At 49.2% G+C, this 139,943-nt stretch overlaps 2 protein-coding genes and 1 long non-coding RNA gene across 3 annotated transcripts; 2 read left to right on the top strand and 1 right to left on the bottom strand.

Annotated features, from left to right (window-relative positions):
* Positions 1-20,228: 20,228 nt before the first annotated feature.
* Positions 20,229-30,645, bottom strand: GVQW3 (GVQW motif containing 3). The gene has a single exon (XM_045816287.2). The coding sequence runs from the start codon at positions 29,817-29,819 to the stop codon at positions 29,190-29,192; it is 630 nt and encodes a 209-aa protein (XP_045672243.2). The 5' UTR covers positions 29,820-30,645; the 3' UTR covers positions 20,229-29,189.
* A 39-nt stretch (positions 30,646-30,684) lies between these two features.
* On the top strand, positions 30,685-53,297 carry THAP12 (THAP domain containing 12). Its single transcript, XM_045816244.2, has 5 exons — positions 30,685-30,920; positions 41,454-41,574; positions 44,927-45,034; positions 48,836-48,872; positions 50,427-53,297. Exons 1-5 carry the CDS (start codon positions 30,832-30,834, stop codon positions 52,358-52,360), a joined length of 2,289 nt encoding a protein of 762 aa, XP_045672200.1. The 5' UTR covers positions 30,685-30,831; the 3' UTR covers positions 52,361-53,297.
* Positions 53,298-58,594: 5,297 nt separating this feature from the next.
* LOC148108756 (uncharacterized) lies at positions 58,595-76,802 on the top strand. The gene is made up of 3 exons (XR_015727035.1): positions 58,595-58,905; positions 72,702-72,795; positions 76,502-76,802. It is a non-coding gene; the product is annotated as an uncharacterized LOC148108756 (long non-coding RNA).
* Positions 76,803-139,943: the final 63,141 nt, after the last annotated feature.

The raw sequence follows: 139,943 nt of genomic DNA, 5'->3' as shown, positions 1-139,943 counted from the left end.
CTGGAAAGGCCAGCATCTCTTTGGCTCAGTCAGTGTTTGTGCCAATACGTAGCCTCCAGTCCCTCCTGGATACTCCCTTTGTTTCCCCAGAAGGTTTACCTCAGCCCTGCTTGCTTGGGCCCAGGGAGCCAGCCCTACATGGGAACCACCCAGAGACACCAGGCTGCCAGCCAATGGCTGGCCTGCCCACCTCCCACACATCAGCCCCTGTCCCTGAGTGTTCTGCCTTCCCTCAACAGGCTCTGACCTTTCTAGGAGAGGCGACAGTCCTGGAGGGAATGTGGGCATCTCAGAGGGCAAATATTTTTAATGATACTTCTCATCAGGGATGCCTGGGTGGCTCAGTCGGTTGACCGTCTGCCTTCAGCTCGGGTCATGATCTCAGGGTCCTGGGATCGAGTCCCGCATAGGGCTCCTTGCACAGCAGGGAGCCTGTTTCTCCCTCTGCCTGCCACTCCCCCTGCTGTGCTCCCTCTCTCAAATAAATAAACAAACAAACAAATAAATAAATGAAATTTAAAAATGATACTTCCGGTTATAATATGTAAGTATGATATGATGATTTAACCAAAATTCATGATACAATTATATCGGAAGATGGGGCAGGGAAACAGCGTTAGAGAAATCTCCCATTGCTCAAAGTCGGTAGGTAAAGTCTGAACTTAAAAATCACAAAGCAGAGCTGTATGGTGAGAACGCATGTTAAGGGAAGGATATTCTCAGGCAAGGATGGCGGAGGACAATAGGAAATACAAAGGCACAAAAGCATGGGAGAATAATTTGGGGAGGGGTGAGTCATCCCTTGTGGCTGCAGTATGGGTGGCATGTTGGGGGAGAAAATAGTGGGAAATAAAGCAGGACCAACAGTTTGTGAAGAGCCCAAGAGCCTATAGTGTAGTCCAATTGGTCCTCTCCCTTGAGCTGGTGACAGAGTAAAAGGCACAAAGCTTCTGAACATTGATTTGGAAATATATATATCAGAAGCCATTAAAATGATTCTAACCTCTGACCTAGCGATCCTGATTCCTGGAGATTGTTCCTAAGAGATTACTTTTTAAAGGATCAAGGATAAAGGATGAAATGAGCAATATTCATTAAGATATTTATTGCATCATTATTGGAAATAGTGAAAAATTGGAAAACAATCAATGTTTCCCTCAAAGGAGAATACTTAAGTAAAAGATGGTACATTCACCCGATGAATAAGAAATAGGCAGACTTGGTGTGTCAGGATTTAGATGGGCCAGCCCAGGAGGGCTGCTGGGCCCAGGGGAGGGGAGAAGGTCCAAAATGGACCATTTTGCATCACTCCTAAAAGAAGGAGCTGGCTTCTTCTGGACAAAGGAGGGAAGGAGAGCAACTTAGTGTGTGACTCATGCCAAGGGGCTTCAGGTCTTTGCCATCATGTTCTAGATGGTGTCATTGCTACATCCCAGAGCTGGGAAGGGTGGCTATGACCAGTGCTCCCCAGCCCCAGCCTCTTTGCCTCTGGTGGTTGCGGTTCCCTGTTCCTTCGCGGTGGGCTCTCCTGGCTGGGGGTTAGGTCCCACCTTGCTGGAGGAAGGGCTACCATGAGATTCTCCCTGACTGAGGGACGGAGGCCACGGTGACCCCAGCCAGCAAAAAGAGCAATGAGGCAGCAACATCCATGACTGGGTCAGAGCTGGGACCTAGTGATTTTTCCTTGGTTCCTGCTCACACCCCATCCCTCACTTGATCTCACTGTGACCTCTAGACCACCATTCCTTTGACAATTTCATGCATTTGCCTGTGCCGTTCTCTCGGTCTGGAGTGCCCTTTCTTATGCTTCCTGACCGAGCTAAACCCTGCCCGTCCTTTCATACCACTTCCTTGATAAAACTTTCCCCAATTTCCTTTTGGGTAATGAATCGTTCCCTCCTCTGGCTCCCACAGCGCTTGATTTGTATCTTTCCTACGGCAATTGTGTTTTTCTGTAGCGTGTTATAATTAGTCATGTCCATGTCTGTCTCCCACTACCTGGTGAGCCTCTCAAGGTGGCCAAGGAACTTGTCTTATCCAACTCTGACTCCTCACACAGTGTGGCCGACCGCTGGCATATGGCGGGTGTTCAGTCGATGGGTGGAGTGATGTTAAATTACAATGGCTGAGTTCTTCTACTTTCTATGTCATGGACTATCTGGGAAAGCTGTTGAGATGGTAGACAGATGACCAATTGGTTTGACATCCCTTTCTTCCCCGTGCATTTTGAAAGGGGCGGGAAGAGGAAGAGAGTTAAAGCTATCTGTGGATCCATATTCCAGAGGTTTCAGCCAAGGATCCTGAGCGGGGGGTAATAATATATATAATAGCTACCATGTGCAGAGACTCTTACTTATTTATACTTTCACACCCATTAACTCTGCTGGGTCTCACCAGGACTCTAGGAAGTAGGCTGGGTGGTAGCACGTGGCTTGTCCCAATGTTACAGTCGAGAAAACCAAGGCTCGGAAGTGATTTGCTCAAGATTCCATCAACTCAAAGTAGAGCTGGGACTCAAACCCAGATCTGTTGACTCCAAATCCCACGCTCTTGACATTGTAGAGGTGACAAGGACACGGTCTCTCCTTCTTTTGATAAACATTTGCAGAAGGGTGCCCACGGCTTAAGCCCCGGTAAGGTGCATGGGGATCAGGCCCCAGTTGTTCCTCTCATGCATGTTTATCTGCTTATCTAGGGGTTTAGCCCCTCAAGGGGAAGGACCAGTCCTATTCCTTTATTTTGTGCCCCCAAAGCCTCAGGTCTTTGGCAAACCCCACACTTTTGCTGGGTCTTGGTTTCCGTGTCTGTAAAATGAGGAGGCTGAGCTGGAAGTTTAAATTGGGTCCCATTCCCACCAGCACCCACCACCTTCCCCGCGGCCGACTCCCAGCTCCAACACTAGAGGCCTCCAGGACTCCAGCTGACAAGCCGGAGTGTGTCCCCTGCACGGCGCGGCCTCTTCCCAGGCTGGCTGTGGAAACGGAGCCTCCTCCAGACAGCGGGGCTGCTCCGCTCACACGGATCAAGTCGGGAGCCTCATGAGTCATGACAGATGACATAGTTAACGCTCGGGGCCGGCCCAGCCAGTTCATCAAAAGCTCCTGTGTGCCTGGCTCCACGGGCACAGCCACGGAACTACGGTGTGTGCGGCGCAGGAGCAGCGCCAGAGCGCTTCCAAATTGGTTTTGATTAATTGCATAGACATGTCTTTAATTGGTGCCAGGGTAGCAGCCAGAGAACTTATGGGAAAGCAGGATGTTATGCTTTCATTCCCTGAAGTCCCATAAAGCCGTGAAAGATGAGGAACAGAATCACTGCTCGTTGAAAATTTATTGACCGTGCAGATCCAGAAAACACAAATAACTATCTGAATCGAAACCTAACCTCATTTTCCCAACTCATTGGAAGCCAGGCATGTTCCTCTCTGCACCCCTGCTTGCCTGCTGAGATGTATAACTGACCAAAAGGTGTGATTTCTACGAAATGAGTGCCCTCGTACAGAGACGGTATACTCAGCTTTCCCAGGTGGGCGCAGAGGTGATCTGGGAAGGCGCCTCCCCTCGGAAACGTCTCTCCCTCCAGCCCATTACCATCCCGTGAAAGTGATATTAGAGGCTGATTCACTTTGGGTGAAAGGTTCATTCATACGTTCATTCTTTCTTTTCCACCTCTTGGAGATTTAAGACACATGGACTGAGTAGGCATGAAATGCAAACACTGTGTTGGTGTCCGGAGGAATGTAGGAGGCAGTGACGCACAGACCCCTCTGTCGAGCACGTGGTTATCTAGAAGAAAAGAGAGGACTGGTCCACAGACGAACTCATGCGTGGTGAGCACATCACATAAAAGGTGAAGCTTTGGGATTTGGCACCAAGAGGACTTGGTTTGACTCCTAGCTCTGAATCGTATGACTGAGCCACCGCAGAAGTCACTTTGGGGGGCGCCTGGGTGGCTCAGTTGGTTAAGAATCTGCCTGCGACTCAGGTCGAAATCTTGGGGTCCTGAGATCAAGCCTGCATCGGGCTCCCTGCTTGGCGGGGAGCCTGCTTCTCCCTCTCCCTCTGCCTGCAGCTCCTCCTGCTTGCGCTCTCTCTTTCTCGAATAAATAAATAGAATCTTTTCTTTTTTTTAAGAAGTCACTTTGATTCTCTGAGCTTTAACCACAAAATAGGATAATAACACAGCACACGGCGATCATGAGGCTTGTGAGAGCAGAGCTGAAAGTCCCCAGCACAGGGCCTGGCACTGATCAGTAAGTGGTTGCTAATTCTTACTGTCACTAGAGAGGTTCTGATAGAGGACCATGTGACAGCTCGTTTATTCGAGGAGCAAACAAATGTTTCCCAATCACAGCCTCTGTGCCAGGCTCCGTGCTGGGCATTAGGAGTTTAGACAGGAAGCTCTGCCCTGGATGAGACTGAGCTCCATAGTAGCCATGTTATAGTATGGAAGGGATTGCAAGTTGTTACAGGTGTGCTGACAGAAGTGTGCTCAGTGACAGTGCGGAGGAAAGGAGACAGTCACTTCGACCTGGGGAAGTCCGGATACATTTGCCTAAACAGGTGATGCTTGAGCCACGTCCTAAAGACAAAAGGATTTTCACTTGCAGATAAATGCAAGAAAGTGCAAGAGAAAGCATTTTATACACAATGCCAGTTTCTGTCTTTTTTGCTCCTCACCCCTTGATCTTGGAATCAGCTGCTTTCTTTGTATGGAAAGTTCTTCCCTTAGATATTCCCAAAGCTGCCTCCTTCTTGACCTGATACTTTCTAATTTGTTCCTTTGTTTATTGTATGTGTCCCCCACTAGAATGACAGGTCCATGAGAACATGAGATCTGGGCTGGCTTTTTCTCCACTCTATTACAACATATAGAACATTGCCTGGGGGCGCCTGGGTGGCACAGCGGTTAAGCGTCTGCCTTCGGCTCAGGGCGTGATCCCGGCGTTATGGGATCGAGCCCCACGTCAGGCTCCTCCGCTATGAGCCTGCTTCTTCCTCTCCCACTCCCCCTGCTTGTGTTCCCTCTCTCACTGGCTGTCTCTATCTCTGTTGAATGAATAAATAAAATCTTAAAAAAAAAAAAAAAGAACATTGCCTGGCACAGTGTCGGTGTTGAATGCGTGTTAGTTGCATGAATAAAAAACAATAGGAAGCACGGGAGGGCACACTGAAATCAAGGGACTACGACCACCGCGTGTGGCGCACAGTGGGCATTGACTTTTTTTCTCATAAAGTTGAACAACGAGTTACGCTTGAAGCATAGCCCAGAGGAATCGAGGTGGCAGGTAATCGAAGAGGTGGCCTCCGAGCTTTGCCGCGAAGGCAGAGAAGGATGACAATGGGTGGGAATGTTGGGGAAGGGATTGGCAGGATGAAATGAGATAATTTACAAATCCTTTCCAACCTTGAGCCTCTAGGGATGTATCGCAAACAACTCGTCTCTTGCTACCTTTCCTGGTGCCCTCACCCCTATCCCTCCTTTCCACTCCACCCTGTCTGGAGGCTGTAAGGGCATCTGACACACCATTTCCTGCCAATGTAAATCATGGGCTGATGTGTGATGCTCATTCTTGGTTTTTACCATCCCCCAGGTGGAGATGGTCCCATAACTCAGGGTGGAGGCCCCAGGCGAAGCCAGCCTTTCCACAGGGTGGCAAATAAGGGGAACTGTTTACCCACCAGCACCTTCCTGGCCCTGCTCCAGATAATTTTATGTCCTCAGGTCCTGAATCTGCCCCGTAGCTGGATGCACCTCGGTTCACTTGCTGGAGCACTGACGTGTGACTGTTTAACTGCTGCTGCTCCCTGGCCCGGGGATCCTGGGCTTCAGGGAGCATGGGAAAGAGACAAGAAAGAGAGCTTTATATGAGGTGAGCTTTGACAGTAATAATAACGGCCCCAAACTAACTTACGCTTACATAGTGCTTAACAATTTACAAAGCCCTAGAGAACTCCTATTCATCCTTCAAGACCCTGTGCAAATGTTACCGCTTTTCACCAACCTTCAACTCTCCCAGGCAGAGCTAATCCTTCCCTCCACACTTTGTAAAACCTCCATTATACCCCTAACTACCTTGTAATAAATTTATTTGTGTACATGTCTCATTTCCTCCATTAAACCATCAGCTCCTCAGGGGCAGATCTCTTCTCTCCTAGTAAAACCCATTTCTTTCTTTCATAAAAAGTTATTTTCATGATACATATTTTTCTAATTATAAAATTAATACTTATAGTTACAATGATCAAAAATTGCATATATAAAAGTATAATGAAGAAAATTTAAGGGCGCCTGGGTGGCCCAGTTGGTTGGGGGTCCCATCCTGATCTCGGCTCTGGTGTTGATATCAGGGTCTTGAGTTCAAGCCCCATGTTGGGCTCCACGCTGGGTGTGGAACCTACTTTAAAAAAAAATGTTATCAGTGTCTTTATCTGGGTGATGAAATTATAGGTGACTTTGTTTTTTAATTTTTATTTATTTATTTATTTATTTATTTATTTATTTATTTATTTGACAGAGAGAGAGACAGCCAGCAAGAGAAGGAACACAAGCAGGGGGAGAGGGAGAGGAAGAAGCAGGCTCCCAGCAGAGCAGGGAACCCGATGCGGGGCTCGATCCCAGGACCCTGGGATCAGGCCCTGAGCCGAAGGCAGACGCTTAAGGACTAAGCCATCCAGGTGCCCCTATAGGTGACATTAAATTTTTTCTTTCTTTTTTTTTTTAAGGAGGCTCCACACCCAGCGTGGAGCCCAGTGTGGGGCTTGAGCTCACGATCCTGAGATTAAGACCTGAACTGAGATCAACGGTCAGATGCTCAACTGACTGAGCCGCCCAGGCGCTCCAGCACTGATACACATTTTAAGTATATCTTGAGCCTTTTTTTTAGCATACAGAAAGTCAATCTGGGTTTATATAATGCACGTAGTTTTACATCCTATTTATCACCTATTCTATTACGAACGTCTTTAAACATCATTGATGATTTTTCAAAATCATCATTTTAAATGACTGCATTATTTCATTTAATGAATATACCACAATTTACCCGACAATTTCCCCCACTGTGGGACATTCGGGTTAGCTGCTTCTTTTTACTATTTTGCAATAAAATGAATAGCTGCATACGTAAATCTTTGTCTCCGTCTTTGACCATTTCCCTAAGAAAGATACCTAGAAAGGGAATTTCTAGGTCAACTGGTTTCAACTCTTTAAAGGTTATCAACACTTCATGCCAAATTGCTCTGAGAAAGTGATAGCATTTATAATTTCACCAAAACATGAGTGGGCCCATGGCCCAGTGCTCTGACCTGCATTAGGCATTATCCCACTGGTATCTTTACCAAGTCCAGTGGTCTTCTCACCATGCCCCTTAAGGTGAGTATTTTTTCTTAAACACAGCAGAAAGTATACAGCCAAACTCAGTCTTCTTCCAATATTTCAACCTGGGAGGGTATATTTATCGCAACAGTGACTCAGCTACTTTAAACATTTCTGTTCTTTGCTTTGAAAATTGCCTGGGAAGCAGACAACCTGGGCTTTCGTATCTAAATTGTACAATTCTGTCTTTGGAGAATGATTTTTTCTTACTTTTGGCAACGGTCAGAAGGCATTTGGAACTCACAGCAAATGAGATGACGAGCTGCCCCTGGAGGTAGGGCTGAAAATGAGGTATAATTTGACAGTAATGACTGAGGTCTTTTCATGACCTGCAAAGGGGTGTCTCACTGGAGTGCCGGGCAGTGGCAGCATCACTCAGGTGGAGGCATGGGGCGAGCACATGGAAGTTATGGAACCTCTTCTCATGACGTCACGGTTACTCCGTGTACAGCCCCGGCGTTAGGCACCAACTTATTTTAGAGCTGATCCCTTTCCACCTTCTCTCTTTGTCAAGCCCGCTTGGGCCCGATATGTCTCCAAGACCCAGAGCTTAAGGGCCAGTTTAGTGGAGAGGGAGTGCATGGCGTGGCAATGGAAAGAGCCCTCAGAATGCGGTCGGAAAGAACTGGGTCTGAGGCCTGGCTCTGCCTATTACCAGCTGTGTTAGGTCTCATTTGTAAAAGATCTTATTTCACAGGATTGTTACGGAGAAATGGAGAACGCATATAACCACACGCAGACACGGGTAGGCAGGCAGACAGACAGACAGACACACACACAGATGCATAAAATATGTATTGAGCACTTTTCTTCTGTCAAGTCTTGCTAAGTACCATGTTTTTTGTTTGTTTGTTTGTTTGTTTGTTTGTTAAAGATTTTATTTATTTATTTGACAGAGACAGCCAGCGAGAGAGGGAACACAAGCAGGGGGAGTGGGAGAGGAAGAAGCAGGGTCCTAGGAAGGAGCCTGATGTGGGGCTCAATCCCAGAATGCTGGGATCACGCCCTGAGCCTAAGGCAGACGCTTAGCGACTGCGCCACCCAGGCGCCCCTGAGTACCATGTTTTATACGGAGTTGGCCATCCAGAAGCCATTTCTCCTATGCTACCTCCCACCACCTCTCCCTTGTTGTTGGGGTGGTCGTGCGGCCCAGCTCTGGCCAATGAGATTTAGGTAGCACTCTGCTGGGAGTTACTGGGGGAGCTTTTGCTTTCCTGATGAAACAGGACTGCGGAGTCTGAACTGCCACTCACCCCCACCGCTTCCTGCCTTGAACTTGGAGGTGAAAGCTGAGCACGGCAGTCATCTTGTAATCAAGATGGAGAGGACAAAGGAGCCTCTCAGGATTCTTGGTATGTCAGAAAATAACTACCTGTTTGTTCAAGTCATTGCTCGTCATCATGACTTGCAGCTAGAAATATTCCAAGGCACATCCACAAAAAGTGTCCATACATAATATATGCTCAATAAAGGGTTTCTCCTTACACTCTTATTTACATACAATTCCTCCCTCTAAAGAGCTAATGATACTGATGATGGTCATCTCGTATTTATGCAGTACTTGGCAATTTTCATAAGATTTTCACATCCATCGTTTTCATGTGATCCTCACAATTCTGCAAGGAAGGCAACTTTTTATCCTGAAGACTCTTCTCAATTGCAAAAGGATATATCAAGTGTATTCTAGAATGCTTATATGTTACATATAGGCTTGTCTTCTCTCCTCTCCTTTTCCCCTTCCTTCCTTCCTTCCTTCCTTCCCTCCTTCCTGCCAGTCCTGGGCCTGTTTTCCTCAGACCTATTCCCTAGCCCTCTCCTGCTCTGTTCTGTTCTGGAACACAGGCGGGCAGATCCATTTAGCCTGTGAATCCAGGCTCTAAGACATCTGGCTTCCAGCTGTTTGGCCAAAGGGAGGTAGGAGCCAGAGACTGGGAGTAGGCGTGTGGGGGTGTTTCTTCTCCTTTCCATCTGCCTCAGGTAGCATCTCTGGCTACCTGAATTATCGTTTCTGATCTGGCAACTTCCAGAAACATGACCAGGTCTGCTAATATAGATAGGTTTCCCATCCCACTCCCTGCTACGGACACATAAAGATGCTGGGTGAACTATAACAGAAATGTTTTATTTTTACCGCCCAATTCGAAAAATGTAAAGAGAAATCCCTAGACGTCGGAAATAAAAAAGAAATGAAAATGCAAAGCCAGAACCGGGTACAGGTGACATGCCTTAGCAGAGCACAGGGATTTCGCACTTAGCTACAGACCCTGAGAGCTGCAGGCTAGGGTTCCACTGCACGCCAAGGAGTACGAGATGGGGCTTCAGTCCCAGCCAGGTGAGGAAGCTGGAACGGAGCCCCCCCCCCACCCTCCCCACCCTCCCCACCCCCCTGCATAAAGCCCTGACATTGGAAGCTCCGCCCCGTCCACGAAAAGGAGACTGGGAAAAGTGTACCCCAGCATTAGTGAAGTCGCAAGGAAGCTTGACGTCTGAAGAGGACTTACGTGGGGAACAATGACACTCATGAGAAATAAAAACCCTAACCTCTGCCAAAAGCATATGGAGGTCTAAATTTATTTTGCGTGTATGCACAGGCACCTACTGAGATAAATTAACGTAAAAAGTGGTCCAGACCATTAAAAATCTTAGGTTAGGGCTGAAGTAAGACCTATGAAAATTCTTAGGTCAGAGCTGATGGTGTATTCAAAACAGCCCTGTAGGGATGCTTAACAAGCCAGAGCTTGAGGAATCCACTAGGAAAAACAACTCCTATTGGAGATGCTCACAAAACGTAAGAAACCACATGTGGAAAGAAACGACCAAAATGGAGCGTCAACACACACGGCTAACTAACTGGAAAAAGGGTAAAAACAGAACCATCTGAAAGAGACTATGAATTCAGGTGATTAAAATAGAGATGAGAGAAGGAATAGAGGCATTAAAAAAAAAAAAAAACCCAGAATAGTATGAGAGAGTTGGGAGATTTGAAAAAGACCCATGTAGAACTTCCAGAAATGAAAAACAGCCCCTGAAATTAAAAACTCAAAGGATGAGTTGAACTACATATGAGAGCTAGCTGAAGACGGAATTAGAAGAGAGATGGAGGAAATCACCCAAAATGGAGTAAAGACAGAAAGGGTTAGAAGACCTGAGTAAGAGTTTAAGAGATATGAAGGATAAAAAGAGAAAGTCAAGCATATGGCTAATAGGAGTTCCAGAAAGATTTAATAGAGGGAAAGGTAGAAAGTCATTATTAAAAATATTATAGCTGTATTAGTAAGGGTTCTCCAGAGAAACAGAACTAACGTGTGTGCGTGTGTCTATGTGTATGTTTGTATGCGTACGCACACACACACACACACACACATAAATTCATTATGAGGAATTGGCTTACACGACTATGGCAGCTGACAAGTCCCAAGATTTGCAGTCGGCAAGCTGGAGACCCTGAGACCTGGTGATATAGTTCCAGTTTGAAGGCCCAAGAACCAGGAGAGCCCGTGGTGTAAGTTCCAGTCTGGAAGCCAACAGGCTTGAGACCCAAGAGAAGCCGATGTTTCAGTTTGAATCTGGAGGCCGGAAAGGGCCAATGTCTCAACACAAACGGCTAGGCAGGAAGGATTTTCTTACCTGTTGGCTGCGGGGAGAGTAGCCTTTTTGTTCTCATCAGACCCGATCGGATGAGGACCACCCACCGAGGGGGGACATTCTGCTATGTGTCATCCCCAAACGCCCTCAGAGACACACCCAGAATAAGATTTGGCCAAATATCGGGGTACCCCCTAGCGCATTCATACCCGGGTGAAATTGCAAAACAAGAAAAAAAATGAAAGCTCTCAGTGAAAAGGGACAGATTACCAAAAGGGGGGGTAACTACAACGACGGCAGCCTTCTCATCAGCAACAATGGAAACCAAAAGACAGGAGGGTAATATTTTCAAAGTGTGGAAAGAGAATAAATTGCAACACAGAATTCTATACACAGTTGAATTCATAAGTGAGAGCCAGATTCTCGGACATTTTCAGGCAAGCAAAGCCAATGAGCTTACCTCACACAAACTTGCTGAAAAGCGCACGAGTGGACATACTTCGCTGAGAAAATTCAGTCCAGAAAGAAGTTACAAGGAATGTGATTACAAGTGAGATTGGGGCCACAGCCAGCTCCCATCAGCCCAGAGAGCCAGCTGCTAAAATTTCAGCAATTTTGAGAACTGGTTGTTAAACATGGTCGTTATTAAGCATTAAATTATATTAACTTACAATTAAGTGAATTATTTTTTTAAAACAAGGTTAAAAAATCCTCACAATGCATCACTTCGTAATTATTTTACTACGACGTTGCTATTATCTGTGCTCTCGAGGTAATCCCTCTCTCCCATATCTATATGGTAGAAGTCATATAGAACGGTATGCTACCGGGCATTTGTTCCCATCTCTGTATTTCAGTGACGTCACGTTGGCAGTTTGAGTATTTACAACCAGACATCAACAAATGCTACAAATCAGGGCTCCCTTACCCCCTACCACGTAAGAGCTGGTTGTAAATATCAGCACACCACGGATGACAAGAAATAACAGTTTCCACTCCTAGGTGTCTATCGAAGAGAACTGAATATATCCACGAAAATACTTGTACACAAAAGTTCATGGCAGCGTTATACATAACAGCTAAAGGGTGGACACAATTTAAATGTCCATCAACTAATGACTAGTAAATAACACGTGGTTTATCCATACAATGGAATAATATTCAGGCATAAAAAAGAATGAAGTACCCATACATGCCCCGACATGGATGAACCTTGCAAACATCACGTGACTTGAAAGATGCCAGAATGAAAAGCCATACATTACACGATTCAATTTATGTGAAATTTCTAGAATAGGAAAATCCATAGAGACAGAAAGTAGTTTAGTGGTTGCTAGGGGCTAGGGAGAGGAGGGAAGGGGAAGTGACTGCTAATGGATATGGGATTTCTTTCCTTTTTTTTTTTTTTTTTAGATTTTATTTATTTATGTGACAGAGAGACAGCCAGCGAGAGGGAACACAGCAGGGGAATGGGAGAGGAAGAAGCAGGCTCATAGCGGAGGAGCCCGATGTGGGACTCGATCCCATAACGCCGGGATCACGCCCTGAGCCGAAGGCAGACGCTTAATGACTGCGCTACCCAGGCGCCCCCGATATGGGATGTCTTTTGGGGATGATGAAAATGTTCTAAAATTAGTGGTGATGGTTGCACAGTTTTGTGAATATACTAAAAACTATAGAATTGTACATTTAAAGAGGGTGAATTTCATTGTATGTAAATTATATATATATTTTTAAGACTTATTATTTTTTTAAACTTTTTTTTAAAGATTTTATTTATTTATTTGAGAGAGAGAGGGCAGGGGCAGAGGGAGAAGAAGACTCCTTGCTGAGCAGGGAGCCCAACATGGGGCTCAACCCCAGGACCCCAGGATCATGACCTGAGCCAAAGGCAGATGCTTACCTGACAGAGCACCCAGGTACCCCTAAGATTTATTTATTTTAGAGAGAGAGAGAGTGGGGGGTGCGGGGTAGGGATAGAGGGAGAGAGAGAGAGAAACTCAAGCTGACTGCACTGAGCACAGAGCTGGACGTGGAGCTTGATCTCATGATCCTGAGGTCATACCTGAGCTGAAACCAAGAGTCAGATGCTTAACCAACTGTGCCACCCAGGTGCCCCATGAATTGTATTTCAATAAAGAAAAGGGACTGAAGAAAGAAAGGTAGGCAAAGAAATTAATATGCAGTCTTATAAATCTAAATAAATACTGGCTGTTAAATCATCTAATGGGGGGGTGGTTAAAAGTAAGTTGGAAGCAAAAAACTAAAACCTAAATTACTTGGAAGATAGAAGGGGGTGGAGATCAGAACTGAAGAATTCTAAGGATCCTGAAATCTTCACAATGAGCTAGAGATAGTGATTAACTTAACAAAGGTAGGTCAAGTATGCACATTCATGATGTAAGAACATCCACTGAAGGAACCGAATTAGAACGTGTAACTTCCAAACCACTCGTGAGAATAAAAAGGGAGTGAAGAGGACAACTAAACCAAATACAAGACAAAAGAATAAAGCAAACACATGGTAAACAGACAAAACAAAATAATGGAAAAAATTCCCAATATGTCATCATAATAAGAAATAGAAACATGACTAAGAAAAGAAAAATATTCTCAGATATTTCTTTTTAATCCAGCCGTATGTTGATTACAAGAATACATTCACAAGGTAACGACCCAGGAATGTTAAAGGCTGGGGGGAAATACACTGGGTAAACACTAAGTGAAGTAACGCAATATAACAGATTTTAAGGCAAAAAGCATTCTTAGAGATATAGCCATATCTCTTTTTTAAAAATTTATTTAAAAAAATTTTTTTTAAATTATTATTTATTAAGATTTTGTTTATTTGAGAGACAGAGTGAAAGAGAGCGAGCACTCAGAGGAAGAGGGAGAAGCAGACTCCCCACCGAGCAGGGAGCCAGATGCAGGGCTCGATCCCAGGACCCTGAGACCCTGACCTGAGATGAAGGCAGATGCCTAAGGGACTGAGCCACCTAGGCGCCCCACGGTCATATACTTTAGTGACAAAAGGAACAGTTCATCAGGAAGATATGACCCAGAACCTCTCTGTACCAACTGGAAACACTGCCTCCAAATACATAGGAGTATGAGGAGAAATGGACAAATCCACACAGTGAGAGTTTCTAACGTATCTCCCTCAGTAGCTGGTGGAGTAAGCTGATGAAACATTTGTAAGGCTATAGAAGATTTAAAGAACACAACAGTCCAGCTTTTTCTTTTCATCTTTCCATACACACACTCTTGGCCTCGGAAGTTCCTCTTCCCTATTGCTACACACTGAGTCCATTGCCAAAATTTGTGGATTCTCACAGTACAGTGGGTTGGTTCTGTGCCAACCCCCTTTCATCCTTAGCTAGTTCTTGGCTCAGGCTTTAGTTGCCTCTTCCCCGAACCGCTATAACTATCTCCTAATTGACCACCCCCCTATATTTATGGAGAATCGCCCAAATGACATGTGGTTGAGTAGTTTCATTTCGATGCTATAAATTTTTGGATTAAGCCAGACTAAAGGTATTGCGAGATTTCAGTCACAGTGGACGCACTTTTACTATACTGAGCTCTAGTGTGAAGTTATCGGGTATTTGGAGGGATGGTAAAGACAAAATCCTAGCAAGCTCCCTCTGGCTGGTGTATTATTCCAGGTACATACAGTATTCTCTTTATGAGGAATCCTGTGGGGGGGATATTCTGAAATCTGTACTTCTCCTGTCCAAACAATTTGTATATATTTTATGGACACCGAATCACGTAACTGATATTTCCACTTTGCTAGGGCCACTAGAAAACTCACAGTCAAATTTGCTGGCTGCTTTTAACAGGTATATAAATAACTAATACCTACTGAATACTTGTTTTGACCCAAGCACTGCTCAAATCTTTACATGTTTTAATCTATTTAACCCCCATCTCATGCCAATGAAATATGACCATTACGGGCCCCATTTTAAGATGAGGAAATTGAGGCCTGGAAAGGTTATATAATTGGCCCAGGATAACAGGTAGTAAGACAGAATTTGTACCCAGGCAGTCTGGTTCCAGAGTCTATACTCTGAACCACAATAAGACATTACCTTTTTAAGTCCTATGATATGCATGCCTGTGTGCTAATCATAGCCCCTGGCTCTATTTTTTTTTAAAGATTTTATTTATTTATTTGTCAGAGAGAGAGAGTGAGAGAGAGAGAGAGAGAGAGCACAAGCAGGTGGAGCAGCTGGCAGGGGGATAAGCAGGCTCCCCACTGAGCAAGGAGCCGGATGCGGGGCTCGATCCCAGCACCCTGGGATCATGACCTGAGCCAAAGGCAGCGTTTAACCGACTAAGCCACCCAGGAGCCGCAGCCCCCGGCTCTATTAATTTCCTATGCATATACTGTGGCTTCGGGCCAAGATGTAGTAGGGACTATACTTACCTCCCTACTCGAAGCAGCTACAAATTTGGACAAGACATATGAAACAGTGATTTTTAAGACATTGGATATCAAGCAACTAAAACCAGTGATCCCTGAGAAACAGAAGACAAGCGAGGTAAACCCTATGATTGTCCCTGCTTACCTCCTAGAGAGGGTTTCTAGGCCCTACGTAGTGCTGAGAGTAAACCCAGGTGGAACCAGTGGTTTTCCCGAGTTGAAGAGATGGAGGTCAAGGTGGCAAGAGTTCACAGGGAGGAGTGCCAAAGAGAAGAAAGCTGCACCAGAAGAAAGCTCTGGCTATCTGCTGAGCTTCCCCCTTGAGTCTTCAGCGTGCAGGTGAGGAAAATACCTGAGACCAGAGAGCACCATCCAAAGGAACCAGAAGGAACACAGGTCCCGTTCCTGTTCCCAACATTCAGAGTGGCAGGCATATTTTATGAGGCATCGGGGGGCTTTGCCACAATAGTGGGGCAAAATTCGCCCCAGACTAATGTTGTTCTGGCCCCATCTAACAACATTGAAAGGTAACAGCCAAAAGCTATTTCCGAAAATACAAAAATCCCTCAATTGAAACTGACCAAGATAGGTAGAATGGATTGATAAAAACATTAAAACGGCTACAACTGTATTCTATGTGATCAAGAAGCTAGAGAAGGGGGCGCCTGGGTGGCACAGTGGTTGGGCGTCTGCCTTCGGCTCAGGGCGTGATCCCAGCATTATGGGATCGAGCCCCACGTCAGGCTCCTCCGCTATGAGCCTGCTTCTTCCTCTCCCACTCCCCCTGCTTGTATTCCCTCTCTCGCTGGCTGTCTCTCTGTCGAATAAATAAATAAAATCTTAAAAAAAAAAAAGAAGCTAGAGAAAGCACTGAGCTTGTTAGTTAGAGACACAGAAGATGTCAAAAAGGTTAAGTCACAGAAGCAACAAACACAGTCCACGCCCATCTCTTGGTTTCTAAATACCGTTCTCCAATAAAAGGACCCAGAGTTCTTCAGAGAAATGTTTGATTGCAGATCTAGAACAGGGAAAATACAAGATGACTCTGGAGCACGCTGTAGTATTAAAAGTAAGGAAGTGTTCAAAAACAAGAGAATGGGAGCGCGTCGAAGAGACACAGAAGCCAACCCGAAAGAGCATCCGATGGCCCAAAATGGAACAATCTGAGCAACAAAATAAATAACATAGCATTGGATTATAATGCAAAATATCAAATAAATATACATGAGTCCAAAATTATATAAATAATTGAATAAATAGACTGGGAAGGAAGATAATTAGTCCATACAGAATTCCAAACAACAGATGCAGATACTCCCCTTTTGCAGGAGGCAGAACTTAATCATTCCCCTTCCCTTGAGTGTGGGCTGAACTGGGCGACTTGCTTCCAAAGAACAGAGTATGGAAAGAAAAAAATTGTGTCTTCAAAGTAGGAAAATCTATCAAAACTACCTAATCAGGTGATTATAGTGAAGGCCACCAATGATGTGATGTGGCTATCATGTGTCCTTTAATTTGATGTAATAACAAGCACACTTTCCCTGGTCTTCTTTCTCAAAACCCATAACCCCAGCTAATCATCAATCAAACCAGAAAAACATCGGCCAAACCCAAATGAAGGGCTATTCTGTAACAGACATGACCAGTGCTCTTTAAAACATTCAAGGTCATGAAAAACAAGAAAAGACTGAGAAACTGTCAGGGGTCAGAAGAGACTAACAAGACATAACAAGTAAATGAGACCTGATATCTTATTGATTGCTGGGACAGAAAAAAAAGACATTGGAAAGACTGTTGAAATCTGTATAACATGTGGGGTTTCAGTAATCGTCGTGCCCAAATGTTTGTATCTTAGTTTTGGCATAAGTGCACCACAGTAAGATAATAACATTGGGAGAAACTAAAACTGGATGAGGGGCATTTGGGAATGCCCTGTACCATCTCTGCAAGTTTTCTGTAAATCTAAAATTATCCCAAAATAAAAAATATATTTAAAAAACCCAAGTCAAATTTCTTTTTTTTGTTTTTTAAAGATTTTATTTATTTATTCGACAGAGATAGAGACAGCCAGCGAGACAGGGAACACAAGCAGGGGGAATGGGAGAGGAAGAAGCAGGCTAATAGTGGAGGAGTCTGATGTGGGGCTCGATCCCAGAATGCCGGGATCACGCCCTGAGCCGAAGGCAGACGCTTAACTGCTGTGCCACCCAGGCGCCCCCCAAGTCAAATTTCTTGAGATGGAAACCACTGTACTTGAGATGAAGAGTACACAAAATGAGATTAAAATAGAGTAGACATTTCAGAAGAAAGCAATAGTAAATTTGGGGACACAGCAATAGAAACTAAAAGAAAGAGAAAAAAAAGGGAAAAAAATTGAACAGAGTATCAGTGAGCTGTGGGACAACTTCAAGTGGCCTACTATACATGTAATTGGGGTCCCTAAAGGAGGGAAGGTGGAAAAAATATTTGAAGAAATAATGTCCATGAATTTTCCAAATTTGGTGAAAAGTTCAGGCCCACAAATCTAAGAAGCTCAATGAACCCCAAGCACAGGAAACATGAAAAATACTATACCAGGGCATACAAAATCAAATCACTAAAGTCAGTAATACAGAAGAGGCCTTAAGAGCAGCAAAAGAGGAAACAGTACATACAGAGAAACAAAGATAAGAATTACAGCAGAAATAATGCAAGCCAGAAGACACTGGAGCAAAATCTTCAAGGGACAGAAAAAAAACTGTCAACTTATAATTTGAAAATATCTTTCAATAACAGATGTGACAATGGGAAAAGAGTTTTTTCAATAAATGGTGCAGGAATAACTAGAGATTAACATGCAAAAGAATGAAGTCGGACGCTTACTTCACGCCATATACAAAAACAAATTCAAAATGGATCGAAGACCTAAACATAATAGCTGAAACTACAAAATTCTTGGGAGAAAACATAGGGATACATCTTCATGACTTTGGATTTGGCAATGGTTTCTTAGCACAAAGCAACTATAAAAATAAATAAATAAATAAATAAATAAATAAATAAATAAATAAACAAACTGAACTTCCTCAAAATTAAAACTCTTCTGTACCAAAGGACACTATCAAGAAAGTGAAAACACAATCCACAGAATGGCGGAAGATATTTGCGAATCATATATCAGATAAAGGTCTAGTATCCCGAATATATAAAGAGCTCTTTCAACTCAACAACAAAAAGACAACCCAAATAAAAAGTGGGCAAAGGGGTTGTATGATAGACATTTCTCCAAAGATACACACATAGCCAGAAAGTTCACCAAAGCATGCTTGACATCATTAGTTATTAGGGAAATGCAAACCAAACCACAATGAGATTCCACTTCACATGCACTAGAACGGAGATATATATATATATGTAGGTATGTACCCAGGAGAATTAAAAATAGGTGTTCAAACAAAAATCTGTACATACGCACATTCATAGCAGCGTTATTCACAATAGCAAAAGGTAGAAACACAAATGTATATCAATGGATGAATGGGTAAAGAAAACGTGGTGTATCAATGCAACAGAATATTATTCGGCCATAAACAGTAAGGTCTGAAGCTCCGATACGTGCTACAACATGGATGAGCCTTGAAAACATTATGCTAAATGAAAGAAGCCAGACACAAAAGGCCACATATTGCGTGATTACATTTGTATGAAAATTTCAGACTAAGCAAATCCATAGGGACAGGAAGTTGATTAGTGGTCGGTTGCCAGGGGCTTGGGAGAGTGGGTGAATGGGGAGTGTCAGCTTAATGGATCCAAGATTTCCTTTTGGAGTGATGAAAATGTTCTGGAACTAGACAGCGGTAGTGATGGTACAACACTGTGAATATACTGTCACTGAAATGTACACTTAAAAATGGTTAAAATGGTGAATTTTGTTATGTGAACTTCGCCACAATAAAAAAGCAATTACCGTAAGTCTGTTCTTTTATTCATCTATCAAACATTTATTGAACAATTCCAGACCAGCTTTATTCTGGATGCAGGGAATACAGAGAACAATCAGATATGGTCTTGGCTTTTGAGGAGTTCACGGGCTGGTAGGGGAGGAAGAACATTCTGCAAACAATTAAGTTGAATTAAGTGTTCAAGTTTCTCTGACATCAGAGTGCATACGTAAACTGGGGGTGCAGAGAACAGCAACGGTAAGGTTAAGGCTCGAGTGCTGAGTAGGAGTTTGCTGGGTGGATGGCAGCAGCAAGTGCTTCCAGGCGGAGCGCGTGACCCGCGGCAGCTCAGAAAGCTGGGGTCCAAGAGCCACCAGTTTCCAGTAAACTAAACCATACGGCACATGTGTAGCAGTGTGGAGGATGGGCTTCAGGACACCGAGGTGACAGGTGGGTAACCAACTCAATCTGGTTGCAGTAGGTGATGCTAAGAAATGTTAGGGTAATGACATGTACCTCACTGAATGTGAGGGTCCAAGATTAGGCCACTTGGGGGGGGTGGACACTGCATGTCCCTAAGGTGGGTCTGCAGGACATTTTGTTCTCAGGACACATCAAACCAGAATTTACATCCCTCTTCCCCATCTGATGTATTCTATTTTTAATGATTTTTTTTTCATTTGAAACCTACTTCCCTTTTCCTTGGGCTTCCTCTGTTTTCCTGTTTGAAATATGTGTTACTATGGAAATGTCATGGCACAGTATACTGCCATTTACAAGTGAAGTGTAAAGAATTTTCGGAACATCTAGAAACACAAGTCTGTGGTTTAGGAATATAAACCCTAATGATGTGATAGCATTCACGCCTTTAAACACTGTGTCATAAATATAAACACACCCGGAAATTCGAGACAGCATAGAGGAGATAGTTAAGAACTTTATTAGGATTTATATGCCCAGATTTTAAAAATATATATGAGAAATATTAAAAACATAAAACCTAACACACTACTTGGAAAGAACATCTGGAAAAAATGAATGACAGAATGCCAGCATTTACTTACGAACACACACCTCTGGAAGGACCAGAGGGCCTGGACACAAGGAAACTTGGAAAAACCTTTGTCCTATTTCGATGCTATAAATACATTTCCTAAAAATTGCCTGTAAATCACCTGTTGGTAAATCTTATTTCTCAAATGTGAGGTTGACTGCTATTTTAAAGATATCTTAACAACGTCCGCGTTAATAAAGGCCATTACTACCAGTGGAGTAATGGAAAAAAACGCACGGGGCTGAGTGAAATTCAAGGTCCTTCATTATTATCCTGGCTCAGCCACCAGTTAGATGTGTGATTCAAGAAAAGTCACTCAACTTCCCTGGGCCAATTTCCTCATCTAAGCTGAGTTGTAATTCTGAATTTTCACTTATTAGGTTCTTAAAGCAAGGTACAGGAGGACTGGCCCACAGCCTGACATCCAGTTTCTTCTGAAAGGTACAACTTCACACCGAATCCTGGGGATGGTACAGCCACGGGCCAATTAACCACTGTTCTGTGTGTTTTGCCTCTTTAGACCCCACTTTCTCATTCCCACAATCACCCTATGGGAGCCCATTCTCAGTGGTCTCTCCACCTCTGGCCCTTTCCCTATGCCATGAAGCCGGGCAGCCTGAGGGTAAGGGCCCAACCCTCTGTGCCTCACGCAGGCCCAGACCTGAAGGAATTCATTAAATGAATGTTCACTGGATGTTCCTGGAGGAAGATGAGGCAGAGAAATGGGTCTGGTGAAATACCCTAGGGGTGAACTTTTGGCTGCTGTTTTCCACCATTCCTGAACCTTCCAAAATTTCCGCAATGGGGTAGAAATATAAACATACCACAAGCATTAAACCCTCCTTTTCCCGGCTTTCTGCCAATGCCCCGGCCTCCCATAAATAATGCAAACTTTGCCCAGTTCACCAGCGTTGGGAATAGGACACGGGGCACACATCTTTAACACAAACAGCCATTACAGTCTCTGCATGTGTGCTGCTTAAACAGCAATGACACCACGCATCTGTCTTCGTGGACCTAACACCTGCCATCTAGCCCCAGGCCAAGACCCCTGCCAACTGGCTTCAGAAAAGGCCATCTATCAACAGGGTTTAGGCACCATCTTGATTCATCTGCCATACAGGAAGTACAAAACACAACTATAAGAATTATTTGTCTTCTTGAGCAAAAACAGGTTTAGGCTTTATTAACTGGCAAGAGCTAGAAGGCAGTGGGTCAGGCTTTTTGGCGATCGTTGCCATATTACAGAGTAATTCAAGAGCCGTTAGGAAGACTAAGGCAGCAAAGGAAGTCGCTATCTATTGAGTCCTTTGCTACATGGGGGTCTTGTGCTGGGCGCCACCTACGGTATTTGAAGTAAGCCTCATATCTAATAATCACTATCGAACACGCTATATTCTTGCTCTTGCCTGTCTCCTCCACTTAAATGTGTGCTCAGGGGGAGGAACACTCTGTTGTCTCGTTCATTGCTACATCCTCAGTGTTTAGAACAGTGTCAGTTACACATAAGCAGTCAATAAATATTTGTTGAACCAACGGAACGAACAAATCTACAAGATAAGTGTTATGATCCTCCTTTTACAGCTGAGTCAACTGGAGTGCTCCAAGGGTGCAAAATGAGCTGCCCCAAGGCACGTGGTTCGTTAAGGAGCCAGTACTGACACCCACTCTTGCTCTTCTGTTCTTTCTACAGACCGGCACTTAGACTTTGAAGAACTATCTCAGCTTGACAGATCGACGTGTGCCTAAAAAAGATGTGCGTACTCATTTGAAACTTTGAAATTTTACCAAGAAGGTGGTATAATTGGCATTTCAATGATAAACATTTTGCTAGGGGTGCCTGGGGGGCACGGTGGTTAAGCGTCTGCCTTCGGCTCAGGGCGTGATCCCGGCGTTCTGGGATCGAGCCCCACATCAGGCTCCTCCGCTATGAGCCTGCTTCTTCCTCTCCCACTCCCCCTGCTTGTGTTCCCTCTCTCGCTGGCTGTCTCTATCTCTGTCAAATAAATAAATAAAATCTTTAAAAAATAAAAATAAAAAAAATAAACATTTTGCTAAAGCAACCACGAAGGACACATTTTCCCCAGATAACAACCATTTCATCTAGGGGTAGGCATTTTCTACGTCATTTCTCACTTTAAAATCCCGTAACATGATTACTCTTCAGACGTAAGCAAAAAGCGCAGCAATTCTGGATTCCATCAAAATAGCACTTGCAAACTTTAGTTTTGTAAGTTACCACAGTAAGATGACTAACGATATGCTGCGGAATTCTCAGTGTGGGATACCAAACAGTCCCATGTACATCCATGTTGCTCGAGTGTCCCAGTATGGGAGGAGGTAGGCTTGGCACATCAGAAGCCATTCCTATCCTCACAAAATTATATGGAAGGCTCAAGGAGCCTTCGGAGAATCAGCCGTAACAAAATCCATCTTGAGAATATTCCCTTTGTATGAAAGAACGCAAGAATGAGGTTAATTCTGCTTGGGAGAGCATTTTCACATCCTTTCCCATTGTCAGAATATACTTGATCCAGATGTGCTCTTTTATTTACCTGGGATTACATAACAGGAGCATGCCACTCATGGTAACCTCCCATATCGCTTTGGCTGGGTTTTTTGGCAGGCATTCTGGTCCGTTGGCTTCTCCTCTGCGGCAGGCCCTTTTCCCTTCTGTCCCACTCTCGCTACCAACGCAGTAGCACACAGCCTCCATGTCCACCCAGCCAGTTAACCGTTCACAGACCAAGCTAGCGGTTTGGCCTGTCTCCATTGCCACTTTTTGGTGCTACTGTTTTATTCTGATGATAAAAGTGGTAACACTTTGGAGAAATTTTTAAAAGAGAAGAAACAGAAATTAAGAAAACACTTATCACCGAACCACCCAGAGTTAGCGCACCCGTTCCGGTCATTTAAAAAAACATTTTTGGATTTACATATACCATTTTTGTGTACCACTCTTTTCCCTTAACGTTATAAGCATTTTGCCATGCTGTTTTAACTGTGCATAAACAGTAATTATAATGACTGCATAAGAGTCTATTGTACGGTCATACGGTAATTTATTTAACCAATTTTCTACTGTTGGACTTCTGGATTGTTAAGAATAAATTCTGCCCACATTTTAGACTATTTCTTTAGGACAGAGTCCCAGAAGTGGAATTAGAGGATCAGAAGATATAAACATGTTTAAAGCTCCTGACAGATACTGCCAAATTGCTTTTCAGAGAGCTCCTGCCAATTTATACTTCCAACATTCGCCAGCGTGTTTTTCTACCAATACAGATCTGTCTAAAGGATAATAAAATCTAAGTGGAACACACAGTCCTCAAGTTATTCATGCAGTTGGGAGAGGCTTCATGACGGCAGTGCAGAGGCCCATGGCAGGGGTCATACCTATTGCCGGGTACGCAATTAACAACGAGTTACTGTGAGCACGCGGAAGAGGAGTTCTCCCACAGTGAAGAGTAACAGAATTCGATTTCAGACTGTCAGATCTCAAGCCTGGGTCTGTTTCGTCCATTGCTGCACCCCAGCACACAGGACAGTGCCTGGCACATACAGTCGCTCGACAGAAATGTGTTGAATTAACACAGACTCTTCTTTCAAACGCATTTTTTTTCAGCAGCTGTAAGAGTTAGTCACTCCTGGATTCAAGGGAAACTTGACTGGCTGGATTATAAATACCCTTGTAAACATCTGTCCAATCCTGAGATTCTATTTCAATTTTAGAAAATCGGTTTAAATGAAGGTGACCCGATACAGCTCTCTTTAGAGAAAAAACAAGTAAACACATCTGAAAGGGTACACCCTGGGCACCAGCACGCAAAAAAGTGTAGCATTCAGTGCATGTTGTCACCTCCATAGTAGTCACTTCCATAGGTAAGAACTAAACTCGTTCAAATGCTGCCCGTGGCTGTGGCAATTTTGGACCCACCTTCAGTTCATTCTGTTACCGCTGGTTGCAACTCTGAACTATTTGCAGTATTGCCCAAACTGTTTCTGAGATATTATAAGGTGTAATATAAGTAGTAGTTTGTGTAATATCATTTTTTGCCGATATGGTTAAGATAAACTAGTCAATCATTCAGTTCTAGTTCATTCTCCTAGCACTGTAAAGATTCCCTTCAATATTCCACAATTTCTATATAATAAACTCAGACACCGCTGGATCAATGGGGCATTAACATTACTGTTGGAAAAGGATCAATCAACTATCATTTTATATACATACTCTATATACATTAGACCAGGGGTAGGCAAAATATGGTCCATGGGCCAAACCTGGCCCACCATCTGTTTTTCTCTGGTATATAAGCTAAGAAGTCTAAGAATGGCTTTTTACATTTTTAAGCAGTTGAACTAAATCAAAATAGAATTTTGTAACATGTGAAAATGATATGAAATTCAAATTCCAGTATCCATAAATAAAGTTTTATTAGGACACAGCCAAGTTCATCTGTTTCTGTATTAGCTAGGTCTGCTTTTGCAATAAATTGCTGAGCAGTTACAACACAGACTGTATGGCCCACAAATCCTAAGACAGTTCCCTTATAGAGAAAATTTGTTGGCCCCTTCAGTAGACCCAAGGGTCCTTGGAGGTATTGAAGTTTCCCACTACGGATTTTTTATTTCTAGATATTAATACTGGGAAAAGGGTGATGCAACTGGGACAGTATTTGCAAGGATCTGATAAGGCAGAGACTAGAGAAGATACATACATGAAGGTTGCCTTGGAAGTATGTAAAGCCCGGTAAAATCTGAGAGGTCTGATCTAACCAAGAAGCAGTTGGAGAATGCAGGGTTGTATATACGGTTCCAGCAGCAGAGGAACCTCTTGCCGATTGAGCCACATGGGACCCTGGTTAGACCCAATCCCAAGAAGCCTAGTGAGCCTAGCTGACAAGGTGGTCTGCAAACAGCAGGCTGGCTGAGCAGTGTATGTGACGCAGAGACAGACAGTTCCACAATAATAGGTCCCTCCTTTACTAGATGTCCTCAAGTCAGTTGGTACCCAGCTTGATCCAGGCATCTCCACTGGCAAATCTGAACTCTAAGAAATGCATCTGAAAGGAAGGCTCTGGAAAGCAGGTCCCAGGTACACATTCTTCCCAAACAATAACATTTCAGTGAGGATTCAGAGCCAGGGGCAGAATTCAGAAGACTGCAGAACTACCCATGTTTTCTGAAATCAAAAATTGGTGAATATTTTATTCTCCCTGTTTTTGCTCATTACCAGTGGAGCTGGTGGGAGTAAGGTAGGGAGGGGTGATGGGTACAGGAAAAATTAGATAAAATCACTGATGGGATGATCTGCCCTGGAAGGTGTCTCTTCTCCTGGACGTCCAGCTGTGGAATATAACATTCCATGTGGATTTTGCACCAGAATGGGATGGGGAGGGAGATCAGCCTGAAAGCCGATGATTCATTAACCGACTGTATGCGGAGCTTGAGAATTACCGTCAAGCTTTGCAGATGGCCAGCTCCCCTCCTGGTGTCCTACAGAGAGCCAGGCCTCATCGTCTACGTTTAGGTGGAGCTTACCCTGAGAGAATGGGATTGGGATGTTGTATTTCTGAAAAACTTTCATGACTCCTGAATACCAGAGATAACCAAATTGCTTCCTTAAGAAACTTGTAAAGCTAGTTGGGTCTGGGGAATGGAACCACTGGTGGCTAAGGGTGGGAGGGAGCTTCTTCTTCTTCCCAGTACGTCTCTTAGATAAAACAAAAACAAGAACCCATCCCTTCATGTTGTCCCACCCTGCTTCTTGAGGATAGGAAAGCAGCTTGGGGCCAATTTCCCTACTCAAGGCTAGAGGGCTGAAGTGGGAAGCTGGAAAAGGAATAGAAAATTAGAGTTGTAAGCTGAATGGAAAATTTTGACCAAAAGGGAGGGAGGTGTGATCCTGAACCAGAAAACAAAGCACCAGTATAACAGAGGAGAAAGAGCAAACTGGTAGAGAAGAAACAGGGGTGTGTAAGAAAAGCCAAGGACAGGAGCCTGGGGCATGATGATAGGTGGATTCTTGAGACTACAGGATCAGGACCTCAAGAAACCTGTGGGGTAGGTGGCAGTCCACGATGTAGTTCAGGGTAAATTTTGTGTCAGTGATAGAACAGATTTGATGGGCGGGCACATAGCGGTACTGTTTTATGAGAATTGTCCCGTCTGGGGATACTCCTAGGAGATCATGCTCTGGCCTGGGGCCTAGTGATTCTGAGCACCCACGTATGGGTAGTTTGCTGTGGGATGAGTGTTAGGGCAGAAATTTTACTTCCCCAAATCTGAGCCGTTTTAGGGTCTATTAACTTTTTTTTTTAAGATTTTATTTTTTTGAGAGAGAGAGAGAAAGCGAGAGAGCCCGAGCTGGGGGGAGGGGCAGGAGAGGGACAAGCAGACTCCCCACTGAGCAGGGAGCCCGATGCAGGGCTTGATCCCAGGACCCTGGGATCATGACCTGAGCCAAGGCAAACACTTAACCAACTGAGCCACCCAGGCATCCCAGTCTATTATCATTTCACTGGATATTTTCTGGGAAGCCTTGCAAATGGGCAATGGGCTTAGGTAGAGCCATAGTTTGTTTGGTTTGGTTTTAGTACTACCGACTGGTACTCAGCACATGATCTAAAGGAAAAAATTAAGTCCTTTTCATTACAGCTACTGGTAACAATTTGAATTCACATTCTTGATTACCTGCTTCTGGTTGCTGTGTCCAAACCCTGTCTGGGCCAACAATGCTTCTGGTACCCTACGCTCCAGCATGGTCTTGGTCCAGCATCTTTGGAATGCTCACTCCAGCCCTGTTCACAGGACAGGAGTAAGTCCAGAAATAAGCTCTCTCAGGTTGGAGGTGCTACTGTAGGATCCGGGCCCTGGCCAAGGAGCATACAATTTTCCAGCAATCACCACTGAGCCTAGCAAGGATCAAGACGAGGCTCGGCCACGAAGTTGCAATAGCCAGCTGTGGGGGATTTGTTCTGGAAATGCAGTGTCCCTGGAGGTAAGTGCTTGTGGGGAACCAGGGCATAATCTGATGCAGAAGACGTAATGGTCCTGAAGCAGAATGCCTACAAATGGCTAAGTAGGAAGAAGTCTGCAAGCTGTTGTTTGGTTTAAGAGTTCTTTTGCACATGACCTTTTATTTGTGGGATAAGGTCTAGGTTTCAGGGCGCTTCAAAACTGACAGGTATTAGCAGGGAACTTGTCATTTTTTGAAGGGGATACAGTGAAAGAATAGAACGAACAGAAAGAATATAACTATGTTGAATAAATAAGTGTTGGGCTTCTATCAACCAATATGGTTTACTAACTTACTAGTTAAGTAATAGGGACTGTCACACATAAAAATCCTTAGGTAAAACAGAGACATTGGCTAATCCCGTGAAATGCTGTTTGTTTGTTTGTTTCTTTTTGTTTCTTTCTTTCTGCTTTTTTGAATGCTGTTTCTAACCATCCCTCCCCTACACCTCCATCAGGCATTTCTGAGATATTTCCAGTCTAAGTGGCATTACTTGGAATCCACTTGAGAAAAGTTCCATTCCATAAATCCTGGCAGAGAGGCAGAAAGAGACAAAGGAGTCTAAACTTGCAGAACTTTTTTTGGTGGTGGTGGGGGTTGATGGGAAAACTAAATAATCAGTGAGTTATTATAAACCTATCCACAGATTCAGGGGAAGCAATTTATAAACTAATGGCATAGTTAGGGCAGAGGAGAGGAAGCAAATTATCCCAAATTGTTCCTCTTCTGCAACAAACACCATTACCTTTCTTCAGACTTTGCTATTTCAACCAGCAGCACCATCATTTTCCTATCGATGCAGTTTTGAAGCCTCATGCTATTCCACCTGCTTGGGAAGCTTTCCCTAATTTCCTAGCCTCCTGTCTCACCCTTCTTTATGGATCCAGTCAGGAATCATCTCATCTGTATGTCCACCCAGCCAGCCCTTGGTGATCTTGTTTTATACCTTCACACTGTCAATGCCCGGCAGTGTTCTAAAAACTGCAGGTGCTCAAAAACACCTGACAGTGTCGGCATTAGTTACTAAGAACAGGCCACGGCGTGGGAATCAGCACCGAGGCAGCAGACTCCCATAATTCAAGGTCTAGAGTATCACCTCGTCTTCCTCCTCATACATCACAGCTGGGCCTGAGTCCGCTGGCTTATATTTTCCAGAACCAAATCCTCCACTTCCAGCAGAGGGGACTACCCAAATGAGTGGGGGTCCAGAGCACAGGATTCATGAAACAAATCCAGCTCTTCTGTAAGAGATAGGTCTGTGAGAAGCTGAGGATAGGTGGCCAACCCCTGAGTACTGACGGGTTCCCACTGAGTCATTCGGGCTGGATATGCCCTTAGCACTGCTCACTAGGTCAGCATGCCACTGCCTTCTGTACCATACCTCAGGTCCTGCCTGTGAAGCGGGCTAGAACTGTAGGCCTTCTTTTGGGGTCCTCCCAGAATATGCCTTCCTGGGCACAGAAAGACTCCGGGAGGTCCTGTTCCCACCTTTCAGTGGTATGATCCCCTGAGGCAGAATGTTGGGAACACAGGAACAGGGCAGCCACAACAAGCTATGGTTTGGGCAGCAAGGAAATCCAAACTTGTTAAGCAAAAGAAAGCAAGAAACAAGCATGTACCAGAAGTCAACACCCAAGTAAGTTCCTCAAAATTGGAAGACGGCCCAGTAGTCCAGCAAGGGTAACTAGGAGGGTGGTAACATATGGGAAGGACCGGTAAAGACTGAAAATGGATGAGCCCCAAATGAAGGTGCCTAACTGTGAGGCAGCTTTCTAGCTTAGGCTCAACTCCCTCCCCTTCCTTTCACCAGGGGGGGAACCAATCCTGAGCTGCCCTGGTGGGAAGGCTTGTTGAGGATGAAGGCTGCAGAAGCTGGCTGGCAGGGTAGTGGTTTTGGGGATGGGATACCGACACAGGTATTTCCCCACCAGCTTCGCACTGGAGATGAGTCCACGTTTCAGAACTTATCTTTTTCCTTACACACGAGCTATTTTTCCTAGTTTCCTTTGAAAGATCAGAGTGAAAGTCAAATCTTCGAGGTTTAGATTCATCCTTCAAAATACCTGATATAACTTTTGCAGAAACTTTCCTCATATTCAAGTTTTCTTTCAAAATAAGTCTAACGGTTTCTTTATCTAAATTTAACTCTTCGGCCATCATCCTCACCGTCAACCGCCTGTTTGAACAAACCAAGTCCTTGACCTTCTGGATATTTTCATCTGTCCGGTGGGTGACTGGACGACCACTTCGGGCGTCATCTCGCACATCTTCCCGCCCTTCTTTAAACCTTTTGTGCCAGTCGAAAACTCGGGCCCTTGACATGACTTCATCCCCATAAGCTTCTTTTAAAAGGTGGTGGGTCTCACTTGCAGACTTATTCAATTTCACGCAAAATTTGATACTAATCCTTTGTTCTAGATAGCGGTCACCCATTCTGGCACTTAAACAACACGGGAAAGTAAAAAGACCTCAATTGTAAGGAGAAGAGAGTGGAACGAATCTCTATAGGGCTGCAGGTGTAATCATGTCGGTATTAATGATCCTCCAGAAGCCTCACCAAGGAAGAGTAATTGCTTTTCTGAGTTTTCGCCCCTCAGCTTCCGGTCGAGGCTAGGGAAGCCCGTCCTGAGAAGCTAATGGGGCCAAAGAGCAGCTGCAAAACTGGGGAAAATGAAATCTCCTACACGTCTCCGTTCAACTTGTGCACGCAGGTCTGCGGAGGGTGTGCAAATCCGTCAGCAAGGTCCTCCCGATTCCACGGCCCTTCAGAGTTTATGGCGATTTCTGCAATGGAGGCCTAAGTGGTGGCAACGTAAGCAAGCAAGGAGACATACACAGGTGATATAACGTGCAAGCTCGCCCCAGATCTGCGGAAACCCGCGCACGCCAAACCTACCGAAGGTGCGCCGGGCCCGCCTGCTCTAGAGTCCCGGGAGACACGTCCGCATGCGCACTGCCATCCCCTCGCGGGGTAGCTTGTGCGCAGGCGCACTGCAGCAGCCCGCGCCAGGCCTCGCCTCCACCTCGCCACACCCGGGCCGGCGCGCTTCTTTGCGCGTGCCCGCCAGCGGAGAAGTCGGCGGAAAGGAGGGGGCGGGGAAGGAAGGCTGAGGGAAGAGAGGGCACCCCCGGGCGCCAGGGTGCATTGTGGGAAGGAGGCGGCAGCGTCCCGGGCGGGCGGGAGGTGCACCAGCGGCAGCGGCGGCGGCGGCGGTAAATCCTCCCGGCCGCTCACAGCACTGTGGAGCCGCGTCCCCAGCCCGGCCTCGGACCGCGGCGCCCCTCCTGCCCCTCGCGGCTTCTCGCCCGCCGCCCCTCCCCCCGGCGCGCCGGCCTTGCCGAGCCGGCCGGCCGGCCTGGCTCCCCTCCCCGGCCCCGACGGGCGGGCGGGCTGCCCTGAGGAGGCGGGGAGGGGAGGGCTGGGCCGGCCGGCGGGTGGGCGACGATGCCGAACTTCTGCGCTGCCCCCAACTGCACAAGGAAGAGCACGCAGTCAGACCTGGCCTTCTTCAGGTTCCCGCGGGATCCGGCCAGGTAAGCGGCGGGCGCGGAGCCGGCAGCCCGGGCCCACCTCCGCGGTGCGCGCTGTGCGCTGCCAACCGCGGGTTCCGGGGCTGCGTGGGGAGTGGGCCACGGTCGTCGACCCCAGCCTCGGACGCAGGTGGGGAACGGGCCTTGAGCAGCGGGCCGGTGGGCGCCCGGGGAGCTCGGAGCACGTGCGCCAGCGGGGGCCCGGCGCGACGGGCACCACCCGAAGCAAGAGGCAACCAGGGCGGCGCGCAGGCGGCATGAGCTGGGTCCTCGGCCTGGTTAGCTTTGTGGGTGACCTCGGGCAGGTCGCTTTCCCCTCTAGGCTTTAGTTTTCTCAGCTGTCAAAGGAGGGACTTGGGATTCTGTGGTTGGGGTCAGCAGAGCCCTTTCCTCTCCTTACCATCACCCCTGGGGCAGTGTTTCTTTTTGGAGTCCGGTCATCTTCTTTGATCTCGTCCAGTCACAATTACTTCCTCCCCCGGATTTTTTCATGGTTCAAATTCAGGCTCTGACCGTTACTCATTGTCTCACTTGGTTATTGTGGGGATAACGGAGGGTGGGTGGGGGGATTACACCTGTGGGCGTGGGAATTGGTATTGAAATCTCTTCCTTGAGGTAACCCGCGCGCTCTGACTTCTATTTAAAGAGTGACAGTAGGGACTGTGAAAGTCTGAAGAATTTTCCTTGGCCTCTCTTGTTGATTCGTTTATTTCAAACCAACACTGTGTCCTGAGCACTAGTGTTAGGTGCTGGAAATTCAGATGTGAGTGAGACCGTGTTGCTGCCTGCAGAGAGCTCACAGTCTGTTAAGGAGACAGATACAGAAGGCGATTATAATATAGCATCCTGTTTATTCCACAGACATTTACTGAAGGCCTCCTGTGTGCTAGGCCTTGCTCTGAGCGCTTGGAGTGTACAGATAAATCAAAGCCCCAGCTCCCTAGAAGTTTACATTCTAGTGGAGGAAAACAGACAAATATGTGTATGTAGTATGTCCTATGGTGCTAAATATTATGGGGAAAAGGCAAATGTTGGGGGGTAGAATAAGGAGTAGCAGGGGAGGCACAATTGCTGTTTTAAATAGGGTGATCAGAGAAGGCCTCACTGAGAAGGTGAATTTGAGCAGAGACCAGAAGTAGGTGAGCGGGCCAACCACGGAGATATCTAGAGGAAGAGCATTCCTTCTGTGGAAACAGTAAATACAAAGTCAGGGCATGCATGATACAGGGACAGCCAGAAGTCCATGGACAGTAGACTAGATTAAGGAAGGAGGGAGAGGAAAAAATGAGACCAGAAGAGTCTGTGTGTTTGTATGGTAGGGGCAAATTGTGTAGGACATTGTGGGCCATGTAAAGCACTATGGCCTTTATTCTGAGAGAGACAGGAAGTCATCCAAGGGTTTAGAGCAGAGAGACTATACTTTAAACAGGATCACTGGCTTGTTAGATTGTAGGGAAGACCAGTTAAAGGTAATAGCAGTAATCCAGGTTAGTAGAGGAGGAGGTGGTAAACTGTTGAATTTGAGACATGTTTTGAAGGTGAAGCCAACAGGATTTGTTAATGGTTTACATGTAGGTTGTAAGAGAAAAAGGGAAGTCAAGAATAACTCTTAAGATTTTTTTAAACTGAGTATTCACTGAGCTATGGAAGACTGGGAGGAGCAGGTTTGGTGGGTACATATTAAAAGTTTGGTTTGGGACATGTGGAGTTTGAGGAGCTTAATAAATGTTCAGGAATATCCAGAAATGAACTCAAAATGGCCCATATTTAGATCAGTAATCTAAATATTTTAGAGCTAAAACCATAAAGAGATAGTCTGGAATTTAGAGACTTTTAGACTAGAGATTGTAAATGTGGGTGTTCTCAGTTTATAGAGGGTATTTAAAGTCATGCTCTGGGGTAAGTAAAGCAGAGTAAGTCTGAGGATTGAGGCCTGGGGCATTCCTGGTGTTTGAAGTTCCGGGAGGTAAGGATGAACTAGCTCGAAGAGTGGAGAATAGCCTTTGGGTTCTGTGGGAGCAGAGAAGGGGAACATCTGAATGTGACTGGGCCTTATCCCATTAAGCATTATCTTCCTATTTTAGCCCAAGGGCAATCTTGAGAGTATATTTCACTTGCATAATAAGGGCGATATTAGTTGATTCTGGACCACAGGTCACATGTGTCCGTATACTATAGCGAATGCTCTTTTCATTACACTCCTTAGAGGGGAGGGATTATGACCTGTAGGGGTGTACAGTCTCAAATTTGGAAGGCATTTTTAGATCTAGTGCAGTCTGTCCTGTTTGAGAATCTAACATAAGGATCTTACTTGAGAAAAGACAGAGACACAATTTTGCATTCCACTCTCAAGGTATTTATGGACCCTTTAGGGGCCCTGTGGATTCCGGACAGGTGGGCCTTTGCTAAAACACCTCCAATGACTGTCCTCTGCTTTGTGAAGGGACACTTCAAGATTTTGGACAGCTTTGGCTGTTGTTTCTTCCTTGTATTGAGTGGGAATATGCCTCCCTATAATTTATGCTTTGGGGGTCCTAGTTATATTCCTACAGTCACACTGAGCAAATCTGTGCCATTTTCCATGTCAGAGTCCTTTGACTATTTCAAGACCAAATTATGAGTTTTTCTTAACTCTTTTCTTTTAAACATTTTTATTGAGGTATAATTCACATACCATAAAATTCACCCATTTAAAATGTGTATTAAGCGCTTTAATATACATTATATGGTATTGATGTATATTTTACATTATTAATTTTTAAACATTTTGATAAAATATATAACATAAAATTTGCCATTTTAACCATTTTTAAGTGTATAATTCAGTGGAATTAATTACATTCACAGTGTTGTGCAGCCATCACCACTACCCATTTCAAAAGCTTTTTCATTACCCCAAGCAAAAACTAACCATTAAGCAGTAACCCCTTCCCTCCCCCGTTCCCTGCCCCACCCGCTTTCAGTCTCCATGAACTTGTGTGATCCGTGTACTTCACGTAAATGGAATCATACAATTGTCCTTTATATCTTGTTTATTTTAGTTAATATCTTCAAGATCCTAACTTTTTATCCAAACCAAATCTCCTCCTACTAAGGATTTCAAATTCTTCCGTATTTGACAGTTTCTTCTTTACCATGCTCAGAATTAATTACAATAAAGAAGTAGTTTTCAGCAGGGTGTATTGAATTAATAACAATATTTTTAGGGTTATTAATTATAATTAGTGTTTTTCTTTTTTTGGTAAATGAGTTGTAGGAAAGATTGATAAAAGGTGACATTGCCAACCTATCCTTGGAAAGGTAACTAATATTGTTAACTAAAAATAAAGATAGGATATTTAATGCTATTAAATAGCACATTTCCTTTTTGTTATATTTATAAATTTCATGGACGCTTTTGTAAACAACTATTTGAAGTAATTTAAAATTCAAAAGTGTAGTAGAGGGCACAGTGCAGAATTTCAAAATATAGTACCTTTTATTGGTTCAGAAAAAGTGACATTGGTGTGCTTTTTATATTTTATCTTAATTTTAGTTTTTTTTTTAATTGTAGTTGACAATGTTCAGCATTAGTTTCAAGTGCACAACGTAGTGATTCAATAAGTCTATACATTATGCCATGTTCACCACAAGGGTAGCTACTATCTGTCACCATATAGTGCTGTTAACAATACCATTGACTCTATTTCCTACGCTGTGCTTTTTATCCCCATTGCTTATTCTTTCCTTTTTTTTTTTTTAAGCTATAAAATAATTGAATGAAGTCACTTTAGGGCAGTGGTAGGGAGGTCATAGATTACCTAAAATTAAAGTTAAAAGAAAAGAAAACCTGCCTAAGTCTGGATCACCCCAGGATGGCTTGACTAATGCCAAGGCTTGGCAGGAACCTGGGGGCAGCTCATAGTGGAGCTCATCCCCAGGTGAGGTGAGGGTACAAGGAGAGCTAATGAATTGCTCCTATTAGAGTGAGTTGGGTAATTGAAGCCCTCTTCCTCCTTCTCAGGCAGTTAGTTCTAACTCACCCCTAAGGTGTGAGGTCTTCCAGGGTTCTTTTGGCAATTTAATCAAAGTTAATTGAGAGTTGATGTGCTCTGCCTTGTAAAATGTACAACGGTGGTTTTTTGGACTCTCACGAAGGTCCCCCAAAACCCTTTCAAGGAGTCCACAAGGTAAAAACTGTTTCATAATAACACTGACATTATTTGCCTTTTTCATTCTCATTCTTTCAGCAGTGTGCACTGGAGTTTCTGAGGAACTCCATAATGTGGTAACATCATTGCTCTGATTAGTCGTCTGTTATATTTTCTAAAATTTTCTAAGTGTGATTATATAGATGCCGGTGTTTGGTAGACATTTTCTCAAAAATGAATGAAAACCTGCTGCTTCAAGGGAAACAATTGACATTCAAACAAAAATTAGAATTTTGGAAAATTTATATGCACCACTTCAAGCTTAACAACTCTCTAGGACTTTTCTGTTGAGATTGGTGGTGATATTGATAAACGTGACTTTTTAAATAAATTGTATAATGGTGGTTTGCATAACTGACTGAACTGATATTTTCCAAATTGACCAATTCATAATTTTACAAAGACATGCACAGATAAAAGCCCTGTTCAAAGTATAAGATACTCCCAACAGATTTAAGTGTAATAGAGTGAAAAGCCCATTGGTCTGGTTTCAGATTCCACATCACAGCTCATCTTTAAGAAACCACCGCTTGTGGAGTTTTTGTGTAGTATTAAAGAATACCCACAGTAATGTGGGTAAGGGAGGAATATTTTAATTACGTTTTTTAACTGCGTAGCAGTGTGAGGCTAGATTTTCTTCATGTGCTTGAACCAAAACCACGTATGGCAGCAGATTAAATACAAAAGCATATGTGAGAATCTAGCATTAAAGAGATTTGCAAAGATGGAAAACAGTACCATTCTTTTCACTAGATGTTTTTTGTTTGTTTTGGAAAATGCAGTTATTTTTCATTAAAATATTATGTATATTAACATAATGGGATTGCAGGTTTTAATGAATTAATAAATATTTTTAAGTGTATTTGGTTTTAATTTCCATAAAGATAAATATTGATAAACAAAAGCTCTTGGGTCCTCAATAAGAGTGTAAAAAGACTGTGAAGTTTGAGAGTCACGTCTATAAAATATGATCTTAAAGTGCTTTCATATCTCATGTAATTTTCCAGCCAGTGCTGTGAGCTGTAATAATAATACTTCTTACAGAATACTCATGTTCTGTGTGCCAGGCAGTGTTCTGTGTGTTTTATGTAGATTATTTCATTTAACCCTCACAATAGGCTTTGAGATAGTCCCTGGTTTCAGATGACCAAAGCAGGCACAGAGAAATTAACTAATGTGTTCAGAGTCCCACAGAAATATCTAAAACCCCAAGAAATAGGATAAAATATGTAATATTACCCAAACTTATTTGACCATGAAACTTTTTTTATTTTAATGGAACAGTTGACTAGTGTTCCTTGAAATATGTTTTTGGATATGCTGCAAGTAGGAGACCATCAAAGGGAAAAATAAACAAAAAGGCTGAATAGTATTGAAAGGGTGATTAAAATGAGGATTCAAAGTGACCATTGGATTTGGCAGGATTGAAATCATTCATAATCTTGGGGCGCATGGGTGGCTCAGTCGTTAAGCATCTGCCTTCGGCCCAGGGATCGAGCCCCGCATTGGGCTTCCTGCTCTGCTGGGAGCCTGCTTCTTCCTCTCCCACCCGCCCTGCTTGTGTTCCCTCTCTCGCTGGCTGTGTCTCTCTCTGTCCAATGAATAAATAAAATCTTTAAAAAAAAAAAAAAAGGAAATAATTTATAATCTGAGCAGTTTCAGCGGAAAAGAGATAAAGCAGAAGTCTCCTCGGAATTAATTGAGGAAAGAATGTGAGATAAAGTGGAGATGGTGAAAATGGGCTCTAGTTTTGCTATGCAGAGGATCCAGGTTAATGAAATTTTTTAGATGGGAGATACTAGGGCATGTTTATACTGATGGTAATAATAAAGTAGGATAAATAAAGGATGTCGAGAGGCCAGATACAGAGAGGAAGGGGAGTCTTTCCTATATGTGTGTGTATACATAGTCATACACATATATATACACATCTGAATCAGGAAAAGTTTCCTTCAAGAAGTGACATTTGGGGGCACCTGGGTGGCTCAGTCGTTAAGCGTCTGCCTTCGGCTCAGGGCGTGATCCCAGAGTCCTGGGATCGAGTCCCACATCAGGCTCCTCCCCTGGGAGCCTGCTTCTTCCTCTCCCACTCCCCTGTTTGTGTTCCTTCTCTCGCTGGCTGCCTCTCTCTCTGTCAAATAAATAAATAAAATCTTTAAAAAAAAAAAAAGAAATGACATTTGAGGGGCACCTGGGTGACTCAATCTCTTAAGCATCTGCCTTTGGCTCAGGTCATTGATCCCAGGGTCCTGGGATTGAGCCCTGTGAGCCCCATATTGGGTTCCCTGGTTAGCAGGGAGTCTGCTTCTCCCTCTCCCCCCACTTGTGCTCTCTTATGCACACTCGCTTTCTCTCAAATAGATAAATAAAATCTTAAAAAACAAAAAACAAAAACATTTTCTCTGCAGTGTGGAGAAGGGGTTAGGGAAAGGCAAAGGACCAGTTTGGAAGTGGAATGGATTCAGAGAATCATTTCACTCTGCTAAGGGGAAAGGCTACAGAGTCTGGAGTACAGGGCCCAGAACAACCACAGGGTGAGCTAGGAAAGGGGAGGCAGTGGTCAATTTGAGAGATAATTATGTATATCCTTAAAAGCATTTAAGTATATATACATATGTATACATACACATATACATGTACACACATGTAAGTATGTAAAAAGCTTGTAGTCATATGTAACTTTTATAACTTTATTGATATAAAATGTATATACACAGACGATCACAAATCTTAAGTGTTGTATGGCATGTTGGATTTTCAGGGTGACCTGTTCCTGAAACTTTTGCCCAGATTAAAAAAAAAAAAAGAATATTACTAATATCCCAAACTCCCTCTCCCTTGAGGCTGTCTCGGTCATTATGCCACTGTCCCTAGTGAGAGCCACTGTCCTACTTGATACAATTAGATTAGTTGGTTATTGAGAATAAGGGAGAGAGTGAGGGAATCTTTTATTGATATATGACATACATAGACAAGAGTGTAAAATTAGAAGTCTAGAACTTGATGAATTTTTATAAAATGAATACCCAGGTAGTGTTTGAGATATAAAACATGTTTCTACCCAGAGAAGCCCATTAGAGATCCAGTGCCCAAAGTTTTTATTGTGATGTAGTCACATAGACACTCTCCACCAAACGTACGTGAAAATTCTAGACTACCAGAAGAAAGGCAGATGTTCACTATAAATCATATTCTTAAAAAAATATATCATGTTGTTTGCACAGTCTAAGTACAATGAACAACCTTATCAGTTAGGGAAATTTTTTTTTTTTAAGATTTTATTTATTTATTTGACAGGGAGAGAGACAGCCAGCGAGAGAGGGAACACAAGCAGGGGGAGTGGGAGAGGAAGAAGCAGGCTCAAAGCAGAAGAGCCTGATGTGGGGCTCGATCCCATAACGCCAGGATCATGCCCTGAGCCAAAGGCAGACGCTTAACCGCTGTGCCCCCCAGGCGCCCCCAGTTAGGGAAAGTTTTATGTCAACATAGGGAACTGTTTGTCAACCAAGTTTCTTCCAGGCAGCAGCCAAAAGGCCATCCTTATAAGCAGGCCTTTCTAGGGATAGCAATCTCAGGCCTCCTATATTAACTTTTTTCCTGCATAATCACCATAGATGAGTTTCCCTATTTTTTTTTTATGGCATCTGATTTTTTTTTAAGTTTATTTATTTAAGTAATCTCTACACCCAACATAGGGCTCGAACTCATAACCCTGAAATCAAGAGTTGCATGCTTTTCCAGGTGAGCCAGATGGGTGCCTCAAGTTTTGCCTATTACTGAACTTCATATAAAAGGAATCATAGATGTACTCCTGGCTTATTTTACTCAGCATTATGTTTGTGGGATCTAGCTGGTTCACTCATTCCCATTGCCAAACAGTGCCACTTTCTCATCAGCATTTGATATTATCTCTTTTACATTGTAGTCATTCTTGAAGGTATATAGTAATATTTTACTATGGTTTTAATTGGTACATCCCTGATGACTAATGAGATTGAGCCCTTTTTTTTTTCCATGAACGTTTTTTTCATGTGTATCGGCCATCTGGATAACCTTTTTATTTTAAGTTGCTTGTTCAGGTCTCTGGCCCATTTTTACATTGTGTTGTCTGATTTATTTGTGGGAGTTCTAAATACATATTTTGGAGTCTGTTGTTGGATATATGTATTGCAGATACCTTCTTCCGTTTTATAGGTCGCCACTTCACTCTTCAGTAGGTTCTTTTAATGAAGAAAAGTTATTAACTTCAAAGTAGCCAGATTAATTCATCTTTTGCTCTAGAGTTTGTGCTTTCTTTTGCCTTCTTTAAAATATCTTTGTCTATGCCAAGGTAATGGAGATAGTCTCCTGTGTTATCTTTTAGAGGCTTATTGTTTTACCTTCCATATTTAGATCTGCAGTGCAGTTGGTATTTATTTTTGTGCACATGGTGTGAAAGTAGGAGTCAAGATTAATTTTTTTCATAAGGCCATCGAATTGGCTCAGCACTGTGTATTGAAAAAGACTTTTGTCTTCACTTCTGTGCATTGCTACCTTTGTCTTACGTGTCCATAGCTCTCTGTTTTGTTTCATTGTTTTATCCTTGTGCCAGTACCACACTGTCTTACTAAGCTTTTGTAATAAATATTAATATCTGATAGTGTACATCTTTCAGCTTTTTTCTCAAGATTATTTTGACTATTCTTGGTCCTTTGAATTTCTATATAAAAAGTTTTAGAATTATCTTGTCATTTCTCCCTTTCTCTGTCTCTCTTTCACACATACACACAAAGAGACATGCACAAAAGAACATCTTGGGATTTGGATTATATGAATCAGTAAATCAATTTGAGAATTGTTATCTTTAGAATTCAGTGTACCAGTCCATGAACTTGTATATCCCTCCATTCATTAAAGTTATTTAAAATCTTTTTTCCATTAGAGGGTCTTGCACATCTTTCTCTAGATTTACTTCTAGATATTGATATGGCAGACATAGATGTAGTTATTTGGGCTATCTGCCCCATCTATTCTTGATCGAATCTGAATGCTTGTAGTATCAGAAAGCTGTTTCAACTTAGAACAGAGGTAATACAGACAGTAGTATTCTGTATGGAAGGTCTTCAGAGATCTAACAATTAAAAAACAAACAGCTGTAGCAGTATGGCAAATTATTTTTTAGTAAGACAGTTTCTGTACTAAATATCTGGATGTCGAAACATGAAATGTTTATGAAATCATATTGCACAACTGTGTAAAAATATTAAAATATGGACATCTTAGGTATCATTACTGTGCAGTAATACTCCTCATTTGAATGAAATGCTGTACAATTTAGGTGTGGTTTTAGTTTCAGTTAGATAATCAGCATTTCACCATGGTTTTGCATATTGAGAGTGGAGGAAATGAAGCGTCAGAGTGTGTGTGCGTGGAGGGGTGAACTGTAATATTAAGACATAGTATAGTATGATGCAATTATAAAATGAATTACGTTTTCAAATTTGTGACTGTGACAGCATTTTTATTCCTAGAAACTTGAGGAATGAAGGAAAGAAAGATCTAGCTGTAAGCTTTAGCAAATTACTTAACATTTCTGTGCCTTCACTTCTTCGTCTTCATACGGGGGATAATATACCCCTTTTGTAAAGGACTTAGAACAGTGTCTGGCTCATAATAAGTACTTAGTACACATCATCATCGGTGTTGTTATTATTATTATTTGTTTTTCTGCTGAGTTGTAAACACCAAAAGGGCATGGACTTTGTCTTCTTCACTGTCTTCAACACCTGTGTACTAGATGGTATGGGTACAACGCCTCAGTCATAGTGCTTGTAATCTAGTCTGTACATACTGTAGACAATAAATCGTGTTCGTAATAAGGCAGGTGAACACGCGCATCATGCTTCTGCAAGAAACTCTAATGATTTATAGAACATCTGTTTACTGATTTTTGGCAATGATAGTGTTGTTTCACATCCTTGTTTTAAGTTGAAATTCTGAGGGGAATGTTATGCAGTGGGTCTCATGGTTGTGCGACTTTTTGCTTGAACTACTGTTAAGTGAGTCCTCTGTGGTGCTAGGAGGTCCTGGGAATTGAAAGACTCAGATGGATGTTCTAGTTGTACAGGTGATTTTGTGCATGACTCTGGGCAAGTTACTTAACCTTGTCTATAACTGAATGTACTAAATGATTTCTCAGGTTTATTCTAGCCCTCATTTTGTTATCATTGAACTTCTCCGAATTATGTTCTGCAGGGAGAGGAGAGCGGGAATCCGTTGTCTATAATATGTATTTGCCTTATAGCTGAATGCTGAAATATAAATGTTGAGCTCATATTTCATAATTGTATTTTGGCTTTATTTATAGATGCCAGAAGTGGGTGGAGAATTGTAGGAGAGCAGACTTAGAAGATAAAACACCTGATCAACTAAATAAACATTACCGATTATGTGCCAAACACTTTGAGACCTCTATGATCTGCAGAACTGTAAGTAATAGAAGTGCTTGAGTTGTTTGCTTTCTCTCTCTCACTCAGTACCTCGTTGGAAATATAAATCTTTATTAATGTTGGAGTGTATCCTTGCACCCCACCCCTTTCTTTAAAGTTGAAGACAAATTCGGAGCTGCATAGTATCTGTTTTGTTCTTAAAAACCTGGGATTTTTTTAAGCCCCCCTGTTTCTGATGCCCCATTCCTGTTCACCAGAGGTTGCCACTTTTACAGTTCTTAACGCAGCCTTCAGAAAATTTTGGATGATTATTAAAGTGTTTGTTTAAGGTAGAGTTTGTGTTATGTGGAGTAGCTTCTCCAGAGCTTTTTTTATGAGTGAAATCTTCATTGAGAAATGGAGCTCTTTATTTTCATATTTTCATATGTACTATTAGAACCAACCCTTAATGTTTATGTGCAAGTTACAACAAGAAGCAAATCTTACATTTAATATGAAAAAAATTTTCCATCAGTAATTTTCAATTTCATATCAAGACGTGGATCTCTCACCTTTACTACTGTTAACTATGTAAATTTGGCCATGTCACTTTCCCTTTCTGGGCCCCAAATTCTAATAAGGAGATTAAACCACATAATTCCTGAGATCTTAAGATTTTTAACCCTCTGTGATTCTGTTGTTGCTGTGACTTAAAAGAGACACAAATAGGGCAGATTTGATTGAAATGAAACAGACTTGAAACACTTTAAAAACTCGTTAGGAAGACAGTTTTGTTAAATAATATATTCTTGTTTAGGTATAACTGATGTATCATCTCAGATATTGGGATAGACATAAACTTGATTTGAAGATACACTATATATTGTTATGCAGCAATTTATTTTGATATTTTTTTCAGATACATTTTGCAGAGGCATCAGAAAACTAAAGAATGATTGGGTTATTTTATTTCTCAAAATTAATTGAAGCAGATACTTGTGAAGTCATTGGGAGGTGAGCCAATTCCGGTTCAACAGTTTAATCACAAATATTTGAGGGATATTTTTGCCTTGCTTTGTTAAGAGGGTAAAATGATCAACCAAAATAAGGTATTTCTTATGTTTAAAAGGCAAACTACTTTTATGTTCTTGACATTAAGTAAAAATATCCCAAATTATTATTTTAAATATACAAGCCATATACATTTTTATTTTAGAAATAAATATGGTCTCTTTATTAGACAATTCCAGTAAGATTAATGTGAGAAATGTAAAATTATAGTTCACTCATATTCTTGTTTAGTCAGAGCACAGGACAGAAAGATGAGCTGTTTTTGCTTTTTAAATTTTCACATGATTCTTCCGTCTTGAATAAGTTAATGCAAATACGAGAAGATGTTCTTTCTACACATGTAGAAGAAGATACTGCTATTAAAAACTGGCTTATACGATACGTATATCCAAATGTTTGAGAGTTTTGACTTCATTAGTTTGGCGTTGAAGGTTTCATCAGTAAACATTCATGGCTACTTCAACCAAAGCCAAATAATTATCCTTGATGCAAGAGTGAGAACACTGCTTTATGCTCAAACCTTAGTTCAGCAGTTAAAGATTAAATCTTGAAAAACTGTCATGCACATAAATCGAATATAGCTCTTTTTTGCATGTGAACTTTTAAGTCAGTATTTATAAAAAGTAACATGTTTTTAATTCATGTTCTGCTCTTTGGTCTGTAATATCTTTATAGCAAATTAGTTTGATTTGAATTTAAGAAACGCATTAGGAATGTTTTATCCCTCCTCTCCTTATTTAATAATTGGTAAGATATAAAGAGTTGACTGTGTATGTTTGTGTATGTGTGACATGTTTGCTACGCGGGAAAGATGCGATATTTGGGGTATAGTACAGTTTTTGCTCCCTTCAGTGATTGTTTCCCTAATCAGTCTCTGATTCAAACTTCCTAGTAGACTCAGGATAATCGGTCCAGCACTAGAAGCTGAGTGTCATTAAGAAAAAGATTAAAAAAAAAAAAAAGTTTTCTTCTTTGTGTTTTCCATGAGATATGGGGTTGAACTGGAAAATATTGAATCTGAATAGAAACTCCTCCCAGATGTGTTTAACAACTCTTTAGATAAAACCCGAGATAGTATGTTCCCTTTAGTTATATATTTTTTTCTTCATATCCTTCTAACCTTCCTTCCCTGGGTGAAAAAAATATAGGAGTTGTTGTTTGTGTTTGGTATATACTTTGAACATGCTTTATAGTCAGCTTTGAAACAATCACTGCTCCCGAGTGAGCTTTTTAAAAAGAAGAGTGTTTATCTTTATCAGTGCAGACCTGTGAAGAAGTTAAAGGCACTGTTTCTTTGGACTAGCTGAGGGGAATATATGCAGTTATTCATCTGTTACTCTTACTGTTAATAAACTTCTTATCCCTACCTGACCTCTGGGTTGGCTGTTGAAGACTGTCAACATCTAAGTATGCATCCAGCTTCCAGCCAGGTTGGGTTAGGTTAACAGGGATTAGAATAGAGAATAGTCATCCTTCAGTGATAAGAACATTAGAATTAGAAATTTAGAAATACGTAGTTCAGTGTTTGCAAAAGTCCGATTATGTATATCACAGTTATGAATGAATTCAAGTGGCACATGAGTCAATTTTTATTTTAGGAGTTTCACAGTATGTCTTAAAAATATAACTAGCTCATCAGAAACATTATTTTATAGTTTGCATTGCCTAAGACAGTGCTAACTTAAAAAATGAGTGGATTATGTAAAAGTGCACAAGCATTATCATTAGTATGTGTATAATTTCATTTTGGGAAATACTGGTCTAGTTCAATACTTGAATTTTATGCAGAAGAGGAAAGTGAGGTCCAAAAAGGGAAAGTATTTGGCCAGGATCTCATAGTAGCTGGTAGTTTGGACTTGATCCTAGGTCTCCTGGGTCCCACCCAGCCCAATATTATTTCACTATACCTTGATGCTTCTCAGTAATAGTAGTGGAAGTGGAGTGAACAGCAGGTTAAGAAGGGAAGAATTATTAAGAGCATACAAAGGGATAGCTTGAGAAGCTTTTGTGCCTACTGTAGATTTGTGGGCTCATTGAAGGGAGAACAGATGAAGTCACTGGGAGGATCAATTAGAAGTATATATGCAAGATGCAAATACATTTTATTTTTTATGCCTACCATCAATTCCATTCCTTTTTTAAAATAGTAAGATTGCCAGAAGGGCAAATGCAAAGAGTTAGAAATAACAAGCTAATCTGGACTGACATCGTCATTCTGCAAGTCTTTACACTTTAGAGCTGGAGTTGAAGGAGTCCTGGGGAAGTCATTACTGTAGCATTTTCTTTATGTGTAATACATTCTTATGGACTGTCTCTGAATTAACACATTTTTCTTTTTCAGAGTCCTTATAGAACAGTTCTTCGAGATAATGCAATACCAACAATATTTGATCTTACCAGTCATTTGAACAATCCACATAGTAGACACAGAAAACGAATAAAAGAATTGGTATGTCAGCGTGCTTTCGGCTTTCCCTGTAATACTGTGAAATCAAGTATAGATGCATTCATGTTAAAATTGAACCCAAGTTACTCTCTATTTCAAAGGTAGCATGGGAAGCGAATGCTGTAGTTATTGAAGTAGCATGGATACAAGATGATTAGTTTTGCGCTTAAATTGGAAAATCTTTCTCAAATTTAGCCCATTGATACTTATTGATTTGGGCCAAAACATGCTGTCAGTTATAAACCACTAGCACATTCCCTTCCTGGGAAGAAAAAAAAAACAACAACACTACCTTTTCTTTTATAGTAAGGAAAGTGGACCTGAGGGATATTTCCAGAATTCAGCACAAACGGATAAAGAAAGGGAAAGTATAAAAGTTAAGACATGGATACTTTTACCTAGAGGTAATGGTTCTATCACTATTAAGTACTGACAGGGTTAGAAAAAGCTTTAAAGTCCTTTTATGCATGTTTTTATATTCCTTTGATTCCCTTAGTTCTAATGATTGAAACCTGGTTTTTTTCTTGACATTAGGTGAACAACAATGAATTACTGAGACTCCTCAGTCTATGACTTTCTGTCATTGTTTCCACCAGCAAGACCCTTATTTTATTTTTCTTTCTCCTTCTGCTATTACCATTCCCACTTCCACTCCTTTTGGTATCCATGCTAGTGTATTTAATATATGCCATTTCATTTTACCTACTGTGTGCTTTTTAAAGACAACATTTATCTAATTTTCCTCATTTTTTGTTTCTGTGTTTACCTTTCATATTTAGATCTTTGATCTATTTGGTGTTTGTATGTCAATGTCTTACTTTCAAATACAGTGATTTCTTAACTCTTCTTTTTTAAAATTGTCTTAGCTATTTGTGGACCTTTATCCCTCCAGAAAATCTGAGAATTCTTTTGTCAGGTTATAGAAATTGTATGGGGATTTTCATCATGAATGCTTTGAATTACCATCTTTGCAGTATTAATTAGTCATATCCATAAACAGAAAAAACCAGCTATCAAGTAATAGCAGTCATTGATAAAACTAAATACTAGTTCTTTGAAAACACTATTAAAATACTTTTAGGGGCACCTGGATGGTTCAGTTGGTTAAGCGTCTGCCTTTGGCTCAGGTCATGATCTCAGGATCGAGCCCCAAGTCGGGCTCCCTGCTCAGTGGTGAGTCTGTTTCTCCCTCAGCGCCTCCCCCCCAATCTTGGCTCGTGCTCTTTCTCTCAGATAAATAAATAAAATCTTTAAAATAGATTAAAAATTTTAAAATACTTTTAGGAGTGCACAAAGTAAAAAATTTGAAAAAACTTCAGGGTTTTTGCTGCAATTCTTTAAAAAGAACAATATGTACATTCTTCCTTAAATTACTTCCTAAATACACAATGGTTATCGTTGATATAGATTATGTATTCTGGTTGAGATTGTTTCTAGCAATTTTGAAGACCCCTTTTTATTATCCTAATATTCCACCAAGTTCATCCTCCAAATTTGCCTCTTCTTCCAATCCTCATAATTTAAAATTTTTCTGTTGCGTGTGTTATTGCTTAGTCGAGATCCCTAAGAGTACTGTGTTGAACAATCCCAGGAATGTCACAGCTGGTACATTTGTCTGGTTGCATTAAGTGTAACATTTGTTATTACCGTTAGATAGTTTTTGTCAAGTTAAGGAAATTCCTTTTATTCCCTTTTAGTCCTCATAGTCAGAATTTTTATCGTAACTTCTTGAACTTATCAGAAGATTTCACTGCATCTGTTGAGTAGAAAAAGTTCATGATTTTTTTAAGGCAGTGAATAACATGGATGGATTTTCTAATGTTGAACCATCTTTGCATTCCTGTGATGAACCCTAATTGATTGCAGTATATCTCTCTTCATTTGTTTGATTTAGTTGGTTAATCTTTTATTTAGGAGTTTGCGTTTATAATTTTAAGTGTTGTCCTCTAATTTTCTTTTTGTGTACTCCTCTTATGCAGTTAGGATATCAAGGTTCTGTTAGCCTTATATAAAATTGTTGGATAGCTCTCCTTTTTCTAGAGAAACTTGTATAAGGTATATACTGTCTGTTCTTGAAAGTTAAGCCATAAAACCATTAGAGGGCTTGGGGTGGGTGAGGGACTATTTTGATTGCCATTTTGATTTATTTATTGGTTTTCTCTTCTTGTATTTCATTTGTTTTCAACAGTTTATGAACTGCAGCTAGGATTTTGGAATGTTTGTTTTTTTCTGAACCTAAGATTATCTTAATAGTCCTTGCAAAGAAATAGTAGTTAGTTTTACCAATGATTGCTGCAGTTGTGAGCTATTTTATTGTTTTTTTTTTTCTTGATTTGAGGGATTTACTTTTTAGCTCTTCTTCTAGCTTCTTGAATGTTTGGCTCATATTTGTGTATACCCAAAGCTGTAAATGTCTAAGTGTGTTTTAGCTGTGTCCCGCAATTGTAGACATGTAGTGCTTTCATTGATTAGCCAGGAGTGTTTTGTAAATTCCCCTCTTTCTTTAACATAGGATTATTTTGTTTCTAGTTTCCAGGCATGGATTTATTTTTTTAAACCATATCATAGTTTTTATTTGGAGTGTTACTAGTGATACGTACAGGATATATACAGTCTATGTGATACTGATTCTTTCTAGTTTTTGCATCTGTTATTGCTATTGAAGTCTGAGGTCAGCCTGATTCTTGCTCCTTTTTAGATGATCTGCTTTTCTCCCTCAAGGTCTTTTGTTTTTTTTTCTTTATGTTTGGCATTTTAAATTTTGCTAAACTGGGTCTGGATGGTTTTTTTAAATTATCTGGATTGACATCTTTAAGTTCTGAGAAATCCTGTTTTTATTTCTTCATTTCTTTCCTTCTATTTATTTATTTGTTTTTCTGAGACTTCGCATAGATGCATGCTTGACACTCCACAACAGTCCTCCACATCAGCATTCTTAGTGATACGTACCAGGGGTGAGGCGCTCAGCCACTTCCCACCCTGTAGCTATCATTCCCTTGTATTCTGCCCCTTGGGAACCTCAAATACCTTATTGCAGACATACTCTTCCAGATCTGCCATCCTTGCAATTGCAGCTCACAGGATAAGGAGGGAATGTTCCAGATTGACTAGCCTGCTGACATTTCTTGTTAGCGGTATCATGTTCTCATGCTGCCTAGCAGGTACCCTGCTAACTCCAGCTGTCACTGGTACTGCCATTTGCCTGCCCCAGAATAGTAACGGGGTGGGTTGTGATTTAAGCGTTGTGGGGGGTTAGAGGGAGAGAAGAGGACACAGCTGGGAAGTTCTTCCTTGGTCTAACCCTGTATATATGTGCCACTTGGCCCTCTGTGCTGTGTGCATCCATTTCTCTTCCATACTGTCACTGTGTTCCTCTTCGCTTCCCAGGGATTTTTCATAGCCTTTATGTTAGGTTCTGGGACCCAGCAAGTCTCGTACATGGCATCCCCCGGGATTGGATTGAGGGGGACATAATTTGTGACCCCTTGGAGTGCGTCCTGTACTTCTGCCTTTTATTAGCCGGCAAACACTTGTAACCCAGTTGTGATGATTTCAGTATAAAGGAAGTTAAACAACGTATTCTTTCCCCTCCAGTATTTCATTATGAGCTTGGAGTCATTAGTAAATTATAGCTTTGGTTTTTCTGTCATCTGTATGTTTGAAGAATGTTTTCCTTATAAGGAATTTATGCTCTTGAAGGAATTAAGTTTGAGTCAAGATATGCTTTCTACTTCTGAGTCTACAGTGATGTGCTGGAGTTCAGTTTTCTTTAAAGGTGTTTTTTTCTCTTTTCTTGTCATTTAGAGTGAAGATGAGATCAGGACACTGAAACAGAAAAAAAGTAAGTGATAGTGTTAATGACTCAACTTCTGAAGGCCTTTTAAAAAGGCCTTGGCCTGGTAAGGACAAAGAATTACGTTCTACGTCCAAAACCTACCGTGAGAATGATGTAAGCGTGTGCTAGGCTTCGTCCCATGGTCTGGAATTGTCTGTGAGACTGAAGTGTTCGTTGAGTTTCTTGATTGAGTGCTACCGTGCCCTACACTTTGCCTTCTCGCCACTAGGGCTGTGCTGTCCGTGTGGCAGGAGTGGCAGACGCACGGACAGAGTGTCCCAGGGCAGGGAAGGAGAGGCGGCAGGAAGGACAAGAGCAGTCTTCATCCACCCAATGTGTGGTGCGCAATAAGTTCTTGATACGTTTTTAAGGACTAAATGCTGTGGGAACACTTATCCTAATAGAGAGTGGGAGTCAGAAGCCTTCCTGCAGGTACTGATGCCTGACCTCTGTCACCAAAGAACGAAGACTAGAAGTTGTTTTTGTTCTTGTCAGTGATTGCTATTTTTTCTCCTTTCTCTGTCTCCTCCTCCTCCTGTTCTATTATTATTAACAGAACTCTTTATGTGTTCTGTGTGCCGAGTCTTTATTCTAAGTGCTTTACTTAATTGACTTAATTCTCACAGTAGTCCTGAGGCAAGTAATATTATTTTCCCCCCTCTGTAGACGAGGAGACCTGGGATCAGGCAAAGGAGGGATGAATATTCTGTACAGAAGTAGAGTGGCTTGAAGCAGGGTGCCGGATTTGGGCAGTGACACTTATTTTGTTGTTGGAGCTTCTAATGTCCCGTGATAATTAGAAAATGAGCATAGAGGGGACCACAGGATCCAGGACTTGGAAGGTTGTGTGTATGACAGTGGGCAGGGCACTAACCTCAGAGCCTCAGTTTTCCTATCCAAATACAAAGAGATTAGGCTGATACTTTTAGTAGTCTAATATTAGCCTGAAAAATTGCCTGAATATACTTTATGTTTTATTGGCTTGTATAACTCTCCTCTTCCATATAAAAGTGTAGCTTAATTTCACAGAAGCTGCATCACCTTGGACCTTGGAGCCAAACAGGCTTGGATTTGAATTTTGCCTCCATCCTTCTAACCACATCTGTGACCTTGGGCAATTATTTACTTTCCTCATTTGTCAAATGGGGTTGATAGCACCTGCCTGTAGAGGGAGTAATGTGATACATATAAAATGCTAATAAAATGCCAATACAGTGCCTCATTAATATTAGTTCTCTTCCTTTTCTTTTTTCTGAGGGCACAGACTGTTACTGCTCTGTATATGTTTTCTGTGATGTTCCTTGTTAAGTTTATAAGAAATCATTTCTCTCTTACAACATTTACGTGTAGGATTAACATATATCTGTCTACGGTTTTTGTCTCCTCCTCTAGAGTGTGTCTTATTGTGACCTGTGTCCTAGTCTGTGGTCCAGTAGGTGCCCTGTGAATGTTGAATGGATGAGTTTGTGAATTTTAAATATTTAACCAATCAAAAATGTAATTTTTTATTTGTATGGTTCTTCATGAGCCTGTTTATAAAATTAATTCTTTGTTTTCCAGTTGATGAAACTTCTGAACAGGAGCCAAAACATAAAGAAATAAACAACAGCAATGCTCAGAACCCCAGTGCAGAAGAAGGGGGTGAAGAACAAGATGAAGACATTTTACCTTTAACTCTTGAAGAGAAAGAAAACAAAGAATACTTAAAATCTTTATTTGAAATTTTGATTCTTATGGGAAAACAAAACATACCTCTGGATGGGCATGAAACTGATGAAATCCCAGAGGGTCTCTTTACTCCCGATAACTTTCAAGCACTGCTGGAGTGCCGGATAAATTCTGGCGAAGAGGTTCTGAGAAAGCGCTTTGAGACAACAGCAGTTAACACACTGTTCTGCTCGAAAACACAGCAGAAACAGATGCTAGAGATCTGTGAGAGCTGCATTCGGGAGGAAACCCTCAGGGAAGTGAGAGACTCTCACTTCTTTTCCATCATCACTGATGACGTAGTGGACATAGCAGGGGAAGAACACTTGCCTGTGTTGGTGAGGTTCGTTGATGAATCTCATAACCTGAGAGAAGAATTTGTGGGCTTCTTGCCTTACGAAGCTGATGCAGAAATTTTGGCTGTGAAATTTCACACTACGATAACCGAGAAGTGGGGGTTAAACATGGAGTATTGTCGTGGCCAGGCTTACATTGTGTCCAGTGGATTTTCTTCCAAAATGAAAGTTGTTGCTTCTAGACTTTTAGAGAAATATCCCCAAGCTGTCTACACACTTTGCTCTTCCTGTGCCTTAAATATGTGGTTGGCAAAGTCAGTGCCTGTTGTGGGAGTATCTGTTGCGTTAGGAACAATTGAGGAAGTTTGTTCTTTCTTCCATCGATCTCCACAACTGCTTTTGGAGCTGGACAATGTAATTTCTGTCCTCTTTCAGAACAATGAGGAAAAGGGTAAAGAACTGAAGGAAATCTGCCATTCTCAGTGGACAGGCAGGCATGATGCTTTTGAAATTTTAGTGGACCTCCTACAAGCACTTGTTTTGTGTTTAGATGGTATAAATAGTGATACAAATATTAGATGGAATAACTGTATAGCTGGTCGAGCTTTTGTACTCTGTAGTGCAGTAACAGATTTTGATTTCATCGTCACCATTGTTGTTCTTAAGAATGTTCTATCTTTTACAAGAGCCTTTGGGAAAAATCTCCAAGGGCAAACCTCTGACGTCTTCTTTGCAGCCAGTAGCTTGACTGCAGTGCTGCATTCACTAAATGAAGTGATGGAAAATATTGAAGTTTATCATGAATTTTGGTTCGAAGAAGCCACAAATTTGGCGACTAAACTTGATATTCAGATGAAACTCCCTGGGAAATTCCGCCGAGCCCAGCAAGGTAACCTGGAATCTCAGCTCACCTCTGAGAGTTACTATAAAGAAACTCTAAGTGTTCCAACAGTGGAACACATTATTCAGGAACTGAAAGATATATTCTCAGAACAGCACCTCAAAGCTCTTAAGTGCTTATCTCTTGTGCCCTCTGTCATGGGACAGCTCAAATTTAATACGTCCGAGGAGCACCATGCTGACATGTACAGAAGTGACTTGCCCAATCCCGACACACTCTCCGCCGAGCTGCATTGCTGGAGAATCAAGTGGAAACACAGAGGGAAAGACATAGAGCTTCCATCCACCATTTATGAAGCCCTGCATCTGCCAGACATCAAGTTTTTTCCTAATGTTTATGCATTGCTGAAAGTCCTATGTATTCTTCCTGTGATGAAGGTTGAGAATGAACGCTATGAAAATGGGCGAAAGCGTCTCAAAGCGTACCTGAGGAACACTTTGACAGACCAAAGGTCGAGTAACTTGGCTTTGCTTAACATAAATTTTGATATAAAACATGATCTGGATTTAATGGTGGACACATATATCAAACTCTGCACAACTAAGTCAGAGCTTCCTACAGGTAACTCAGAAACCATTGAAAGCACCTAAGAGACTTGTGAAGTAGGCTTTCTCTTATGTTTGCTATTTGGAAAAACCTGTAAGAAATTTGAAAGCATCTTACAGAAAAGCTGTCAGGTGTATGTAGGCCACTTAATCACTGAATATCTTGACCTGTCGACCTCTCATTGGGTACATTAGCCATTGATAATCTGCCTGTTTAAATGGCCCCTGTTTAAATTCTCATGCTTTGGAGACATACCTGTTCTTCCAGAAGATAGCATTGAAAGTGCCATATTACACTTCTACGGAATCTCTGCTAATGGCACTTGGGAATTGTTTTAGTTAAGTCATTTTAGACATAACATTTATTATCACTGGATCCAATTGTCGGGTATTGAGTTATCAGTTCTCAGAAGATAAAGCTTTGGAAGAGGCGTGGGAGGAAGGAATACATTTTATAAAATGTTACAATGAAGCTCAAGAGTGACCTTTGACTAGTAGGAGCGTTAGTATGTTAAAAATCTGTAATAGACGGTTAAGGGAGTTACCAGACAGAGAAACAGGGAGCTTGCCAGCAAGGATTGCAGTAGAGATTCTGTCTTTGTCAACTGAACTTAAAGGAATAAGTTACAGTTTGAGTGGGAGAGCCTGCCATTGTTCCACATTGGGTTGTTGCTGTTTACATTCCTTCGTTGAGCCTACATCTTAAGCTCTTTGGCACGCGTATGTTGAACACCTCTGTTCATGGTCAAGACAGGATCAGAGGCCGTGGATACTGACAGCTGATTTGTCTGTTTTCCTCTTTTTCCATGACTATATCTACTGCCTCGTCTTGATTTATAAACAAAACCTGGAAAACCTGCAAAAATGAGTGTTTTGTGGTTTATCTAGGAATAATACAGAAAATATTGCTGTTATTTTTGGTGAAGAAAATCAATTTTGTATAGTTTATTTCAACCTAAATAAAATGTGAATTTTGTTTAAAGTTCAGGTACATTATTTTTGGTGGGGGACGAGATGGATTCTTGTGGGAAATTCCTTTTATCACCTTCACAATTGAAGATGGGTCTTTGGGGGGTGGTGGTGGTATATGGTTTACTATCTGGGGTATATAAAAGACATTTTAATTAAGAAATTTCTAAATAATAAGGTCTGTCTAACTGATGTTTTTAAATTTTATGTGCTGTATGACCCCGTTACAAATTTTCAGGGCTTGCGTACTTGTTAATAGCTAAAATGTAAACGAATTAATAGAATTGCCGAGATGTCCTTGAATTATTTTATGTTGGGATATGTTAGTGTCACTTGAGTTACAGAAAACAGAATGGGGTGCTTTTGCAGAGTGCAGGTCTTAGCGATAACTGGCAGTGCTTTTCCCTCTCAGGGGCAAGGCTGGCAGACGTGTCAGATCAACATTACCCATTCAGGGGTTAGGAAAAAGATAACAGTTTATCTTATAGCCAGAGCTCTAAGAGGTGCCTCTGTCTTGTGCAGAGAGCTGATCAGGTTCGTGGTGGCAGGGTGACAATGAAGGAGACAGAGCTGGCCTTCTAATACCTGCTTCTAGTTCTTAGGACACTTAAGAGTGGTGTGACCTTGGGGCCCCTGGGTGGGGCTCAGTCAGTCAGACATTGGACTCTTGATCTCAGCTCAGGCCTTGATCTCAGGGTCATAAATTCAAGGACTGCATTGGAAAAAAAAACCAACCAAACAAACAGTGGTGTGACCTTGGTAGATTATTTGACCCGGCTATGTTTCCTCAGCTATAAAAACCACACTAGGGTTGTGCTATGAAGGGTAGGTAATTTATCATCAATTACCTATGACTGCTTAACAACACCCCAAAACTTCGTGGCTTAAAAAAACAGTTTATCATTCTCAGTTTTGTGACTTGGTTGAATGGTTCTTTTGCCAGTGTCATGTGGGTACTGTGCATTCAGCTGGCAGATTGGCTGGGGGCTGAGCGGAACAGCTGGGCCTCTCCGTGTGGTCTTTTATCTTGGGCTTAGGGCATAGTGGTCTCAGGACCAAGAAGGCAGAGGCAGTAGCTTCAAAACCTGAGCTCGAGAACCCACAGAACATCACTTTCACCACATTCTTTTGGTCAAAGCAAGTCATAAGGCTGGCCCAGACTCAAGGGGTGAAGAAACAGACTCCTCGTCTTGATGAGAGGAGCTGCGAATACAGCCCTGTGTGCTGTCCACCATAGTGATGTATGCAAAACAGTCCTGCAACTAGCATCGGGTACGCTTTTAAGGTGCCCATTGTTTGTTTTTATAATCTGTATATGTTCTCTAAATTTGGGAATTTATTGAAAACCCCCAAACCTTAATTTATTAAGGCATTTTCACAAACATGTTTGAAGATAGATTGAGTCATTGGTGGTGTCCCCACACATAAAACAGATGGTTGCTTTTGCAAGATTAAATAGAAAGTGGTAGGTGTTGTGACTGTTTATTCCACAAGTATTAGATGAATGCCTCCTGTGTGCCAGGTTTAAGTGCTGGCCATGGCAGATGCACTTTCTTACTAGAGCCTACAGTCTTGAGTTGGCCCGCAGGACCACAATTGTCCTTCTTTGTAAGTGCGCATATACACACAAACTTGATAGAGTCAAGTGAATCAGATTTACTAAAATTAAAAAGACATATAGGGTATCTATAAAAGCCTGTGCAGTTTTTTTTTAAATCTATATTAAATCTAAACAGTTCGTGAAATATGCTAGGAAGTAGATTTAAGACTTAGCAAATCAAATTGGAGAAGTTTTTGCTTTTGACATAGCCACTCTCGTTTTTGGGAAAAGAAAGTTACACAGTTGAAACCTAACATAGGATTTGTTACCTGAAAAATAAATGAGAACAAATCTTATAAGTAATTTTGTGTAATTTTTATTTAATTCCTAACAAAAACCCTGAGGTAAATAGTAATTGATTGAGTTGAAAGAGACCCCTCTTGAGGCCAGTTCCTCTGCAGTAACTTAATTGGATCTGGTTTTTATTTCATTTTAGGGACAGTTACCTTCAAAGTGCTATTTAAAGTGAGTGATTCATAGAACAGGAAAATTGTACTTGCAGTATTTATTAATATTTATATGATACTTTAGAGCTTACGGAGCACTTTGAATATATCATTCAAGTTCTCTGAAAAACTCAAGCAACTATTATCCCCATTTTTCAGTTGAGAAATCGAGCTCACAGAGGTGAATGATTTGCCCCAAATTATATAGCTAATAAGTGCCAGAGCCAGGTACTTCAATCCTTCAGTCTTAAAATTGATTATGAAAGCCACTTCATTCTTACGGTTTATAAAAGAAATATTTGCTTTAGAAAGAGGCTCCTTTTATGTTCCTGCTTTATCCATTGCCAGCTTTCAGCACAGCATCTCTAGAATGTGCTCATTATAGTCGACGTGGATTCTGTGGGGGAAAAAAAAAAAGCCTGAAACTTCTGAGACTTCACAAACTGAGTGTAGAAATGCTGCCACCTTTGTTTGGCTGCCAAGACACTACCACAAAGGACAAAGATCCAGGTCCATTTATTTCACGAGAGTGGGTGCAGCCGTCTTCTTGCCGTAATCAAATGCTCCTCTGTAGCCAGCTTTTTGTGGCCAGAAAAAGCAAAGTAATTTTTAGTACAGATTAGCATAAAAATCTCTACTAGATCAGTTTCAGGAAACAATTACTAGCTTAGAAACAACAATAAGTGTGATCTATAGGTTGGTTAAGGGGGCAGTTAATTTCCAGACTTTTTAAAATGCCCTTTATTTCTCACCGTGAATACTGTATAAATAGAATACACTACCTGCCGCTGTATTTGGTTTCATAAATTATTTGGACAGGGTGAACAACAGACTTCAAAACTAAGTAGAGGTAGTAAATCTGCCCTTTTTAATGAGTTTGAATTTACGGTAGTAGTTTAAACATCTGGAAGTTTAAAGTCTTAATTCATTCCAAATGTTCAACAAGGATATACTGCAAAGAGGATATTGTAATTGGAGGATCAAGAAAACTATTGACTCAATCTGAAGCCTTCCTAATTTCCTATATATACATTAATCACTTAAAACCTGAGAGGCTGACAGTTTAAAAACAGTAGAGATGGACCCAGATATCTAAGTTGGCATGCTCATAGAAGAGTAACTTAAAAGAGGGCATAGTTCTAACATGGATAAGGTTCAAATGCTGTTAGCACATCTAAGATACGGCCAGATAGTGCTGCTGCGTTCTGCGCTTCTTTACTTATGGGTATGTGGTGGGCTTTTTATAATTGTTCTTAAAACCGGACTGAGGGAAGTCAAACCTTGTGGCTTAGAAACTGTAATTTTGATTAATGCATCTTGTAATCCAAGAATCTGGTCTGCAGCCAGCACCTAGCATGAGACCAAGCATTCATTTAATACACACTTACTGAGTCCCTGCTGGATGTCTGTTAGGTGTCGGTTTGGTTTTCCTACAGCAGAAACGGTTGTGGTAACAGGAGGAGTGGTCATCCTGTCTGTGGTAGCTGCTGCTGACAGTGCTCCCTACATGCTGGGTGCTGTGCGAAAGCACTTTACCGGGATTGTCGCATTTAAAATTACCCACCCTGTGAAAAAGAAGATCTCCTCTTTTTTGCAGGTGAAAACCAAAGGATTAGAAGGTCATGCGGCTAGTGAACGTTGGAACCAGGATTTTAGCTTGATGTAAAGATTTAGGAATCTAATCTGTTGTCCCTTGTATTTGTTTTTCATGCGAATTTCAGATATTGTCTTGAATGCCTGTAGTGGTCAGTCTATTTAGCCACAGGCATGAGGCTAGGTGTCATGGATATAAATACGAATGAGGTAGAGCCCATGCCATGGATGCCAGGGTAAATAAAATTGAGCCCATACTTCTGGGGAAGCCAGACCTGCAAGTAAGGATCTGCCAGGAACTGGGCTAAAGGTAGAGTATTGGTATCAGCTCCTTCCAACCAGGGCACTTTTGAGAGTGTAAGGAAGCCCTTTTAACAGTTATGCCAGAATAACAGATAAACCAGGACTATCCAGAGCAAACCAGGACTATCCAGAGCAAACCAGGACTATCCAGAGCAAAGCAGGACTTAATGGTCATCCTCGCTAGAGGAAGACCCATGGTGTGAGTGGAGCTGACTCAAGGAGGTGACGCCCCAGGTACACTTGGCTCCAGTTATTACCCTTCCACCCTCACTGTTTGCCCTCCAGACCTCAGCTTGGTTGTCACTTTTCTGGAGGCTCTCTGTCTTTGAAATCTGAGTCAGTTGGCCCTCGCATGTGCTCCCAGGCTTGCCTCGCTCTTCACTGGATGTAAGCCCTGGTGAGACTCTCGTGTGGTTTCAACATGTCTCCCTGTTTGTAGCTAAGAGTAGAGAGTAGGCAACAAACAGCCTTGCAGAAACCTATAAAACCAGCAATATTTCTTTTCCCATGTATTGCCTCATTTAATTGGCATTGGTATATAAAACTAAGCCAGATTAGCCAACAATTGCCAATAAGTCCAGTTGGAATAGGTTTGAAGCCACTGAGAAATCAACATTTGTTAAGAGTAGATCCACTTTTGAAAATTGCGTGTACGTGGGACTTCATGACCCTAAATGTTTTTAAGCTAGTCTCTTGCTTCTCAATAAAAATGTGACTTGGTTCCTTAGTATTAGAAATGTACCTATAGGGGCGCCTGGGTGGCACAGCGGTTAAGCGTCTGCCTTCGGCTCAGGGCGTGATTCCGGCCTTACGGAATCAAGCCCCACATCAGGCTCCTCCGCTATGAGCCTGCTTCTTCCTCTCCCACTCCCCCTGCTTGTGTTCCCTCTCTCGCTGGCTGTCTCTCTCTGTCAAATAAATAAATAAAATCTTTAAAACAAAAAAAAAGAAATGTACCTATATACAGTTGGCCCATGAACAATGCAGTAGGGGCACTGACGCCCCTGCACAATTGAAAATCGCGTATAACTTTTGACTCTTCAAAAACTTAACCAGTAGCCTCCTGTTGACCAGAAGCCTTACTGATAGCATAGAGAGCTATTATTATAATAAATTAACACATATTTTATATGTTTTATGTTCTTATACACTTTATTCTTACAATAGTACCTAAGTGTATCTTAAAATTTGGGGTATTTCTAGGTTATAGTTCATCTATGAATTTTTTTCAAATTGTTGCAAATCTCCAAAAAATTTTCCAATCTATTTAATGAAAAAAAATTCACACGTAGATGGACATGCAGTTCAAACCTGTGTTGTTCAAGAGTCAACCGTCATGTCATTCATGTCCCCTCCGAAACAGTACATCATCATCGTGATCTTCAGTATCCTATTTAAAGACAGGGTTTTTCTTCATCTAACCACCGTTACACATATTAAACCGTAAAATCTACATGGCAGTAGAGTTTTAGAGCCAGAAGGAGTTTTGGAAACTAACATAGACACATAGACAACCTCTCATTTTACAGAGGACTGGACAGGACATCTCGCTCAGGATGATGCCGCTCGGCGCTGGCAGAGGCCAGGGGAGAACGGAAGGGGCCCGGCACGGCTGCGCTCTGTCGCACCACACAGACGTCACTGAGGATGGAAAGGCCGAAGGAATCGCTTCTTGGCAGGTGAGTAGTGTCCACCGTTTAAACTGGTACTAACGTGAACGGTAAGCCCGTAAGTATGTCAGCTCTATAGGAGAGAGATTTATTAAGCAGGCCAGGGCCTGGGGCTAGTTCTTGGCACATTTCTGTTTTGTGTTACCATAAAATTTTGGTTTTAAAAATGTTTGGGATTGCTTACATCTTATTTGGCAAATTCCTATTCTTGGTACGATCATTTTTCTTTAGAAGAAGACATGTGGTTAGATTATGGATTTGCAAAGCCTTTTTCCTAAAAAAATAAAATGTTGAAAGCTTTCCTTATGATTACATCTTGTGGGATTTGGACTTCCTTTTACTACCAGCAGGGGCTCTCTGTTGAGCGCTTACTATGTACTATGTCCTGTTAGGTACTTTGTATGCCTCAGGTTTTGAGGTTCGCCATAACCTGAGCAGTAGCTCTTGCTATCCTCATTTCATGGATCCAAAAGTGACTTGTCCAGGGCCGTTCAGTGGTGCAGTGGGATTCAAACACCGACCAATTGATTCGGGTCAACCAGTTTGCTCCTCCTTAGAGTAGAAATATCCATCTTTTTAAAAATGTGTATCAAAAGACTTGGAGGAAATTACATCAAAATACTAATGAGTAGCTCCAGGTGGTGGGAGTATGAGGATTTATAAAATTTTCTTCTTTCACATTTCTATTTTCCATATTTTCTATAGTACATATATTTTTCCTATCTTGGAAGAGATTAAATAGCATTCTGAAATAGAAAATTCAGATTTCAAGATCAGGTACATGAAAACATTTTTCTTCTGGAAAATTTGTTGCTACTTTTCCAGTTCCATTTAACACACATCGTGCCAGACATCCCGCCAGGTGTTTTTGCTACAGAGATAAGACGTTGACCCTGGTGGCAAGTTGTTAGGCTGGGAATTCCTAAGGCCCAGCTCATGTCTGTCACTCATGCACCCCCACCTCTTGCCCCCAGTTCCTTCTTAACCACCTCTTCTGTTACCACTGCAGTTCAAACCACTGCTGTCTCTCTTTACCTTTCCCTCCAAGTTTATTTTCCAAATAATAGCCAGAGTGATCAAGGACCTCTTCTCAGCCCTTCCCAGTGGTCTTAGACCAGAATCCAGGCTCTGACTGCCACTCTCTGGACCTCCATGATCTGGTCCATGCCAGGCTCTGGCATCTCCTAGTCTGATTCCTATTCACCCTGCCCAGCTTTTATGGGTTCCTTCTGGTTTCTCCTTCTCTCCAAGCTCATTCAGAGAAGCTCGTTCAAGACCTTCATACCTGCTATGCCCTGAAATCTACCAACCCAGTCATTCACCTTTGCATCATTTGATCTTTGCTTAAATAGTATCTCCACAGAAAAGCTTTCTCTGCCTCCCCTTTTAAAACTAGCCTACCTTTATGAGAAATGATTGGGCTTTGCATACTGGTATGTAAGTTCTCTAAGGGCCGAGACCGTGTGTTCACTGCAGTTGTGTCCCACTGCCTGAAACAGTGCCTGGCATGTCATAGGTGCTTTGTATTTATTGAGGGAAGGTCCAAGATGTGTTTTAGGACCATTGGGAAATTCAGAGCGGCCGCAGGGTTGAGGGGAGGGCAAAGCAACTGGAGATGAGGATGGAAAGGCATCTGGAGCTGTCCAATCTCTGAAACCTGCTGAAATTCCTGCTCAGAAATTAACCATCACCCTCTGGTCTGGGCTTACTCCAAGAGATCCTAAGCCTACACTCCTGGCCTATGTGAACTGCCGTAGGAGCAGTCCTTCATAGGCGCATAGATGTGTATGGCAGACTCCAACCTGCAGTTTCTGGGCATGTTTAGAAAATGAGAGAACACAGTTGAACTAAAAAGCAAACTCCACGTTGGTCACTGTTAATCATAATTAATAACATCTGTGATTTGTATAGTCTTCCGAAGCGTTCCAAGTCTTGAGACATGATCCCTTTGGTCCCTCCAGGCCCTGCCACAATAATGACCTTGGCATGTGACTCACCGCCCTCCCCTGCCATATAATACCCTCTTATTTATCACCCGTCTTACCCCTTCCTTTCCAAGTCAAGTAATTTCTGCCTTGTTTTTTCTTCTCTTCCTTCCCTTCTCAAACCACAACCCATATAATTTTCATTGCCCTCTTTAGAACCTGTTTGCGTCTCGGCTCCAGCCTTTTTACAGAGAAGGGGAGCAGACCTGGAGCAGTGTGGAGGGAGAGATGTGCACTTTTAAATTACCCCCATTAATAGTGGCATTTTCCTCTGGGCTGCAATTCCCTGTCCGGCTTTGCAGTCTCCCTGGGTGATAGATGGCTAAACACAGAGGTGGCTGCTGGTGCTTTAAAATCATTAGCGATCTCAGTGCTCATTCAAGGTTTAAGTCTCTACCCATAGTATGAGATTGATCAGCTTGCTTAAATAATAGAATTAAGGTAATGGTTTCTTCTATGCTTCATGTAATGATGCTTAGGAAGGAATTTAATACTTACTGAGTGACTCCTGTATGCCAGGCACTATATGAGATCCTTTATGTATACAATCTCATTTAGGACCCACATTTTGATGAGGTTGTTACATTATCCCCATAAGAGAACTGAATTTCAAGGAAATTATTTGCCTGCAGTCACATGGTCCATGTCTGTCCAAAGCCAGAGCCCGTGTCCTTGCAAAACACTGTGCAGCTAGCCTCAACTCCACCACAGTACTTGACAGTGTACCAAGGGTCCTCACAGACATTATGTCATTTCAGTCTTCATGACACCCTGTGAGAATGGCGGTGTCGTCCCCAACTGACTTGCCAAAATGCAGCACCACTGGAAATCAACTTCACGTCTCCTCTAGCTCTGTGGCTCTCTGACTTGGAGCCTGGTGTTCGGGGAAGGGTCCCGTGCACATCACTCTGCTAAATGAGGGATTTGAGGCCAGCTCTAGAAGAGTTCGAGCATTGGTGGGCTATGCCAGAGGGACCAGACCACAACCCCTGTGACATCAATGAGAGCAGGGACGTAGGTGTTCACTGGGGAGGTCTGGATGAGACTGCCGTCCCTTTCCTGCTGGTGAGAGTGGAGGCAGGCCTGGCTGGGACCTGAAAGCATCAGAATGAGAGAAGGGGCAGGGTTGGACAGACCAGCAGTAAGAAGCAGAGGTTTGGGGGCGCCTGGGTGGCACAGCGGTTAAGCGTCTGCCTTCAGCTCAGGGCGTGATCCCAGCGTTCTGGGGTCGAGTCCCACATCAGGCTCCTCCGTTATGAGCCTGCTTCTTCCTCTCCCACTCCCCCTGCTTGTGTTCCCTATCTCGCTGGCTGTCTCTATCTCTGTCAAATAAATAAATAAAATCTTTAAAAAAAAAAAAAAGCAGAGGTTTGGTGTGAGGACAACCAGTCAGTGCTGCTGCTTGGGAACTGTGTGGCATCGGGTGAACCATCTCACCTCCCTGACTTCAAATGTCGCTCTGTTGATTGGGCAATCACAGGCAACCCTCAACACAGCTTGAATGCCGCTTTGTCCAAGTTAAGGCTTGGCTAACCTGACTGCTGGTTATGGGAAACTCCCAGAACAAGCAGGAAGTACTGATGACATGAAGAACCTAGAGACTCACTTCGCTTCCGTGCCCTTAAGAGAGAGGTTAGGCAAGTTACTGCCCCTCTCTGGCCTCAGTCTTCTCATCTGTAAAGCAAGGATGCTAATATCTCCATAATTAAGGAGATAATGTTTAGTCAGCTATATATGCTCTCATGTCACTGAAATGCTCTGATAGAAAAAAAGCTCCTAGATGAAATTAGGAAAGGATGAGCTTCACGCCAAAGGACCTGGAAAGATTCCTGGAGGAGTGTGGTATGAGGTGGATCCTAAGAGCTGGACAGGGGTCAGCAGGGAGGGATGCAGAGTTTGGGAGGACAGTCGGGGCAGCAGACCTGGCGTCCTCCCAGGCAGGCAGGGCTACTGCTCTGTCTCTTCCCTTCCCATCTGACTCCATTAGCGTCTTCCATGTTCACAGCTCTGGCCCTCAATTCTCAATTCCAAGAGGCTATTCGTTATGAGACACACTTTTAATTAAACAGCAGCTTTTAGGGGAATAAAAAAATATCTCCACTATAAACAGACATTGGTTTTAAGTTGCATCTCAGTTTCAAAACCATTAAGTTGTGGGGAGAAAGTGTATCTTAGAATTGAGAAAGTACTGAATATGTCACTTCAGAATAAATACTACCCACAAAAGTTCGTCATGTGGACCCCGAGACCGATATTCCTGTTCCCGTTCTAGCACATCCCGGCTTTATCCTTCAGGGCAAGTTGCTTGATTTCCCTGAGCATCAACTCATTTTTTAAACGTCTATAAATTGCCTGGGCATAGGAGGTGAGCAGTTAAGGTTCTTTGAATCTGAATGTCAACTCATTTTGGAAAGAGGTCTGTAGAACATGTTTTGTCTAAAATCAGGGGTTGCCGTAGTTTAAAAAAAAAACCTATATATTGTCGTGTTAGGACAGTATAACACAGTGGTTCTCAACTGGGGGCGATTTTAACCCTCAAGTGACATTTGGCAGCATCTGGAGGCATTTTTGGTTGTCACAACCGCGGGGGACAAGCTACTGGCATCTAGCGTGTAGAGGCTAGGAATGCTGCTGAACACCTTTAGTGCATAGGACGACCCCCCAGAACAAAGGGCTTTCTGGCCCCACATGTCCATAGCGTGAGGTCAAGAAACGCAGACAGAGAGATTAAGAATGTCGGTTGCGGAGCCCAACTGTCTGGATTTGAACCCTGGCTCTGCCACCTACCAGCTGTGTATCCTTGGGCCACTTACTTGATCTCTGTCATCTGGGGGAGAATGATAACAGTTCCTGCCGCATGGGGTGGTTGTGAGGATTACTAGGACTGAGTGTGGGTAGAGAACTTCCAGTGGACACCGGCTTCTAGGAGGCACCCAGTGAGTGTCAGATGTTAGGGAATTGAATCACCATTAGACTGTGAATATACCTGGTGACCAGTACTAGGACTTCAGATAAGCAAGTTAACTCCTTGTGCCTCTGTTTCTCCATCTGTTAAAAAAAGTGGAGATCAAATGAAATCAATATGATAGCACACTGAGAACAGAGAAAGATTTTGCAAATGCATTTGTGTCATTATTATTGCCTCAAACTCCAGTAAGACAATGTCCTGGGGTGAAGCAGTGAACTCTCCTGGGCCCGACTGTAACTCAGAAGGAGCAGCAGAGAGAGGAGGCGCTCAGAGCAGCACGTTGCAGGCCCAGCAACGGACTGCACCTTAAGTACATCCTCAGCTGTGAGTCCAGGAAGTTGCCTTTATTGCAAACTGCGCCCCGGCCCCACATACCACTTTCCCCGGAGGAGTGCTTGGCGAATCAGCATGCACGCCTGCGCTGCAGGCTCTAAACTCCGGGAAAACAACAGCTCCAGTGGAAAGAAAGTCCTGCAAACCCTTGGCCAGGGATCTGTTCCTCCTCCGCCTGTGTCTTCTCTGGCACTTAGATGAAGGAACTGGATGGCTGGCCTGGACTCCAAGGTCTGCCTGAACTCTAACTCCAACCATACAGGATTGAGTGAAGATTATTATCTTTAACAATTACATCAGCAAACGATTTAGCAGAATTGTGTCAAGCAGTTTACATAAATAAACGCATGTAATTCTCAGAACAACCTTGTGAAACATTGAGCATAATGTCCATATTACTGACAATATCGCTGAGACTCAGAGATATTAAGTAACTTGCCCAAGAATGCATAGAGCCAGGTCCACACTACGGTTAACTAACACACAAGCCAGAACGTGCAAAGGGCCTGGAAAACACGAGGCACTTAATATTTGCTCATTGAGTTTAATGAATGAATGCCCAAGGGCAAATCACAAAGTGGCTTGTCCTTTCTCCAGCTCTGTCCATCCCTGCCTCTCGTCACCTCATCACCTCTCCTTGCCTGGGCTCCCAGTTCCTGCTCACTCTGGCCAAGAGCTTGGCACCCACTGGGCAGTAAGTAAAATTGTTCTTTCAGGGACCTTCAGTGGCAGTGGCAGAAACTAGCCTTTCCCACTATTCCATCTGGCGAGCCCACTCTTTGCCAAGCCTGGGAGTCTTGAGAACACAGAGCTGAGTCATCCTTCGTACCTGATCTGCGGGGGGGCCCCCATGTGTGGGAGGTCAGTGAGGCCAGAGGGAGACTGTTGAGAATACCAGCTAGTTACAAGCAGAATGCTAAAAGCAACCCTTGAAGGGGAGAGGCTCAGGGAAGCCTTCCCTGAAGGGGAGGCTGCTTTGAAGTTTGCATACCTGTATTTCAGATAGATTGGGCCACAACTGCCTTCCCAGCCATCCCAGTTTATCCTCCATTCAGTGTCCTGGCACCATACAATTGAAAACTAAGAAATAATCTCTCTAGCAGTTCCGAATCTGCGCTGGGGAAGAAGGGAGAACGGAACTGCGGCTAAGTACCTACCCTGCCAGGTACTTCCACCGACTTTATACTCCTGAGTGGCCACTGAGGTAGACACACCCATTGTAGAGTTAGGGAAAATGAAGTCAAAGAGATTAGGCAATTTGCTGAGGGTGCCAGAGGAAACTGCTTATAGGGATAAACAAGTCAACTGGCCTCTTCCCATTTTGGATCCCTGTGCAGTCCACCCTCGTACGGCTCCGAGAGGGGCAGCGTTGGGGTGTCCAGTGGGCTGCAGAGTCTGGCTGGGGAGGGAGGATAGCTCCGTTTCTGCAGACCCCCACAACGTTCTTTGGTCAAAACAACTCGGGGCAGTGCCCCCTTCCCTGGAGTGCCTGTGGGGACAGTCTAAAGGCCAAGGGCACATAATGTGGCAAGGCACCTGGAGATCCACATCGGAGGTGGGCATTTTTCTCAGTGGGGCTTTGCACAGGGACGAGAGCCTGAGGAAGAGGCTTAGGACAGAGGGACCTCTCCGTCACCCCTGGGACTGCGCAAGATTGGGCCAGGAAGCTGCTTTGGGACCCTCAGTCAGACCTACAGGCTGGAGGGTCTGCCTGCACCACCCATAATGAATGGAATTGTGGACACAGGCATAAAAAGCTACCGCGTCGCTCGCTATTAACCCAAGCACAGTCACCCCTATTAATGTAGTCTCCCATCCTCTGTCCCTCCCTCAGTCATTCCTCTATGGCACTGAGTAATTCCTTTCTTTCAGTAAAGGTCTGGGGACACTTGTCAGGCATCTGTAGAATTTTGCCAGGATCCAAGAAGCCTTCATCATGGTGCAGAAAGCGTTAAGATCCAAGCCTTGACGGATGAGTTGGAACTTTGGAAGGTAGAAATGGCTTAAAACAAAAAGCAGTCAGATGGAAGGGATGGTGTGAGCAAAGACAGAGAAGCAGTAAAATCTGGGAGAAGTGTGAGCTATAATCTGTCCTCCACTTAGACAGACAGTGTTTCCCAAGAATCTTTGACTGTGGAGCATCTCACGAGATGAGTGACCTGAGGAGTGCACTTCAAGAAAGACTGCAGCAGAGAGAGAGAGTGAGTGTGTGTACGCGCACGTGTGCATGTGGCAGAGAATAGAATAGTGAGTGCGGTGGCATCCGTGCTTGCTCCCAGGTGGGGATTCTCAGTATCTCTTCCACAGAACACTGGTCTGCAGAGATTCTCTGTGGTCCTGCAATAAGCATGGGAAGGGCCACATACAGTGTCCTCCTCCGGATTGGATTCAGGATTCGGGAGGCAGTAGCGTATTAAAGGCCACTCCCCCACCCCCTCCAGTCCTGCAGCAAAAACACTTTAACTTTGCTTAACCCTGCGTGGACCAAACTGACTTCACCAAGAATCCCTTTGTTTCAGGGAACATCTTTATTTGGGGGACTAGGGAGCTAATTTTTGTTTAATATTAACATGTACTTATGGCATGAATACATTTCAAGCGGAGCCATGGGGTATTGTGAAAAGTTTTCTTCCCAGCCTTGGCTCCCTTAGACTCCTAGTTTTCTTCTTCCACAGGGTGGCTCTTCTGTATCTTTCCATCCTCGGGACATGAGATACGTGTCTAGACATTCCTCTAGTGATGGCCTCAAGATTGTTTCTAGCCTTTTGTTCATCTGAGCTGGGGGTTGGTACACTATGGCTTGCTGGCTAAATCCAGCCCACTGGTTCTTCTTTTTTTTTTTTTTTTTCTTTTTCTTTTTTTAACAGTGAACCCCTATGGTCCTCAAGCTAAAGGCATCACTATCTTGTCCTTAATAGCTTCAAACAATGCTGTTACGAATATCCTTGCCCATTATTGCAAACACGTGCAAGCAGATCTCTCATAAATATATCCTATTTGGTCTAAGCCAATCTGAGGGGCATAGCTCACTGTTTAGCTGATTTTTCTTTTGTTTTGAGTGAGGTTAAGCATCTTTTCACAGATATAAAAATGTTTATCTTTCTCTTTTTTGTAAATTTTATTTCTTTCTAATTGGATAAAGAATATGAACAAAGGTATTTTTCTTATTGCTTTATAGAAATATTAAAGGAATTTGCATTTTGTCTGTCTCGTGTATAAATGCTTCCTCCACTTGTCATTTGTCAGACTTTGTTTATGTTTTTTTTTAAAGATTTATTTATTTCTTTCAGAGAGAGAGAGAGCGTGAGCAGTGGGGAGAAGGCAGAGGGGAGGGAGAGAAATCCTCAAGCAGACTCCCAGCTGGACACGGAGCCTGACGCTGGGCTTGATCTTGATCTCATGACCCTGAGATCATGACCTGTGCTGAAATCAAGAGTCCGATGCTTAACCAATGGAGCCACCCAGGCGCCCCTATGGTTTTGTTTTGTTTTTTTTTTTTTCTGTGCAGAAATGTTCTCAGTTGGGGCACCTGGGTGGCTCAGTCATTAAGTGTCTGCCTTCAGCTCAGGGCGTGATCCTGGCGTTCTGGGATCGAGCCCCACATCAGGCTCCTCCGCTAAGAGCCTGCTTCTTCCTCTCCCACTCCCCCTGCTGTGTTCCCTCTCTCGCTGGCTGTCTCTCTTTCTCTGTCAAATAAATAAAATCTCAAAAAAAAAAAAAAAAGAAAAGAAAAAGAAATGTTCTCAGTCAAGTGAAGGTGAGTTTGGGTGGGACAGCATAGGGGGTGGGAGGACCTGGCCCAAGCAGGCAGTTCTTATGTCGCAGAGCCCCTGTTTTGTTCCAGGCCCTGGCCAGGCACTGGGAATGCAGTGGCGAACGAGATAGGCAGAGGCCCTGCATGGTGGTGATGATGGGAGAGTAGGACAGTTCTCAGTGAGAATGTCACAGGACACCTCCCCCAGTGGGACTGAGGAATGAGGGGGGATGACCCAGGGGTGCAGGAGGCAGGAGGAGAGTTCTGAGCAATGACTCCTACAAGGCTAGACCTCAGCGACGCGGCCATTTCAGAGTTCAGGTTCCTGGAGCCTAAGCCATTCTGGGTTGTGAGGAGGCACCGCCATGCCTGGCTGCTGGGGAGCAGGGACAAGAGTCCAGGGAGTCTCCTTGAGTTCCTGAGTGGACAGAAAATTGCCCTATCAGGGCCTGCCCAAGGGAGGAGTTTTGTCTCTTTGTAAAGAGGAGGAAAGTTACTCTCAGGACGAAGTAAAGACTAAACCGAAGTCTGAGTGTCCAGGACTGGTTGGGGCAGTGGTGAAGTGTTCCTCCAGGAGCAGCAGAGGATGGGAGGAAAATGCTGACCTCTCCTGGAGTGAAGTCCTCTCCCTGCTCATCCACAGTCCTGGCCTTGTTCACACCTCTGCAGAAGAATCAAAGAGACAGCGAACCACATGGGCAAGACAGGATGGCAGCCAAGGAGGGGAAGACGAGGCTGGAAGGAGAAGTGATGAGAGAGAGGGGCTGACTCTCGGGCCTTGAATGCCAGGCTAAGTTGGCTAGAGGCTGATGGAGGTGATGCGGGCCAGGAAGCCTGGGAGCTGCTTTCCTGCCTGAAGCCCCACTCCCTGGGCTCCTTGGAGGCAACGACAAGGAAGGGGGGGGCCTGTGGGGAGAGCCAAGAGCTCACAAAGGTTCCGCTGTGCTTGGCCAGGGCTTCCGCCAGAGCCCGCTTGCCTGCTTGCTTGCTCTGAGGGAAGGATCTGATTCAGAAAGGTGGTTGCCCAGGGCTCAGGGCCAGGCCTGCTGGCTGCCAGCCCAGCACAGCACCCTCACGCCAAGCTCCCCATCCTGGGGCCTCCTCATCCCTCTTTCTTTTGGTGCTCCCTGTTAGACCCCAGTAAAATTCCACAGCCTCGCACTGAAGATATACTCAATGCTGGTGGCCAGTGCTCACCTGGGGAGCTGGGGGGGGGGTGCACATGCCCAGGATGGTCCAGTGGGCACTTCCTAGGGAGAGAGACATAGGGAAGCTGCTCTGCATTGAGCACCTACTATATGCCAAGCACCGGGCATTTGTAGGGTTCATATTTAATCCTCCCAACCACCCAGCAAGGTGGGTTTCATTATTTCCATTTAAAGATAAGAAAAGAAAGTCCCAGAAAGGCTAAGTGATGACTGCAAGTCAATAGCAGGGCTAGAATTCTAACTCAGGTCAGTCCTGCCTGTGAATCTAATCTCTACCTAAACCCTGTAGTGCTTTGTGCAGGAAATGGCCATGTCTTGCACGTGTCTGATGCAGAGTGAGGTTTCCATGCAAGTTGCCTTTATCAAATACTTTCTCTGCTGGACCTTGTGAACCTCAGGGCAATTCTTCAGGTCAGTAACCTTCCTCTAAATGTAATGATGGAAGCTCAGAGAAGCCGAGCAACTGGTCAAGGTCACACAGCTTGCAGCAGAGGATGGGGGCAGTGCAAAAGAAGTGAGGGGGTGGAGGAAGCTAGCCCAAGTAATGACAGGAATTTTCAAGATGTTCAGGGTGCCAACTGAAGATGGGGAGTATCCCTGGGAGCTGAGTGGTAGTGCTGCTCGTGGGGTATTTGGCCCTGACTCTCAGTGGGCTCTCACTCACCAGAAGGGCAGTGGTCAGGGCGCCTGGGTGGCTCAGTCGGTTGAGCGTCCAACTCTTGGCTTCAGCTCAGGTCATGATCTCAGGGTCCTGAGATTGAGCCCTGCGTCCGGCTCCGTGCTCAGCAGCAGTCTGCTTGAAATTCTCTCTCTCCACCTCCCTCTGCCCTGCCCCCCCTGAAAATAAATACATGAATCTAAAAGAAAGAAAGAAAGAAAGAAAGAAAGAAAGAAAGAAAGAAAGAAAGAAAGAAAGAAAGAAAGAAAGACAAGAACAGTACTCAAATGGCTGGGCTCAGGACACCCCCCTGGCCCCTTGTGTTTCCTATGATACTTGCAGCAAGAAAGGGCCTTAACTGGGCCTATTTCCCCTTCTGTCAGATAAGGGCAGCTGGACTAGGTCTTTGATTTTCTTTTTTAAGCAGCGGTACTTTTCTTTAAAATAGTCTTAAACTGAACCTCCATATTCTTTCATCTGCTCAACAAATATTTATTGAGACCTTCCAGGTGCCTGGAACATATAGTTGACTGGATTTTCTTCCTACTTTGAGGCAGTCTGACATCTGGTAGAAAAATTAAGGGGCCCCACCCCTCTGCTCAGGATTAGAATCAGCCACCTGGGCTACCAGGGGTCCACATCCTCATCTGGGAGCCTACCCATCAGAGTTGACCTGAGAGGCTCACTGTCTGTGCTGACAGGAACCTTAGAGATACTCACATACTCACAACCAACCACATCACAGATTAGATGGCAAAGGCCCAGAGAGTAGACCAGGCCATGGGTCCCCTGAAGCAGTCTCTTCATGGCATCATTAATCAAAGAGTCTTTGCAGAGTTGTTAGAGACCAGGCATGGCTGCGAGGAGAGAGAAGCAGGGAGGACGCATGGCCTGGGCAAGACCTTCCAGGTGGGAAAGAATCCGTCTTGCAGAGGCCAAGCACCCCACCTTCCCCGGCCTGGCAGAGCCTTCTGAACAACCTCCCCCTCCTCTCCCCACCCCCACCACCCTCTGCCCAGAGCCAGGGTGCCAGCTTGGGTTTGGTGACAGCAGCCCCAAAGGAGGTGTTGGGTGGCCGAAGCCCTCCATTGTAGAAGCTCTGGCATCTTCCCCAAGCCCAGCTCACCAAGCTGTCCTTCTGCCAAGCTGGAGAGCGGCTGACTCCTGAAGGGGACCCTCTCCAAGCGGGTAACTTGATCTTCTGCTGCCCAGCACCAGCCCATCTCTGGCTACCAGAGCTGGAGCCCTGGAGAGTTAATGGCAACATGGCAGGACCGGGGAGCGGTTTTCAGGGTCAGGAGAAGCAGCTACCAGGAGAGCCAGGGTGAGTGGGGGAGGAGATGGGACTGACAGGCCAGAGACCCGGGTTCTAGCCCCAATGCTTCACTGACTTGCTGTGTGAGTTTGGGTAAATCACCTCCTCTCTCTAGGCCTGTTTTCTCATAGGGGGTCTGCTAGAGGAGTGGTTCCCAGAAACTTGCGGATGGACTGGCTTAGGGCTCTGATGCCGTTTCAGGTAAGGGTCTGATTGCTCTGCATTGGGTGCCCAGGGTCCTGCTGGCTCTGTGTCCCACAGTCCTCAGCCTCTCTCAGCTCTCATGGAACATTCTAAAATCAGTGGAACTCCATTGGGTGTGGTTTCCATTTCCTTCAAGATAACCAAGTAAAACAGGGTTTTCCTCCACAACTGCAATAAAGCCTAAGAGTAAGCTGGATATAGAACTCGCCCTGTCTGAATCCCTAAATTGACAAAACCAATGTGTGAATAATATTGTGAAATAAAGCTTTGATTGTTTCTCCCCTGGAATTTTTTTCTATCATATCATTTTTTACTATCCTATCATATTTATTTTTCTACTATCATATTTTTAACATATCCTTTTTTTTTACTACCATCATATAAAGTATGCTGTTGTAAGCTCACCACTGTCCTTTATTGAGATCACGCTTTTCCCATTTTATGTGCCATTTATAGCATTGAAATGGCTTTTTTTTTTTTTCAAATGAAATGATGGTGTGATAGTACATGGTAGTTCTCTGAGTAAATTTTTTTATGAGACCCACTGAACACACGGGGTAACCACCACCCAGATCAAGAAACAACATAGTTCTTTTTTTTTTTTAAGATTTTATTTATTTATGTGACAGAGAGACAGCCAGAGAGAGAGGGAACACAAGCAGGGGGAGTGGGAGAGGAAGAAGCAGTCTCCCAGCGGAGGAGGAGCCCGATGTGGGACTCGATCCCGGAACGCTGGGATCACGCCCTGAGCCAAAGGCAGACGCTTAACGACTGCGCTACCCAGGAACCCCAGCCTAGTTCTTTTTTTAATGTCCTTTCCCCAGCAAAATGAGAAGTTGGCAACTTTACATTGTTCTCCCACTATTTATTTAAAATGTACCCATCTGTGAAACCTAACATTCGGGGACCTTCCGGGCCGGATGATCTAACGTCCCCGTGCAGTGTGAGCACTCGGCCGCTCTGTCTGAGCCCTTGGACCAGAGTCTCTGGAGCCGCACCACCAGAGGGAAGTAGGCTTGCCTGGAACTCTGCCCAGCCAATGCCAGGGGAGAGGGAGAATCTGGCCAAATAGCCCTCCAGATGTGGAACTCGGCACTGCTGGCTGCTGAGAGCCAGGGCCAAGGGACAGTGAAGAGGAGTGGCTTTGGGCAAGAGATGCTGGAGGATGAATCACTTCTCCCACTCAGGCCTCCCTCCAGCCGCTTTTCATTAGCCATTACTCTGCCCTCCCACCCGCCCGCCTTGCTGGACACCTAAGAATCCCTAGGGGCTCTTCTGTGCACCAACGTGGCCGTCCCTTCTACCACAACCAATTCGCAGGTCGCGCTTCCCAGACCCAGGAGTTCATTCTCGACCTGTTTTATCTCTTCATTGATACAGGAGGAAATCCTGGCACCTTTCTGAAAGGTTAAGAAATTTGTTCAAAATCGCACAGCAGGCCAGGAGTCCAGGAGGCCACATCCGCTCCACCAAGGTAATGCACATTTATCAAGGACGCGCTTTGTGCCAAAAACACAGGAAAGGGTGACTGTAAGTAAGGAAAAAGAGCCTTTCTGTTCGATAAGTATTAAGTATTATTCTGTTCAATAAGCATGTACCCAGCCCTCACTGCATACTGACCATTCACACATTCAGCAAATATTTACAGAGCAGCTTCTCTGTGCCACTTGGCTGCCGTCACTAGTCCTTGGGGAGGTCACAGCCTGGTGGAAGGGAAGGCCAGACAAAATATGTACAGATGAAGCTAGACAGTGACCACAGTAATGAGAGTGGGAGAAGAGACGGGGGAGAGGAAGTGTCGCAGGAGGTGGCAGCGACTGTGGAAATCTTCTGGAAGGCATGGTATTCGAATTTGCTCTCACTAGATGAACTACATTCCACCTACTCGGCTCCCCAGAGTCTCCCAGAATGTTCCTGTCCTGCTAGCATTTCAGTATTGGTCACTATTAGACTAAGCCTTCTGCTGAAAATGACTGCCCTCCTGCCACCAGTGGCCTTGGCTTAGGGGCTTGTTGTCACTCACTTAAAAAAACAAAAGTTAGGGCGCCTGGGTGGTGCAGTCGTTAGGCGTCTGCCTTCGGCTCAGGGCGTGATCCTGGCGTTCCGGGATCGAGTCCCACATCGGGCTCCTGCGCTGGGAGCCTGCTTCTTCCTCTCCCACTCCCCTGCTGTGTTCCCTCTCTCGCTGGCTGTCTGTCAAATAAATAAATAAAATCTTAAAAAAAATAAATAAAAATAAAATAAAATAAAATAAAAAAACAAAAGTTAGTTGCACACGCATGTAGTTCAATTTAGAAAGCCTACAAGGCTTGTAACGGAAAGCAGCAGTCTCCCTGCTTAAAACACACACACACACACCCGCACACGCATTTTCTGTTCTACAGAGGCAACTGCTCTCAACTCCATTTGCTTCCATTGCTACCTCTTGATGTTTTAGTTTTAGGCTTCTTTCTCCTTGCTCTCTCTATACCCACATATCCATTTTGTGTCTCCCACCGTCTGTCTTGCCCAGGATAATTACATCGCAAGCTTGGTTGGAAGAGTACTACTCCCCGTTTGCATTATTAGGCCATATAAATGCTGCTGACAAGTGCGCTGCGTAATATTCTGTGATTACTTTTCCTTTCCTGCAAAACAATTACGGTTATGTAAGCTCTCAATATGTTTAAATGTGTTGGATAGTTTACCAATTTCATTTCTTGAAGAAATCTCTTCCAGAGTCTTCTGTCCTGTTCCAGTTGGGATTAGTTGCTTTCTATCGCAAACCATTGGCCTGGGGACTCCTCTGCCCCCTCCTTTATGGCACCTTCTCTTCCTTAGATACCATGTGCTCCTCTTTCTCGGGTTACTCACTTGCTCATATTCCTTTGAAGCACTTCCTCCAGCAGCTTCTTGAGAAAGCGGGCAGAGACCTCACATGACTAAATGCGTCTTTATTCCATCTTCACTCTTTATAATCGTTTGGCTAAGGCATAGAATTCTGGGATGGAAATAATTTCCCTCAGAATTTTCACGGCACCTTGCCATTGGCTCCTAGGTCCCATCTTGCTATTAAGAAATCCAATGCCAGTATGATTCTTAATCCTTTGCATGAAGCCTGCTTCTTTTTTTCTTCTCTCTGGAAGTTTTTGCCATCTTCTCTTTGTTCTCAGAGTTCTGAAATTCTGATGTCATGGTAGCTATCTATGTTCATCCAAAGTGCTGAGTCCTCAGTGGGTCTTTCAGTCCGACACTCATGGATTTCAGTTCCAGGACATTTTCTCTACTGCTTCTTCCTAGAATTCCTGTTATTCAGATGCTGAGTTCCCTTAAACTAGCCGTCTAATTATCTTGTCTTTTCTGCTTTCCATTGCTTAGCCTTTTTGCTCTATTTTCTCGAATTTATATCTAACAGTGCTTTTGAGTTTTTCATTTTCTGCAATGATATTTTTAATTTCCAAGGGTTCTTTTTTTGTAGCCCCCCCGTTCTTGCTCATGGACGCCATACCTCACCTCTTAGGACATTAATGATGGTTTTCTCTTTCAAGCCTTCTGCTTTTTGCATAGTTGCTGTCTTTCAAGTACCCCCCCCCCCGCCATGTGTGTTCTAAGCTCTTTCTTACCAGAGTCTTCCTCACATGTTTACTCATCCTTTGCAGTCGGCTCATATTTAAAAATGGGACTCTACAATACAGACTTGATACCATATGGTCATGACTGGAGCTGAATACATGGAGCTGGTTGGGCCACTCCTTGTCTTTTCTGCTGAGCTGGTCAAGAAAAAACTCCTTCAATCTCCTGTCTGGGGGGTACTATCCTGGCAGCCAGAGTTTGGGTAGCTGAATGGAGAAAAAAGACTGAAGACCTCAATATTGAATACACAAGTCATTACTTGATTCCCATTGTCACAGTGCCCCCAGAATATAGATCCTCTGCTACTCTCTACTGAGAATGGGCCTTTACTAGTCTGCCATGTAAGGAGGGTGTCTGGGAGTCTAACTTCTGCTGCTTTTTTTTTTTTTAAGATTTATTTATTTGTTAGAGAATGTGAGAGAGAGAGCACGAGCTGGGGAGGGGGCAAAGGGAGAGGACAAGGGAGAAGCCGACTTCCCACTGAGCAGGGAGCCCCATATGGGGCCAAAGGCAGCCGCTTAACTGACTGAGCTACCCAGGCACCCCAGTCTAATTGCTTCTTAAATAGATTTTCAAGCAATCTTCCTATTTTTCAGCCTCCCCTCCCACCCAATTTCCAGAAGTACCTGGTACAGCCAACTCCTGAGCCATCTGGAGGGTTCACAGTGTAAATTGGGCTGCTTTTCAACTTTCTTTGTTGCCTGTTGAGGATTCAATCAGTTACTATTCTTTGTTGGCTGTGTCTAGTTTCTAGTATTTTGATAAATCCCTCTACTGTTGGTTTCGTTGGTTTTAGGAAAGACCACAGTGTGTGTTCGACTTGCTATCCTTATCCTATTTCAATTTTTCAATGAATAGAAACAACACATTTTAGAGCAGGAATTCTCTGCTACCGATTTCTAGAAGTAAACAGTATAACCGGCAAACGGAAGAGAGCCTTCCCCGCTAGTTCTTTACCTAATAAGACCTTTCCTGGCTCTCAAAGCCCAGGCCAGAAACCATCTTTTGTGATGTCTTCCTCAGTCTCCCAAACTTCTATCTGGTTTTACCCAAGTTGGGTCTACTGAGTGATAGACGTTGTATAGAACCTTACAGACATTATGCCATGGAAACCTTTACACTTTATACCTGTAGAGATTCGGGGGGGGAGGGGGTCCACAGACCAAGATCCCACAACTAGTGAGTGAAAGGATTGAGATTTGAACTCAGGTCTGTCTCCACTACCGGACCCCTTTGACGTTATTGTTAATTCCAAGGCGCCCCAAAGGAGGAGCTCACGTTCTCGTGGGGGGACATAAGGCACACGTACTGCACAGTCAGCCCCAGGCACAGGAAAGGAGTACCAAAGAGGAGGAAAGATGTTGAGCGGTGTGCAGTTCAGAAGAAGGAGGGCTTCATCCCAAGCGACTGAATCAGGGTGGGCTTCACAGAGGAGGTGGCCCCTGAGCTCATCACCACATCAGGCCACCTTCTCTCCTTGCCTAGAGGATTGGCAGTGACAGTGAATGATAAAGATGGTAGTGGTTTAGTTGCAAAGCCCTTTTATGCAAATCTCTTTGATATTACAGAATCTTGTGGGCTGAATGTTATCTCCATGTTTGGCAAGAGAAAATCAAGGCACAGAGAGGTTAATCGCCAACTCCTGGTTACCCAGCGGAAAATCAGAATTCAAACCCATCTCTTCCAAGTGCAGGCTCTCTGCTTCCCCTACCCCTTCCATGCTTGCTTTATCCTGGCCATCAGTCGAGGGAAGACTTCCTATTCTAAAACACCTCTTCACCAATATTTCACAATATATGTGGTGTGTGGCCTGCCTGTTTCGGCTCCCACTCTAGGCCTACCTAATCTCTGGGAGATGGGGTCCTAAAAATCTGCATTTTAACAACTGTCCCCGTGATTCTTGCGCTCACCTAAGAGCGAGTTGCCCTAGGCTTACAGTGACGCCAAATGGCGCAGTGGTCAGAGCGCGGACCCAGCAGTCAGCACCACCCTTCTTGGCTCTGTCTCAGGACTGCCTCAGTTTTCTGCCTGTGCAGTGGGCCGAGTCACACGTGGTCCGCTCACCCCGGTAGCACAGCGAACTCCACACCTGCCTCCCTCCCCAGGCTCCTTCCCACCTCCATCTGGCCGCCCCGCCCCGCCAGAGTGGAAGGAAACAGCTGGGGACTCTCTGCTTCCAGGCTGCGGTTGCCTCCTAATGGGCTGCGGACCCGCCCTGAGGTTGGGGCGCTGGGCCGCTTTCCGCACGCGCCGATCCCCCACCCAGGAACCACAGGGAACCCGAGTGCACGGCGCATCCCGCCAGCCCGGCAGTCGCGGCCCCCACCTCCCTCCTCGCCTGCTCTCCAGCAGCCCATAAATATTCCCTGGTCCCAGAGGGGGCGGAAACGGACTTTCCAGCGCGCCTCCTGGCGCTGGCCCACCTTCCCCCCCTTTCCCTTCCTCCCGCGCTCGGAACCCTGCTTGCAGAAGCCCGGACGCGAGTCAGCCCCTCTCCACCACGCTGCCGTGGGGCGCATGCGCGTGCGGATACCGGGCGAGGGACCTGGGACCCTAGCGCTCAGGGTGCGGTGGGCTCGGGCAGCTGAAGCAACCACACCCACCACAGGAATCTGCAGGAGGGCCCCCCACTCGACCCAGGGGTCGGGGAAGGCTTCCTGGAGATATTTAAGCTAAGCTCTGAAAGATGAAAGAATACTACGGGCAGAGGGAACAGAGTATGCAAAGGCCAATAGGGCGGCATTTAGAGGAAATTACCATTATTGTATGTCTCAGAAGTATTGCGTTCAAGGCAAAGTGTCAGGGGCAGAAGAGACTGTCAAGGGCCAACGAAGCAGGGTCTTATAAATTATGGTAGGCGGGTACTGTAGGGTTCTTAGCAGAGCATGTGACTTAACCAGATTATTTGCTTTTAAGAACGACCACTCTGGCTTGGTGTGGGAGGTGGAATTGGGGGGTTGCAGGGACATGGGTGAGAAGTCTGTAGGCAGAGGTCATGGTAGCCGGGCCAAGGTAGCTGCAGTGGGAATGAAGAAAAAGGGATAGACTGGAGAATTTCTTTGTGGAATGAGTAGGACTCTGTGATATGATAGACAGGATGTGGGGATCAGGAAATGAGTGGTGGGTGGATAACCCAGGTTTACCCCAGTAGGAAGCAAGAGGGAGGATGGTGCCTCCTCCCACAATGAGTGCCTCCTGGAAAATCCTCCTTCCCTATCCATCCATCTTGGATTCAGGGCCTCACTCAATGTCCTACCTCACCACCTCCAGGAAGCTTTCCCTGCTCACTTATGGATCTCAGAACGTCAAAGCTTGTATTTGGTCATTTCTGTTTTGATTAGTTCTAGAACTAATTTGTGTGCATCAGTCTTTAAGGGAGCCCTGCGTGGTGGTTAGGATCACATTAGAATCTTAGCTCTCCTGCAGACTTTTCTCTGTGACTGAGAAAGTCAATCAATGTACAATGGGGATAATAATCCCTCCCTTGAAGGATTAGGATTCTATGTGACCGGCATATGGTATGTGCTTAGTGAGTGAGTGAGGGTTTGTTGTTTTTTTTCCCCCTCCACTGGAGTTGGTCAGCGTGAAAAACAAACAGCGGTCTCTACAGTGTCTCCTGAAACTTCTTGTCTGGGGGCTTTTGGATAGAGGTTAGTAACAGAGTGAGGTAACAGAAGGATTTTAAGGCCAGGGATGGGAAGGCATGAGTTCCTGCTGAGGACTTCCTATTTAAGCAAGTCAGGACCCCTTTGTCTACCTTGGACAACAGGGACTGGGCTCAATGGCCCTTGAGATCCCACTGCTGCCTTGGTCAGTTTCTGTGGAGTTCGCTAGCTCCCAGAAGGCACTGAGCCCTGTGGGATCCCGTCCTTCAGTCCAGTGGGATTTACTAGGTCAGAGCCAGGCCCCTGGGACTGGTGACGTCTTCCCAGGTGGACAGTAGGTGGCGCTGAAGCTCTGTTTATCCAGCCTCAGGGGCGGGGCTACCTGCCCCTCACCTAGCCGGGTGAGACCCCTTCTCCAGCTTGGCCCAGGTGCTTTTGGACCCCATCTTCTGCTGATAGGGCTCCGAGAAGGGCTGGGCTAGGCTGGGCCGGGCTTTGTTCTCCCTCGTCCAGAAGCTAGGAAAGACACTTGCTTTGCGTGACAGAGCCACAGGGTGTGTGAGCAGGGAGAGCCTCCAGGGCTCTTCTGGCCCCTTTCACTGAGGCCGAGAGGGAGGGGCTTGCCTGAGTGGGTTTATTAACCCACTGAGGAGTGGTTCCAGCGTGCTACATACGGCAGGTCATCCTGGCCTTTCCTCCTCCTAAGCCCCTCGCCAGTTCACCTCCTCCTTGCCATCCCCGCCACACTTTCCCATCCCACGCAGTCCTCAACCATCTGCCTGGCCAGGATCATTTTCCTAGCCTCCTCACGGGTTCTTGCCCTGTGGGTTTCTTCTACGGCTCCCTGTGCCTGCCCCCCCGCCCCCCGCCGCCCAGTCCAAGGATTTTTCTCACACATAGATCCAACATCACCCTCCCCTGCGGAAGCCCTTCCCTGCCCTAGCTCTTCCCTGCCCTGCCCCCCTGGAGGTGCCTTAGTCCAGCAGTCCAGGCCTTGGGAGCAAGGCCCTCTCCCTCTCCCAGGCCTCAGCCATGCAAGTGTGGTCTGAGCCCCTCACACCTCGCCCATGCTGACCCTCACTTCCCTGTCGTACTGTCAAACTCCCCCTCATCCTCTACCACTCAGTGGGCCCTCTGAGATGTGGAGGCCCAGGTGCTCCTCCTAGGCTCCCACGGCTGTGACTGCAGCGTGTGACGGGATGCCCCTGTGTCAGTCTCCTCTGCTGGGTGGGGACCCTGGCACAGGGTTGGCCTGCTGTTGGAGCTCAGTCGTTTTGGGTGGATGACAGAGGATAGGTACCGAGCACTGTCAGATGCTTGCACGCTGCTGTGGGCCAGGCATTGTGTGCACAACAGCCTCACGGGCACAACACGGACGGGTCAGAGACTGCAGTTACCTCCCTTTTACGGGAGAGGAGACGAAGGGGCTGAAGGTCACATGACCAGTGAGTGAGAGAATGGAAGCCAGCTCAGCAGGCTGGGGGCACAGTGAGGCCTCAGGCCATAGCTGAAGGGGACACATGTCCTCGAGGATGTGAGTAAGGCCACTCTGGAGCCATCAGGAGGCCACTTGGGGTGCCTGGGACAGAAGGCCCTTAAGAAATAAGGCTTCCACCCTGTCTTAGAGCGTGGGGAGCTCCCAGCTGTTCTGAACCAGGCAGGGACCTAGGACCTGAGTACCAGAAGTGTTCACGTGACTGTTATGAGGCAGAGACCGGTGGCTGGAAACCCAGGAAGAGGTTGACCTGGTGATCCAGGGAGAGGCAAGGCCCAGCTCGGCGGGTGGCTCATGGTCTGGGATCAAGCTGGGCCAAAATAACAAGACTTTCCAAGGAGCCCCGTCGTCAGCAGGATGGAAGCCGGGAAGCCAGAGGTAAGGCTGCCCGCAGAAGGCAGGACGTGATAATAGCTGCAAATATTTGCTGCAGGGAAACCCAGAGGCTGGGGATGGGCAAAAGGAAGGGCCTCTAGAGTTTCTCAGGTTTCTGGGTCACAGTGTCAATAACGGGACTGTCTTCAACTTGCTGCATGACGTTGGTGTGGTCTATGCACCAATAAGGAAATTCTAGCCTGGAGTCCCCCAAAGGGCCCCTGTGTCTGGGTGCCTAGTCTTGAAGTTACACAGAAGTGAGAAATAGAAGGGCCCTGGTGCTTATGCCTGAGCCCTTCATTATCTGAAGGAGAAACTGAGGCTCAAAGAGGGACTGTGTTTGCCCCGTCCCACAATGAGCCAGGTGCAGAATCCAGGTCTCCTGACTCCCAGTCTGATTTGGTGGCGACTCAAAGCACATTCCCTCCTGTTGTTCCAAGACCTGGCTCACATTCTTTGGGGGAACCCTGGGAGGTCATTTGGCACAACCCCTGCAGCTGGGCAGCCCTGCCTTACCCCGCACCCCTTAGAAAGGAGTGTTCAAAATGCCTTAGTGGTTGAAATTCATTCCTGATGGTGCTGGAGAACTTCCCTCTAGCTGCAGTCATCTGCTTGGAGATGTGTTTGGGGCAGGGCAGTGTGAGGAGGTGCTGGCTAGGAGTGGGGTGTCTGCCTGGTGGCGACACCCAGCTCAGCCTGACGCCTGCCCACCCGCTGGCATCACAGCGGCTGATGAGATCATCCTCTCTCTGGGAGGCTTGCTCCCAGGGGCTCCCACGGGGTCCTAGTCAGGTCTGCCCCCTGACTCAGCCAAGGGGTCCAGCCACTTCTGGAAGGTAACTCTTCTCCTGGGTCATCAACGTCAAGATGGATCACCTCTTCTAGACACCCAGTTCTGGATCCTAGGGCCTCTGGTCACTGCTCCCCAGCTGCCATGAGCTTGCCTCAGGGGGCATGAGGGGCAAAGCATCATCCCACCCCAAGTAGGGAAATCAGGCCAGTCTTAACCTGCTGCAGAGCCTCTGTTCCTGGCCTCCTGGCTCTTCCTCAGGCTCGGCCTCATCCCTGAAACACCCCCTCCCTTCCCAGGGAAGGGCACACTGAGGGTACTCAGCCCATGGTCAGGAGGAGAGGAAACAAACATTTCCTGAGCTCCAGCTGGTGCCTGGTGCGAATACCTTCTCCAGCGGTCCATGTAGCGACTCTGTGTGGTGTGAGTGTCACTAGCCCTGATGACCAGCTGAGACCCCAAACTGCCAAGCCACTAAGTGGGGGAACCGGAACTTGAATGTCCCTATTTGCGTATGGGGAAAGATCACTCTTGTTTTTTTCTCCAAGTGATCGTCACTGGTGAGAATAACCATGCATTTCAGCTAACACACAGTAGGGGCTCAATAAATATTTGTTGAAGGAACGAGTGAGTAAATGAACTAGTTCTCAGTGGCTAGGGGTGCTGGATGAGCCCCTGCCCTTACTGGCATTCAGGCCCCTGGCCAGAGAGGAGGTGCCCCTTAGGGACCTGAGGGCAGAGCCACCCTTGTCCCTCACAACTAGCTGGGGTGTCATTTCCTCTCCCTTTGTCCCCCACCATTGAAGGGTAGGCATGGCAAGTCTAAGGAGGGGAAGAGGACCAGGATTTGGATAGAGGCTGAATTAACAGCAGGGTGTCCCCTCCATGGGCTCCTGTGTCTTGCCCTCCTGCATGGCTCTCCTGCCTCCGTCCTCTGTGCTCAGCTGGGAATACAGCCGTAGGAAGCCCTCTTCTCCTACAGACTCGACCTGGCACCAGAGCCTGCAGTGGGCCTCTCCCTGGGCTCCCCCAGCCTTGTGAACTGTCACACAAGCCGCATGTTGTCATTGACTAGTTATGTGGTTGTTGCTCCATCAGACCAGGAGTTCCCCGAGGGCAGGGCTTGTCTGCAGCTCCCATGACAAGGCCAGGAAGGAAGGTTGTTGAACCAGTGAAGGAATGAACGAATGAAGAAATGAATGAATGAAGAGACAGGCAGCACGAATATTCCCAATCGGCAAGTCTGGGGCCTCAGTTCTGCCACCAGCTGGCTGGTCGACACTGGGCAAAGCCGGGTTCCACTTCGGTTTCAAACATCCCACCTGTCCGTTGGGGTCAAGGGACCTCCCAGCTGTCCCTCAGAAACCAGGAGTGGGGGCAGGGCTGAGTGCACCCGCAGGTGCTCACACAAAGCTGCCCTGCTGTCCCTGCCCGCTTGGCCCTCGGCCCCACTGAGGGAGGGTGGGGGAAGCTCTCATCACACTGCTTGAGCCCCACGCGGCTGCATACCGCCTCGTCCCAGAAATGCGCCATCTCGGCTCTGCTGTCTGCCCCGAGCAAGCCTGCTCGGCCAGCAGACCCGCTGACATCAGCCAGGGCTTGCTGGGGACAGGCCCCACAATCCAGCCCCAGGGTCAGAGAGCGTCTGCGATGCTTTGCAGGTCTCCAAGCCTGTGCCACTCCCCAGCCACTCTCCCCACAGCGCAGGGGGCAGCCTCTCAGTCTTCATGGTCACCCAGGAAAGTGGGAGCTGCAGAGGGAGGGGCCGGACCGGCCCTGAGTGCTCCATGCCCGGTGGGCTCGCCGGGAGTCTGAAATCAAGCTGTAAACTCCAGACTGCTTTATTTTAATCCCCAGGGCTGCCTGAAGGTGTGAATTTGAGCAAGTGGGTAATTTCCTTTCTTTATCTGTTTTGGGAAGATAACTTGCGCGGTAGCCCTGAGGGTGCCGGTAGAGATGGAGGGGCCGCTTGTGGACTGTGGGCCTGTTCCTCACTGCCCCCATCAGCCTCCTAGCCAGGGTGGTGGCTGCGGTGGAATCGTGTGCACCTGCCACTTTTCAGGCCTGGGCAGTGGGCATCACAACCTGAGAGAGTCTAAGCTGCTTTCATCTGCCCAGCAGGCTCGCTGTCCCAGGCCTCAGCTCAGCTGTGATCACAGAGCAGACCCCCCAGACCCGCTCACAGTCCATCTCCAAGCTGCCCCCCCCCATCTCTGTCCACGTTCTGGACATTTCTTCCCAGATTCAGATTCCTCTCTTTCACGGGTGCCTGGGCTTCAGCGCTGGGATGTCCCATGGGCTCCTCAGACGGGAACACTCGGGCACCACCACACCCAGCCTCTTTCTCGTCCAGCTTTCCCCAGGCCCCTGAATGACTCCTGCCATCTCGGCATCTTTCCAGGCTCCCTTCTCCCTCTCCCTCACCTGTGACACCTCAACAAACCAGCAGTCAGCTCGGAGGGTACCACCTCTAAGTGTCTGCTAGTTCCAGTTTTCTCCAGTTCTACCCCACTACCCTCGTCGAACCTTCATCTGTCAAGTTTTCCCGGGATCGGGACAGTTGCCCAGCTGGTCCCTCTCCCCATCTTGCACGTGGCAGTGGCATATCTTTCCAAAACGCAGACCCGACCATGTCTGCTTGAAACTCTTCCAGGCTCCGCATGCCCACAGACGAACACCATGTTCTGGGGGTCGGTGCCCGGCCGTGCCACCTTCCAGCCTTGTATGGTGCCTCCTTGCCCTTCACACCTGGCCTTCCTCCAGCTCCTCAAGCTCCTGCCTCAGAGCCTGTGCCTTTCTGCCCTCTCCACCCTCACCTCATGGCATCCACGGCTGGCCAATTTCCTCCTTCCATTGCCTTCCTGGAGCTGTCTTCCCCGACCTCCGGAATCTAGTTAGGTCCCTCCGCGTACTCTCTGCCGCCCTCCCTAAGGCTGTGATCTAGTCTCTTGAGGGCCTCTGCTGACCATGGGGGCTCTAGAACTAGGAAGAGCCTCTGCGTTGCCCCAGTCTGGGGTAACGGTGGCTGGGCAAATCGATCGGTTGTTGATAAAGCCTGGCCCTAGGAGGGGGTATGACCTCGGGCAAGACAGTTGTCTTCAGCAGAGCTAGTCTCTCAAAGGGCTGACAGCTGAGGCCGCATTCCTGACCCTTCAGTCCTGTGCGGGGACCCGGCAGGCCAAGCACGGTCCATGACACATGCGGAAACGAGCTCATAGGGGTTCTGAGATTTGCCTCTGGTTGATCTGTGATTGCACGGCTTCTCGGTCTCAGCCTGTCTACTCCCAAACGTCCTGTCTGCTCTTGGCATCGGCTTTACCCTCGGGGCACCGTGAAGGCAGCCGCGCTCCAGTGGGTCTTAGGGGTGCTTCAAGTAATCCAATGATCCAGCGCACGGGAAGGGAGAGGGTGGTCCCTCCACCACGTGGTCTCACCTGGCGCTCAGAGAGGCGTTGCAGAAGTCACCTCTGGGGCACGGAGGGAGGGGGGAGATCTCAGGCCTCATCACTGTCCTCACTCGGGCCTCAGCGCCACACTTGGCCTCCCGTATCCCTCGGAGGCACAGCCTGGGGACGGGCTGAGAGCCAGCAGGTGATGTAAGTAGTATGTTTCAGGAGAAAGATAGGCAAGCCAGAGCTGGGCCCTGCCATTCCCCAGCTCATGGGTTAGACAGGCTAAACAACAAAGAAAACAAAGCACCCAGTTCCCCAGCCATCTGGAAAGATTCATCAAGAGCTTCGCCTGTGCTCTATGTGCATTGCAGATAGTTCTCACAACTCTGGGAAGAGGTACAGTTCATTCCCCCATTCTAGAGATAAGAGACTGAGGCTGGCATTGCTGAGCTATGGTGACTTGCACGGTGGTGCAAATCGATGGTGCAAATCGATGGTGGGTAGTAGGCACCTGGATAGGAGACGAGAATTCCAAGTGAAGGGGAGGAGTCGGAGCCGGGAAGGAGTCCCTGACCTGAACCACTGCTACCTTTCCGGAGCCCTGGCAGCCATCCAGGAGGGTAGAAAGAAAATCCCCCAAGCCCAGGACCAGCCAGGTCAGCTGGAACTCGCACTGGGAGGTGTGCTGGAGGTAAGACAGGTTCAAGTTGCCTCGGCCACCAAGCCCTACGTGCATCTTGCCTGACCCTCTCCTCCCGGCTACCGCGGAGTCCTGGGAGTTGAAGGAAGGGAAGAAAGGGGGAGCAGAGCCACTTTCCCGAGCATGGCCACTGGCTACAAAACAAAAGAAGTTTCCTCTTGGGTAACAAGGAGAGGGGCCTGATTTCCAACCGCTCTGCCCCATGTGGGCATCTTCTTTCAGAGATAGATGAGGGGACGAGGGTTTATTATCAGGAAGACTCTTCTTACCTGAGGTTGGGGCTTGTCAGGCGCTGCTCGTGTGTTGCCCTGTCTCGGCAGCTCTGGGGCTGAGTTTAGAAGCTGCTTTACCTAGTGTGCGCCTCCTGTGTGCCGAGCCCTGTCAGTGGCCTCATCCAGTTCGCACAGGGGCCCGTGGGAGACAGGCTGTCCCCTCCATTGCTCTGATGGGGAGACGGAGGTCCAGGGAGGTGAAGGGACTCACCCAGATCTCCTAACGCCCAGCCCAGCATTCTCTTGATTTTCCCAAGCAATATCCCCCAAAGACAACACCTGTCTCTTACAAGCTCTGAATTCGGGAGCAGATTCTAATGGGTTTGGGTTGGGTTTCATGCCTGTTGGGGAGAGATTTTAGTTGGACCTGCCACCTCTCACTTTCCCCATTTATTAAGTGGGTATTAATACTAGAAGTAGTGTGACTAAATACTGTGCCTTTCAGGATGCCATGTGATTCGGGGGTGAGCACAGGCAGAGGGCCTGGAGCACAGGAGGGCCCTACAAAGGTTGGTTGGTATTTCAGGGTAGGTAAGGGAAGAAGCAGGCAGACCAGTAAATGCTTAGCCGCCCCACCCCCTTTAGGGCCCGTGTCCCTCGCCTCTTCTTGACAAGGTCCTCAGCAGGACCCGGACCCCCCTGTGGGTGTGTGGTGCGCACACTTGCATTCATGCGTGAGTGTGATGCTTCTGCCCTCAACGAGGGCCCCGGGGGCCCCCAAGGCCATGTCTCCCCTCCAGATTGGGGCTCAACCCAGAGGATTCTGTTCATGGTGCCTGATTGCTTAATGAGCTTGGCATCAGGGTTTGAATAATTGCACCATAAAGTATGTAAATCTAATCATAACAACACCACGCTGGGCAACCTGCATTCTCTCAGCTCTCAGGTGCCCTAATCCTGGGACAAAAGTTCCGTGGGAACCACACCGCCCAGCTCCCTCCCACTTTTCTGAAATTATAACTGCGGTGTGTACCTTGGCCTCGGCAATTACAGTTGCACAAAGGGCTCCCTGCCCCCACACCACCCGGGTCTCACAATAACAATGAGCGAACACTGACGGAGTGCTTGTGATGGGGAAGGCATCGTTACATCTATTAACTCATTGAATCCTCCTAATAACCCCCGGAGAGAAGCCTTCTTGGATTCCCTGTTTTGCAGAGAAGGAAACTGAGTCTCAGAGGAGCGGAATAACTTGCCTAAGGTCACACAGCTACTAAAGGGAGAAATTCTGCAGAAAGGGAAAGAAACTGAGGCACGGAAAGAAGAAATGGATTTATCCAACAAATTATGGTAAATCAGGGTTCACCCAGGTCTCCTGGGACCCCTCAGCCATCTCTGGGGTCTGCGAGGGCCGAAATGTCACCCCAATGTGTGAGTCTAGCTGCAGCGTGTATGTATTGGAGGTGTGGACCGGGGCCTCATTCTGGGAAAGTCAGGGGATACAGCCAAAGTAAAGAGCTATTTTAAGGCCTCCCTTGCCTTCCCTGCTCCCCACATAGCCCCTCTGCTGAGCCAGGCGGCAGTGGCCGGGGGCCTGGGCCAAGCGTGGAGAGTTTGTTCCGAGAGCAGAGGGAAGTCTTGGCTCCGGGACATTCACACCCAATGAATTACTTCAACGCTAGATTAGACTTGCAGGCTTGGAGCAAAGTGATAATAGGGCTCAATTAAATTAATTTATATGGACTCTATGCTCCGGGCCCCTCCGTCAGTGTTGGGGCAGGCCTGACCCACCGCACTTGGCCTCAGGCTCAGCCCACGCTGGGGAGTTTTGGATAGCGGTCAGCAGCGTTGGGTGCGGGGGCCACTCCTTCTGTGGTGGGAAAAGCAGGGCTGGAGCTGCGGGGGGAGAAGAAGCCGGGATTGTTGTTTTTGGGATTGTTGTTTTTTGTTTGTTTTTGGTCTGACGTGCAGGTTGGGAGAGAAGGACCCTGATGAAACAAAGACTTCAGGGAGCTAACTCCTGGTTAGAGAAGATGAGGACTGGCAGGTCTGGAGGCCTGATTCCCAAGGTCCTTGGGAGGGACCTTGAAGACATCATTTGGGGAGGCCCTTGGTCCACGACCTGGCCTGTGTCCCTCCATTAGCCCAGACAAGGGGACATGTGGCTCTTTGTGGTGAGTGGCTGGGAACAAGGGAGGGCCTGGCCCCTGGGACACAGGCTGGGCTCTGCTGGCAACTTGCTGTGTGAAAGAATCACAGGGCCCTCCCAATCCAGCCCCTGTCCGCCTCTCCTGCTTCTGTGCAAACTGCCTGCCCCCCTGCTCTTTAGATGCCCTGAATCCATCTGCCGTTCAGTGGCTGGCCCGCTTTGCCATTCTGCAACCCCCTCCTCCCCAGGGCCTTTGCACTTGCTGTTCTGTCCAGGATGGCCTTTCCCCCCACTTTTCCTAAAGAGTGCCTGATCCTTTCCCTATCCCTGCACTTAACACTCTGAATGTGGGGATCTGTCTCAGAGCCTGTCTCTCCAGGAAATGGCCTTCTGGAGGGCAGGGGCAGATCTGATCACCCCTGTGGCTCCAGGGCCAGGACAGGGCCTGGCACAGAGGTGGCACTGGGGGAGGTTAGATGATCTCGAGTGTCCCCTGCAGCATTAATGTCGTGACTCTATCTTGGTCTCTAGCCCAGGCCCGGGGCCATCATTCAGCTGTGTAGGTGGCACTGGATAAAGCACCAGGTGCCACACTTGTGAACCGTCTGTCTCATTCACTGGCCTGAGATGAGTTACTCGCTTGTCCTCAGTTTCAGTTTCACGGTCTGCAGAAAGTGGGACTGGCTGGCCTGCATCTGGTGTGCAGGGACTCCAGCAGGTTTTGCTGTAGGTCTTGCTGTGCCAAGGAGAGGCCGGTGCTGATGCCGTGAAGCGGAGGGGGGCGAAGGTGGGCCCTCTGAAGTGGGTCTCAACCTACGGACTGCTGGAGGGCTTGCACAGGAGCTGGGCCTCTCTTGCTGTCTTTTCTCTGGCATACTGGACCCATTCCACAAGTATTTATCAAGTGCCCTGTATGCTGGTCCCGCCTCCACCGCTGCCACGGACCCTCCACTTCGGGGCCCTGGCTGCATCTGCGGGACCGGGAGCTTCTGCCAGGTCTGCATGGCTCTGAGCCCCAGAGAGCCCCCAAGGGTGTGGGGGTAAGGAGTCAATCAATCCTCCCTCTTTGCTGACCTGACCCCCTGTTTTTTGAATCCGGATGAAGGAGTTTGGACTTCACCTAAGAAATGTGGGAGTCTGCGCAAAGCAGGAAATGGCCTAGTCAGCTGGAGGCTTGGGGGATAAGCCTGTCCTGAGCGGCCTCCAGGTGGGGTCCCTGTGGGCGGGCTCTGCTCCCCCCAGGGCAGGCCCATCTCTTCCTCTGGCATGGACGAGCTAGTTTGTCTTCCTCAGACTTTCCAACAGGGCATTTCCAACCACAGAAACCCACCCCCACTCTCCCCAACTCCACCCCCACCCCCCAAGGATGCCAGGCCTTTTTGGGGTTGTAAATTTATGCCGGAAGCTGAGGGCCAGGCCTGCTGCAGGCCGACTTTGAACCTCAGCCTTACACTCAGCACCCACCAGGGGCCTTTCCTCCAGCCAGCGGGAGGAGCAGGCCTTTGGCCTGGAAAATGGAAGTCCTCTGTGGGGAAGCAGGAGCCTGTGTAACTCCCCCTGACCCCCAGCTCACCCCTCCAGGGCCCCCGAGGCAGACCTCGCTAGCGGAGCTGCAGGAAGGCCTGGCTTGAAAGCCTAGAGCCAGCTTGGGCCCTCCACATCCACAGGCCTCCTCTGCCTCTTTCTTTGGTGGGGACAGCTGATGGATGGAGACTTAGAGCTGAGAGTCCCCACCTTCCAACTCTGTCTTCTCTGGGCCTCAGTTTCCTCTTCTGTGACAACAGGGGGTTAGATAAAGTCATCTCCAAGTTTCACTGAGGGTCTAATGTCCCACCGCTTTCCACTTTCTGAGCCCCTCTTTTGTGCCAATGCCAAGGTCAAGAGAGATGCCAGGGCCTGCTGGTGAGTCTGAGTGGGGAGGGGGACAGGGAGTGGGACTGAGGGAGTCCGGGACCAGCTTGTGTACTCTGGAGGCAGGAGGAAGGAGGCCAGCAAGACTGGCCACTGTGGGTGAGAGCTGAGTAGAGGGCTGGAATTACTGATGCATTCATGTATTGATTAGACAAGCATGGAGCTAAGTGCAGCCGCTCCCACTGCTGTGCGTGCGTGCGTAGAACAATGACCAAGAAAGACCTAGCCCTGAGAACAAAAGTTTCCAAGTGGACATGGAGGGAGGGCATTCCAGGCAGAAGGAGAGCTAGGTAAAGGCAGTGACTCATGAAAGCGCATCACGGGTTCGGAGAAGGACACAAGGCTGTGTGTGGCTGAAGCAGGAGAGCGGCGAATGCTTTCTGGTGTAAATGGCTCTGGAACCAGAGAGACGCAGGATCAAATCCCCGCTCTGCCCTTAGTAGCTGTGGGACTTTGGGGGTTGCTTGATTAGTCTGAGGCTCAGAGTTTGTAGAGAATGGGCTATAATTCTTACTTCTCAGGGGCGTGAGAAATACGTGAAAGGAGGTAGAGAAAGCGCCAGCCCAGCGTCTGGCAGAGGTCAGTGCAGGGATAACCAGTGTGAGTACAGCCATTCAAGTTTGCTATCAGTCAGAATCTTCTTACTGTGGAAGAAGCTGCAGGGTGGGGAGTGAGCTCCCTGTCATGGGAGGTATGAGAGCTGGACTAGGGTTTATGTCAGGGAGGCAATGGGAGGATCTTGAACCAGAGATCTCTAAGGTCTTCTAGCTGTCTATAATTCCACCAAACACAGATAGCCATCTATCCCAAGACATCCTTATAGAGGTCTGGGACTAGCACCCTTGTCCCAAGTTTGCTTTTCTCCAGGTTGACCTGGCCCAGAAACCTCAACATTCTCCACATGTTCTGGATTCCAGAACTCTCACCTCCCTGGTTACCTCCTCTGACCACACCGTTCCTCGCCCACACGGGTCACCACTCTCTCAGAATCCAGTCAGTATGGAGTAGATTGAGAAAATCACCTCCCTGGATTTGGGCACAATCTCTATTGATGTGACCAACAAAGTCAGCGGTGGTTTGGCAGCCTGCCTTTCACTCCACTCCAGCAAGGAGACCCCACCCACTTCAGCTAAATGCTCTCAGACATCTCTAAGATTTGTAGAAGCACAGAGCATTCCAGGGAAGTGATAAATCCTTGTGGGATGAATGAATGAAGTGTCTGACTTTTGGCTCAGGCCAGCCCTGAGGAAGGAAATCCAGAGAATTAGGGGGCGCAGAAGGATCCTGGGCTGGGGACCATGTTGCAGTTTTTCCTTGGGAGCTCAGAATGCTTCCTGTCTCCCCATTCATCATCACCCCACCCTGCTGGTTGCTTTCAGTCTTCACAATGCCCCTCTTTGGGGGATGGAGTGGCAGGCTGATAGACTCATAGAATCACAGGTTGTCAGTCTTGAGGGGCCTCCACAGAGGGTCCGGTTCAACCTCCTCATCATATGGATGGTGAAACCAAGGCCGGAGTGGAGGGAGGCTGGGGGGAGGTGCCCCAGAATCACCCAGTGAGTTCCTGATGGAAGACGGCGCAGGCAGGTGGTGAGGACCATGTGGATGATGTAAGGTGGGTGGCCCCTGACTCAGGGGGATAGCTGATTCATCCTGTTGGTGAGGTCTCTAGGTTACCCCCATCTACCACCACCAAGAACCCTGCCTGAACTAACAAATCGCAGCTCAGTGACCCTGGCAGAGTCCCAGACCCCAGACCCCACTGGAGGAGCCTGGCAGGGGACCGTCGGAAAGCATCTATCCTGGGGTGTGATCACAGGGTTGGCACAGGAAGACAGAGCCTCCAGTTCGGGTTCCGGTTCTGGCTTTGCCCTTGCTCTCTATGGGACCCTGCGCGGGATCTAGCCCTTGCTGGGCCTCAGTTTCCCAACTGTGAAAGGATGGTGCCAAACTGGACCCCAGGGCCTCGGAGCTCTCACCGGCTGTTTATCTGAATGCTTTCGCAGGGAGGAATCTGAACTTACCTTGAGCATTTCCTGCCTTGGCACACACCAAGCCCCCTATCTAATCCTGGGGTCCCAGGCCTGCCCTCCAGGGAGAAATTGCTGTGATTTAAGGTTCCAGATTTCCTGGACCATTAGTGTCATGATACCTTATATCTGGGCCTCAATTGCTTTTTAATTAAAAACGAATCCCTCCCAATCCCTGGTTTTCCGTGCGTCTCTGGGAGCCTGTGGAGACTCGAACAGCCTGATGCTTTGTGTAGCCCTGCTTTCTGCTCTTCTGTTTCCTCCGTTGTTTTAGGAAGAGAAGGCTCTGGGACCATTTATGGACACCTTCTTTGTGTTAGGTGCTGAGGCCCCAAATTGTATACCGCAGATGCCTAGCACCCCACATTTGAAGGCATCTATGCAGGAATGCAAAAAGAGATGGTCCCAAACTAGTTCTGTGACGGGCACTCACCTCTAGCCTAAGTATGAGATGAAGCCGGGGCTGGAAGGACAGGCCTGGTGTGCAAGGAGGCTGTCCCCTCCTCATGGCAAGTCCTGGATTTGGGGGGCAGGGAGATGTGTGTTCGATTCTCACCTAAAACACCATCTGAAGCCTTGAGGCTGGAGGGAGGGGACAGCGGACTGCGTGGTCAACCCTGCTTTGCCAGAGTTTGGCAGGCAAAGAAAGAAGTTTCCTGTGGGCCAAGGTGGACACTCTGGAATGGAGTGGGCACAAATCCTTTAGCATGACCAGTCCAGGGGTCTGCTGCCTGCCAGGGACAGGTGACCACCACGGAAAGTGTCTGTCTGGGGTTGAGGGAAGGGTGGAAGACATCAGCTGGGAGAGGTGTCAACAAATTGTTTCTTAGCAAGGAGGGAAGTCACTCAAAACTCCGCAATACACCCCAAAGAGAGAAAGCTGGGTTTTGGACATTGCCACCGGGAGAGGATGCCTGGGCCAGATTCTAGCAGCTCCGGGTAAACCCTACTGTTGTGTCCACTCCCCCAACCCCCAATCTAAACCTGCCTCTGGAAGTAGAGAGCCACATAGAGCAGTGGAAGGAGGGAGGGAATAGAGGAAACCCACTACCCCTCCCCTTCCCAGTGGCTAAATTCAGAAATGTGCCTGAGCTGGGGGGGGGGGGTACTTTGATTTGGGTGTGAGGGTGACCTGCTGAGGTCAGACTGGGTGCACCTGTTACCACCTGAAAATGAGAGTGTCCTTTAATACCTAACATAGAGCAGGAAGGCTGGGGTCTACCATAGACCCCTTCCAGGGGTCAAGAGGGAGAGCCAACAGGGCGGGTTTGAGAGACAGTGGTGAAAAATAAAGTGTGTTTATTTGCATGCCACAGAATCCAGCCTGTTCCACATGCCATATGTATGTGTGTGTGTCTATGTGTATATATATATAGAATTTCAATGAATCTCATAGCCAGCTGTGGGGTCAATTTTATCACTTCCAAATTACAGGTGAAACAATGGAGCTTTGGAGAAACCCCCTGCCTTGCCCAGGGGCCCTTGATTCGGGATTTGAGTGGACTCCAGCATCTGGGCAGGACTTCCTAGTCTAGCCTCTCTCCTCAGCCTTCAAGCTTCTCAGCCTTCAAGCTCAAATCCCAGACAGGAGATCAGGAATGGGACCAAGGACTCTGCATTTTCTTTTCTTTTTTTTTTTTTTTAAGATTTTATTTATTTATTTGACAGAGAGAGAGAGGGAGAGCACAAGCAGGGGGAGAGACAGAGGGAGAAGCAGACTCCCTGCTGAGCAGGGAGCCCAGTGCGGGGCTCGATCCCAGGACCCTGGGGTCATGACCGGAGCTGAAGGCAGACGCTTAACCGACTGAGCCACCCAGGCAACCCTCTGCATTTTCTTTCTTTCTTCTTCTTCTCCTCCTCCTTCTCCTCCTCCTCCTCCTTCTTCTTCTTTCTTTTTTTTTTTTTTGCTGGATAAAATATCAGCAAGTATTTTGATTGCATAATTGAGTTTCAAAAATGTCAAGAAACTCCGCAGAGGCTGAAAACATGAGGGCTACATACAACACCGGTGCTCATCACAAGCACACGTCTCAGTGCTCGTCACCTGTCTCACCCATCCCCCACCACCTCCCCGTCCCTAACCATCAGTTTGTTCTCTGTAGGGACGAAGAGTCTGTTTCCTGGTTTGAAGGACTCCGTATTTTCACAGTGCCTGGGAGACTCTGGGGCAGGTAGCTGCTCTGCAGAGCGTGTACTGGGAAGTACCAGCCTCACCTCGATGTCTTCGTGGTCAGAACAGCCCTGCACCTGCAGAGGCGCCTGGCTGGCTCAGCCGGCCGTCTGACTCTTGATTTCGGCTCAGGTCACGATCTCAGGGACATGAGGTCGAGCCCCACGTCGGGCTCCATGCTGGTCGTGGAGCCTGCTGGAGATGGTGTCTCCCCCTTTGCCCCTCCCCTCACCTCAGGAGGAAAAAAAAGAAAAGAATAGCATTGCAGGCTATTGGGGTGGCTCTGCAATGGCCAGGCCAGAAGACAGCCTTCTTGTCCCCATGTTCTCTGTGCCCTCCAGTCCCCATTCATGGCTCATGGGTGAACGTAGAGCGTGCGCCAAGAATGGCCATTTTGGGCTCTGGAACCAGACTTCACAAGCCTGAAGCCCGGCGCTGCCGCCTCTTACTTGTGTGGCCTTTGGGCAAGTTACTTCTCTCCGTGCCTCAGTGTCCTCCCCTGTAACATGGGATGATTTTGGTACTTACCTCATGATTTTGGTGCTTACCTCATGATTCTGGTACTTACCTCATGATTTTGGTGCTTACCTCATGATTTTGGTGCTTACCTCATGATTTTGGTGCTTACCTCATGATTTTGGTGCTTACCTCATGATTTTGGTACTTACCTCATGATTTTGGACTTACCTCATGATTCTGGTACTTACCTCATGATTTTGGTGCTTACCTCATGATTTTGGTGCTTACCTCATGATTTTGGTGCTTACCTCATGATTTTGGTACTTACCTCATGATTTTGGACTTACCTCATGATTTTGGACTTACTTCATGATTTTGGTGCTTACCTCATGATTTTGGTGCTTACCTCATGAAGCTTCATGAAGGTGGTAGGTGTAACTCAGTGTTGCGTGTAATAGATAGGGAGCGAGCAGTCTAGAAATGCTCATTATAATCAGTGTCACGATCCTTCATAGTAGTAGTACTAGTAACATTGCCCGTGTAGCAGGAACACGTTGGATCCTTCAGCACCAGGGGAACTGGAGGGCAATGGCTGGGCTACAGGCCAGGTTCGGGAGGGCCTTGAAAATCAGGGTAGAGGGTTTGAGGGGGGCTGTTGGGTATGGGCAGGGGACAGTGGAACTGGGGCTTCTGTTGGAAGATCCTTGGAACTCCAGGAACAAGAAGACTGTTGGCTGGATTGGGGTAAGCCCTAGAGGGACGCGGCCTTGGTGACGACACATTGTGCCCAACCCTTGGGGCAGTGGTTGGCACCACCTTGCCTGGAGGGCAATGTGGGAACAGAATAATAGCACCTGCTGGGCACCTTGACCTCACTGGGGCCCCACAACAACCCCATGAGGGAAAATTAGCTGCTCTTATTATTCCCATTGTAGAGATTAAGAAATTGGGAGCTGGCTTGCTGAGGTGCCCTACTCCTTGGCAGAAATAGGGTCCAAACCCGGGGCTGACTCTAAGGCTTGAGTCTTTAACCACGGCCCCCTACAGAAGGGAAGCAGAGGGGGGCCTCTGGCTCCCGCCCTATTCTAGCTCTCTGAGGACCACACGGGGGTCAGTCCCGCTTAGGATACAGCTCACCCAGCACCAGACGAGCAGTCCCGCGGCACCTCCTCCATCAGACTAGCGGGGTGCAGAGCCATTCCCCTGCGTCTCTCTGGCCACAGGGCAGCGAGGCAGGCAGGGGGATTTATCTCGGTGGTCCAGTCACATGGGCCTGGCAGCTTCCCTTGGGTGAGGGGGCGCAGCTGCTCCCTGGAGAGCTCAGGGTTCCTGGGGCAAGGGGACCCCGGCGGTCTCAGGGCTTCCAAGCCGTCTGCAGTGACTTTGTGGGGCAGCCGTGTTCGCTGGGCCCATAAAACACGTGGAGTTTGAGGCCCTCAGAGTTTCCATGTGTCCCAGGCCCGAGGCCAAAGCGAAAGCAGCGGGAGCCCCAGGTAGCAGCGCTCTGTGGGGAGGCTCCCAGCCCTGGCGCCTGCCCAGGGCCCGGGGGCGGCTTTCCGCAGGAGCAGGCCCAAGGCCGGCCTCCCCCGGGCGCCTCTGCCCTCGAGCCTCTGGGGCAGCGGGGACCCTTCCGTTTTCAACACCACGTTTTGGCCTGTTTTGGTTTAGTAAAATAGTCTAATATCCTCCTCTTACAGGAGATGAGGCTGAGGCTCAGAGAGGTGAAGAGACCCGAAGAACGAGGGGGCTGGGGAAGATGGGCACGGGGAAGACAGAATGACCTAGAGTGGGGCCTGTCCAGGGGGACCCTCCCTCCCCCAACTAGAGGGGGGTTCTTGTCCCTATGAAGTTGTATTTAAAGCAGAGTTTATTTTTTCCCCTCACTGTATGTAAAAGAAATAATGTGAACAAGGTTTTAGGCTACATGACAGGTGGAGGGGGTGGGGGAGTAGAAATTGGTTTGGCCCCCAGAACAGCTCTGAGAGCAGACAGGGCAGGTGAGGGCACCGAGGGGATGGCCCTGCTCAAAGCCACATGGTTAGCTGGTGGCAGGCTGGCCTGGGCCATTTGGGCGAGGAGGCCATCTGATGTGGAGGCCTCTTGCCCCTTCTGGACCTTCAGGGAGGGCACCTGTCAGCTGGCTGATCTCTGGCCCACGAGCTCTTCCTAGTCCTGATGGGAACCAGCTCCTTCCCAGTGGAAAGAATCTCAGACCCAGACACACCAGATCTTCAGGAGGGAACCCTGGCTCCAGCAATCAGCCACGTGTCCTCGGCAAAGGGACTCTTCCACCATCCTTGATGGTGCACCTTCATGGGGCGGTCCTGCCTGGGAGAAGGTCCTTTCCGGCACTGGTTCAAACGATTATCTCCCTGTGCTGTCTTTCTCTTGGCCCTCACTTTACCCACTGGGACCTCACTCTCTCGCTCCTTCCTTTCCTCCCCCCTCCCTTCCTCACTCCTCCTCTTCCTCCCTCCTTCCCTTCCTCCCTCCTTCCCTCCTTCCTTTCCTCCCCCCTCCCTTCCTCACTCCTCCTCTTCCTTTCTTTCTCCTGCAAATATTCGCTAACCTAGTGTGGGTGGAGTCTATGTCTGCCTTTCCCTCTGCCTGTCAGCCCCGCTGGGATGAATGGCCTGACTGGGTCCTCTGGGTCCTCCCACCCTCAAGACTAATCATCAGTTCTTTCTCTGCCCCTACCTTCCTGTCACCCAGCTGCCCCTCTGAGCAGTTATCAAGGACCCCCAGGAAGCTGTGGGTGGCGTACAGCCCGGAGCCCCAGGTGGGGTGTGAAGGGCCTGGTTACAGGTGCAGCTCTGGGTCTGCTCCCCGTGTCCCCCTGTGATAAATGCCTCTCTTCTGTATAATGGGGAATTGAAAGCAGGTGATATTGAGGGGGTCACCTTTTCTCCCTGACCCTCAAAGCTCTGTATGAAGGCCACCTCTAGCCCCCCGATGCCCCACTCATACTCTTTCAGTTCCTTCTCTAGGAATGGTTATCTCCTCTTAGTATTGTCTCTGTGTGAATCTAACGTGCCCGGGCACGTCTATCCTCACCCCTGCCCCAACACCAGGCTGGGGACAGAGGAGGGTTTGCTTCGCGTGGGAGTGAACTGAGAGGTGGGTGGCACCCGGCAGGGTCACAGCATACATTTTGGGGGCAGTTGATAGGCTTGAACCCTGACCGCAGCACATGCTCTCTCTGTGAACTTGAGCAAGTTTTTAATCTCCCCAGCCTCAGTTTCCCCACCTATGAAATGGGACTAATACTCAGAGGCAGAGTTAAATAATATAAATATGCCATTATTATAGGCATTCAATAAATGATATTGAATTCTATCATATAATATATATCATTTTATTTTACTTTTCTCATATAGGGTCAAGCGTTTCTTTACAGAGATATCTGTCCATTCTATGGGAATGTGTCCATAGAGCGTAATTGTATTGAACTCACCCAGTTTGGGCTGGGCACCCACTGTGTGTCCCGCCTGTCATGCCGGGCTCGTCACCATGCTTCCCAAGTCGCAGACTGCACAGGGTGGCCAGTGGCTGGCTGGTGGTAGTAGCCAGGCCTTGGAACACCCCGTTGTTGGAGGCCTGGCCGCCAGCACGGGTGGGCTCAGGGGGGCCAGGCCTCCTGCCAAGGTTGGGCTGGCTTGATTACCTCCACCCACCCTCCTGGCCTGGCCCAGTTAAAAGGTTCTGCCCCACTGGACTTGGAGCCCCCGGGGCGGAGGAACTCGTGGGAGAGGGAAGGCCCCAGCTCAGGCCAGGCAGTGCACACAGCTGCCCTCTCCCTTTCCCAGCTGCTTCAGTTCATTCTCTAGCCCTTTCCTGAGCACCGACTGTGTGCCGGGCCCTGGCTGTGTTATCTCACTGCTTCACTGGCCTTCGAGGCAGGGGTTATCATTCCTAGTTTACGGTTGAGACTCAGAGAAAGGAAGTGACTTACAGGGTTACCCAGTCTGCAGGCTGTGGAGCCAGGACTTGAACTTGGGTGTGTGTGATTCCAGAGCCCAGTGCTCTCCTGTCGCTGTACCGTGAGTGATGGGTTATGACATGGGGCAGGCCCCCGCCCTTCCTTCTTTCTGTAAACATGTCCAGGGAGGGTGCTGGGTGGGTACATAGGGCCCCTGCCCTCAAGGAGCTCATCGTCTGGTGGGGACAACAGACAGAAGCTGACAGTGCATGAGGAGGCCGGAAAGGAGCGAGAGAGAAAGGGAGAGGATCCTGAGGAGGCCTGGGCTGGGGGAGAGGACATGTTTTCAGGACTCTTCTTTCAACAGACTTTTATGAAACCTTCAGATTAATTTATTTTTGGTCCACCTCATTGCAAAAGGGAGGTGGCCTACAGACGTATGTAGAAAACAACCAGTTTTTAAAGGAAGAAGGGACAATAAGGAGAGAAAAAATACCAGTATATAGGGGGTGAGTCAGCTCACAAAATGCCAGGTGGGAGAGTCTCTCTACTCATCAAACATGAGTCTGGAACACAGCTCTGTCCTTCTGAGAACCCACATGAGGCAGGAGAGACACCAGTGGCTTTCCATCTAGTTTTTAGCACTGTGTCTCATTTTCCAGATGAACTCTCTTGCAGAACCCCAGTGACTATGACTTGGTTGAAGGAAGATGAAGGAACCCCAACCACTCAGCCTTCTCTCAACCCTCTCGGCTGTTCCTGGGGCCTCTCTGAGGATCTTGAGGGCTCAGTTTAAGACGACCAAGCTAGGGACCCCCGGGTGGCTCAGTCAGTGAAGGGTCTGCCTTCGGCTCAGGTCATGATCCAGGGGTCCTGGGATGGAGCCCCACATGGGGCTCCCTGCTCAGTGGGGAGCCTGCTTCTCCCTCTGCCTGCTGCTTCCCCTGCTTGTGTGCTTGTGCTCTCTCTCTCTGACAAAGAAATAAAATCTTAAAAAAATAAAAGACCCCAAGCTATACTCTTCTTTGTCCATTAAATGAAAAGTGAAGGAAGCTAGGGTACCCCAGCTCTGGCTGACACGGAGCCGGAGACCGAGTCTTCCCGTGGGACCTCCTCCATGCCAGGCTTGTCCTGGGCTCTGGGGACCCAGATGACTCAGGCCATCCTTGCCCGGGAGCCTCTCCTCTGGTGAGAGAGACAGATACGTGGCAGGGACACTGGCTGGCTGAGCCAGCATTGCTCCATGTATATGTTTGTCATTGCAGTATGGGTAAGGGATGTTGGGTTCCGCAGTGGGAGGAGGAGGAAGACTTTGACTGGAGTCCCGGCCAGGATAAGAAGACCAAGTCAGAAATTTCCAACACGGGGGCACCTGGGTGGCACAGCGGTTAAGCGTCTGCCTTTGGCTCAGGGCGTGATCCCGGTGTTGTGGGATCGAGCCCCACATCGGGCTCCTCTGCTATGAGCCTGCTTCTTCCTCTCCCACTCCCCCTGCTTGTGTTCCCTCTCTCTCTGGCTGTCTCTATCTCTGTCGAATAAATAAATAAAATCTTAAAAAAAAATTTCCAGCACGTACTGAGCCCTTACTAGGTGCTAAGCAGGGTCAGATCCAGATTTGGGGAGCCTGAGACCTATACAATTTGGGGAGCCCTCTTTAAGAACAACAATACAAAATCAGTCCCCAAAGTGAATATTTACTTAGAATGAGAAAAGAATTCACAATCAAGTCTACATTTTCTGGAGTGGACCAATACCACAAACATCGCCAAATTCAGAAAAATAGTATTTTCCCCAAGTGCTGTAAATACCTTTATAACATCTTTTTCTTATCACTTTGGACTTTATCTGCCCCTCATAGTACAATAACTTTCGTAATATGTTCGCTAGAAAAACTAGAGAGACCACTGAGTCTTTCCTCTTGTATGGTTATTCGTTTATTGAATACCCGTTTACTGTTAGTGGTAGCTGGGATGCGTACAAGATGCCACTTCACACACAAATATACTTGCTGCTTGTTCTTCTGCTACGGACCGCGCCCCGCAAACGCAAAACTTCTGGTAAGTTCTGTTTCACACCATTCCCATCATGGAAAAAAGGACGTATCCCTAATTTCTAATTCCATTGGCCTGGTCATCAGTGACATGACAGACAGATGAGTTTCTGTTTTGATGAGGCCTGAATTATTTGCCTGCCATTCGGCACATTTGATGCTTGAAAGAATATTCCCCTGACGAACTTACAGCTCCATGCATTTCAAACCGTGTTTCTCTTCCACTCCCCACATACCTCCAGGGCCGGTCACAGGTCTGGTGCTCGATGAGTCGGCACAGTGGGCAGCAGGGATCTTGGTTCTGGAAGCTGTTCCTACACCAGGACGGCTGGCACTAACTATGCCCATAAGTGACTGTGCAACGTAGAACTATAAACGAATAATCCCAAATTCCTGTAAATGGGCCAGCTTCCCTTTAGCTAGAGTTCCAAAAGGCCTTAGCTCACAGCACCCCTCAACTGGAAAGAACGATGGAGGGGATTCGGGTGAAAGAAATGGTGCTATCAACCCTTTATGGCCAAAATATCTTCTATTTTACAAAATTTCACGAAGTCGTATATGGCCACATGAGCACATTTTGAGAGTATCTCCCAGAAAAGGGACAAATGCAAGCAAACGGCCTTGAAAAGTAGACCTCGTTACCTTCTGGGTGAATCTGCTTCTGCGCCAGGCACTGCTCTAATCAGCTTACATGTATTGTCGCGGGGAATCTCGTAACTACCCTGAGAGGTAGGGTTTTTAACAATGAGACTGAGAGAGACGGGGAGGGAAGCCAAAGGTCATGCAAGTTGGGAGGACACTTTTGAATTCAGAACCACGTGACCCCAGAGCCTGTGCTGGTATCTTTCCTGCCCAGAAGGGGATGGGACTGTTGTCAAGAGTTGGGTGGATGGGTGGATGGAGTCCTGCCTTATCTTCTGGTGCATTGAGTACCCAATTGTTTTTACTGGGAGTTGCGTAAACTCTCCAACGGCAAGACGTCCCTGGCCCCAAGAGCTTGGCACCGGGCAGGGTACGGAAGAAAAACTTCGGAAAGCGCCAGGCCAGGGACAGAGGGCTGAGGACACCCAGGTCCCTATGCTCAGGAGCTCAGCAACAGCGCAGGCTGAGGCGGTGTGTCATGGAGCCGTGCTCACGGGGCACCAGGGCAGGGGTCCGCCGAGGGGGCGGCATACGGACGGACCCACGTCCTCCCCAGGGTAGTCTTGCATGGACTGGGTGGGGGTGGGGGTGTGCAGGCACATTGACTTCTCAGGTTCCGAAGCCTGGCAAACCCATCCTTGTCCACTCCTCTGCTCCAAGGGATTGCCAAGCCTCCCTGTGGAGTTTTCCAAGATGTCTAGGGAATGAGCTGCCCACCCGGGTGGCCCATTCCAAGGTTGAAGAGCCGGAACGGACAATGCCAGATTGCTCCAAGCCGAGCTCAGTTCCGCTTGAGGCATTTTATGGGCCCAGCCTGGGTAAACACGGACCTCATTAACGTGCGGGGGCCTCCACGTTTGCTGCCCGCGGTCTCACCTCCCAGAGCCGCGGGCGCTGAAGCATGAGGCCCAAGGGCAGCGGGGAGAATGCACAGCCAGGGCCGAAATGGCTGCATGGCAGGGACCCTCACTTTCGAGTCTCCGTTCATACACTGGGGACTGAGGCTTGGGGACGGGAGGGCACAGAGACCCACTGAGGCAGAGCCCACGCTTGAACCCCACCAACTCAGGCCACACAGCCCACTGTGTACCATCCCCCCACAGGCCCCGAGCCCTCCCATAGATACAGGTGGTGCTTTCCAAGACAGCAGCTGGGACACATGACCTGGCAGTATCCGGGTCCTTATGGGAGCAACTGGAAAGAACATGTGAAATCATCATCACGTTGACAACTCCAGGACTCTCTCTGCCCCCATTTATCACTGGGTCCCCCCACTTACTCCACACACCTTTCCTGATGCCAGCTCCACTCTAGGCCCCACGCTGGGGCTGGGGACCCCAAGATGAGTCAGACCTGGCCTTTGTCCAGGATGAGGTCACAGTCTGGTGGGGAGAAAGGTGTGGACACAGGCCATGACAATGACAAACTGGCGTGCTCCGTACTGGGACACAGGGAAGCTCAGGGGCTGTGGAAGCCTTGAGGAGGGGCCTGTCGCATAGTCTGGGGTCCATGGGGGGGGGCTCCCTAGGAGGAGAACGGAATTTTACTTTATTTTATTTATTTTTTTAAAAAGATTTTTATTTATTTATTTGACACAGAGAGAGCAGAAGCAGAGGGAGTGGCAGGCAGAGGGAGAGGGAGAAGCAGGCTCCCTGCTCAGCAAGGAGCCCAATGCGGGGCTCGATCCCAGGTCCCCGGGATCAGGACCCGAGCTGAAGGCAGACATGTAACCAGCTGAGTCACCCAGGCACCTCAAGAATTGGATTTTAAAGATGAGTTAATCCGGCACTTCAGCTATGGGAAGGCCCCTAGGCCTAGGGAGTCACACCTGCGAAATAACAGTCCTCTAGAGGGCACGGTGTGGTTGAGGAAGAGAGCCTGGCGCATTGTAAATGCTCTGTGAATACCTTTGAATAAATAATGTTAAGAAGTTTGGTGTAGCTGGAGTGTGGGACTTTGGGGGGCATGTAGGGGTTGGAAGAAACTGGAAAGGGACTAGACATTGAGAGTCTTACAGACCATCCTAAGGAGTTTGGGCGGGTCCTGTGGCCAGAGGGGAGCTGGAGGAGGGGGGAAGGGATGTGGCCAGATCTGCCCTTGAGAAAGGCCACTCAGGAGGGTAGGGCTGGAGATGGGCTGGGGTGGAGTGTCAGAGGAAATACAAGACACCCAGTTCAATGTGACTTTCAGATAGGCAAGAAGTCATTTTTTTGGTCTTCGTGTCCTTGGCAGCCCTAATCTGGAGCAGGGGTGGAAGGAAAGGGGAGGTAGGCCCATGAGGAGAAGTTCTGGCAGTGGTGCAGGGGGAGGTAATGAGGGCCTGGTAAGGTGGCCTGAATGACGTCGGGGGCTGTGGGAGGGGAGGAGGGGCCAGCCAAGAGCGTGAGGCGTTTGTGTTAATGAAAACTCGGTAGTGAAGCCTAACGCGCAGGGGGGGAAAAGCACAAACGTTAACGGCTCGATTAATTATCAAGCGTGAGCACACCTGGGGCGCCTGGCTGGCTCAGTCGGTTGGGTGTCTGCCTTCGCATGGGGTCATGATCCTGGAGCCCCGGGATCGAGGCTCGCGTCGGGCTCCCTGCTCGGCGGGGAGCCTGCTTCTCCCTCTGCCCCTCGCTCTGTTCTTGTGCTCGCTCGCTCTTCCTTCTCTCTCTCAAATAAATAAAATCTTCAAAAAAAAAAAAGAGTGAACACACCCGAGGAGCCACCAGGTAGGTCTAGAGGCAGAACAGAGCCCCGAGCCCTGCCCAGTCAGGACCTCCTTCCGAAGTGCCCACTGTCCTGTCTTTGGTGTATTGCTGCTCTGGGGCCCCTTAGGGATGATGTGCCCGCGTGTATCTGGCCGCTTTGGTGGAGCACGATGTCCGTGACGGTCGTCCGGGGCTGCGTGTCACGGGGTGTCTTGGGCACGCCCGTTGCTGCGTGCCGTTCCGCGGTGCAACCGAGCCCGGCTCAGGGGCCCTTCCTACGGCTGAGTCGTGCTACTGTGAATGTTCTCGTCCATTTGTGCGGGCTCTATCCTGCGATGTGCGGGAGGCAGCCCCCCACCCCCCGGCTTCCAAGACTCGTTCCGTGCACCTGCTCCCAGCTCTGCGCCCAGGGCCATCGCGCTGAAAGTCTGCACAGGCCCTACTGGGAGTCGTTGTACCACAGGAACCGGCAGATGCCACCGCTCAGGGCTTGTCTTTCCCCCAAGAGCTGGTGGGTCGGCATTTACCAGCCCCCCACCGGGGACACCCCTAAGAGGGGATTACTGGCCCATTGGGTATGTTTAGCTCCAACGGCAGCACAGTTTTCCAAACCGCTTGTGCCGATTGGCACCCCCCCCCAGCAGCGTGTGAGAGTGTGAGGGGGTCCACAGGTTCACTGTGGAGAGGCTGTCATGAGGTGGGGTCGCCAGACCGTGTGGACAGGCTCACGGAGGGGAGGGAGGGCGAGGCGGGACCCTGGGGAATGCCCACACTCTGTCTGGGCTCCTGGAGGGTGGGAGAGAGAACACAGGGGGAGACTGGGGCTCGGGGCGCTTTTGCACCTGCAGGGCTGGGTCTGGAGGGCCTGTGGGATGTCCCGGGGCTGCTAGATGTGTCAGCAGCCAGCACAAGGTCTCAGGCCTGAGAGAGAGTGTGCTTCATGCCACTCCCCACCGCTCCCCCATAACCCTTCGACAGCGCCCCAGACTTTACACCGGTGCCGCTACCTGGACTGAATCCTCTGCATGGCTTCTCGCTCCTTCCCCTTCATCTAGGGATGTGGGGACCTGGGGTCGGTGCCCCCTCCCATCCCAGCCACTCTGAGCCACACTGACTCAGTATGGGACCGGAGACAAGGACCTCATGGGAGGTCCCACTGGAGGGCTGGAGGACCCCATGGAGGTAGTGGGGGGCAGACCTCTAGGTTCCCACCCCTGGGGGTTCTGGGCAATCTCATCCCCTTGTGAAGCTCGTCAGCCCTTCCCAGAGCGGGTCGTTCAGCTAGCATCGGGGATTTGTGGCCCATTAGCCTGCTGACGAAGGCCTTATAGGGTTTTACAGTGCACAGGTCTTGCTGGGAGCGCCTCGTTGCCTCGGCTGTCCCCCACAGCTCTGTACTATCTGCCCGCAGGGAGGGCATCCAGGGCTTTGCCAGGGCCACACAGCCTCGGGAGTGGCCAAGCCACTGGGATTACGGGGCCCGGCTTTCTTCCCTACCTCAGTGTCCGCATCCAGGCTGGCAAAGTCTTAGGACGGGGCCAGGGCATACTTACCCATCACCCCAGTGCCCAGCCCAGGCCCCGGCATGGAAAAGAGGCTTGATGGAAGTCTACTGAATAAAAGAACATTCTGCACCTGCCCTCAGTCCTCTGTACAGGGTTCCCCAGACAGGAGTCCTGGGATCAGGCCTATGGATGGGCTGAATATATGCGTCTGTGGGGGGAAGTGTATGCGTGGGGGGTAGAGGATAGGGGGAGTGGGCAGGGGAGAGGAGAGAGGGCGGACACATCCCTGACCAGCTGGGCCATGGGGGTGGTGGTACACAGACTACTCTGAGACCATGGCCCATTTCACCCGGGCAGTTCTCTGCGAAGCCAGGAAGTGGTTTGTATTTTCAGAAGGAAATGAGTGGGTTTTACTCATGGGGAGCAGACAGCTCTGGGAAACAGCTCCAAGGGAAACAGGCCATGGGATGGGGGGTAGGGGGTGAAGGCCAGAGCCAGCAGCTCCCCTCCTCTGCGAGGCGAGTGCGGGGCAGGTGTGGACCAGCAGGCTGACAAATGGGCTGCCCGTGTCCCTTCCCTGACGCTGTTGAGAGATGCCTTTCCCGAGGGGCTGGCTATCCTGGAGACTCTCAGAGGTGCACAGGGACCAAGCAGGAAGGGGAACGGGGCCCAGACTCTTTTCACCACCTTGGGGACCCCACAAATCTGAGCTGGTGACAGGAGGACAGGGCCTCTCTTGCCTGGGAGGCCAGCACAGGGGTGCCAGAGGAGCCCGGGAATTAGCTAGAGGCCTTTTGGAGGCTGGAGGTTCCTCCAGTCACTGCGTTTACCCACCATCCTTCCACCAGCCAGCGGGCCCGCCAGCCCTGCACCCAGAGGAGGTCCCTGAGCCGGGACTGGGTGGGGTGGAGACGGAGCAGGCTCTGGCCCTGACATCGAGGGGCTGCAGACCTAATGTGGAGGGGGTGCCCATGGTAGACAGCGAAGGAATGGTCTGGGGGCACCCTGAGGCGGCAGTCAGCAGTGGCCTCAGGGAGAGGGTAACATCTGAGTGGGGTTTTGGTGGGAGTAGGAGGCCGTCAGAGGGGAAGGTGGGGACGCGGCCCTCTCGGGCACTGTGGGTGGAAAGTGCTTAGATCCTCAGGCCTCAGGGAACTCTGAGGAGAAGGGCAGGGGCAGGAGGGGGCTGTGAGTACATCCCTGGGCTGGCCTGGGTTCTGTCCTCCCTTGGCCCCTGGTTCTCCACATGAGGCCCACCGGGAGCCGCCCCTGCTCTGCTCAGCCCCTGGAGGCCCATGAGGGACTCTGGGAACCGCAGGCAAGGACTCAGTGAGGCTCAGCTCCCCAGCCTAGATGGGGACCCTGAGCCTTTACAGGTCCAGGTGAAGGTGGGTGAGGAGTTACCCTGGAGGAGAAATGCCAGGGAAGTATGGAAGAGGCTCAGGCCAGAGTTTGAGAAGCTCCCATGAATTAGTCCCTTAGTCCCTCCACAGTGGGGCTCAGGCCGTGGCCCCTGCCCTTTCCTGGGCCTCCAGCCTTGCCCCTTCCTGTCCATCTCCTGCCAGCAGTCAGAAGGGTCCTTGTCCCTCCAACCAACTTCATCCTTCCAGAAGCCCTCCAGTGCCTGGCCCGGCCCATGGGCCCCTTTAGGATCCAGCCCCGTGGCCTCTCCAGGCCTCCCCTTTCTCCCAGCCCTTCCACCCTGCGCTCCTCAGCTCTGGTGGTGGTGTCGGCCTTTGGGGTTTTGCACGTGCTTTCCCACGGGCACCCCGTGTCTCTCTGAAGAACTGTACTCATTATGCAAAATCCAATTTAGCACCACCTCCTCTGAGCAGCCTTCCTCCATCAGCCCCTTCCTCGCCAGAGTTAAGCCCACTCCTCTGGGTGGCCCCTGGCCTCCCGCAAGCTCAGCTCACTGTGTTTCAGGGGGTGTCCTAAGCCCGTCTCCCCAGCAGACTGGGGGCAACCTCAGGGCAGCTGACGGAGTGGGAGCTGAGCAGCGGAGCTGAATCGTCAGGCGGGCGATGCCTCTGTCGAGCCAAGCCTGGGTATCGGGGCGAGGGGTGTGCGTGATGTTAGGTCCACGGTGGGCGCTCGACCTAGAGACTGAGCAGAAGGGGATGTCAGGGTTGGGAAAAGTCAGTGTGGGCTGGGCTGGCCCAGCAAGTCTCTGGGGGAGACAAAAGTTATCAGAGAAGCACACCAGGCAGGAGACGGTCTGGGGAAAGGCAAGCGGCAGGACCACATGGAGAGTCAGGGATGGGGAGCAAAGAACGGCAGGAGGTGACGCGCTGAGAGGGACTTCGGGAAGGCTCCATAGCGATGGCCGTTTCCCTTCGAGGTCACTGTGGCCAGGCATGTGCCCAGCCCTTGGGGGGTCATAGCTTATCTAACCACACAGCCACCTGTGAGGTAGGTGCTGCCATCATTCCCATTTCACAGAGGAGAAAACCGAGGCATGGGGAGGCCTGACCGCCTGCTTAGGTCAAAGCCAGGATTAGGGATTCCAAAGCCCAAGCTCGCGACCACCGTATCCTGCTGTGTCTGCTCCACTTTACAGATGGGGAAACTGAGGTTCCAGGAGCACAATGGCTTACCCAAGGCTGCCCAGCATATCCGAGGAAGAGCCTGGCCTTGGGCCCGGGTCGAGCAAACCATCCTGGCCAGGACTTCCTAGCTGCAACCCCCACCCCAGGGCCCTTCCTCGGTGCTGCTGGAAGAACTTCAGAGGGGCGACGCCTGTAGAGCTGGGAGGGGAATGGGAGGGACATGTGGCTTGGCCCCTCTGTCCAGACAGACCCTAACCCCAGCGGCCCCTTTGAAGGAGGCTGAGGGCAGGGGTGGGGTCTTCGGAATCCTTGGAATGTTCATTGTCTCCAGAGCTCCAGGCCAAATGCTCCCAGGGGAAGGGCAGAGAACAATGGGGGTTTGGGGGTGGGGGCTTCTGGGACCAGGGAGGCAGGGCCAGGAGGGGAGGGCTGGGCATGCCAGGCAAGGTCCTCAGAGTCTGGTGGCTCAGACGAAACCACAGAGCAGACAGGGAGTAGCCCTCCTTTGTCCTCGAGCAGGTGTGGAGCGCACAGGGCGCCAGGGAGGGTGCTGGTCCTGACATCCCAGCTTGTACAGGACACTTGGAACCCCCACACCTGCCCCCACCCTACGGTCTCCGCAGGGCCCAGGCAGCCTGTTGGACAGACTGGGAAACTAAGGCTCAGAGAGGCAAGAGTGACCCCCCAGTCACGTAGCGTGTTTGGGACACACGGCCCTGATGTGGTGTTTGCGGGCACCGCACAGGCCTTCCCTTTGGACACCTCCATGACCAGCTCTTCCTCCTGTGCTCCCCTCAACTCCAAGGAACCTGGGGCGGAGACCAGTCACCTCAAGGCAGACACCGTCGGCCCTCTGAGGGTGCGGTGGGCTCCCTGGACCCCTGTCAGAGTGCCAGGCAGCCAGGTGCCCCCGCCCCTGCACTCCTGCTAACTCCGGCTACCCCACCGCCCCCCTTCCTGAGACGATCCATTTCTTGGGTTGCTCTCAAGGCTGCAGAGTGAGTGGCCCCAGGGATCTTGTGATCTGGCCTCTCACTTTCCCTTTTGGGGAAGTAGTCCAGAAAGAAGGAAAGGGTGTGGTTTGGGGGTCAAGTCCACGTGGGTTCAAATCCCAGCTCTGCCACAGTGTGACCTTGGGCAGATCCCCTCACCTCTCTTGCCTCCCTTGACAGGGGTTGTGAGGACTTCACTGGATGCCGCCTGTGAAAGCCCCAACACAGGAGTCCTGCTAGGTGGTCTCTCTCCCCATCCCATGTCCTGCCTCATGCCCTCCTCTCTACCCCCTCTGCCCCCAGGGAAGTCAGCAGAGTTGGGCCAGCTGAGGCAGAGAAGGAAGGGTCAGCCCCAGCACAGGCTTCTAGTTTCTGCCCCTGAGGGGCCGTCGGCTGGGGGTCCTGCCGGGGTCCCCAGTGTGGTCTCTGACACCGAGACGGCTGTCATCACTAGCCCAGAGCCTGTCTTATGCTTCCTGGGGATTCTAATGTGCCGGGAGCTGAACACACCTATGTCTCCTTCTCGCGGCGCACCCTCATGACCTCACACTCCTGAGTGCTGTCACTCGCTCCCTTGTCCCGCCCCGGCCAGCCGGCCACCAGCCTGCCTGCGCTAGTTGGAGTCTCAGCTCCGGGCCCGGTGCTGGGGAGGGGAGAGAGACGAGTCACACCCGGGAGTCCCAGACCTCACGCTGACCCCAGGCGCACCGGGCGATGGGTGCGGACTCAGCAAGATCAGAGCTGGCCAGCCCAGGGACTGTGGGACTCCAGAGCGGGGGAGCCTCAGGGGGGCTGCCTGGAGTGGAGGTTGTCAGTGTGAGTCTTAAGCGTGGAGATGAGTTCTGGGGGGCTCTGGGGAGGAGGGCTAGTTGGCAGGAGACTTCTGGGTATTGGACCAGACAGATGGGGCCAACGCCGACACACTCGGCCCAGGGCTGGGGAGACAGGGGGCTGCCAGCAGAGAGAGAGCGCTTCCCAATGCACACTGGCCAAGCTCGTCTTGGGGTGTGTGGGGACTGCTCCTGCTCCAGGCCCCACCCCAGCGGACTGCCCTAGACTGCGGAGCCCACCCCCAAGGCTGCACTGGGCCCCATGGGCTGAGGCTACTGAACACCGAGCCCCTCCCTGCCTCTGCCCCGTGATGGGAGACCATGGAGCCCAACAAAGCCCCCACCCAGAGGTGTGGGCACCCATTCTCTGGCCATCCTGAAACTTCTGGAAAGGCTCTGGAATCCCTCCCTCCTCTCCCAGCCATACTCTCCAGGCCCGCTGCCCCCAGCCTCTCTGCCTCCTCTCTTAGCTTGTGCCGTGCCCTCCACGCTGCGGACAGAGAGCTCCCTCCTGGAGCAAATGGGTCTGAAGGAGCAAATGTGTCCTGTACAGTGGCCTCTCATCACCAGGCCTCAACCCAGCATTCAAGGCCCCCTCGATCTGCCCCCAATGCCCTCCCCAGCCCTGCACCCTGCCACTTCTGTCCCCACCCCATCGCGGTCCTTGAGCCACACCAGGGATACCCTGGGGCCCAAATGGCCCCAGTGTCTTCAGGCTGTGAGCATTCTGCATACTGTTCTCTCTGCCTGGATCCTGCCCTTTCAGTGAACACCTCCCTGGGGGCCTCTTCTGTGCCAGGCACCCGCAAGAGACCTTCCCTCGAGGAGTCCTGTTTGTGTGGGGGTGATGACTGCAGCCTCTGGCAGGAGTGAGACAGACGCAGGGAGGCAGGGAGCCTGCGGGATGACATGGCACAGTCCAGCTGACAGACATGGCAGGTGGAGGCCACGGTGGGGTGAGGCTGGAGGGAGCCTCGGAGCCTGAGCGAGTGGCCCCAGCTCGCTCCTAGGCCTGATTCAGTCACAGAGCTCTTGGAACATTAGCCCCCAGCCTCAGTCAGGATCACACATCTTGGAAAAGCAGAGTCAGAAGAAAACCCTGTGTGGTACCAATAGGAATCCTAACGTCCAGGGGGGGCCAGACCTCCTAGGTCACAGAGACTGGGGTCTTCCTTGCTCAGGCCAGCCCAGCCAAGCTTCCTTCAATGCTCCAGCGACTCACGCTCACCCCAGAGGCCGATCCTAAGGGAAGGCTGGGAGCGCCGTTAGCTGAGACCAGTCCCCCGCCCAGGCTCTCCCAGTGAACGTCCACACGGAGTCCCGGAACTGGCCTTCCCCAGTACCCCCTGCACTTGTCCATCTGGGGTCTCTGACAGCAGGAAGGAGCAGCTGGATTAGTAATCTCCTGGCTCCCCTGACTGTTAGGGTGGCCCCAGTAATCACTCTGTGGTGTCCCCGCCATCCTGTTAGGGAGCCTGGGGGGCCCTTATCTGAGCAGACCGCACCTAGAGCCCCCACCTGGAGCCCTGCTGGGATGGCACATGGGTGCCCTGAGGTGACCTACCACCACCAACAACGGTAAGAACCCCTACCACCAATGGGGTTCGCACACATTGTCTTGCTGGGCACTCCTGCCAACCAAAGGGCCAGCGGGCAGAAACAGGCTCTCGGAAGGCAAGGGGCTTGCCCAAGGTCACCTCCCAGATCCCAAGTTCTAACACTCTTGGCTGGCACCCTTGTGTCTTCCCCCAGCCCTCCATACACCCACTCTGGGGTTCCTCTGGATACAGGCGCTCCCCCGGAGCTGCTGCTGTTCTTCCCTGGCCCTGTTCTGGAACCATCTTGCCCAACCTTTTCTCACTTAGATGCAGCTGCAACTGTCATCCCAGCCTTTGATGGCATCGTCACCTGGACTCTGTTGTTTAAGTGTCCCATCTGGCCCCAGTCTTCTCCCTCAGCCTTTGAACTTGACCAGGGCTGGGGTTGGGTCGCCCACTGTCTGAGCCTCCCTGCAGGTGTGAAGCTTCGGGCAATTCCTTCAATGCCTTCGCCAGCACTGCCCCCTGTTTCACCTCCCGAGCACGCAGACACCTGCTGAGAGGTCTTCAGGGACAATGTATTCCCTCGGTCAGCAAATATTTGCCGCCTCCTGCTTCAGCCCACCTGCAGGCCACCCAGGGTAGGAGCAGAGGGGTCTGTGGCTGCGAGCCAGCAGTTCCAGGCTTCGGGGGATGCCCGCAGCATCTCGGGCTGCCTCGCCGAGAAGCTCAGGGGCCAGGACCACGGAGAGGATGCCGTGCTTTGGAGAACTGCCCCTCTGGGCTCCGCGGACAAACTGGAGCTTGCCCAGAGGAGACAAAGTTGACTCGGGCCTCAAGTGCATCCTGGGGCATCTGGCTGGGGTGGTGGGGATGCCCAGCTGGAGAAGGCAGACTGAGAGGCAAAGGTGGGAGGATGGAAGGCCCCCCCTGCCAGCTCTCTCTGGGTGGACCGTGAAAAACGACTTTCTCCCAGATGGAGCCAGCCCGCTGTGGGAAGGGGGCTTCCCCGTGAAGGTGAGCTCCCCCCACGGATGGTATGCAGGTGATAAATGCGAATTCCTGCCTCGAGGTGTTGACTGGTCATGGCCGGTGAGTCCCAGCGGGCAGCTGGGTGGGGAGAAAGAGCACCAGGCACGGAGTCTGACATGTGGCCTCCAGGTCTGGCGCCGTCATTGACCGTGGGATCTGACGTAGGTCCCCCGGCCTGCCGAGCCTCAGTTTCCTGTCATGTGGGCACGCTTATGCTAACCTCCAACAGCTGTGGGGCGGTGGGTGAGAGGGGGCCCAGCACACAGTAGGCTCTCTGGAAATGTCCGTTTCCCTCCATCTCGTAGCGAAGCTGGATGTGGGAAGAAATTATTCCTGTTTTACAGCACACTTTGGTTTGGTGATCTGTCCTCGAGTACCCTCGGGGGCACTGCTGCTGGTGCTGCCTGCCTGAGGGACACGGAAGCCGCGTGCTGTGGACTGGCTGGGCCTCCCTGGGAATGGGCAGGGGTGCTGCGCCGGGGTGCCTCCAAACACACTCTCTCCTCGGAGGGAAGTCCCAAGCTGTCAGATGGACACGGAGCAGGAGGTGAATGAGCCACCCTTTCCCCACGCCGCTTGCCTGATTCCCCACCCGCCATGTGGCCGGCCACTGCCTGCTCCAGAACCTTCTGTGGCTGCCCAGTGCCCACAACATTCTTATAAACTTATAGGCTATAGCTATCTCTTCGGCCTGGCCTCCCTCTCCTGCCTCACTCCCACTGCCCTCTGACTACAGCCCCCACCCCTACTCCCCACCCCCCGTCCCCCATTCTCGCTCTTGCTGCTCCCCTCGCCTGCAATGCCCTTCCAGCCCCGTGCAATGCCCTTCCAGCCCCGTCTCGGCCTGTTGAACTCCATCACCTGGGACCAGAGAGGCGTTGAACGACCTGCTGGGGATAGAGTAGACATGAGCTAACTAGGTCAGCGTCTTTGGAGTTTGGATCAGCGTGGACTGTCTGTGGGCGTGGATGAAACTGAAAGCCGTTCACCCTGCTGTGTGGCTTTCTCCCTTCACGGCACCGGCTGTTTGGGTCTTGGCATTGAAAAGCGGTGTTGGGCTCCTCCACGGTCAGATGCTTTTGAGATTTGGTACAAAGAAAAAGGCAAGGGGTTTGGGGTATTAGCAGGACTTTGGGATATTAGCATTGGAATGATGGGCTGAGGCTAAGGAGCGAAGCAAAGAGGAGGAACGCCCTGGGGGAGTCAGAGTGGACAGTAGCACAGACAAGCGGAGGGAGGGTGTCTGCAGTCCTGCTGGGGTGTGGACGGGTGATCTCACAGGTGGTCGTTATGGGTGGTGACAAGGGCTGAGGCGAGGCTGCAGGACCAGGGACGAAGGAAGTGGAGAAGACAGTGGGAAGTGAGAGGCAGGTCCCAGCCATCACCCAGGATCCCCCCAAGGCCAGGGCGGGACAGGACAGCTGGATCCTGATAGCAAAGCTGTGGGTGTGCAATGGAGGGTGAGCCGGTGAGCGGGACATCGGCACAGAGGCCGGCAGACGTTCTCTCTAGAGGGCCAATGGTGGACGTGTTAGGGTTGTGGTCCGTGTGGTCTCTGGGGGGCCAGAGCAGCTGCAGGCTATAAGTGCGTGCATGGGCTGGGTCCCAATAAATCTTTGTTTACCAACCCAGGCAGCAAGGCGGATTTGGCTCGTGGAGGTAGCCGGACAACCCCTGCGTTCCAGGGAAATAGCCTCGAACTGGGGATTGTCCGGCCTTTCTCGAAGACTGTTACATACAGCGGGCAGTGCCTGGCACGCTGTTGGCTGATCCATGAAAAACCTTACAAACCTGAATTGTGGCAAATGTAAACCTGTACAAAACTATAGAAAAGAGTATCATGAAATCCCACGTCCTGATGAAGACACATCCCATCACCTGCGCCTCTGGCATGAAGCTTTCACTCACCCCCAGCATTCTGGCCACAGCGTCGGCTTCCCCAGGGACCCTTGAGTTCAGGGAAAGCAGAGACTGGGACTGGTCCGTGCGGGTCCCTCGCCCACACCAGGGCCTCGCTCATTTTAGGTGGCTTCAAGGTCACCTAGAGGAGGGAAAGGAATATCGTCTTCTGAGGACCAACTCTGGTTAGGGACTCTTCCACGTGTCATCTCCCCAAGGGGAGGGCTATTACTCCCTGGGTAATAGGGGGCACAGAAAGATTGACCGTCTTACCCAACATCACACAGGTAGAAGAGGCAGGTTGGGAACCCAAGTTTGGCCCCAAACCACACTACAGTCCTCGCCAATCTAGCCCCGGAGAGGAAGACTTTGCCATATTTTGTTTTTGGAAGGGAGGTAGATTTGGGAGCCGTTTGGGGTCCCCCAATCCTCATCCTCTTCTCATTGTCTGAAGGACAGAGCCTCAGTCAGCTGGGCGGCGACATGGTACCCACCCACCCACAGCAACTCCCCTCCACCCCTGCCACTCTCCCAGTGTCCTCAAAGAGACCGTCCTTCCTTCCTGCCCTCTGGCAAGGAGCTCCTGTCCTCAGCCCTGGACCTGCGGGTCACCTGTAATGCTACACCAGCACTTCCCCCAGTGGGGGCTCGACAACGAGGACACATGACATGGGTCGGCTAAATCCTCAGGCACTTGGAGACTTACTAGGCTGGCCCACTCACTTTGCAGATGAAAGACTAAGACCCAGCAAGGGGAAGGGATGTTGGAAGCTCTAGGGGAACCCTTCTGGTGCAAACGCTGCTTCTTTGTTGAAAGGAGACCTAGCTCTTAATCCCAGCCTTGGGCCTGACTCACTGCTTTGTGAGGGTTAGTGGTTAATTGTGAGAACAACCTTATGAGGTAAACATTGATATCAGCTATCAAGATATTGCATCTCACCTGGGACGCAGAGAGGTGAACCGGCTTGCCCAAGGTCACACAGAGGCGGCTGTGATTTGAACCCATTCATGTGGGTCCAGAACCCCCATGCTAAGCTATTCAGCTCTTGCTAGCTGGAACCGACTCCAAGTTTGCCTGCTGGCTTCTCAGGGGGCTGGGGAATGCTGTGGTTGGCCCGACGTCCCCCTGGTCCCTCCAGTCCCCTTCCCCCCGCCCCCTGCCTGGCTCGCCACCCGTCCACCTACCCCAGCAAAGTCGGTTTGATGGACTATTTGCTCCCACACTCCAACAAGAGGAGGGGGAAGCAGGAGGGTCTGGGTGGTGCTGCTGTCTCCCCTGGCTCTGCAGAGAGCCCCCGACCTACCCGAGGTAAGAGTCCCAGGCCTGGGCCTGTCTAGCCCCAGGTGGGCCTCCCAGTCCATCCTGCTCGCAAAGCCAACAGACCGTGGCATCGGCAGACCGTGACCTCCTCCCAGCAGACGGCAGCTCCGTCGTCATCGGCAGCTCCAACGCCTCAGTGCGCTTGGCAGGGCCCAGCCCCCTGCCTCCCTGAGCCCACCGTGTGAGCCAGATAGGGGCTGGGGGTGGCGAAGGAGGCCTGGGACAAAGAAGCAGGCTAGTGTTCCTGGCGTAGCTGGGTCGCAGCGTGGCTGTGTGACCTTGGGCAAGTTACTTGAGCTCTCTGAGCCTCCCAAGCCTCACCCATTCTTTTGTAGGTTCAGTGAACCAAGGTATGGAAATAGGCTTTGCGCGGGTAAACCGCTGTGCAGATGGGAGGGGCTCCCATTATGCTCGTGCTGTCTCCCATGACCCATTTCTCCCGCCCTTTCCCAGTGACCCCTGTGGTCACGTCACATTGACGAGGAATGCTCCCGTGAGCTTCAAGGACCATTGCCCTGGCTCGAGGGCCAGGTCTGCACACACTCCCATGCAGAGAACCCAGACCGTCCAGGCAGGCGGGGGCCTTGGGGATCCCTCATCCAGTCCCTGCTTATTCAGCAGAGGCAAAGAGACCTGGATGGGGAGCTCCTGGCCCGGGATGGGGGAGAAGCAGGGACCAGAAAGGGTGTGTGCTGCAGGGAGAGAGGTCGGGGCCATGCAGCAGGGCGAGCACAGCGAGTCAGAGAGACCTCGGGTCACATTTTGGCCTGGGGACACGGGGCACGGGAGGGCTATACAGCTCCGCAGGTTGGCCCCGTGCCACTCTAGGGTTCACCCTTTCCATTACAGTCATTCCGTGATTGGTATATTAAGACAATTTTCTGCTCTGAGGAAGGGACACCTTTCACATTTGTACAAAGATGCCAGCTCCCTGCTTTTTGTCATCTATCTCTTCCTGCATTTCTTTTTTTTTTTTTTTAAGATTTTATTTATTTATTCATTTGACAGAGATAGAGACAGCCAGCGAGAGAGGGAACACAAGCAGGGGGAGTGGGACAGGAAGAAGCAGGCTCATAGCAGAGGAGCCTGATGTGGGGCTCGATCCCACAACGCCGGGATCACGCCCTGAGCCGAAGGCAGACGCTTAACCGCTGTGCCACCCAGGCGCCCCTCTTCCTGCATTTCTTGCACCTGCCTGGGATGCTAGAAAGCAAGGACTGGGTCTGATCACCAGTACAGGGCTTGCCACGGAGAAGACTGTTTTTAAGCATTTGCTGAGTGGCTGAGTGACCCCCTGGGTGTGCCCTGCAGCTGAGAACCCTGTGAGGGCCTGAACCAAAAAGAGGTCCCTCAAGCCCCAGACAAATGAGAGAATATCAGAAATGCCCAGGCAGGAGAGTACAGAGGGTCAGGAAGGGTGTTTCCCCCAGCCCAAAGCCCAGTGTGGGTGACATACAATCTGCCTTTCCTGAGGCACTTCTGCCAGGGCTATGTACAGGTGTTCAGGTTGTGCACTGCACAAAAGGCCACCCGAGGGGCTGGGAGCTGCAGTCCATACTGAGCTCGTGCACCTTGGAGAGAGGCTGCACTGCCAGCGGGAAGGAGCAGGTTGCTTTAATTTATACTGAGACACCACATGGGCCAGCAGCAACCCTGCCCCTGGCCTTTGTCCAGGCCTAGACCTTTCTCCAGACACTTCCAGGCCTCCCCATCATTCACTTGAGTCTGGGTGCAGCAAATTGGGATAGGGCTGCAGACTTGAGGTATGGGTAGAGTCACTATGATGCTAACATGTGACATAACAATATCCAAGGGTCGTACTTGGGGGCTCTGTGCTTGGACAGATGCAGTTCCAAGTCCAGCTTTACCACTGGCCAGCTGTGTGAGCTTGGCAAAGTCACTTAACCTCCTCGAGCCTCAGCTTATTTTTTTTTCTATCATGATATTTTAAAAAAATGGAAGTGCAATTGACAGAGTAAAGTACACCAATCTTAAGTGTATATCTCAATTGCTTTTTCCATGTGTATACACCTGTGTAGCCACCACCTGATTTAAGATCCAGATTTTCATCCTCCTAGAAAATTCCTTTGTTGCATCTCAGTTGCCTCATCTACAAAATAGAACCAAGAGCGTCACAGAGTGTGGTGCAGATGACACAGTGAAGCTCGTGGAGCATTTATTTTATATATTTGCTCATTATTTTTTATAGTAAGAGAGAGAGCATGAGCACAAGTGGGGGAGGGGCAGAGGGAGAGAGAGAGAATCTTTTTTTTTTTTTAAGATTTTACTTATTTATTTGACAGAGAGAGACAGCGAGAGAGGGAACACAAGCAAGGGGAGTGGGAGAGGGAGAAGCAGGCTCCCAATGGACGAGCCCGATGTGGGGCTCGATCAGAGGACCCTGGGATCATGACTTGAGCTGAAGGCAGATGCTTAACGGCTGAGCCACCCAGGTGCCCCAGAGAGAGAGAATCTTAAGCAGGCTCCACGCCCAGCGCAGAGCCTGACACAAGGCCCTGTCCCACAACCCTGAGATCGTGACCTAAGCCGAAGCCAAGAGTCAGACACTTAACTGACTGAGCCACCCCGGGGCCTTGTTGAGCACTTTCAGGGGGCCTGGCAAACAGCGTGAGCTCAGTCCCGGGCGGGCTGTTATAATCTCCTTCCCACAGTCAGACACTGAGCTATTTCTGCCTTATCTGGGCTTCTCAACAGGCCTGTACTTTACCCCTGGGGAAACTGAGGCCTGATGAGGCAGGGGCCCTGGCTTTGCTGTGTGACCTTAGGAAAGTTACTTCCCTTCTCTGGGCCAAAGAAAAAGTCAAATTAGACGCTCCCCCGGGGTCTCATCTGACCTCTTGGAGTTTGTGTTTGGGTTCTGCCGTCTGAGGTTGGGGGCCCTCGACTGCTTCTACTCGGTCAGGGGCTCTAAGCCTCTGTGACTGGTGTGTGCTGGGGGTTGGGGAGGCAGCTGGCTTTTGGCCACGCCTGCCCCTAGGATGCATCTGCCAGACCTAGCTGAGCATGAACTCCCTTCTCAGCCCCGGATTGCATGCAAGCCACTTTTAGTGATCTGTTTACCTCCCCCGAGGTCCCCGACCCATTTCACATTTGTCAGGGAGAAACTGGAGGAGCCAGAGTTGCCCTTCCTCCCCTCAGCCACCCCCGGGACATTCCTGGATCAGATGAGAGTAGAGGTGACAAGAGAAAATAAATCCTGAAAGACAAAACTGTGCTTTTTCTCCGTTGGATACAAAGTCGTGCATTCCAGTCCCCACTCGGTCCAGCTGGGGGAGCTTGGAGCTGGAGACGCAGAGGGGAGCAGAAGTCTAGTTGTGGATGAAAGGAACTTGCTCCCCAAGAGTGGGAGATCTCAGCCTCATCCCCAGTATCCAGGCAACCTCATCCTCGATTTATTGCTCACTGACTGGCCCAGAGGACATTCCAGCTGCCACTGCCCGGGTGTCTATACGTCAGGACCACGCAGGGAGCGAAGCCAGGAAGGAGCGGGTGGCCTCGGCAGGGCGTGAGCCCCTGTCACTGCAGGATTCAAGCAGACCCTGGGCAAGGAAATTAAATGCGGACCCCAGTGTGACTCGAGGCCAGACGGACAAGAGTTTGAATTTTGGCCCCCTCTTCTACTAGCGGTTTGACTCCGGAACGTTGGCAGTTCCTGGAGCCTCAATGTTCTCAACCCCGCCGTACCAATGATCCCACCCATCCCCCAAGATGGCTAGGGGACCACAAGTGACAGTGTCTGTCAGGTGACCAACCAAAGGCATAAAAATAGGATCCAAAGGAGTATTGCGATAGTGGGATTTGATGTCTCACTCTCTGTATTCGTTTTCTGTGGCCGCTGTAAAAAATAACCACAAATCAGTGGCTTGGAACGACACAAATTTATCTTATGGTTCTGTAGGTCAGACACCCAAAATGGGTCCCACGGGGCTAACAGGAAGGTGTCAGCAGGGCTGCGTTGCTTGCTGGAGGCGCTGGGGAGGACCCATTCCCTTGTCTTTTCCAGCTTCCAGAGGCCGCCCCCTTCCTGCGCCCATGGCCCCTTCTCTCTCCAGCAGTGGCCGACTGAGTGGGTCTGGCATCCCCGCCACTCAGACACGGACTCTCCTTCGGCCCCCCTCTTCCACGTCCGAGGGCCCTTGGGGTTACAGCGGGCTCATCCTGTCGTCCAGGGCAACCTCCTGTACGGTTGGTTGGTGAACAACGCCAATTCCATCGACCATCTTAATTTCCCTTCTCCATTTAATGTGATCTATTCATGGCTTCTGAGGGTGAGGACAGCTTTGTGGGGGACATTATTCTGCCTGTCCCTGCACCCTAGTCCTGGCTTCCCGCCTCGGGGAAAAGGAGACTTGGCCACTCCTGTTCAGCAGGAACCCACCAGTGCTGCGGACTGGCAGGCCCAGGGTTGTTTTCCTTTCTTTCCTCTTTCAAATGGGCATTGATCTTGCTGTTGCTCCGCGGGGCGGGCTCATGGGTGGTGGGGCCCAAGGCACGGGGTCTCCAGGACACATCGGACTCCGAAGGAGAAGAATGTAAGTCACCCAGAGATTCTGAACGCAGCACTTATATGGGTCTTTCCTTCGTCTCCCTTTCGGGGAGAGGGAAGACAAGGGAAGGTCTTACCTTGCATTTGAAGACGGGCACGCGTGGACGCCAGGCCATCACCGGGGTGGACGGACCTTATTTTTCCCATCAGTGTCATTTCCCCTTTTATTCTGGAAACGGCACTCTGCTTTCGCTTTAGGGCGCTCGTTCCTCTCACCGGCTCTCCCACACCCTCGTTCATGTATTTCTGAGACGGTGGTCCCCCTCCCAGCTCCATGAGACACGGGCCGAGCCATCAGAGCGTCCACCTTGCCGACCACGGTGGGATTCACGGCCTCAGAACCAGGAGGGTGAAATACTGGGATAGTTACGGGAACTACTGTCTCTCTCTGTTTGACTGGACCTGGATCTGGAATATATCTCATAGTTCTCTTCCTGCCACCTGGAGCCTAAGAAGAAGCCAACATGGAAACCAGGAGAATCCAGAGGGGGGGCAAACAGGTCCGGGGGGCAGAATTAGAGCCCCTGAATTAGAGCCACGCCTGAAATCATACCCTTGGACTTCTTTTTAGTTACATGAGGAAATACTTTTTATTTTTTCGCTGAAGCCACTTGCGGTCACTTCGTATGGCAATGGGCCTGTGATTATAAATAGTACCCTTACGATGCTCTGTCATTGACAAGGAACTTCCGTATCCGTGACTCCATGGAGCGATCGCGGAGCTGAAGGAGGACCGGCCTAGCTCAGGGACAAGACAACTGAGCCTCAGAGAGCGGATTTGATTTGCTGATGGTTGCGCGGTAGTCACACGACAGGGTCAGGTTTCCTAAGATGAAAACGTACCCTTTTTCTCCCCGCTCATGTCACCTTCCCAGAAGGTGAGGAATCAGAAACGGTCTGGGCCGAGATGGAGTTTGCACTGAGCCTTGATGACTGGGTAGGGTTCCCAGAGAAGAAAGCAGGAAGGACACTGTCGGGGAAGAAACGGGTGGGCTGAAGCCTGGAGGGGGAGGGGCACACGGGTCAGGACAGGCCGCCGCGGCCTGGTCTCCCCCCAGCCCCCCGCAGGGAGATGTAAGGGACAGAGACGTGCACCGCAGGTGGGAATTGAGGCCCCTGATGTCGAGAAGACAGACTTTGGAAGAGGCAGCAGGGTCTGACCCAGGTCCCACGGGTCACTCACTGCGGAGTGATACCATTTTGCTCGGTTTGCCGCGGTGACGCCTTTGTTTCAGACCTGGGCAAAGGGTCTGCTGTCATCTTCGCTTGAGCAGGCACGCCGTGGTGGCGGCTGTTAGTACGATTATCCTCATCCCCACCATCGCCACCATCACCATCACCATGGCCCACTCCTTGCATTCTTTCTCCCAGCGCAGCTGACCGACCAGCAGCCCGATTCCTCTCCCTGGTGTCTTTCGGGCCTGGATGTCTGTTCCCTGCAGGCTGGAGCGTGGAGTCTGACTCCTAGCCTGTAGAACGAAGTCTCCAGTCCTTTGGCTCGGGGACGTTGAAAGTCTTACCAAAACTGCAATGCATCACGTACCCTTTCGCATTCATCTCCCCTGTTCCGTTCACTTCTCACAGGACGAGCCTGCGTCTGTCTTGGTCAGGGATCTGCTTAGTGCCTGGTGTATGCAAGAGGCTCCCTAGTATTTGCTGAGAGAACGATCGAATGAGGGACGCATGGCTGAACTCTCAGAGTGAACAGGCAGGGGCACCCGGGCCACGGGCAAAGGCCCCAGCCTCTGAGGTCCCTGGGAGGCCACCCCTGGCCACTCATGAAGGGATGGTGGAGTGACATGGGCTTCTCCTGGCAGCTCTCTGAGACAGGTAGGATTTATCCCCATGTTAAAGTTGAAGAAACTGAGGTTTACAGAGGCGTGGTCAAGATCAGCCTTCCAGTGCGGGGTGGGCTGGGACCTGATCCCAGATCTGTGACCAGGGCCTATCTCTCAAGGCCCATCTAATGCTAATTTCAGTGCCCACAAATCTGGGTGATTATTTTCATCTGAATGTTTTATTTATTTCACCGATGATTTCTGTTTCAATAGAGCTTTTTTTTTTTTTTATAGTAGCCTCCATGCTCAGCCTGGGGCCCCAACTCACGACCCTGAGATCCAGACCTGAGCTGAGATCAAGAGTCAGATGCCCAGCTGACGAAGCCACCCAGCTGCCCCTGCAATAGAGCCTTTTTGTTCTCAAAATGCTATTGAGCAAAACTAGCAAAAGGGGCAAGCGTTCTCCAAGTGTTTTCCAAAGCCAGTCATGATGGGGGACGATATTAGGATGCCAGCTCCTACTATTGTTCTCAAAGGCCCTAATGGAAGTCATTACACAAGCAAGCTGCTAACCTGTAAGCAAATGTGTCAACTTACCAACAATCAAGTAATTCCCTGATCCTTGTTGGATATTAGCCAGGCGCTGGAGCTCAGCCAGCCGAGGGAGTTGCACAACACCCTCTCCGGAGGGGGATTGTTGGATGGGAGGGATTTTCCAGCTCGTGACTTGGATGAACCTGGAGTTATTTCCCCATTGAGCAGCCCCAGCCTGAGAGGCACCAGCAGCCTCGGCTGAGGGTGACTGGGACCGAGGCGGGGAGCGGGCCAGCCCCGCCTGTCCACGCCTGGCCTGATGGCGTAGCCCTCCGAAGTCTCAGTAGGATCTAGCCTATCGAGCAGCCCAGGAGAGCCCCCAGGAAAGCCAGGAGCTGCACTGGGGAGGGGGCTGGTTTCCAGGGAGACGGGGTACCCGCTGCCCAGCCGGCAGAGGGCAGGAGCCCGAGGAGAGGCCAAAGCCGCAAAGGGGGAGACCCCGGCCCTTGGAGCTGAAGGGTCCAGGGTGGGGGAGGAGGACGCCGTGTGGGAAGAGGGCAGGAAGGGGGATTTGGCACAGGCCTCTGCTGCCTGGTCTCAATTTACTTGTGAGGAGCCTCCTAATAGCCGGGTGAGAGCTGTGCACGCTTTCCTGAGAGCCTGCTAAGTGTTTATGGAATGATTTGTGAGGAGAAGTTTCTTTGGAAGCAGCTTGGGGAAGGTATGTTATTAAGAGCTCTCTCTCCAAGTTCCCGTTGGCCCGCTTCCCCCAAGGCCCCTGGGGTCTGGGCAGCCCATGGTCACAGCAGCTGTTTGCTATTTTGTAGGCCATGGGGCCGGGAGTGTATTGGGGCCGGGGGAAGTCAGGGAAGCAGGGCAATTTCCTCCTCCCTGAGGTGGCGTCATGCAGCAGAGAGGACCAGGGCCAGGGCAGGAGCCTGCCTCTGCGGGAGGTGCCCTGGCCTGGGAAATTATGGGGTCTGTCACAGGGGCTGAGAAGGAGGGAGGTCAGCAGGGCCAGAGGCAGCTGAGAGGCTGTAGACGATGGGGACGGAAGCATAGCCATTGGCCATCTGATAAGATGGAAGCCACTGGGGAGTGATATGGACAAGTCAAAAGGGTGGGGTGGGGCCAATGACCCAGCGATGAGTTTGCTTCTCCACTAGACTGGAGGCTCCCTGGGCTCAGAGACCGTCTGGGTTATCTTGATATCGCCAGCATCATTGGCCATCAGGGCTGGCCCCGTGCAGGGGCTCAGCGTGGTGAGTGGTGGGCCACCACCCAGCCAACCATCCCACCCACCCAGCCGAGGGAGGGCACAGGGAAGGCATTGGGCCACCCCTAGAAGTTAAGTCCCCATGACTCTTGGTGAGGGAGGCTCAGGGCTACCTTCTAATTGTCCCATCAGTGGAAATCAGCTCTACCTGGTCTCCACAGAACGGCCACTTTACTCAGGAATCAGCAGCCGGCCCCACAGGTCTACTAGGAAGCACCAGGGACCGGCCCTTTCTGATTCTCTGGGGCCCCTGCCAGCATATGTGGGCCCATCAGGAGCTTTATCCCAATTTATCTGTACACCAGCCGTGGAGGATTGGGCTTTTTACTTGCCCTGATTTTATGGCTGAGAAAAGCTGACGGTCCAAAGAGCGTGGTCACTTTGCTGAGATCACACAGTGAGTTACTGCCCAGGGAAGGATCGAACTTTCTGTTCAAGACCAAAGCTGGTGTTCTTGCCTATGACCTGTACTGGCCCAAAGCGCTCACCTGTATAGCCTTACCTGGCACGCTGTGATCTTGATGTGACGTCTCTCTGTTTGGTTGTCTCCCTGCTTACTCGGGAGCTCCCTGAGGAGAGGGGGCAGTTTGGCTTCATCCTGGGTCCTTAGCTCCCAGTACTGGGCCTGGCCTGGGGGAGACGGCGGGCTGGCTTGCCAAACTCTAGGTCAGAATCTGGTGGGGTCTCAGAGAGTGGCCGGGCCGGGGGGGCGGGGCGGGGAGGGGTATATGTTTGGGGCAGTGGGTGTCGAAGGGTGCCAAGTACCAAGCCAAGGGGCTGTACCGGAAATGTGCGGGAATGATTTTTGGATGTCACAGTGATTGGGGGTGTCCACTGGCATGTCCCAAGTGGGGACATTCGAACATTGGGGTGAATGAAAAGCCAATGCCTCAACCCTAACTCTGTTTTCTGTATAAGCACAAAGGATTTTTTTGCATGATTCTGCTACACCCCGGATTTTCCAGGAATATGACTGCTTTGTAAATTGAAGGAGGATTGTCCTTTGTTCAGAACATTATGGAGGCCGGGTCACCATTTCAGAAAAATTACATCGCCGACGAAGGGCAGCACTACTCACGACGTTGGAGTGACCTACAACTCGGCCAGCCTACATGCAGGCCTTCTATTACGGCTTCTTAGGGGAGCTGGCCCTGAGCAGGAAAATAATGAAATATGTATTTTTGTTATAAATTACTCTCCATTCATTTCAGTTCAGTTCTCTTCAGTGGTGGGCGGGAGCCAAGTCACACGACAGCAGACTGCAAGTGCTTTTCTCCCCAGCCCCGGGGCTCAGCGTCACCACGTAGTAGTTTGAAATTAGCCGTGCTGGAAGTATTTACACCATGCAACTTGGCAAAGGGTATAAATCAAGGTTGTTTTTTTTTCCTTCAGAGATTTGATTGTTAAACTTTTACCAGCCCACCACTGGTGACATTAGCTTTCTTCGTTGTGTCTGGAGGCAGGCTAAGTCATCGAGGAAGCCCATTTCAGCACAATAAAGGAGGCGTTGGACCCCATAGGTGGAGAACCACCGATGGAGGGAAATGAGCCTCAGATGCTTATAGGTAAGGACATCCTGTCCAGGGCAGGTAAGGAGCGGCCTCCTGCAGAAGAGAGCTCGAATCCTTGGGAGGAGGCCTGGGTGGGGATATCAAGCCAACACAGGAGGCTTCCCTTCCCCCTCCAGGGAGACCAGAGCCAGACCAAAGGCAACCACAGCTCTCTCCCTGTGCGGAACTGTTCTGTTCTCTGTTTTGACACACAAAGCTAGTCAGAAAGGAGAGGCCAGATGGCCTTGATAGTGGCCAGCCCTTGACTCGCCCTCCTGGGAGTTTTGACCCTTCATCAAGTCCCCGCTAGTGTCAGCCCTAACCTTCCCCTCCCTGTCACACCCCAGCCCGCTTCCCAGGGCTCAACATCCACCTAGTAAGAGGAACACCCACTTTTTGAGCCCCTGCTGTATGCTGAGCATGGTGCTAAGTGCTTCCTGCTATCCCTCTCCCCGCACCTCTCAGGGGAGGTCGTCTTATTTTTCAGATTAGAAGACAAGCTCAGAGAGAGGATATGACTTGCCCAGGGTCCCCCAGCCAACAGATGGCAGAGCCAGAACCAAAAGCCAGGCTGTCTGACTCCCTGCTGGACTCTTAACCCCACACTTGAACTTTCAAAGGGAAGAGGGTATCTGTTCAACTCCTCCCTTTGATGAGGTCTAATGGGTAGGTCAGAGCTGGAAGGGACCAGAGAAATGACCTAATCCTATGATTCTCAACAGTTCATAAATCCACCCCGCCCCCAACATACACCAGCTTCACTATCAGAGAAACTGCTCCCACCGTGAGAGACGCAGGGGCCTCTTTTTCTGCGAAGGGATGTTTCTGTTGGTCTGTTTACTGTGTAGGTAAGGTCAGGCTGAATAATGGTGATTTCAGCGGCATCGCAGAGAGCCAATATTATTGCTATGGCTTTAAAACACAAACAAAAAAAGAATCTATTAGTCACCAAGGAGTGTAATAAGCCCGTTGAGTAATCGGCCTGCCAGCCATGGTACCTGTAAACCGCACAGATGATAAATGAAACACCACAGCCAAGTTCCTGGACACTGGTGGGTGGGTGTGAGGCCTGGGGGCTGGGAGGTCACGGGCCTTGTCCTAGAAACTCTGTTTCCTACCAGTGGATTGAGGACCCCCGCACAAGTTCAATTTCCCATTACATAGATGAGGAAACCAAGGCCCGGAAAGGCAAAATGGTTTACCCAAGGTCACCCAATGAGTTCAGGACAGAGTCAGGGCTAGAGGCCAGTTCTTGCTGGCTGTCCACAGTCTGGGAGGACAGCAAGTGCTTTTGAGCTGAGGCTGCGGTCACATGGGGTGTTCTCCATCCCTCTCGGACCTGCTTTCCTCCTCCCTCTGACATTCCCTGGCTGACCTCAGACCCTTTTCTCACCCCCCCCCTTGGCAGATAAGGCTGCCAAAGTTTCCAGAGGGACTTGGGGACAGGGTGTGGCTTCTGGAATGTCCAGCCTTGGGGACGGGCTGGAGAGAGACCAGGATTCGTGACTGCTTTCCCCTTCCCCGGGCCTGTCCACTTGCAGCTGTGTGGGGGGATCCAGACACTCGGGGACTTGCCAAATGGACAGAGAGACCAAGGGTTCCCCAAAATCCAATCAGAGAGGGCCTCCTTGGACGGAAGAGAGATTGGAAGGGTTTGGCCAAAGTTTTGGCTTCTAAGTATGCTAGATATTAGCCACTAGTGTGAGCCAGCCATTTCCCTTGCCTGGCCTCAGTCTTCCTCCTCTGTAGAGTGGCTCCAGTGAGCGCCCAGTCATCAAAGTTAAAAATTCAGTACTTACCGTGTTTCAGGCACTGAGCTCATCACTCTCCACGAGGTCTTGTGTCTCAGTCTCATGGCACCCTTCAAGATAGGTTTTTTATTTCCTGTTTCTATGACAAGGTAACTCGGGCTCGGAGAGTTTAAACAACTTGTCCAGGATCCATACCCAGGGCCCAGTGGGAAGAGCCCGTGCCACATTCTGAAGGTACTTTAAGCTGGGGAATGGTGTCAGCTGGAGCAGGACTCTTAGGCCAACCTTGGAGAGATTGAGGCAACAACCTGCAGAGAATGCTGGGCACTGGGCACAGAACCAAGCCCTGGGGCCCAGCCACTCCGAGTCTGAGAGGAGGGTATCTGGCAGCCGCCACATGACATCACCGACAGGCTGCTGGTCACCTGGCAGCTGGGGGCCCATCAGCAGAGCTGGAGAGGCCCAGGGCTCTCCCAGTGTCCATCCCCTGGCTCCCTGAGTAGCAAGTGCGGATCCTATGAGAGCAGCTGGGTTCTAAGAATGACAACAGTGACAAAGCCGGCCATCAGGAAATAAGTCAGGTCTTTCCAGACAATTGCTGATTTGATCCCCCAACGGTCCTGTGAAGTGGGGATTATTAGCCTCATTTACGGAGGAAGAGACTGAGGTCCAGAGTGGGGAAGTGGCTAGTTCGGAGTCACCCGGAATCATGATTTTGCCCAGGGTCTGTCTGCCCACAGCGCAGGGCTCTTCACCGACCCCAGCACCCGTCTTGTTTGTTGTAGCGCAAGCCTGAGTCACCGCAGCTCCCGAGGCCTCGGCTTCCATGACCCGAGAAAATCCATTCCTGCCCTTGTTAAAAAGTGTTAGAAGATTTCAGTGAGGTCATAGATGTAGATAATGTGCTTTCAAGTTCTGCCCGTGATCGACGCTTCGCTATGATGTGATTTTAGGAGTATTGGTGACTCCATAGCCTAGAAGTGTCATCTCCTCTGGCCTGCCCCATGCCTGAAAATTCCACCCTTAGAGATACGCGCCAGGGTCTGATCTGTCCCCAGGAAGTGCCCTAGCAGAGGGCTATTTTGGGGGCACGATCATCCACCATCACCAGACAGCAGGGCCTTTACAACATGGCTGTGTGATTGGGTCAAGTTCGGCGATTCCCAGGAGCGCAGATGGTCGGGAAAGATGAGCAGTTCCGCTGGACCTGGATGAAGTCCTGTCTAAGCCCAACCCCTTCCCCTTAGAGGCAAATATACCCCGTTCCATGGAAGGCAGGAGCGGTCAAAAGATTCTGCGGCCACCACTGCTTTGGGCCCCAGTAGGTCTGGTGAGGAGGTCTGGAAGTCAGAGAGGTGGGCTCTGGGAGGCCCCGCTGGGTGGAATCTAGCCCCACAGAAGGCACTGGGGGAAGAGGGACAGCCCCAGATATTAGACAGGCAGAGATTAGAAGCCAATGTGGGGGGCGCCTGGGTGGCTCAGTTGTTAAGTGTCCGCCTTCGGCCCAGGACGTGATCCCGGGGTCCTGGGATCGAGCCCCACCTCGGGTTCCCTGCTCCCCTGAGAGCCTGCTTCTTCCTCTCCCAGTCCCCCTGCTTGTGTTCCTTTTCTCACTGGCTGTCTCTCTCTCTCTGTCAGATAAATAAATAAAATCTTAAAAAAAAAAAAAAAAAAAGAAGCAGCCAGTGTGGGTTCTGCCAGAATGGACAGGCAGAGTGAGGTCAGAAGCAGGATATGGGGGGCGGGGTGTCTCACCCTTACCTGCAGGATTTTGATTTACTGACGTGACTGAGTGTCTGAGGCGATGTCATCTTCAGCAGTGAGCTTCTGGGCCAGGGCGATGTCATCTGGGATGTGGGACTGGGGTATGCCTCCAGGTGGGTCCCCATGGAGCTGATGGGGGTCCCAGAGCCTGCCATGTTTGCTTGTAACCATGACTTCTTTGGAAGGTTCGGGTCTCCAGATGGTAAATCCATGAACACACCCAGACCCACAGTCTTTTTTTTTTTTTAAAGATTTTATTTATTTATTCGACAGAGAGAGAGACAGCCAGCGAGAGAGGGAACACAAGCAGGGGGAGTGGGAGAGGAAGAAGCAGGCTCATAGTGGAGGAGCCTGATGTGGGGCTCGATCCCATCACGCCAGGATCACGCCCTGAGCCGAAGGCAGACGCTTAACCGCTGTGCCACCCAGGCGCCCCTCAGACCCAGTCTTAAGACCACAGTGACCAGAATGGTGTGTGGCTGCACTTGACAGGTTTTTTATTTTGGTGGAAGTTTAGGTTCTGATGGGTCCCAGAGCAGACGAGCCATTGCCTGGCCTGTGGGACAATCTGTGGTGACTGCGTCCCAGAAAAGGGTGTACCTGAGGTTTGGCCTCCAGCACTTGTGGGGGAGGGGCAAGACCAAAAATCTATAACGAAGGGAGCCAGGCTGGCTCAGTCGGTCAAGTGTCTGCCTTCGGCTTGGGTCACGATCCCAGGGTCTTGGGATCGAGCCCCACATCGGGCTCCCTGCTCAGTGGGAAGTCTGCTTCTCCCTCTGCCTGCTGCTCCCCCTGCTTGTGCACTCTCGCTCGCACGCACTCTCTCTCTCTCAAATAAATAAATAAAATCTTAAGAAAACAACAACAAAGATTTATAAAGATAGGTTAAGGCCTGGGGCAAGATAGAAACTCATTTAGGGGTTTATTTGCTAGCTTGGAATTTTAAAAGGAGTTGTTCGAGGAGACCAATTATGTTTCTCAGTGACGCTGGCTGCCTGGGATCTGTTAGGGACCTGAAAGTTTCATTGAATGCTTCTTCCAGAAGGCCAGCATTGTGTATTTTGAAAGTGAAAGTGGTGTCTCGGTGACTACCAGCAACGTCTGTACCCCTGAAAGGAATGAGGACTGTCCTGACAAGGCCTGGTCCTGTGGCCTTAGTACATGTGGAAATGTGTGACTTCTATTTATACCGCGGGCATCTGTGAGGCAGGAGAGTGCCAGAGTTCTTTATCTTGCAAAGGACAGTTTTTAGGTCATGGCCCAAAAGTGAAGATGGGACCACTCGTTGGTCAGAGCATCCAGTGCAAGACAACTGATCGCCCGAAGTTTGGCCAACTGTATTGTTTCTTGGGTCCTACCCTTTCTCATGGATGGTCAAGCTAAGGGATGGAAATCAGCAACATTCCATCGGTTTCTGTTGTGTCAGATGCTGGCTAGCTGTTCCACTCTCCTATACTGTTTACTCAATTCATCCCCAGGGGCTTCGCAGGGAGCCAAGGGGTCTGGGGGAGGGGTAACCTTCTCCAGCACTATGACATCCGGCAGGGACCGAGGACAGGGGAAGCCACCTCCTCCTACAGGGGGAATATGCCAGACGGACCAGGTTTGGCTCCATCCTATCTTGAGGAGGTCTTGGTAGCATTGCCAAAGTTTTGGGGTACAGTTTCCATGACCCAAACCATAATGGGCAGCTAGCCGGGTCTGGAGGGCCACAGGCTCAAGGTCTGTGAGAACCTCTATTTCCAGGAAAGCCTAGTAGGTAGTCAGACCCGATGGAGGAAGGGACCTGGCCACATGGGTGAGACCAAGAGGGTCAGCCAGGATCCAGAGAGTGGGACCACAGTGGGGGAGGTGCAAAGGGCCAGCGCACAGGGCTGAGCAGTAAAGCTGCTGCCTGCCTCTCACTTTGCTCCGGGAACTGGTTTCTGTCCAGCCCCCTGGGAAGGCGAGGGGCAGACCAGCTTCTGGGAAGGGCTCTGCAGACCAAGGTGGCCGCACCACAGTCACGGGTTTGCTTCAAGGTCTCTGACCTGGCTTACACCATCCGCACGGTGACCTCTGCGCAAAGACAGGACTCTTTGATTTCACCCCACGCGGATGGGAGTGTGGGAATGTGTGTCCATTGCCACGTTACCAGGAAAAATTGCATATTAGATGATGAGCCTCAACACATTGCAAAGCTCAATTACAGCATAAAATAATTCTTTATGTGGCCCCTTCCCCCGCCTCAGGGCATCTGTCAACCAGATGGCGTACCCCTCGGACAGGATGGCAGCACTCCCGCTTCTCTGCGCTCCCTCTGCCCCAGCGGTCCTCTGTGTTAATATTTAAATGGTTTTGTTTTTTGTTTTGATATTGAAATACTTAATTCACAGGGAGTTCATCTACACCTTTAACCCAATTCCTATCAAACTCCCAGCAAGGCTTTTTTTTTTGTAGGTATAGACCAGATTATTTTAAATTTATAGGGAAGGGCAAAGAGATGCAAATCAAGCAATTTTGAAAAGGGATAACAAAGTGGGAGAAATCGCTTAGCTGATTTCAAGACTTAGTATAAAGCTACGGTAACCAGGACTAAGTGCTATTGACGGAAGAGACATAGATCATTGGAACTGAATAGAAAGTCCACAAATAGATCTGCACAAATATAGCCATTAGATTTTTTTAAAAAATATTTTATTTATTTGAGATAGAGGGAGAGTGAGAGAGAGAGCACGAGTGGGGGGCAGAGGGAGAGGGAGAAGCAGGCTCCCCGCTGAGCAAGAAGCCCGATGCGGGGCTCGATCCCAGGACCCTGGGATCACGACCTGAGCCAAAGGCAGACATGTTTTAACCGATGGAGCCACCCGGGCGCCCCTAGCCTTTAGACTATTTAAAGAAAAGAATCTATTCTGAAGTAATCATAGATTCACAGGAAGTCGTAAAGATAGTACAGAAGGTCCTATGTACCCCTCACCCAATCTCCGTGGATGGTCACATCTTAGGCTGGTATAAAACAGTATCAGAAGCAGGAAACTGACCTTGATATCATGCGTGTGTGCGGTTCTGCGTCCTCTCATCACATGTGGAGACTCACGGTACCGTAACCACAGTCAGGATACGGACCTGTTGCATGGCTGCAGGGGTCCAGCGGGTCCAGTCGTATCCACCCTCCCCCCGCACAGCCTCTCTGCACTCCCTTGCTTCTCTGGTCTCCCTTTCGTCCACCCCTCACGCTCCCCACACCTCTGGGCACCTGGCTGCCCCTCCTGTCCCACCTGTGTCGCCAGATGCCCTCCATCCAGCCTGACCGTCCCTAACCCCTAGCAATTATTGCTCTATTCTCCATCTCTGTCATTTTATCACTTCAAGAGTGTTATGCAAATGGCACCAAACAGTGTGTGACCTTTTGAGACTAGCTTTTCCACCCAGCGGCATGCCTTTGAGACCCATCCAGGCTGCTGCTCGCATCGCGTTCCTCCCTTTACTGCCAGGCGGGGTTCCACGGTCCTTTTCCTTCTCCCACACTTCTCTTCTCTTCCTGGCCTCTGAGCCAGGTACTCCCACCTGGTTGCCCCTCATCTGGGCTGTGAGTGGGGACGGGGCGGGGTTCACGGGCTCGGGACTGCAGGTACCTGGTGGGCACGAGGGTCACTGTGGTTTTCTCCTTCAGCCTCAAAAGTGTGAGTGAAAACATGAAACATGCCAAGCGTACAAACTACCCCAGGGCTCTCTGGACTGCTTTTGTTGCTCGGCTTCCGTGCCCTCTCCTCCCCTTTACCAAAGATGGTTCCGTTTGTGCCCATCTGCCATCTTGGCCCGGTGTGGCCAGGGCCTCAGTGGTGAAGGTGTGGGTGCGCCTCTCAGGGCTCAGACTGGGCAGCCCGCCAGCCATGGTGGCCTCTACCTGGCCCCTGGGTGTGAGACAAGGAGACACGGACAGGATCTTGTGACCGAAGGAAAGGCCTTCGAGCTGGGATCTGGGCCAGGGGTACCAAGGAGCGGAGGTTTCCAGAAGAGTCTTACTGTTTTGCCAGGGCCTCCTGTGTCCGAATCTTCAGTGGCGGGGGCGGTGGAGGGGGTGCTGACAGGTCTCCTAGCTCTGAGCTGCCGCACTGGGTGGTTGTGAGCAATCGTCTCTGGGCTTTGCCTCCTCAACTGTGCGGTAAGTGTTCGGATCCCACGAGCTCAGGCCCTTCCTCTGCGACCTTCTCAGGGTGCCCAGTGGCCTCCCTCTACCAACGAAACCCATTCCTGGTCCCCAACTGCCCTCAGAGTGGGGTTCAAGCTCTTCAGCATGGCGGTCAAGGTGTCGCGTGAGCCGACCCCTGATGGCTCAGTTCTCCAGCTCTCACCACTTCCTGCCTTCTCCTTCTGGCAACAGCCACGCGGAGCCAGCTGTGACCCCCGGCCTCACAGGCACCCTTCCCTCGCCGATCTGCTGTCCTCAACTCCCGCTGCAGAGATGACCTTCTCTTGGAAGACCTCCCCGACTGCCTTCATACCCCATACTCCTTTTCTCAACCAAACACCCCACTGTTCTCATCGGCCTTGCCCGTCCCTGCGCTTGGCTGGCCACTCCTGGCATGGCGAGTATGGGGACCAAGGAAGAGTGACACAAGGCCCTAGTGCCCCACACAGTGCCAGGCATGACACAAGCCCCTGCACTGGCCACCTCCAGCCTGGGAGGATGATGCCACCTCTTCCTCCTCCCCTCCTCCCCCCTCCAGCTCCTCCTTCTCTGGCTCCGTGGGCTGTCCTGCCCCAGGGGTGGGTGAACTCACACTCTGATGTGGCTTGGCCAAGCCCAATGCTTTCCTTTGAACGCAATGCAAACCAAACAGCACATTGCTTGTCATTGTGAGAAAAGTCAGTAGGATGGAAAAGCTGCCTCTTTCCCCTCCTCCCTCCGCAGTCCCACTCCAGCTGGATTTTCCTATTCCTCAGAACCCAAGCTCTCCAGAGAATGTAGAATTCTAGGATCTCAGAATCACAGGATAATGGAACCTTAGACTAATGTAACACTAGAATCCTGTAATCACTGCATCACAGAAAGCCACTAGAACGATATCTTAGTATTATGTTATATTAAAGCCAGAGTTTCCTTTTACTACATGGAGTCTTTGTCTATGGAATCCTAGAATCCCCAGCACGTTGTTGCCAAAAACATTGGGTTGGACCCAACAGTCCACCTCTTGCAATATCCATGTGCTATGGACCGAATGTCTGCCGTACCCCCTGCCCCCCACATTCATACATTGAAGCCCTAATCCCCAGCGTGAATGGTACTAGAGGTGGGCCTGTGGGAAGTAATTAGGTCTTGAGGGTGGAGCCCTCGTGAATGGGATTAGTGCCCTTGTAAGAAGAGACACAAGAGAGATGATCTTCCTGTCGCTCGTGTGAGGGCACAGCTAGGAGGTGTCCTTCTGCACACCAGGAAGAGGGCCCTCACCAGCCACGGAATCAGCCAGCACCTTGACCTTGGGCCTCCCAGCCTCCAGAACTATGGGAAATAAATGTGTGTGTTTTAAGACACCATGAAAACTCCTCTGTCTGGGGTCACAGCAGGTGAGAGGTGGGGAAGGCTGTGGTCCTCCCAGCGGAGACCCCTGCCCTACCCAAGACCCGAACGTCCGTGGGGCTAGGAGGAAGACTGTGGTGACTGACGGACCCGAGGCTGCCCCCGACTCCACGGATCCTTCGGCATACAATTGTGGACAAGGCACTCAACCTCTCTGACCCCCAGTTCCATCACAGCAAGGGCAGGGTGCCTGTAGGTGATCAATAGCTGTTAGCTCGTGTCTCATCAGGGTTCTAAGCTTTCTCCCAATGTGAGGCCCTCGGCATCTTGAACAGTGCTGGGCTCTCTGAAAAGCTTTGGTGACCTGGTGGGATTCAGAGGTGCAGGGCAGGAAAACCAGGTTCTGGGGACAAAGGCGGGCTGAGGCCGTGAGCCACACCGAGGACACTGATCTCAGGTCGGCTGGGGAAGCGCACCGATGAGCCCTCTGGTTAAGCTTTTCTTCAGTGTCCGCTCCCAACCACAGAGCCTCCCCGAGAGTAAACCTGGGACATTCACTTCCTTGCCTGAGCCTCAGTTTCCTCAGCCGTGGAGTCCAGAGAGCCACAGTCTTGGCTCAGTTCCCAGCTGCCCCAGCAGCGCCTGGCCGTGTCTTTCCTCTCTGGGGTTCAGCTTACTCATCTAGGACTCGGTCCCCAGACCTACAGTTTCCCGTGGGCAGGCTAAAATTTACCCACTTTTTAACCTGCAGCACAGTGCGGGCCAGAGGGCCCGACACGCCTGACAAACACAATCTCTTCCGTGTGCGTCGGAAGGGACAGCAGTGCTCACCCGGCCCATCTGTCATGTGTGTCTTCTCGCAGGTCAGGTACTCGGGCTGTCATTCCCGCCCCCCCCCGCCCCGCCCCAGAGAGGGTGGTCTTCTTCCTCCCGGTCACATCGCAAGAGATTGGTCAAGAGGTGTCTGGACCCCAGTCTTCTGTCTCCCTAAGGCTGTTTTCATTTTTTGTTTTCCTCCACTGGGTGGCATTTGGCTCCGCCCCCCCATCTCTGACTTATTTACATATTAGGGAAGAGGCGGTTGAAGCTGGGGGTGGGGGGCGCCTTTCAGGACATCAAAGTCAGCTGGGCCTCCTGTGCCCTTGGTGGGAGGTCTGGAGATCCTGCCCTGTCAGCAAGTCAGCAAAGTCAAGGCCGCTCCAGAGGGGCAGGGATGTGGGGGCAGTTGTGGGGTGGGGGGGGCGCTGGGTTGGGATCAAGTTGCCCTGAAATGGAAACAAACTCCAACCCCAAACCAAACCCAAACAGAGATTCCAGGAGGAACTGGGTGTCTCAAGCCGCCCCAGGCTAGGCTGGGACAGGGAGGGGTCAAAGGATGAAACCAGGGCTCCCCGAGGGGCGTGCGGTTCCCAGGCCTCTGCTGAGCAGCCCTCCCTCAGAGACCCAGGCAGATGGAATTTCTCTCCCATGAGCCTGCAGCCAGCCAGTGCGGGAGAGCCGCTCCGGGCCTGTGTTTACATCGGCCAGACACACATCCACAGAGGGCTTGCTGTCTCCCAGGGGCCACCAGAGAACGCTTCCAGATGAGTCACGTGAAGGCTGTGGGCACATTGCGCTGATGGCAGCTGGACTTCCGGGGGCCCTCAGCGCTGCCTAGGGTGCCGGTGGAGGCACGAGGAATGCTCAGTGAGGGACCCCTGGCCAACAGGCTGCTCTCAACCAGGCGCTTCTGGCATCCGAGGGAAATAGCAGCTGAAGGAAAACCAGGCCCTGATACTCAGTGAGGAGGCAGGAAGCACCTCACGTTGGTCTTCACGAGCAGGCAGGGCCTTTACTCCACGGTCCGTAGGACTCTGGCGCGGGAGGGAAGACGTGGAGAGAACTAGCAACCGCTGAGTGCTTCCTGTGTGTTGGGCCTGGCCCTTCCCTCGTGAGAACGCACCCTCGCCTGCAGTCCTGACGGCCACCTGAGAGGCCGAGCAGCGCCCCCCCTTGGCAGATTGCTGGGGCCCGTGCTGAGCAGGACAGGCAGGGGTCACCGCCACGGGTGGCGGGTCCCCACTGTGCTGTCATGCAAGGCATCTGCTCCCACTCCTGTCTCCTCCACCCCCGGCAGGGAGCGCCAGCTGATGCGAGGCCTCAGCTGTGGGCCCCGCTGCCCTTGTGGGGAGACCTTTGAATACGTCTGACGCTTTGGCTTCAGCTTTGCATTCCCTCTGTGCCTAGGGTTTCTCTTCCTTCAGGTGTCATTTATCCTGCTTTTGTATCGCTGTGAACTTGTTTTATCCTTTTCATTGATGAAGCTTTGATATTTGCGGGCAGGCAGGTACCTTCCGGGGCAGGCTGAGGTCTCTGAGAACTCCTCACGGGGCAGGCTGGGGGGGGGGGTGCAGGCCGCCGGGCTCACCCACCTGTGGGCCTGACTCCCGAGGGGGGCAGCTGGACACGCGTGACCCACGCCGGCCCGACGACGTGCGCTCTTGCTGAACTTGGGGTTTGGGCTTCAGAGGCAGCCCCAGCCCTCAGTCTGCAGGGGTGGCTGACACCGCGGGACAGATGCCGGGAGGCCTGAGGGGTGTCTGTCCTCCCCTGTGAGTCCAGGAGGCCAGCTGCAGAGAGAGGCCGTGATAAGCACTCTGGCCCCACCTCCTCAGCTCTTGGCTGCTTTTCTAGCCCTCAGGAGACCAAAGCTGGTCCTCACCCCTGCCCGGGGGTCCACGGAACACCATGTCCTTAAGGTGAATACCAAGTTGGCCTAAGCCCGCCTGAGAGTCTGAACAACGGATTTACTGCAAATGAAAACCGGAGAGCCACTTAATCCCACTGGGCCTTGTCTCCGAGGTCACTGCAGCATTACCCATCCTCAGCTTTGTCCACACTCCGAGACCTCCCCACAAATAAAACCCTCCTCCTTGTCTTAGTGCTCTCTCCCTTCAGGGCCATGTCCTCTAGGTCCACGAATGTGTGTGCACGCACGCGTGAGCGCACACACACACACCCCCCCTGTGTCCGTTGCCCTAAGCTCTTCCACCCAAACATTCTACCCCCACCCTTCCAGAAAGCTCCAAACTCCAGTATCACCTCCCACTGCCATCCCCATCTCCCATCACTCTTGAAATTCTGGGTTTTATAGGATACATGCCTTGCCCAAGGTGAAAGAGTAGACTTTCCTTTTAATTCCATTGGCATTTTTATGCCCTCACCTTCAGTAACCAGGCTCCCCCACCCAGGCAGTCCTCCCATCCTTCCTCTCCATGGATGTCACCACTTCCCTGTCCCATGTCCCAGATGGGGCAGCCTTAGAGGACACCATGGCCCCTCTCTGTCCAGGGCAAGGAGAACTGAGCAGCAGGGATAGTGGAACAGCTGTGGGCTGGAGGGTCCAGTCCCCTGTCTCTTGTGGGTCCCCGTGCGATCTTGGGGAATGTCTCTGTCCTCTCTGGGCCTCTGCTCTGGCACAGATAGAAGTCAGATCCGGATGACTTCGCCTTCAAGGCTGTAGAGGGGAGACTAAGGACCTTCCAAAGAGACCCCTCCGTTCCTGTGACCCTTGGGCAGCTAGGACGATTGGTCAAAGCTGCCCAGAGGGACCCCAGCGACTGCCCATGGCTGGCCTGCCCTGTTCTCTCTTCCCTCACTTGGCTTCTCCCTCCTGCCTAAGCTCCCCCTGCAGCCAAGTTTCACTCACCCTCTGAGATCCTCCCTTTCCAGGAGCTTCAAAGCCGCCCCTCCTCCCCATCCGACCCTCCACCCCAGCTTGGGCCTCGCATCCCCCCCGTGAGCTGTCTCAGCAGCGGCCTTTCTCCTGGCTTGCTGGTCAGAGCGTGCTTTCCCTTCTGATTCCCTGCGGCTTGCAGAGTCTCTCAAATACTGTGATTGTTCACAGTGCTTCCAACCAAAAGGAGAAAACGTTCCTCACTGAACGGGTCCTAGGATCCAGAGCCCCTGGGCTCCTCGATGACCAAAGGACTGAGGACAGACGGGCACCAGGGGGCCTATTGTGCGCTGACTTGCACCCTCCCCAGAGAAGTTGAAGTCCTAACCCCAGGTACCTGCGAATGTGACTTCATTGGGAAGCAGGGTCTTTGCAGTTAATCAGAGAAGCTGAAATTATCCTGGAGTGGAGCGGGCCCTAAATCCAGTATGACTGGGGTCCTTCTAAGAAGAGGAGAGGATGACGAGACAAGGGGCCGGCAGAGGCCGAGACTGGAGAGAGGCAGCCGCAAGCCAGGAAGCTGCCGGCCCATCAGAAGTAGGGAGAGAAAAGGAAGGCTTCTTCTCTAGAACTTTCAGAGAGAGTATGGCTCTGCTGACCTTGATTTTGGCCTTCTAACCTCCAGAACTATGAGAGCATAAATTGCTGTTGTTTTAAGCCGCCCAATGGCGGCAGCCCTAGCAAGTGCCTACCGGGCCTTTCGGACCTGCAGGCCCGACCCGCGTGTTCTTTCCAAAGGGGGACTGGGATCGTGCCCCTCCCCAGCTCACACCTTTTCTATGGCTCCGTGTTGCCCTGGCATCCGCGATGCCTCCTTTCCTGTTTCGGCCACCCCAAACCATAGTTCCGATTCTCCCCTCCATGTCTTCGCTCGTGCTATGCCGGAACACACACCACTTTTCCCGGTCCGCTCCTACTCATTTTTTAAAACCTCTCTCGGACAATCATCTCTTCCAGGGATAAGAGCAAACATTTATTGAATCTCACGGTGAGCCAGGCGCTATGCTATGTGCTCTGGGATCTAGGTATCCTCATCCCCATTATACAGATGGGGACACCGAGGCCCAGATAGGGCTCCGTGAGCTTCCACGGTCGGAAAGGGCATTGGCAGGGTCAGGGCCAGGCCCGTGGGGCCGAGGCAGCGCTCTGCTGCCGCCCCGCCGCGCCCCCTCCCCTGCCTGGGGAGCCCGCACTGCCCCAGGAACATCTGCTCCTCTGGCCTCCAGCTGCTGCACGTTTCAGGATAACAAATTATACTGTAACAAGAGGTGAAATCAAATGCAGGCCAAATAGTTTTCCACGGCCATTTAATGCAAAATAATTCCAAGGCATCTGTCTTCCTCCCCACGTGGGGCTAGAACACATGGTCCCGCGAAGGCCCGAGGAGCCAGACCCCGACCTGGCGCTCACAAATAAACAAGGTGCGGGTGACAGCACGGCCGGCAGGCGGCTGTGGCGTAAATCAGGGCTTTTATGGGGCAAGAGGCCTGTCAGGGCCCAGACCCCCTGACTGGCCTCTGAAAGAGAACACCAGTGGACAGCCTTGCGATAAAGCAGAGACCGCTCGCCAGTTTGCCCACCCCGGGTCCCCCGCCAGGCCCTGGCCCCACTGGCAGCCAGCCCCCTGAGGTTCGCCAAAGGCCAGGTCTCAGGGGACACCCCACCCACGGATTTTCCCGCTCATTCGTTCACTCAGTCCTTGGCGTATTTTTAAGCACTCAGTCAAAATTTCTTGAATGAATAAATTCACTCATTTCTTTCCTCCTTGCCCGCCCCCACCCTGTCTCTATAGCATGGAGGTCACCTCAAGATGAGGCCCTGGTGGGGCCCCTAATTCGGCCGAGCCTGGGTCCCAAGCCAGCCCCTGAGTACAAGGAGGGGTGAGGCTGTGGGGAGAGGGAGCAGCCCAAGGCCTGGAGCACTGCCTCCTGCCAAGACTTCTTCTGGGGACGATTCCCCCCCCCCAGACAGAAAGGGGGCCTGTGGGTGGGCAGCCAAACAGCATAAGCTCCGTCTGTGCCCCAGAAATACCATGTTGCCCGCCCCTCTGAGCAGGAGCCTTCTATTTGTGCCTCACTGCCCTTCCACTGCTTCCAGGAAACTGCCCCCCCTTTCTCTTAAGGGCTCGAGGTTTGCGGACTAGCCCAGGGGTTCCGTTACCCCACACCCCCTGCCCCCTCACTGTGCGACCCTCGCGGTGGCCCCTGGGTGCTCCAGGAGGGGAGGTCATTGCTGCCCCCACTTCCGGTCACAGTAGTCTTCACCGCTCTGTTGCCACCCATCCATTTACTTAGAACATCCTGTTTTTGGAAAATACACA

The sequence above is a fragment of the Ursus americanus genome, chromosome 16 (assembly GCF_024610735.1).
Source record: "Ursus americanus isolate L20-20 chromosome 16, mUrsAme1.1.p, whole genome shotgun sequence".
Classification (NCBI taxonomy): domain Eukaryota; kingdom Metazoa; phylum Chordata; class Mammalia; order Carnivora; family Ursidae; genus Ursus; species Ursus americanus.
The sequence above is the reverse complement of the archived record's forward strand: the minus strand, read 5'-3'. Positions and strand labels throughout refer to the sequence as shown.

Coding starts and splice junctions, on each gene's coding strand:
- GVQW3 (XM_045816287.2), bottom strand. CDS start 29,819: ATGGGTGACCGCTATCTAGAACAAAGGATTAGTATCAAATTTTGCGTG.
- THAP12 (XM_045816244.2), top strand. CDS start 30,832: ATGCCGAACTTCTGCGCTGCCCCCAACTGCACAAGGAAGAGCACGCAG. Junction 41,575..44,926: donor CCTCTATGATCTGCAGAACT/GTAAGTAATAGA, acceptor TTTCTTTTTCAG/AGTCCTTATAGAACAGTTCT. Junction 48,873..50,426: donor GACACTGAAACAGAAAAAAA/GTAAGTGATAGT, acceptor TTTGTTTTCCAG/TTGATGAAACTTCTGAACAG.